This window comes from Heterocephalus glaber, unplaced genomic scaffold (assembly GCF_053883595.1).
Source record: "Heterocephalus glaber isolate CG9 unplaced genomic scaffold, H.glaber_assembly_v1.0 deba00001610, whole genome shotgun sequence".
NCBI classification, from domain to species: domain Eukaryota; kingdom Metazoa; phylum Chordata; class Mammalia; order Rodentia; family Bathyergidae; genus Heterocephalus; species Heterocephalus glaber.
In genome coordinates, this window is record NW_028258381.1 from 37222747 (window position 1) to 37365487 (window position 142741).

Genomic DNA, 142741 nt, shown 5'->3' on the forward strand with positions numbered 1-142741 from the left:
TTGACCTGAGGCAGAAGCTGCAGCTGCACAGAGGTCAGCCCTGGTCTGGCAACTGTAGATCCTTCCTTCCATCCCTTCGAGCTCCAACCTGGTCGATGGGAAGGACTCCAGAGGGGAGCACAGCTGTCCTTTGAGGCCACCTTCCCTACTGCGGGCTCCAGGCTGAGCTCCTGTCCACCTGCCCAGTCTCCCCAAAATGTGTGGCTCCTCTAATATCACTCTTCTCTCCCGCACTCACTTCCAGCTTTATTAACCTACCCTCCACTTAGCTTTACTGTGGCAAAGATGAGTTGTTTACTTCATTATCTGCATCAGAGACCCCTGAAGTTAGGTTTCAGTTTCCTGCCTAGTATATGACGCAGGCCTGAGGAAAAAATACACTGAAAGACAGAACTAGGAGGGGCAGTGAGGTGCCAGGATGACCAATGCCAGTGCAGCTGACAAAGGTGCTGGCCAGTCCAAGGCACTGATTTTTACAGTGAATTTTTTTTTATTCTTTTTTTTTGTATTAAATTCTTTTATTGGTACATTGTAGGTATACAACACAATTACATTTCTCATTGGGAACTGTACCTTTACATAAGGCATCTTGGTTCTTATTTTTTCCCCATTCCTAGCCCTCCCTTCACCCCCTCCACCCTTCCCTATTTACAAAGACTTTATTTCCATTTTTTCCATTTCTCAGCACTTTTCCTTTCCCTTCTTTCCTTTCCCCTGCCCCTCCCACTACCCCTACCCCTTTGGACCTTTTCTTCCTATTTTGCATTATCGATTATTCATTCTAATCATTGGTACATTTTAGGTGTACAATATAATGACATTCATCATTGGAAATTTGCACCTTTACATAGTCTCTCTTGGTTCTTATTTTTCACCCTTGCCCAGCCCTCCGTTCAACCCCTCCAGTCCTCCCTATTTACAAAGATTTTGTTCCTATTTTTCCATTTTCTCATATTAATCCCATTCCCTTCTATCCTTTCCCCTAGCCCTCCCACTTCCTTCCCCTTTGCCCCTTTTCTTCCTATTTCGCATGACCTATTATACATTTAGTCCTTATTTACACTTTCAGTTTCTCACACCAGAGAAACTATTCAGTATTTACACGTGTGTCCTATTTATTTCACTTAAGATATTGCCTCAATGTGCATCCACTTAGCTATAAATGTCTCTAATTTCTCATTTTTTATGGCTGAGTAGTACTCCATTTTATAAAAAAAACCACATTTTCTTTATCCAGTCTCCAGTTGATGGGCATTTGGGCTGTTTCCAAGTTTTAGCTATTACAAACTGTGCTGCTCTGAACATGGGTGCACATATATCACTGTGGTATGATTCTTTTAATTCTCTGGGGAAGATCCCCAGCAGTGGAATAGTGGGGTCAAATGGGACTTCCAGTCCTAGTTCTTTGAGGTATCTCCATACTGATTTCCACAGTGGTTGCACCAGTCTACACTCCCACCAGCAGTGGAGCAGGGTTCCTCTTTCCCCACAGCCCCACCAGCATTTGTTATTGGTTGATTTCATGATAGCAGCCATTCTTTCTAGAGTGAGGTGGAATCTCAGGGTTGTTTTCATTTGCATCTCTCGAATGACCAGTGATGTTGAACATTTTTTCATGTATTTATTTGCTATTTCTACTTCTTTGTCTGAGAAATGTCTGTTCGTTTCAGATGCCCATTTTCGGATTGGGTCTTTAAATTTGGGAGGTCTGATCTTTTTAAGTTCTTTATAGATTTGAGATAGTAGACCTTTGTCTGAGGAAGAGCAGGTGAAGATTTTTTCCCACATTGTGGGTTGTCTCTTCACACTGCTGGTGGTTTCTCTTGCTGTGCAGAAGCCTTTTAATAAGAAGAGATCCCATTTGTTGATTGTTTGTGCTAGTTCACAGGCAACTGAGGTTTTGTTCATAAAATCTTTTCCTACACCAATGTCTTCAAGGGTTCTACCTAACCTCTGTTCCAACTGGTTCAGAGTTTCTATTTTAATATTTAGATCTTTAATCCATTTTGATTTTCATTTAGTGCATGGTGAGAGATACAGGTCTAGTTTTAATCTTTGGCAAGTTGAAACCCAATTTTTCCAGCACCATTTATTAAAGAGGCTATCTTTCCCCCAGTGAGAGTGTTTGGCTCCCTTGTCGAAGATAAGATGGCTGAGTGTGTCTAGAGTTGTTTCTGCATCTTCTAATCTGTTCCACTGGTCCTCAAGTCTGTTTCTTTGCCAGTACCATGCTGTTTTTATCACAGTAGCTTTGTAGTAGAGTTGCAGGTTGGGGATTGTGATAGCCCCTGCCATGTCTCTGTTACCTAGAATTGCTTTTGCTATTCTGGGTCTCTTCTTGTTCCAAATGAATTTTTGGATTGTTTTCTCAAGGTCCATGAAGTATGCTGCTGGGATCTCAATTGGAATTGCATTAAATCTATATAGCAGTTTTGGAAGTATGGCCATTTTCACTACATTAGTCTTTCCTACCCAGGAGCAGGGGATGTCTGTCCATTTTCTGATATCATCTTCAATCTCTCTTTTCAAAGTGCCATAGTTTTCAGAGAAGAGGTCTTTGATTTCTTTCGTTAGGATGATTCCTAGGTATTTCAGGTTTTTGGATGCTATTGTGAAAGGAATTGTTTGCCCTATTTCTCTCTCAGTGAGTCTGTCATTGGTGTAGAGAAAAGCTATTGATTTTTGTGTGTTGACCTTGTAACCAGCTACTTGACTGAATTTGGTTATTAAGTCTAGAAGACTTTTGGTGGAGTTCTTGGGGTCTTCTATATAGAGTATCATGTCATCTGCAAATAATGACAATTTGACTTCTTCATTACCTATCTTTATTCCTTTTATTTCTTTCTCTTGTCTAATTGCCATGGCTAATGTTTCCAGAACTATATTGAACAAGAGTGGTGATAGTGGACATCCTTGTCTTGTTCGTGATTTTAGTGTGAAGGATTTCAGTTTTTGACCATTTAGTATGATATTGGCTGTTGGTTTTTCATAGATGGCTTCTATCAGTTTGAGGTAGAGACCATCTATTCCAATTTTTTGTAGGGTTTTTATCATAAATGCATGTTGGATTTTGTCAAATGCTTTTTCTGCATCTATGGAGATAATCATATGGTTTTTGTCCTTGGCTCTATTGATATAGTGTATTACGTTGATTGATTTTCATATATTGAACCATCCCTGCATCCCTGGGATGAATCCCACTTGATCAGGGTGTATGATCCTCTTCAAGCCACTGATTTTTATTGGCAATCAATTGGGGTAAAAGTGAACCACATGCAAGGGCAGGACTACATGTGGTTTCCATGGAAATTAAGGTAAACAAGGCTAGTAAAGGACAAAACAAAGCATTCTCGAATTAGGAACAGGATAGACAAAACATATAGTTGTAATTAAAACATTGTCCTTCTAGTGAGAAGGTTGTAGCTGTGGGAATGGAATTTGGGTGCGAGTCACTCTGACCTGGACAGATAGGCTTTGGCAAGAATCACTTCTATAAATAAGCCAATTATGGGGTGACTTTTCACAGCCTGGACTGCTTACAGCCTGCTTTGGGCATAATCAATATTGCAGTCTACGGAAATCTGTCTGTCTGGCATCAGAAGTCCTCATTCAAGGACTTTGGGAGTCTCTTCCCTGGTGTCAGAGAGGAATCAGGTTACAAAAAGGGCAGATCTTGGAGTGAGAAAACTTGATAGGATGATGGCCATGTTCTAGGTCAAAGAAAACTCAGTGGAGTATTCAGCCACAAGGAAGGCTAAGGAGTCATTTGTGGGAAAACAGATGTACCTGGAGGTGATAATGTTAAGTGAAACAAACCAGACACAGAGAGTTAAATACCGCATGGCATCTATAATATGAGAACCCCAAAGTATAAATAATTTAAAGAGCAAGATAAGAGTCAGATGATAGGAACAGGAAGGAGTCGGGAAGGACATCTGGGAATGGGGGAGACTGGAGCGAGGGAGGAGAAGGGAGAAGTAAAAGGGTTATGACACGATGTGCACATGTACCAACTCCCTGAGATGAATGTATTCATTACGTATCACAAACATAGGCAAATAAAAAAGAAATAAAATGTGTAATTTAAAATTTCCTAGTGGCAACACTAAAAGAGAAACAGGTGAAATTCATTTTAATAAGTTATTTTATTTAACCCAATTTACCGAAAGTATTACTTCAACATGCAATCAACATAAAAATAACTGATGAGATGCTTACATTCCTTTATACATGTGAACTCTGCAAACTCCCGTGTCTTTCACGCTTACAGCACATCAAGGCAGACATGAAATTTTTCTCAGAAACATTAGCTGTGTTTACATTTCACACAGTGTATAAATTGACAGACATCCTCAAACTGCTTCAGGTAAATTTAAAAGTTTTCTAATAACAGAAATAAGTACAGTGATACCTCAGTGGTTAACAGCTCCACGCTCAAACCTTCCAGTGCTCAAAAGGCAAAGTTTGAAAATAATCTGCTCAGTGTTCGGAACTTTGCTCGATAGCTGAACCAAAAATCTGACTTGAAAAAACCTGTACAGCCGAGAGTGAGTCGCAGACCCTAATGACTCACCATGGACACAAAGGGGCGACGCTTCAGTCTAAGGGTCACTCTCACCAGACAACATATGGTGCTTGTGTTAATGCATTAAAACATTTTGCATGGTGCTTTTGCATGTATGTGTGTGCTTTATTTGTGTAAAATATCTTAATTGTGGCTCCAAAGAAAATTAGTGATGCCAGCAGTGAAACGAAGAGGCAAACTGAGAACCACAACAGAGTGAAAGAAAGAAATCATTGTGAAATTTGTTAAAGTCCCGGAAAAATGAATTTATAAGTATAATTTTGGGGCCTCCGAACAATTATTTGGTTTTCCATTATTTCTTGTTTCTTATGGCAAAATTATGTTCAGTTCTTGAACTTTTCAGTGTTCAAATATGAATTTGGAACGAACTGAGGTCAACACCTGAAGGGTCACTGTATCAGCTTCTTTAGATTTAGATTAAGTAAAATTAAATAGAATTATAAATTCACTTCTATTTGTACCAGCCACCTGTCAAGTGTTCAATCATCAAGTGTGGTTAGTGGCTGTCATATTGTACCGCATAGTTCTGACTTTATGAGGGTTGGGGTGGCATGGCATACACATTTATCAAGACTCATTTCAGGGTGGTGCTCGCTGTGATTCCACCACTCAGGGAGGCTGAGGCGGGGAGATGCCAAGTTCAAGCCCAGCCTGAGCAAGTTAGCAAGACCCTGTCTCAAAATAAAACATTTAAAAAGGCGTGGGGATGCAGCTCAGTACAATCCCCAGTTCCAAGGGTAGGAAAAAATCCCTATGTAAATTTTACCTTTAAAAAATTCTCTAATTAATAATATACATGATAGAGCATTTAGGGCAATAGATACTGATGTCTGCAACTTATTTTAAAATGTGTCAGAAATAAGGATCAAGGGATAGATAGATGGCAAAATGTTAATTGTAGAATCAAATAGTGGGACATACGGATATTCACTATACAATTCTTTTAAATTTTCTAAAAGTTAAAAAGTTTTAATAAGACTTATTGGGGACATAGGGGTAAGGCATGTCTTAAGTGAACTATACCTGCCTGAGATACTGTTGATAAATCTTGAAAATATGACATTGAGTGAAAGAGGACAGACTCCCAAAGGAAGCTATGCATGCCTTGGGGCACGGTGATGAACACCTGTAATGCCAGCACTCTGGGAAGCTGAGGCAGGAGAATTACAAATTCAAACCCAGCCTAGGCAATTTAGCAATTTAGTGAGACCCCGTCTCAAAAATAAATTTTGGAGGTTTTTTTGAGTCAGGGTCTCTCTATGTAGTTCAGGGTGGTCTTGAACTCACAATGTAACCCAGGCTGGCCTTGAACTCCCAGCAATCTGCCTGCCTCAGCCTCATGAGTGCAAGGATTACAGATGTGCACACCATACCTGGCTCAAAATATTTTTAAAAGGGCTGGGGATATAGCTCAGTGCAAAGGTCTTGGGTTTAATCTCTGTAATAAGCAAATCGATCTATGGAGGGCCAGAGTGCTGTCGCCCTGGGAGGGGAGTGACTGGAAGGGGAAACAAGGGGGATTCCTGGGGACACAAGAAGTTTTGTGTTTTGATGGAACATGGTGTGGGTGTGGGTTACATGCTTGTGTTCACTTTTCGAAAATTCATCAAGCTATATGCAGAATTTGAACTCTTGACCATATGCTTGTCTCCAAAAAGCAGTTGTTGCTGTGTTAGGGCCTGCTTCTTTTCAGGTCTGACGAGAGGGAAGCCAGAGCTCTCCTGAGATTTACGGTTTCACCGAAGGCGAAGGCGAGCTACCTGGGGCCCTGCCCCCTGGGGGACAGTGGGGTGTACAGTGGGAGCTGAGGGCTCAGACGCTGTGGCCTGGTATTTATTCCAGGATCTTTCCCTCTCTATGGCTCCTGGCCACCCTTCTGAGCACCTTTCCCAGAAAGCAATCTCACCCCTTCCCCAGCCCACTTGGATCCCAGCAGCCACACCCTCTGCGGTGCCCTGACTTCACTCTCTCCCCTGCCTGGGCAGCAGCCCTGGCTCCATTTCGGATCTTCCTGCACAGCTGTTAGTGAACGCCTTTCCCTTCTCAGAATCAGAAGAGGGAGAGAAGAGAGTGGTAAACTGAGGCAGAAGAGAATGAGAAGTTCTGAGGCTGGGAAGTGGGGGGGGGGGTGAGTAGCAGCCAGAACACTGGAACCAAGACTCTCCCGTGTGCCCCTTTCATGTAGATTTTCTTAACTAATTGATTCATTCATTAATTTAATGGTCCCATGATTGAACCCAGGGCCTTGCTCCTGCCAGGCAAGCACTCGTCACGGAGCTGCACCCCCAGTCGTCAGGCAGAGTGCTGAGCCCACAATTCGGGTAAGTCCTGGGCACATCTCACATACAGCTTGTTGGACAGCAGAGCACTCCGGGGTAAATGATTAAAAGGACAACATCCAGAAATCACCGTTTCTCTGACCAGAGTTGCCCATGAGAACCGAGAGTGCTAGCCAGCAGGGGAGCAGGCCGGCGGAGAGGCAGGCGCAGGGAACTCCGTCACTGCGAAGTGTCCAGGGTGGACCCACGAGGCCCTGGAGGGGAGCTGCCCGCCAGACAAGCCCAGGAAGCTGCGGGAGAGGGGCCGGGGAGGGAGCAGCTGGGCGCCAGGTTCCAGGTGCCTTGCTCCCGCTCCCTGGCGGCCCTAGCCCCCCTCTCTTTGCGATTACACCTTGGGGTTCCTGCAAAAGCAGCCGCCCTGGGGAGCCCAGGAGACTGGTCCACACACACTCCTGTGCCCCGCGGGCTCTCCGACCTGGGATGGGGAGTCCAGCCTCTTCCTCCCCACCTGGGGTCAGGTGGCCTGGGCCCTTGGGTCCTCGGGGTCTGTGGATTTCGCGGTGGCCCCGCCTCGGCACCCTCCGCCGGAGCCTGGGACCGAACCCCGCCCCTCCCCCTCTTCCTTATCTCTTTTTCTAACCTTTTGCATTTTTTTTCGAGCCTCATTTCCTGTCGGGTTTTGCATTTTCCTCCCCCGCCCCTCCCAGCCTGTGACACACTTTCTCTCCTGTTGGCTCCCTGGCCTCCTCTGGCCTCTGGCCTCCGGCCGGCCACGCGCAACGCCCCCCCCTCCCCGCTGCCCCCGCCGCGTCCCCGCAGCCCCCGGGCCGGCGCGCCTGGGCCCGGGCCCCGGAGGAAGCCGGCTGCCCGCGCGGAGGAGGCGGCCGGGAGGAGTTGGAGTGCCCAGGTAGGAGGGGGCTGGAGGGGCCGGGGCGGGGGGGACAGGCAGGGGAGCCGGCGGGGACCGGGGCTCTGCGGGCGGGCGAGGGCACGGGTGGTGCTGGGCCCCGTCCTGACCCCCTTGGCCTCCTCGCCCCTGCCCTTCTCTCTGGCTCGCTCGCTCGCTCGGCACCCCAATCTCTCTGCCGTGACCCGGGAGAGGAGGGGGCTGCGTGGAGGCCCAGGAGGCAGCATCCGGGAGGGGGCCCCTCGGTGCACCTGCCCCCCCCCCCCCGCAGCGAGGCGCTGAATCTTGGCTGTCACCTGATGGGCAGGAAGTTGGCAGACCACATAGCCTGACTCAGGCTCCCCAGAAGGTAGGGCAGCAGCCCCAACTTGGAAGGGGCGACCCTCCAAAGCGGAGTGCAGGGGGGAGGGGCAGCGCGACCCATGGGGGTTTGCGTGGGTGGGGACCTCAAACCTGAAGTCACCTCCAGAACCTCCCCAGGCACGATGGGGCCACCAGGAGCTCGCTGAGCTCAGGGTGCACAGAAAGGCAGGAAGGGAGGCTCTTAGGTCTCTTGGGGCTTCCACACGGTTGTAGGGAGTCTTGGGCACCAGATGAGGCTGCACAAGGACAGTGCCCGGATGGGTGGCTAAGCAGCGGGCTTCCTGTCACCCTCCAGAGTCTCAGCAGAAACGTGTCCCGGACCACACTGACCTCTGTGTGCCCAGCCTGTTCTCAGAGCCTTTGATTTGTAGTTTGAAAAAATTCTCCCTGACATTTATGACTTCTCTTGGAAGTATAAGGTTACCAACCTACCAGAAAGGGAGGGTGCTCCATCACTCAGCATTTATTTAGTGCCTACCTGTGGATAGTGTATGCTGGAAATCCCAGGAACCATTAATTAATGGGAGAACAGGAATTATCTCCAATTCTCCATGGCTGTACTGTGCCTGAAACTCGGCTATCCCCACCCCCAAGGCCTCTGTGAAGGGAACCGAGTTCTGCCAGGCAGCACCATGGTGATACAGGGCTCATCCAATGGTGCGCACCTGTGTAGGCTTTATTAGTGAAGAAATCAAAAGGACTGCCACTCGCCAGCAGCACAGTCTGCACCTGAATGATCTTTGACTTGATTCAAAAGAAAAAAGTTGTGGTGCAGTGCACGTAACACAAAGGTAATCACTTAAGCACATTTGCATGACTATGCAGCCATCACCTCCGTGGTCTCCAGAACTTCCATCTTCCCAAACTGAAACTCTGGCCATACTAAACAACTCCTGTCCCTCTTCCCAGCCCCTGGCACCCAAATTCTGTTTTCTGACTGAATCTAACTGCTCTGGGGACCTTATCCACTTGGAGTCACTCAGTTTTTGACCCTTTGTGTCTGGATTACTTCACTGACCACCATGTCCTCAAGACTCATCCACACTGGAGCTGTGTCAGAACTTGGTTTTTTTAAAGGCTGAGTAGTATTCCACTGTGTCAAGAGACCACAATTTGTTTATCCACTCATCCTCTAGGTGACTTTTAAAAATGACCCCTAGACATAACTCTCCTGAAGGTGACAAGGCTTGTTTGAATCCATCAATGGGCACAACACAGGTGGCTGTGTGCTCAGCACCATGGGTGACACACGGGAGGAATATGAGACACAGGATGCTTGTTCGAAGGAGATCCAGTAGAACAGGAAGCTGGCAGCACAAGAGGCTAGCGGTGGGGATGTGCTCTGTTTCCTCACACTCCCCTTCGGAGACGTTTTCCCCCTGGCACTGGGGGATGTGTGTCAGGTTTGGGAGTGGCAAGGATGGGATGGTGGAGATAAAGAGGCTCTGTGATTGCAGATGTTCCTAATATGTCCCAGGCACCAAAGGGTGGGTCGGGCACCAAAGGTCTGTTGTGATGAGGAGTATCAGGTTCTGGACAGCTGAGCCTCCTCCGAACACTTTCAAACCTGCCTTTGGTTCTCTCTGCTTTGAAGACAGTGCTTCTGGCCATCAGAATGAGGACTTCAGCCTTGTGTGGACCAGAATCACAGATGACAGCCTCACTCGGCATGGTTGGTGTGCTATTGTGTTGCAAACCCCGGGCTGTGAAACGTGTGTTTTTAAAAGTGTGTGTGTGTGTGTGTGTGTGTGTGTGTGTGTGTGTGTGTGTTTCTGTATGTGATCAAGGGAAGGAAGAAGGTAATCAGGACTAGTCTTCCACCTTTCGGGGCTGGGGTCTGTACATCTGTGCTGGAAGGGTGGCCCTGGGTGCCCTTGACATCCCTGAGCCCCCTGAAACCGTCTGTCTAATGGCACTGGAATGTTAACACTGGTTGTTTTCAGTGCTGTCTGTTACACCGGGCATTAATGAGAAAATACAAGGTACAATTGTCCCTCCTTTGCCCTTTTCATTGAGATCTGGACACAGATTGGAGGGCAGGCTTAAGGGGTCCAGACCCAGGGCTGAAGTGCTGGCCTTCCCAGCAGACCATCTGGGGGGCTTCCTTGTTTAGTCTGGCTCACCCCAGTTTCCATGTCTGCAGTTGCAGTCTTACGGGGGGTTTGTGAGGACTGAAGGAAATCACAGAGCAGTGCTCAGCAAATCTACCCTGTAGCAACACTGCTGCGTCTGTGGCTACATTCACTATGCAATCAGTCTAGAAAATATTTGGAGTGACTGAAATCCAGGAACAGAAAGAAAAGAAAAAGGCAACATTCAAGGAAGCCCCATAAAAATGCTTTTCTGCCAAAGAAGAAATACAGTTATGATTATTATTATCATTTTCTGGTACTCATAAAACTCAGAGCCTCATACACAATCGGCAAGCATTCACCACTGAGCTACACACCATCCCTAAAGAAAAACTGCAGCTGGATGTTGTGGCACACACCTATAATCCCAGCACTCAGGAGGCTGAAGCAAGAGGATCATTATAAGTTCAAGGCCAGCCTGTGCTACATAGTGAATACAAGGCCAGCCTAAACTCTATTCAGAAAAAAAAAAAAAATGCAAAGAGCAGATTCCCAGGTGCCAGACTATCTGGGCTGGCCCACACTGGAAGAACACACCTAGCACATGCTACATGCAAAGCACGTGCCCCATGCCTGTCCCCACACTCTCCTGAGGGATCCTGCTCTCTGGGTCAGAGGTTTTAATGGGAAGACTAATTCCAGGAGGGTGACCTTTCAGGTTGTGATTAGCTCAAGAGCTCAGAGATTACAATGGCCACTGTCCCATTTGTGTAATATGTGTCGGTGGCCTGGTGCCAGGGGTCCTAAAGTCCCCCTGGCCCTGCCTTCCTGGCTGTTGTCCTTCCAAGTTCACCTTCCACTCCCCCAAGCACACCCATTCTGGTCCTCATGCCCATTCCCCAGCAGGCGATGCTCCTCATGGATGCACAAGCCAGAGAAAGGTGTGCAAACTCCACCCCCACCCAGAGGCCTCCCGCCCCAAGTGCTTGCTGTGTTTAGCATGCAAGCTTCCCGCCCCCTCTGATTTGGGAATATGCTTCCTTTACTCATAAGTGTGACAGCAGCGGGGTGGAGGACCCCCATGCTCTTCAAAACTCATCCCCCTCAGGTGCCAAAGGTACCCATCTGGACCCCGCCCTGCCCTCACACTGAGAGGTAGGGGCTCACCGCAAAGGCCTATGGGCTCGGAGCTGGACAATGGGCAACCATCCCAACTCTACCACCTACGAGTTGTGTGACTCAGCAAAGCCCTGTGTAAAATGGGTATAAAAATACTGTCCCTAAATGAACATAGACCCAAGTGTTCCCCAGTGGTTTCACAGTGCTCAGCAGGCATCTGTTTTAAATTGGTTTTTTTGGTACTGGGGATCAAAAAGTTGTATTTTTTACTTGTAATTTTACGGGGGGGTAAATGCAAAACAGAATATATATGACCACAAGCTATTTCCCTAATTTATAAAGAGCACTTGTAAATCAGACACCAGAATCAGCAAACATTTTCCTGAAAGGTTCAAATAGTAAATATTTTAGGCCAGGTGGTCTCTGCCAAAGCACCTGGATTCTGTAAGCCACAGATGGCAGGGGTGGTCACATCTGGCCAGAGGCACACAGCAGCACATAGGGTTGATTGGCATTGGAAGTTTACCAGCCCGGAAGTAGAGAATTCAGCCCAGTGCAAGAAAGGCTAAAAGATGCAGACAAACACAATCGGAACAGACCAACAAGCATGAGTCAGTTATAATGAGATTGATGGAATGGAATTCAGCAGAGATGAGCCATTTTTCATCTGCTAGTCTGGCAACACTCAAAAAGTTTGATGATGGTGATATTGGCAAGGGAGAGAGAAGCAGGCATCCTTATACACAACAATCTTTGCCATTTACCAGCTTTGCGTCCATCTGGTAATATCTGCCAGGATTACAAAAGAACAAACGCTCGGGCATGGGAATTCCATGAAATCATCTTAGTAGTGCTTGTGCAGGTGTGCCAAGACCTGTGCATGCAGATGTTTGCACTAGTGCTGTGTGTTACAGGAAAAGGCCTGAAAGGGCAGGGATGCTCTTCTAAAGAAAGGGGCCCCCCACCATGGCCCTGCAGGGGTCGCTGAGGAGCATGAGGGGCGCCCGGGGACTTCAAAGTCTCTGGAAGGAAACACTGGAAGCTGGGAGAGAGGCTATTTATGGTAGGGGCCTCTGCGCAGGGGAACTCAGTGGTCAAAAAGGGAGAATTTTAACAGTTATTTTGTGTCTTTGCCTTTTGTCTGAATTTTTCTTTTTTAACCAAGAGTCCCAGCTCCGTGGGATCCCACACTGCCCATTTGGAATGCAGTTTCCTCCCGTGAGTTCCCTTTCAGCTTCATCCAATCCAAGGATGATGTTAGAGATCACAGGCCTCCAGGCTCCCACTGAAAGGCAAAACTGGTGACCTGCCAATGAAAAATAGGAGTTTTAAATGAAGGTGTAACCCACACAGTACACTTCACGAGTCTAGCACATAGCTTGCTGTATCTTACGTATACCCATGGGCCCATCACCCAGGTCCAGAGGTGAGTCCCTTCTATGCCCCCTGGAGGTCTCTCATGGCCCCTCTCAGTTGCTGGCTCTCCTCTGGCCCAAGGTCTGAACTCTTCTGAGCTATGTCCTTGTGTATAGCCTGTCCTTGCTTGACCTTCATATCAATGGAGACTCTTTGTTTCCAGCTTCCATTTTTTTTTTTTTTCCTTTTTGCAGCACTGGGGAATGAACCTAGGACCTTCAGACTGAGCTACATTGTCAGCCTTTTTAAATTTTGAGACAAGGTTCTCACTGAGTCACTAAGTTGCCCAGGTTGAGTTTGAACTTGTGATCCTCCTGCCTCAGCCTCCCAGAGTGCTGGGATTACAGGTGTGTGCCACCACACCCAATTTCTCCAGCTTCTTTCATTTGGCCACACCATGAAACTCATCCATGCACTAGTTTGGCTGTTGCTATTCAAATTTACCACAGTGTATTTATCCATTCTACTGGTGATAAACATATTTTTATGGTGGAAAATGTGTATTTGGCCTTAGCCAGCTGGTCTTGGTTTTGATGATCCCAATTTTGTTTGCAAGGTCCTCAGCACTAGAGTGAGGAGCCAGCCAGACAACTGACTTCTCTCCGTCATGCCTGAGCCGAGTGTTGGCCTTAGCCATGTTACTGTCACAGAGCTCTCTCCTCTTCCTCCTCCTCCTCTTTTTTCTTGCTCTCTCTCCTCTTCCTGTTCCTCATCTTTTTCATCTTCAATACTGGAGATTGAACTTTGGGTCTTCACACTGAGCTACATCCCCAGCACTTTTTATTTTTTATTTTGAGACAAAGTCTTACTAAATTGCCAAGTTGCCCAACTTGGGTTTAAATTTGCAATCATTCCACCTCAGCCTCCTAGAGAGCTGGGATGACAGGCGTGTGCCATCACACCTGGCCACAGAGCTTTCTCGTGACCTGTTTGATCTGTGAATTGTTGGTCTTGACGTCCACAGTGGACGCTGTGGCTGACTCTATGGTGGAGGAACTCGACAAGGGTGGAGTGGGGGAGCTGTTTCTCCTGGGGACATTCTCCCCAGCGTGGTTGTGTTGCCTCCCACGCTGTATTGTCCTGTGGATCTTTTGTTTGTAACCTTTGGTATCTCACTGCTGTACTTTCTTGGCCCTCCAAGCCTTGGCATTGGCTTTGTTGGCTTTTAGCACCATCTTGGTGAAAGATTTTATTGATAAACGTTTGTGTGATTGTCACTTTGGGACCTTGCAATAAAACTCCTGATAATGAGAAATGGGTTTTCTTAAATTTAAAGTTTGAATTTTTTTATTAATCTGAGGGCAAACAGAGGTCCTGTGCTGGCATTATCTGGGGTTTGGTACATTATTACTGTAGAGAATAACTGTTGGCATGAAAGAAGGCGACATTGTGTTGACCCTGTGCTTCGTTCCCTGCCTCTGGAGAAAATTAGGTGATTCATGAAGTCTTCTAAGAGGAAATTGCCTTTTCAAAAAGGGATCTGAGTATAGTGGGTTTGGGGAAAATGATCAGGTGATTAGTCCTGATACCTCCAAACTGGGTGGCACCCGAATAGTCCCCGACGCTGTGAGAGCGTGTCCCATTTGTGAAGAGTTTCTTCCCACATGATAGGGCCACCCTAGTTTGGGGAGATTTTAGGCTGGTGTTTAAGTAGCCTATAGAGAAAGGGGGGGGGGGTGTATTGTGTTTTGTTTTGTTTTTGTGCTGGCTGTGCTAGGGATGCGGCCCAGGGCCTTGCCCATGCTAGACAAGAGCTCCGCCTGGGAGCCACACCCAGCCCCAGGAAAGGATGGTTTTCTCTGACTGTTGTGGGTGGGGACACTGTGGCCCCAGCAAGAGCAGGAGACTGTGCAGGGAACAGACCAATCTGTGTCCCCTTCATTTGGTATAGAAATTTGATATAATTTTCTGTCCTTCATTTTTAAGTATATTTTTAAAAACCCAACCTTTCAATTCTTGTGGCAGAGTCAGACTAATTTAGCCTTAGAGATCTTTCTCCAAGCCTAGTGTGGTGGTGAGCACCTGTAATCCTTACACAGAGGGAGGTCAAGGCAGGACCACTGTAGGTTTGAGCGCAACGTAGGCATGTCAGTGACTTAGTGAGTCTGTGTCTCACTGTGTGAGTCTCATAGTGAGTCTCTGTCTCCTTATGTTAAAGAAAATAAAAAGGGCTGGGGATTCAGCTTAGTGTTAGAGTGCCCCTGGACTCCATCCCTAGTAGTAAAGAAAGAAAGAAGAAAAAGAAAAGAAAAGAAAAAAGAGAAGAGGCTTTTTCACCCTGAACCCAGGGACCTCAGTCCACTACCAACTCCCACCTGGCACCTCCAGCATCTGGCCCACGCCCTGCCCTACCCATTCCCCAGATGCTCCTCCTTCCTCTTCCCTGCCTCCCTTAGTGCCGGGCACCTCTGTCCAATCTGCCCAGCGAGTTCCGTCTCTGGACCCTTCCCTCCTTCAGCACCCATCCCCTCTCCACAGGGCCGTTCCCAGCAGAGCCCAGGCCTGCTGCCATGTCACTTGTGCTCACAGCAAGGCTGTATTCATCGTGGGCACACCTTCCCCTCCAGCCTTCCCTGCCGGCTTCTGTGTTCCTTCTGTATTAATTTTCCCAGACGATCATTCGGGCTGGAAGTGGGCAGTCAAGGGACCAGCAGGGTCAGCTCCTGCTGAGGCCTCTCCTTACATACCTGCCAGGTGATCAGGGCAGCCCTAACGTCTGTGAGTCTAATTCCCTGGATTTTTGTTTGTTTGGGGTTTTGTTTGGTCTTGCTTTTTGGCAGTGCTGGGATAGAGCCAAGGGCTTTGTGCATGCCGAGCGCATGCTCTACCGCTAAGCCCCAGCCCCAACACTTTCTTCTTTAAGAACACCGGTCAGACTGGGCCATGGCTCACTCAACAGCCTTCTTTTAAAAATCTTTATCTTGTTTTCATGAGTAAATATGCCATCTATTATTTCTGCTTTCCATCATTGCTTGAAATTTCCTTTGTGTTGGTAATACACGGGTGAATTTGTAACACATCCATGTATATTTGAAAAGAATTTATCTTCCCCATTCATTGTATGCAAAGTTGTACAGATCTGTTAAAGCAATCATATCAATTATTTTTAGCCCTCTGTAGCTGTACCCAGTGGTTCCCTTCTTGGAAACTTCCTGAAGTCCCTTACTGTGACGATATCTTTACCAATTTATTTCTATCATTTTTGCTTTTTGTGCTTCAAAGCTATGCTGTGAGGCTTGTGAACATTTATGATATTTGATGGAGTGTAAATATCTTCTTTGTCCTTCTTAATGTTGTCTCCCTTAAATTCTGTTTGCTCAAAAAAAAATCTATTTTCTCATCAAAGGACAGCAGGCCTATTGGATTAGGGCCACACCCCCAAAATCTCATTTTAATTTAATCTTCTCTTTAACTTAGTCCCTCTTTGAAGACCCTGTCTCCAAATAAGAGTCATGTTTCTCCAGACAGAGTCTAGTCAAGTCTGGGGGTTAGGCCTTCAGCATGTGAATTTGGGGGGTGGGATTCGGCCTGTGACGCCCACACAGTGAATCTCTTTGCAAGTGTTGCCTACACTGGTTCCCAATCCCTCTCCTCTCGTTCTATCCTAAAGCCACTATTGTAGGGCTTTTCCCCTAGGACTCAATTTAAACAGCTCTTATCAAGGTGACCTTACCTGATGGCCCATTCTTAATCCTTGTAGGACTCAACTCTCAGCAGCATTTGATAGGATCAACTCTTCTGGAAACACAAGTTCATTTGGTTCCTGACACTCTCTCTCATGGTTTCTCTCCCACCTTACTGACCCCTGCCCTCACAGTGTCTTCTCTGGCCCCTCCGTACACCCTGACATCTAAGGTGGAAGTGGCCCAGGCTGGATCCTCTCCCTGCCTGGTCCCAACCTGCCTCATTGCTTTGAAAGTCATGTATAACCCTAAGTTCATTTCTTCTGCCCAGACTCCCCACTTGAAGCTGACACTTTAATAGCCAACCCTCTCAACATATCTACCTGGACATGGAATGGATCCAAAAGTCAAATTTGTCATTTTGATTCCCTAAACCCTCTCTTCCAGCCTGCCAGTTGCTCAGACTTAGCCTCCATGGAGTTCTTTTTGATTCCTCTCTTAGTAATAGTAATTTTCCCACCTGCTCAGCACTGAAAAACCAATTTGCTCTGGTGAGGTCATGAAGAATGTCATTTTCCCGCCTTGTTAATAATGTGTCTTTTGGTGGGGAAAAAATGCATTATTTTTCTGCTTCTGGGGGTTGAACCCAGGGCCTTTACACTGAGCTACAATCCTGGTCCTTTTCTATTTTTTATTTTGAGACAGGATCTCACTAAGTCATGAAGTTTCCCTGGCTGGGCTTTGTCTGGCAGTTCTCCTGCCTCAGCCCCTCAGAGTGCAGGGATTATAGGTGTGTGCGACCACTCAGTTTACATTCTTTATGTTGTAGATGGATGGTGTCCTATAGAGACCACTGACCCACTAGATAGTCTTGGCCAACTCCCTTCTGGGCTTCTGTGTTCTCATATGTCAAGTGAGAAAATTAGAAGGGTTTGAGATGGTAAATGGATTTCATCTTGATCAACTAATAATGGCTTGCTAAAGCCCTGTGCTGGATCCAGGCTCTGTTGAAGAGTACTGTGATTGATTGCTGATGTCTGCTGTGGGTGTGAAACTGAAAATTGAAGTGTGGCTCCCCCATCAGTCATCCCTGCAAGACAGAGACCCCTCCCGGCTTTAAAAATCCATGATGACCTTGTGACCTTGAGCAAATCACTTTGCTGCCCCAAGATTTTGTTTCTTCATGAACAAGATGGAGATAAATAATCCCTGCCTTCCTGCTGCACAAAATTGCTCTGAGAAGTATATGAGGTAAGTGGGTGAAAAATGGTGCTGGAAATAACAAAACGCTCTCTAAAGGGGAGGTTTTATTTTTATTAATTGACCTCTCTAGTCATGAATTCTGTCATCAGTCGTGGCCTCCTCCAGATCAGCCTTTGCTTTCACCTTGAGTGTCTATCTTTCTTAGGCTCAGCATCTTTAACAGCCTCTGAGCAGGTGCAAGCCAGGAGGTTTTCTTCAGGGTCACCTTGGCATAATGGGGCCCCAGAGGTCCTGATCCCACCCAGTATCCCTGCCACTTAATGTTGCTTCTGTTCCACGGGCAGGGAAAACATCTTCCCAAAATAAATTCTTATCTCCCTTGTCGGTTCTTCCTTATTATTCAAGTCTCTAGAGCTAGATTAATTCTCCAGTTGGGCAGTTAGGAGCAGTGGGTTCCCCGGGTGCTCCCATGTGACACCCTGGTTAATTTCTGCAGTGAGCATGTGCCCTGCAGCTGGTCGGCTTCCCATGCAGATGTTCAGACATCTATTTTTGTTACCTGTTGAAAACATTCCTGTCCCTAAATCTACAAGCCCTCCTCCTATCACCTTCAGTGTTGTTAATGTCTGTGTTTTCTACCAAAATCCTAAACAGGGCTTCCATTTGCAGCCTCCTGTATGGATTAGCTTTTCTCAGAGACCTAGGGGGATCTACCTGTTCTCCTATTATTTGGTTTAAGCAAAGCTTTGGGGCCTTCTTCTTGCCAGTAGTATATTCTGAGTTGGATTCATTGCCCGAACTCTGATTTATTAGCATATGTGTTGTATTGTAATGCATTTCATTTCCTTCTGCATTTTATTTGGGGCTTCATTCTACAGCCTCTGTCATGAGCAATGTTTTCTGCTCTGTGAAATAAGATGTGTTCAAAACTCCTCCTTCTCCCTCTCCATCTCCTCCCCTGTCTCTTCTTCCTTCTCCTCTTGCCCTTCCTTCTTCTTCTTTTTTTTTTTAAATTTCTTTTTTGGTACCCAGGGATCGAACTCTGGTCCTTGCGCTTTCAAGGCAGGAGGCAGAACCACTGAGCTAAATCCCCGGCCTTCCTGCTTCTCTTTCTTTACAGCAGATAAAGGACTCAAGTTTCCTGTAGGACTGGAAACAGTGAATCAGGTTTTAATTTTGTTTTAAACCTGACAATCTCACCCAAGAGTCAAGAGTCTCAGAACAGAGCCCAGTAGTGTCTTGAAGGGGTCGAGTTGCCGCCTCTACCGATTGGGCCGCTCTTGGGAGAGTGATTTGAGAAATGCTGTACCAGAAATATAATCTGACTCAAAATGCTGCCTGGCACTTCCTCCCCTGACTTGCCTGTTCCGTGGGGGCTTCTCCATGACTCAGCACCCTGTGTCCTTCGCAGACAATGGGTTTGATAAGTGTGGGGTCTATTACTCACCAGCCATGGGGCCCTGGACCACTCATTGACCTTCTGCGCCTCCCTTCTTATCCACAAAGCAAGGATAAGACCGGCCCCTTCGCACAGGAAGTTAGATACGATAGCATCTGCCTGTGGGTAGGCACTAGGTGGGGCTGCTCATTAGCACCGTGGTTTAGAGCATGCTCCCAATGGTCTCTTCCAAATCTCAAATTTGGCACAAACCGTCTGCAAAGCTTTTGCTTCTGTTCTTTTGCCAGATCCCCACTGATTACATCCACTACCCACCACTGCAGTCTGAATGTGTCACCCAAAATCACGTGGTGGAAGCTTACTCCCCAGGGCACCAGTGTGGAGAGGTGGGCCCTTTCGGAGGTGGTCTGGTTTCCAGGGCTGTGGATTAAGTTGTTCTCACAGGAGCGGGTTAGGTATCTGGAAGGGTTTTGGCCCCTTCCCTTCTTTCCTGCACATGTCTTTCTCCCCTTTCACTCTGGGATGATGGGACAAGAGGGCACAGCTCCTCGATCTTGGACATCCCAACTTGCAGAATGAAGAGCCAAATAAATTCCTGTCCATTATAAAATACTCATTTTTAGTATTATGTTATAGCAGCACCAAAGGGACTATGACACTGACATATTCATTCATTGAACACTGCACACTCTGCTCAGTGCTAAGGATAGAAAGGTAAAAAGTGGGGTTCGCATCCCCAACACATCTGTCATCTGGTGAAGGGACAGATATGCAGTCAGTTGCAAGATAATGCAGTTGCTCTAAACAATGTATGAAATGAAGATGGACCAAAGGGAGAAGGACAGACAGATCTGCCCAAAGGAGCTGGGAAAGACCTGCAGAGCAGGAAGCTGAACGGAGACTGGAAACGTAAACAGGTTTCTGCCCGGGGAGAGGGAGGGACAGCTGCATGTGCAGAGCTGTGGAGGTTCGGCCCTGGTGTTCGGGACTGCAAAAGGATTGGGGGTGTAGGCAGGGGGCGGGTGCCACCAAGAGCCCTAGTGCTGTGCCAAGGAGAGCAGATGCTGTCCTGGGGGCCAGGGCAAGCCACTAGGGCATCTGAGCAGGGCCTGCAAGCCAGCGGGGACATTCAGGTCACAGAGATCACAGACACCAGTGTGGAGAGCAGGTGGTCCCCTCGAGGCAAGAGATGGGCCCTTATTTAATGGGACCCGGGCCAGGCACCATTTTATTGTCATTATAATAAACTTGGCGTTGGAGTCCAGCATGCATGCTAAGTATGCAGCTCATGGATTGTCACAAAGTGAGCACGGCCTGGTCACCCAGTGACGCAAAGATCGAGAAAAAAATGGAACCAGCTGGTAAAAACTATTGTAATAGAATAATAGCTTCTAGTATAAGACTTTTAGTGTAAGCATGTCCCAACTGTCACCCTCGATGTGCTTACACTAAAATATTATTTGCTTATTCAAACTACAATTTAATTGGGTGTCATATCTTATCTGACCTTAGCTTTATCCATGTTTCGCTTATAGTAGTCAGTCATTTGTTTTTTGTTGCCAATAATAGTCTGTTTTATGAACAGCTTACATTTTGTCAGTACCACTGTTGAGGAATGTTTGAATCAAATCCAATTTTTGGCTACTATGAGTAATGCTGATGAACATTCTTATGCATCTTATTTGGAAATGTGTTTGTCCACCAGAGGTTGATTTGCTGGATCTTAGGACAGGTTTATATTCTGCTTGCTAATGCATAGTGTCAAATAGTTTTCCAAAGACATTGTCCCAGTTGGTGCTTCTGTCAGTAACAAATGAGAGCTCTGTTCACTCTACATTCTGACTCACACGTGGTACTGTCTGTGTCTTTATTGCAGACATTGTGGTGGTGTGTAGTCAAAACTAACAATTTTGTGACTTTAATGTGCATCTCATTTACGACTGATTAAACTGAGTACCTTTTCTGTGTTCACTGGTCATTCTGTATAGGCCCATTTGAGTTTTTATCCATTTTTCTATTGGGCTGTCTTTTTCTTATCGAATTGTTGTAGTTCTTTATATATGATGGATATATATCCTTTGTCACATATATGTATTGCAGGTTATCTTTGGTTTATTATTTTAAGGTAGTCCAATTTGTGCATGTGTGTGTGTGTGTATTTTCTTATAGCTTTCTGTTACTGTGTCCTGCTTAAAACTCAATAGCCTGAAGTGTATGTTTCATCTAAAAACTTTATTGTTCTATCTCCTACATTTATATCTATAATCCATCTAGAATAGATTTTCTTCTTTAAAGTCAACTTTATTGAGGTACAATTTATGTACAATAAAATGTAACCATTGTAAGTAGCCCTTCCAGGGGGCTTTGGTGAATGGATATACCTGTTAACCACAACCTCAATCAAGATATAGAATGTTTCCATCACCCCAAAAAGTTCCCTCATGCCCTGCTGCTACTTAAAATGTGATCCATGAACCAGCAGCTCTGCCCTCAATTGGAGGCTGTCACCGATGCAGACTTGACCTGCTGAGCTAGAATGTACATTTTAGCAAAATTCCCTGTATTCTGTATGCACAGGAAGGATTTCAAAACAATCTGAGTTCCTTTGGAGAAAGGAGACAAGCCAAAAATGCTGTTCATTTTGTTATAAATAGCATAGCCTGAAGCAAGTACAAGGGAAATGATAGATTATTGTGCTGAGGCGGGGGGCAGGGGGGAGAGAAGGATTGGGAAGAGTTTGTGGAGTCATTACAAGAACGCCCTTGGACCCCTCCAACCCAATGCCCATGCGTGAGACTTGTGATTTTGAAGAGCAAGATTTGGGCGGACGGTGGGCTCTGGTCTGGGCTCTGGACCATGACAGAGAAAGCCATCCTGCCGACCACACCCAGAAGAGACCTTCATGTGGGATCTCATCCTTTTTTTTTTAGTTTAATTTTTTTAATCTAAATCTAATTATTTGGTTTTAAAAGTCAAATACAACCATGGGGCTAATAATAAAAGGTAGCAGGCCGCTGCTCCCCACTCCTCATTCTACTCTGCCAGCATCCCCCCACCCCACCCCGCCTTGACTCTCTGGATGGCTCCTGGACCTCACCCCTGCTGCCCCAGACCCCAGCCTCTCCTGACTGATTTTTCAGGGATGGAACTTTCCACTCCTTTGGGACAGGGAAGGCACCTGGGGGCTGCTTTGAGGCCCCCCTGTACGCCCCTCAGCTGGGTCCCCGAGGCCTCTGCAGAACACAGGGACTCCTCTTGCCAACTCTGCTACATCAGGCATGTAGGTCTCATTTGCTCTTAAGTCTGTAGACATTTTTTAATTGTAAATTAAATTTTTAAAAAATATTTAAACATGTACATATGGTATAAAGAATACTAGCAATATGATTTCACATTAAAGTGTATGGAATTCACTTATGTGAATGGTTTGTAAACTTATTTCCAAAGGAAAATGTCTTTGTCCTAGCAACAGCCCCTCTCCACACCAATACCACGTTCTCATATATCAAATTTCTGCATGATTGTGCCTGTAAATCTGAGCTGTTTTATTCCTTTGATCAACTGGGGATTTTCTAAACAACTACCAAGCTATCTCAAATACCAAGCTAGCTTTCCCTCCCCTTGTCTTCTAACTTCTTGGATTTTAACTGAGTTTTATGTGGTTCCATTTAACATTCTTGGTATTATAATTATACTGAAAATTTTTAATGATTACCTAAGTGTGTTTGTTTGATTTGCCTTTCTTTTCTTTTCTTTTTGGTGATACTGGGGATTGAACCCAGGGCCTCTGCACTGAGCTACATCCCAATATGTTTTTTGTTGTTTGTTTTTTTTTTTGGTACTGGGGATCGAATTCTGGTCCTTGCGCTTTTGGGGCAGGTGGTGGAATCACTGAGCTAAATCCCCGACCCCCCAATATCTTTTTTGTAAAAAAACAAAATTTTTTTTGAGGCAGGATCTTACTAAGTAGCTAAGTTGCCCAGGCTGGGCTGGAACTTGTGATCCTACTGCCTCAGCCTCCCAGAGTGCTGGGATTACAGATGTGCACTACTACACACAACTGTTTAGTTTTTTGAGGCAGGGTCTTTCTCTTTTGCCTAGGCTGGCCTTGAACTCCTGGGTTTAAATAATCCTTGCACCTCAGTCTCCCAAGTGGCCCCATTGAACAAAGAAAAAATTCAATTTTAACTAATCTAAGTCCACTTTCAAATACCAGCTATTGTTTCAATGTGGTGAAGGATCTTTGAGCATTTCTGGGGCCTCCCCATACCCCACCCCTACCCTGTGAGGACACTGTCAATCACTTCACTTACGTGCATGCTGTAACTACATGATACAGTTACTATAAAAAACACTGTGGGAAGCTGAGACAGGATAATTGCAAGTTTGAGCCCAGCCCCAGAAATTCAGTAACTTGTTGAGAGGCTGTCTCAAGAAATACTCAGTGCAAAGACCCTGGATTCAATCCCTAGCACCACAGACAACAGAAAACAGTTATCTTTCGGACCAATTAGGAAAACGAAAATTGGAAGGTGTCACTTTATTTTCAGGTAGTCTCTCTCCAAGGTTCTTCCCTTCTCTATGTCATTTTGTTCCTCTCCTAGTGTTTCTTGTGGGGCAATTCTGCTGGCTGTGACTTCTCTCCATTTTTGTGTATCTAAGAAAGTTGCTGTTTCTCCTTTGCTTTGCAGGATGCTTTCACTGAATTCTATTATAAATTGGTGCTTTTTCCCCTTAGTGCCATAGTCTACAGCTCCACTGACAACGAGCCAGCAGGTGGAAGATGGGAGCTTTTCACCCAAGTTCTGCATTGCCAGCGGTCGAGGGCAGACATCTTATATGGGGCTTCTGAGTGCTCTAATTTTAGCCAAAGCCAGGTGGGCACCACAGAGGTCATTAGTTCTAGCAGTAGTCAATTCTCGTGTGTGGTTTTGACATTGTCCACCAGATCAACAGGTGATCCAGGCATTCTTGGTCCCTGTAAACTCCAAAGAAACACTGCTGATTAGGTAGGATAACTGGTGTTGTTCTGTGATGTTTTCCCTTTGCAAGCAAGGCTGGTTTTTTTCTTTTCAGTTAATCATTTGGAGAGTGAGGAGAGGTAGAAATGGTGAAAAGTACACTTGCTAGTGTCAGAAGCAAGTTAACCCACTCATGGCCTTCAGTTCATTTTGGAATGCCCATTATTACTTCAAGCATCCCATAACTGTTTTCTGTTTTTCTTCTCCCTCTGCTCATCCAACTATGCTACGCTTTTAATATTACCTGGTACTTCTTGGATGTGCTGCTTTGGTGTTTTTCCTTTCTTGTTTTCCTCTCGGCATTTCAGGTTGGGAATTCAACTGGCACGCACTGAAGCTCACTCGTTCTTTTCTTAGCCATGCCAGGCTCCTGACAAACTCTCGTGGGGATCTTCCTCAATTCCTCGAGTCTTTTGATTCTTAATGTTCCCGTCTGTCTGCTTACCTTACCCACCTGTTCTTGCATTCTGTGTGCTTTTTCCACTGAAGACCTCAGCATATTAGTCATAATTATTGTAAATTCCCTGTCTGATCATTCTCAGCATCTGTGTCAGATTTGAGTCTGGTTTTGATATTGCTTTGTCTTTCAGATTGTTTCTTCTCGCCTTTTGGCACACCTTGGACTTGTTTGTTGACAGCCACACATGCTGTGTCGGGTAATAGGAGCTGGTCAAAAGAGCCCAGTGGGAGGAATTTACATCAATCTTGCCAGGAGTCAGGCTCCGTGTGATGCGTGCTGAATTTAGAGGTACCCAAAGCTTTGAGTTGCTCGAGTACCCTTGTTTTGATGTCTGTCTGTGTGTGTGTGTGTGTGTGTGTGTGTGGCAGTACTAGGGATTGAAACCCAGGGCCTTTGGACTGACCTATAGCCCCAGACCATTTTTATCTTTTATTTTGAGATAGGATCTCCCTAAGTCACTGGATTGCCCAGGCTAGGTTTAAACTTGTACCCTCCTGCCTCAACCTCCCAGAGTGCTGGAATTACAGGTGTGCACCCCATGACTGGCTATAAGGGATCTTTCTGGGACACTCATAGTGAGATGCTCCAACCTTCCTGGAGAGAAAGTCTGACACAGTGTAGTGTTCCCCCGCCCCCAGACTGTGGCACTAGAGTTTCCTCTCTTGCACTAATCCACACTCAGCCTCCAGCAATGCATCAGTCATCATGTGAGTGTTCCCACCACTCTGTGGCCCTTGGGGTTCCTACTCTGAAGAAGCAGACCTCAGTTGCTGTATCTTTCCGGAAGTCCCTGACCATCACAGTTTCCAAGGTGACCACTTGTCCTGTGACTACTTCTTGGATGGATCTAAGAAAGTTGTTGACCCATGAGTCTGTCCAGTTTTTTTTGTTTTTTCTGTAAGGATGGGAATTATAATTTCCAAGTTGTTTACATGCTGAAGATGAAACAAGAGGATAATACCAAGCTATCTTGTTACTGTTGTGTATCAGTTAGTCTGCTGTGCTGTGTAACAAATACAACATTACAGTCACAGCTGTTTCCATCTTGTTTCTCATTGTAACCTAAGACTTGATGTGGTTGTATCTAGTCAGGACAGAGAGAAAGTGTGCAAAGGTGCGCCTTGGGAAGCTTATTATGGCCCAGGGGTGGAAGCAAAGCACCTCACTGTTGCACACAGGGCCTTGAACTTAGTCATATGGCCACCACTTGAGCACAAAGGAACATAGAATGTATGATCTTGTTGTACCCAAAAGAAGAGAATGGAACCTCTGGAAGCACTAGTAATCTTCATCACTTGGCGTTTTACCTGGGCTCTGAAATGTCTGCTGGGAGGTCCCCTGGGCTTTGTTTCTGTCACATGTGCCTTGACTCCTATTGGTCTTTTGCCTCTCTGTGAATACACTAGATTCAGTTTCTCAAGTTCTATAAGACAATAAAAATAAGTAATAGTAGCAAGAAGAAAAACTGGTGGGATGCTTTGCTTGTTGGAGTTGTACTGAGTATTTGCATCACTTTGGTAAGAACCAGCATCTTCATGACACTGAGTGCTTCCGTCTATGAACTCAGTTGATTTTTCTATTGAGGGCCTTCTTTAATGTCTCTCAATGATGTTTTTTAATCTTCTCAATAGCATCTTGGTTAATTTTTGTTTAATTTCTTTGTAGTGTCTTCTGGTTTTTTATGATTATTATAAAAATATTTTTAAAATTTGCAATCACATGTGTTGCTAGAATAGAGATGAAGTTACCTTTTTTTTTTGGTACCGGGGATCGAACTTGAATCTAAATCCCTGGCAATGATTTTATTTTTAATCTTGGATTCAGTAACTATGACATTTTAAGTGCTAATAATTAATCTAATTTTTTTCTGTGTAGATAATAATATATTCTGTAAAGTATGACAGGGGTTTTTTTTTTGCATTCTTATATCTTTTATTTCTGTTTCCTGTCTTTCTATTCCATGCTGGTTGGCATCTCCAGTTAAGCACTGAGTGGATGTAATAATTGTTCTTGGTGCAGAAGGGAAAGCTTACAGAGTTCACTCTTAACCATTACACTTGCTGGAGGATTGAGGGAAGAGACATCCTTAATTAGATTAAGAAAATCTTCCTTCCTATTTCGAGTTTACCAATGATATCATGAATTCGCATCAGATTTTATCAACAGCTTGTTTTTACAGTTGCTGAAATGCCAAGACACAATGTTTTTCTTTAATCTGTTAATGAATTGAGTTTCATCACAAGACTTTTAAAAAGTTAAACCAATCTTATATTTTTGGGATAAACTCAACTTATGCATGTTTTCATTTATTGTGTGTAATTTTTGGTTTGCTTAAATTGTAGAGGGTTTTTTCACAATTAAGAGTAAAATTGACTTGTAATTTTTCTTTATTATATTGTATTTATCCAACTTCAGCTGTGAAAAACTAGAATTATAAAAATTAGTCCGGGAAGTTTCTTTTTTTTTCCATCCTGCCAAAGAATTTGTGTAAAATTGGAATTATTTGTTCCTTGAACTCTTGGTAGAACTTGAATATAGAAACAGTTGGGCCTAATCCTCTCTTTATAAGAAGATTTTAAATTAAGGATTTACTTTCTTTAATGGTTATAGGGCTATTAATGTTTTCTATTTCTTTTTGAATTGGTTTTAGTAAATTTTATATTTCTAGGAATTTGTTCATCTGATCCAAACTGCCTAAAGTATTGCTCTAAATATGTTCATTCTCTCTCTCTCTCTCTCTCTCTCTCTCTCTCTCTCTCTCGCTCACTCGCTCGCTCGCTCTCTCTCTCTCTCTCCTTCTTGAGAAAAGGTCTCACTGTATAACCCAGGCTGGCCTCAAACCCTCCTGCCTCAGCCTGCTGAGTGCTGGGACTATAGGCATGTACCACCACACCTGGCATTTATTCTAATATTTGTTGTTTATATAATTATGTTTACTTTCTATCAACTTTTAGAAACTCTTTATTATGAAAACTTTAAATTTTATACAAAGATAGAGCAGTGTAGTGATATCACAGGTGGTGTTCTCAATGAAGCCCACTCAGGAAGAGGCAGGTAGGGCTTAGCATGAAGGAAGATTACTAAGGAGCCCCATGGAAGGGAAAGAAAAGAAGCAGGAGTCACCAAAAGAAGACTAAACTGCAGTGCAGACCCATCACCAAGTTGATAAAAACCCAGGGGTCTTTGGAGCTAACGGTTGTCTTGAGTGGGCTGAGACAGCCGTGGCTTTATGCACCACTCAGCCCCTGACCACAGCCTGTGCTGGGAGGTGTGTGATTTGGGGACAGGTGGCTCTTTAATGCCAATCAGAGCTGGAGGCTCTCTGCTGACTGCAGTCCTAGCAGATGAGGCAGCGAGGGCCCTACTGCAGGAGAATCTGGCTGGTGTAAGACAGTGGGAGGGATTCCTGGGCTCTCAGCACCTGCATCAACAGCTGTCAAGACAGGACAAGCCTGTGATCTGCATCCCCATCTCGCTCCCTCCCGTTACTTTGAGGCAGAAACCAGATGCAACTCCCTGTCTTGATGAAAAGGGGTCTTCAGGGCCAGCAGCAGGACCTGTGTCTCCCCTGACTTCTCTTGAGTCCTGCTCTGCTTTTGCTATTGGACTTGAAGAGCACCACTTAGCACCCTCCTCCCTCAGCCAAGAGCTTTATTGACTGTTTCAAAGAGTTTTATCTGGCTTTTTTTTTGTACTGGGGATCGAACTCGGGTCCTTGTGCTTGCGCAGCAGGCGGCGAAACCACTGAGCTAAATCCCTGGCCCTTGGCATTTTTGATGTATGATGATGGAAGTCTTTTTAGAGTGTGTGCTTTCTTAGTCCCATTGTACTGCTATAAGTGAAGACCACAGACTGGGTAGCTTGTAAATGACAGGAATTTATTTCTTGTAGTTCTGGAGGTCAGAAAGTCCGAGATTAGGCTGCCAGCAGATTCAGTGTCTGAGACGGTCTCCTCCTATAAATAGCTATCTTAGCGTTGTATCTTCACATTGTGGGAAGGATGAGGGCTCTCTGGGGTCCCTTTTATAAGGGCACTGATCCCATTTATGAGGGCTCCACCTTCATGACCTAATCACCTCCCAAAGGCCCCGTCTCCTAATACCATCCCATGGAGGTTTCAATATATGAATTTGAGGGACTCGGATTACAGCAGAGGCTTTCCAGAAATGGTGGTCTCTATCTATTTTCCATTGGTACTGAGGATTGAACCCAGCTCACACTAAGCTACACCCCCAGCCCTTTTTTGTGTTTTATTTTATTTTGAGGCAGAGTCTTGCTTAGTTGCTCAGGATGGCTTCAAACTTACCACCCCCTTGCCTCCACCTCCTGGAGTGCTAGGATTCTGGGTGTATGCTACCATATCCAGCTTCATCTCCCACATTTTTATGAACATCTCTTACTTGCTGTCATCTTCTCCATCCTCCTACCCATGTGTATGTGCGTGAACACACATGTTTCCTTGCTTTACTGTTGAATTCCTATAACTTCAGGAGGGCAGGGACAGAAATGTGCATGTATTCAGCTGGAAGCAGTGTTTCTACCAAATACGTATTGACTTCCACGGTCATAGGTCAGGGACTGTCTGTGATTTTTTTCCTCTGTGTTTGTGGACTCTTTTGCTCTTGCACTCCCCACTGTACCCCTCAGACCAGCAGGACAAGTAGCCCTGGGCATGTGGTGGGAGTACTGACTCTGAGGCCCCCTCCAGTCCTGGAACCTCAAAACATGACTACTGTATATTTGAAGATTGGTTCTTAAAAGAGAACTAAGTTACCTAAAGTTACATGGGAGACCCCTAATCCTACCTGACTGTGCATTCATAAGAGGCAGTGGGGACACAGACACACAAAAGGATGACAGTGTGAGGACGGGGTGAAGACGAGGTCCATAAGCCGAGGACCACAGTCTCAGGAGGAGCCAGCCATGCTGTTTTGACTTTGGCCTTCCAGCTTCTGGGCCATGAGGAATAAATGTCTGCTGCGTGGAGCACCAGCCTGCAGTGTCTGCCTGGTGGCCACAGGAGGGGAAGACAGGTCTTACTGACCCTCCCTTCTCTGGTGTGACTCCGCCTCCACATCTATGTGAGTCCACAGAGCGAGAACCCGACCTCCCCCGGTCCCCAGGGCTCTGGTGTGACAGTCAGTATTCCAGCTGCAACTTCGCAGGTTTCTCTGCTCAGAGGAAGTACACTAACGTGCGCTCAGCCCTCGGCTCTGCATAGCAGCCTGGAGGTGCATGGTTGTCCTGCATCTCCACCGCCACTGTCGTCCCTCAGAGCGATGCTCAATTTGTGCCCTCACTGCCACTGTTTTTATCCCCACTATTGTGAGCCCCTCGCTGGGCCCAGTGCTGAGTTAATTTTTTTTTAATTGGCTCTGCCCACCCTGCCCTGGGAGTTTCTGGGAGTTCAATTTAAAGTCAGAGAGAGGAGAGGCCAGAGCCGGCTGATTCCCTGGCTCAATTGTGTGGTACATCTAGTTTGGTCTCTTCCCCATTTAGCACATCTGTTTTCTGATGGTTGGAAGCAGATAGATGACAGATATGGACACCCTGCTTCCTCCTTGGAAGGTCTGGATGAGGGAGAGGCTGCTCCCTCCCACCCTCCCTGTCTTACCTGGTTCCCAGCACACCCTAGGGCAGTGGTGGTAAACCCAAGAGGGCTTTGTATCTTTGAAAGCTCTCACAGCTTGTAGAGGTTTCAGTCCATAGGCAGCTGGCTCCAAGGCAGGGCACCACAGCAGAGGGGCATCACAGGGGAGAGACACTCATGGCACTGAGCTGGAAGGCAGCAAGCAGCAAGCCTCCCCTTCCCTTTTATCCTGTCCAGGCTACAAGCCTTTTGGGTGGTGCCAGCCAGGTTGGGGCTTCCATTTTCTACACCCAGGACTTTGCTAAACTGATTTAGTGGACTAATCCAATACTGCACACTCTTAATCACAGTGTCACACTCTAAATCTAGCCACCCCAAAAAAAGCCCCACCTATGAGCACAGGAGGCTTTGTAGGGCCATTTGGATACAAGCCATAACATCTGCCTTCCTTCCATCTTCCTACATTCTCTCTCCAGCCCCATGAAACCTTTGCTGGCTGCTTTCTCCAGCATAGCTGCCTCTCTCTCTAACTTTCCGTTACACTTTGTGATTAAAAAAGGAATTAGTTACAAACATAAAATGGTGCCACCACAGTGGAGAACAGTTTGGCGCCTACAGAAAAAGTTGATTCAGGGCTATCATGTAAGCCAGCACCTCCAGGCCGAGGTATGCAGCTAAAGGGGGATTGAAAACAGGTGCTCAGCTGCAAGGGATGGCCCATGCCTGTAATCCCAAAGCTTGGGAGGCTGAGGCAGAATGATCTCAAATTTTCAACCAGCTTGGGCAATTTAATGAGACCCTACCTCAAAATAAAAAATTAAAAAGGGCTGGGGATGTAGTTTAATGCAAAGGCCCTGGGTTCAATCCCTAGTATCAGGAAGGAAGGAAGGAAGGAAGGAAGAAAGAAGGGAGAGAGAGGGAGAGAGGGAGGGGAAGAAAGAAAGAAATGAAACCAGGTGTTCAAGTAAATCCCATGTGCTGATGTTCACAGCAGCAGTCTTCAGAATAACCAAAAGGTGTGAACAATCCAAACACACAGCCACAGATGAGTGGGTAACACCCGAGGTAAATCCACACAGTGGGCTGTGGTTCGTCCATAAGCAGGACTAGAGTACTGGTATGTGCTTCCCCGGGTGAGATAGAAGCCAGACATGGAGGCGCACATGCCATCTGATCCCATTTGTATAAAACGTGCAGAATAGGAAAATCCATGAGAGACAACAGGTGAATGGCTGCAGGGGCTGGGAGACTGGGGGTCACAGCTTTGGGGTACGGGATGTCTTTAGGGGTGGTGAGAACGTTCTGGAACTAGATAGAATTGGTGCCTGCATGAGATCATGAATGTGATAAATGCTACTAAGGGTTGCACTTACAGTAGCTGATTTTGTGTGAAGAAATCGTGGGTTTTTGGAGCTAGAAGGGACTTTACCTCAGGCCACCAGGCAGGTGAGGTGAGAATCCTCTGCAGGGTCCCCTACCTGAGCACCTCTGGTCTGTGAGGTACCCCTGGTGTGCGAAGGAGCCTGGGCTGATGAGCTCTGTCCCTGCCTGACAGCCCTGCAGACACCACCCTCTGCCCCTCCCCTTTCCTTCGACAGCCACATTAGCGCTTTTTTATTTTAGCCTTTGCTTTCCCAGCCATGATGTTGGCAGAAGCAGCATAGCTCAGAGGTCAAGTCTTTGAATTTGGGCTCAAATCTGGCCTCCTCCCGAGCTGTACAGGAAACATCTTCCCAACTGTGTGATGAGGGTAACTCGAGGTCCCCCGGCTGCGACCCAGGCACACACAGGTAGTGAGATGGTCCAGAGCATGTGCGGCAGCTGGCGGCCACAAGGTAGGAATCCTTGGGATTTACGATCCTGATTCCTTCCAGCCTCCTGTAGCTTTTCCTATTAGTTGCCAACTTGGCCTTCTCCGTGGATAGTTACCATGACCATATAATTTACTGTCCAAACCAGGACACTTTTTGTTTGAATTAACATCCAGGAAATTGACTCCCTTTGGCATATAGCTCTACGAATTTTAATGCATATGTGGATCCTCTAACCACCACCACCATCTGGATGCACTCCTAGGGCCACTCCTTTACAGTCCACTTACCTCTCCTCCCCACCCTGGCAACTGCTAATGTGTTCCAAAATAACGGTTTTCTCTCTCCAAGAATATCTTGTCAATGAGATCATATAATATGCAGTCTTTTGAGATCGGCTTCATTCATTCAGCATATTACTATTAAGACACATCTACGCAGTTTGTTCCTTTACATTGCCAAGTAATAGTCCATTGTATAGAGGTATTGTGTTTTCTATTCTTCCATTGGTGGACAGATTTGGCCAAGGTATGGGTTCAGCTGTTAAAAAACCTTAGTGCGTAGACTTGTATGTGCACGTAAGTTTACATTTTTCCAGTGTGAATATCCAGGAGTGGAATTGCTTAATTTTATAAGAAACTACCAAACTATTTCCCAGAGTGGTTGTCTACACCTCGTAACATTACCAGCAACATGTGCATCCAGCTGGTTCACACCTTCAGGACCACTGACCACTTGCTATCGTCAGTACTTTAAACCATTTAGCCAAAGCAGTCACTGTGTTGTGGAGTCTCGCAGCTGAGTTAGTTTGCATTTCCCTAATGGCTGGCCAGACCAAATGGTTTCCACGTGCTTATATAGCACCCATATGTCCCTTCTGGTATAAAACTTGCTCAGATCACTTGTCAGTTTTCAGATTGGGCTGTTCATTCTCTTGAGCACTAAGTTTTGAGAGTTCTTTGTATGTTCTGGGCACGAGTCCTTTATCAGATTTGTGATGTGCAAATAGTTCCTCCCAACTGTAACTTGTCCTTTCATCCTTTTAACTGTCTTTCACAGAGCAGAGTTTTTAGGTCTTAGGAAGGCCAGTTTCTCTGGTTTTTGTTTTTTCATAGTCTGTGGTCTTGGTGTCTTATCTAAGAACTTTATTACAAATATTAAAACATACAAATATGTTTTCTTCTAAAAGTTTGATAGTTTTTGTGTTTTATATGTGAGCATATGATCTATTTGGAGTTCATTCCTGGGGTACTGAGACTTGAACCCAGAGTCTTCACACTGAATGACAGGCCCAGCCCTTTTTTATTTTTTATTTTGAGACAGGCTCTCACTAAGTTGCCAAGGCCTCCTGAACTTAAAATCCTCCTCCCTCAGCCTCCCAGAGTGCTAGGTTTTCAAACTTATTTTGACTGTTCTCATTTCTTTGCCTTTCCATATAAATTTGAAAATCAATTTGTCTATATCTCAAAAATAAAATCCTGCAGTGAGTTTCATTGTAATTAAGTTAAATCTATAGATCTGTTTGGCAAGAATTTATTAAGGTCTTCTTTGATTTCCTTCATTGGTGTTTGATAGTTTTCAGTAAACAGATCCTGTGCTTTTGTGAGAGTTTTCAAATTTTTGTGATCATTTTTCAAATGATGTAGACAAAGTTATCAACTTCCTTCTTCCTCATAAGCATAGGGTCAATCCCAGCACGCTTGCTGAGGTCATCTGTGCTGTCACTGGCGTGTGGTACCTTCCAGAGCCCTTCTGGGTCGTGGGTGTGCAGCAAGGGAAATTGGTGATTCCACTTCCTGGTTGCTGTTTTCCTAATTAGCATCACCCGGTATTCACCGCGCTTTCCTGCCCTCACATGCCCCTGGGTTGTCCCATCATAGCATAAGCTCCTCTCATTCCCATGACTGCAGCTGTGCGTGGCCCACAGGAGAGAAGCACTGCATTCCCTGTGAGTGACAGCGCAGGGTACAGCACACAGTGTCCCCTCTGGTGGACATGCAGAAGCCCAGTCCTTTGTTCCTCTTTTCTTGCATGTGCCTCCTGCCTCCTACAGAGGGGTGACTGTTTAGGGATCAGTGTGGAATCACCAGGCATCTTAGTCTGTCTAAAACATCATGAACTCTGAGTCTATGAGCAACAAACAAAAAAGTATTTCTCACAGTTCTGGAGTCCAAGATGCCAGCAGATTCAGGGTCTTGTGAGGGCCCAGTTCATCATAGATGCTGTCGTCTTTCTGGAGTCTCACATGGTGGAAGGGACGAGGGGTCCTCAGAGGGGCTTCTCCTGTAAAGGTACTGAGCCCGCTCTCCTGAGGCCTCCACCGCCATGGCCTAACCCATGGCCTTGGGGTTAGATGCCAGTGTGCATTGGGGTGGGGAGACACAAACGGGCCATAGCATCAGGCGTACAGTATGTGTGAGTGAGGATTGGCCAATTTCCCACAAAAATTGGCTGGGGCAATTTATACTCCCATCAAGCACTGTAAGTATACCTTTTTATCCCCCCAGTACTGGAGATTGAACCCAGGGCTTTGCACTGAGCTACATTCCCCAGCTTTCCCTTTCTCCCCCCACCCCTTTTTGAGACAGAATCTCATTAAGTCACTAAGTTGCCCAGGCAGAGCTTGAACCTGCAATCCTCCTGCCTCAGCCTCCCAGAGTGTGGGAATTACAGGCGTGCACCACCACACGCAGCTCCTTTTATAACATTTTTTATTTTAGCATCTCACTGAGTCACTAAGTTGTGATCCTCCTGTCTCTGCCTCCCAGGGTGGTAGGATTACAAGGCTGAGCCAGTTCATCCAGCTGCAAGTGTGCTCTTTTCCCTGCACCCTTGCATCGTCAAGCTGCAAAATCTTTGCCACTCAAAGGGCCACAGCACACTAATAATAATCACAATTGCTTGTGATTATTGCTCAGGCCCTGGTCCAGGAAACTTCCTTATATTGGTTTGTTGAATCCCACAACACCCTCATGAGCTGGGCTCTTTTATTGTCCCGTTTTACAGCTGCAGAAACTCAAGTGCACAACAGAATCCAGTTGTTCTTCTTGTTCATCTCCTGGGGTACCTGTGAGCCCAATTACCATATGGCATTTAGTGGTCACACAGACTTTCGTGACTTGAGCACCTTGCTCCCCTCTTTCCGTTTTTACCATGTGCCTTGTCATTTTCTTGTGGATGGTCTGCACATTCATCTCCATTTCATACACTGCAGATGCTCCCCTGGACCCTAACTTACATTTTAACTTTGTTGTGTTATTTTTCACCATGCAGGAGTTTTAAATTATGAGGGACTCAGCAGCATCAATCTCTTCTCAATGACATTAGCATATTATGCCTTGTTTACGAAGGCCTTTCCTATCCCAAGGTTATAACATATTTAAATTTTTTGCTTCTAATACTTTGGGGATTTATTATGTAATTTCAAAGCCATTCATCTCTCTGCAAATCATTTTGGCAAAGGGACAGGTAGGGGTGTAATCGTTTCTAACTTTGTGAGCAAATAATCCACTAGTTATTGAATACTTATTTGTTATCACATTGGTTTGAAATGGTCCCCTATCATACACTAAATTTTTACCCATATGTGGGTTGTTTACTAGACTTTGTTCTTTCATCTAATTATCTCTGTCTGTGACCACTGTGGCCTATTGTTTTACAATATGTTTTAATATCTGGAGAGACATAAGGCGACCTGGTATTTTGCCACCTTCCTAAACTTTAGAATAAGTTCTAACATACTATACTCTTGCTACTGTTCATTTGGAAACAATTTTTATGGTTTTTTTCTTTTCGGTACTGTTGATCAAACTCAGGACCTTGTACTTGTGAGGCAGGCATCACTACCACTGAGCCAAATCCCTGGCCCTTGGAAAAAATTTTTAACTTGTGCTTTTAAATTTTCTGCTGTATATATTAAGGGAGATACTTTTTGAATTTTTAAAATTTTTATTAGATTTTTGCCAGCAAAGATACTATGTTATTTCTGCATTTCACTATTGCTTGAAATTTCCTTTCTGGCTAATCCATGATGACATGTTTGTAAAATTTCCACATGTATTAGGAACGAATTTGAATTGCTTCTTTGTTGGCTGCAGAGTTCTGTGGCTATTTTTTTAATTAATTTTATTGGTACATTTAAGATATACAATATAATGACACTTATCATTGGAAATTTGCACCTTTACATAATCTCTCTTGGTTCTTATTTTTTCCCCTTTTCCCTGCCCTCCCTTCAACCCCTCCATCCCTCCCTATTTACAAAGACTTTGCTTCCATTTTTTCATTTTCTCATATTAATTCCATTTCCTTCTTTAATTTCCCCTACCCCTCCCACTTCCCATTCCCCTTTACCTTTTTTCTTCCTATTTCACATTATCTATTATACCTTTTAGTCCTTATTTACACTTTCAATTTCTCACACTAGAGAAACTATTCGATATTTACACATGTGTGTTCTATTTGTTTCACTTAAGAGTATCACCTCAATGTGCATCCATTTAGCTATAAATGTCTCTAATTTCTTATTTTTGATGGCTGAGTAGTACTTCGTTTTATTTTTAAAAACCATATTTTCTTGATCCAGTCTCCAGTTGATGGGCATTTGGGCTGTTTCCAAGTTTTAGCTATTACAAACTATGCTGCTATGAACATGGGTGCACATATATCACTGTGGTATGAGTCTTTTAATTCTTTGGGGAAGATCCCCAGCAGGGGAATAGCTGGGTCAAATGGGACTTCCAGTCCTAGTTCTTTGAGGTATCTCCATACTGATTTCCACAGTGGTTGCACCAGTCTACACTCCCACCAGCAGTGGAGCAGGGTTCCTCTTTCCCCACAGCCCTGCCAGCATTTGTTATTGGTTGATTTCATGATAGCAGCCATTCTTTCTGGGGTGAAGTGGATTCTCAGGGTTGTTTTCATTTGCATCTCTTTAAGGACCAGTGATGTTGAACATTTTTTCATTTGCTATTTCTACTTCTTTGAGAAATGTCTGTTCATTTCAGATGCCCATTTTTGGATTGGGTCTTTAAATTTGGGAGGTCTGATTTGTTTAAGTTCTTTATAGATTCGAGATAGTAGACCTTTGTTTGAGGAAGAGCGGGTGAAAATTTTTTCCCACATTGTGAGTTGTCTCTTCACACTGTTAGTGGTTTCTCCTGCTGTGCAGAAGCTTTTTAATAAGAAGAGATCCCACTTGTTGATGATTTGTGCTAATTCGCGGGCAACTGAGGTTTTGTTCATAAAACCTTTTCCTACACCAATGTCTTCAAGAGTTCTACCTAACCTCTGTTCCAGCCAGTTCAGCATTTCTGTTTTAATGTTTATATCTTTAATCCATTTCGATTTTAGTTTAGTGCATGGTGAGAGATATAGATCTAGTTTTAGTCTTTGGCAAGTTGAAACCCAATTTCTCCAGCACCATTTATTAAAGAGGCTATCATTCCTCCAGTGAGGGTGTTTGGCTCCTTTGTCAAAGATGAGGTGGCTGAGTGTGTCTGCAGTAGTTTCTGCATCTTCTAATCTGTTCCACTGGTCCTCTGGTCCATTTCTTTGCCAGTACCATGCTGTTTTTATCACAGTAGCTTTGTAGTATAGTTTCAAGTTGGGGGTTGTGATACCCCCTGCCATGCCTCTGTTGCCTAGAATTGCTTTTTATTCTAGGTCTCTTCTTTTTCCAAATGAATTTTTGGATTGTTTTCTCAAGGTCCATGAAGTATGTATGCTGCTGGGATCTCAATTGGAATTGCACTGAATCTATACAGCAGTTTTGGAAGTATGGCCATTTTCACTATATTAATCCTTCCTACCCAGTAGCTGGGGGTGTCTGTCCATTTTCTGATATCATCTTCAATCTCTCTTTTCAGAGTGCCATAGTTTTCAGAGAAGAGGTCTTTGATTTCTTTCATTAGGTTGATTCCTAAGTATTTCAGTTTTTTGGATGCTATTGTGAAAGGAATTGTTTGCCCTATTTCTCTCTCAGTCTGTTGTTCATGTAGAGGAAAGCTATTGATTTTTGTGTGTTGACCTTGTATCCAGCTACTTTACTGAATTTGGTTATTAAGTCTAGAAGTGGAGTTGGTGGAGTTCTTGGGGTCTTCTATATAGAGTATCATGTCATCTGCAAATAATGACAATTCAATGTCTTCATATCCTATCTTTATTTCTTTTATTTCTTTCTCTTGTCTAATTGGTGTTGCTAAAGTTTCCAAGACTAAATTGAACAGGAGTGGTGATAGTGGACATCCTTGTCTTGTTCCTGATTTTAGTGTGAAGGATTTCAGTTTTTGATCATTTAGTATGATATTGGCTGTTGGTTTTTCATAGATGGCTTTTATCAAATTGAGGTGGACACCGTCTATTCCAATTTTTTGTAGGGTTTTTATCATAAATGCATGTTGGATTTTGTCAAATGCTTTTTCTGCATCTATGGAGATGATCATATGGTTTTTGTCCTTGGCTCTATTGATATAGTGTATTACATTGATTGATTTGCGTATGTTGAACCATCCCTGCGTCCCTGGGATGAATCCCACTTGGTCAGGGTGTATGATCTTCTTGATGATCTTCTGCATTCTATTTGCAGTATCTTATTGAGGAGTTTTGCATCTATGTTCATTAGTGAGATTAGTTCTCTTTTTCAGTTGGGTCTTTCTCTGCTTTGGGGATCAAGGTGATGCTTGCTTCCAGGAATGAATTTGGGAGTATTGCTTCCCTTTCAAATTCATTGAAGAGTTTAAACAATAGTGGCAGTAGTTCCTCTCTAAATGTCTTGTAGAATTCAGCAGTGAAGCCATCAGGACCCAGGCTTTTCTTACTTGTTAAGTTTTTAATTACGTTTTCAATTTCATTGATTGATGTTGGGTTGTTTAGAATTTTGGGGTCTTCTTTGTTCACCTTTGATAATTCATACATATCTAGAAATCTGTCCATTTCTTCTATGTTTTCCATCTTATTGGCGTATAGGTTCTTGAAGTAGGTATTGATCGTCCTCTGGATTTCTGCTGGGTCCATTGTAATTTCACCCTTTTCATTCCTAATTGCATGGATTTGGGCCTTTTCTTTCCTTTTCCTGGTAAGGTTGGCTGAGGGTTTGTCAATTTTGTTGATTCTTTCGAAGAACCAACTCTTGGCTTTATTGATTTTTTGTATCATTCTCTTAGTCTCCCTTGCATTGATTTCTGCTCTGATCCTTATAATTTCCTCCATTGTATGAGCTTTGGGTTTGTCCTGCTCTTCTTTTTCTAGAACCTTGAGGTTTAGCATCAGGTTGTTTAATTGGGCTTGCTCTGTTTTCCTAATATGAATATTCACTACTATGCATTTCCCTCCTAAGACTGCTTTCATTGTGTCCCATAGATTCCGATATGTTGTATTGTCATTGTGATTTAATTGTAGGACCTGTCTGATTTCTTCTTTAATTTCCTCTGTGATCCATTGGTTATTCAGAAGTGTGTTGTTCAATTTCCATGTGTTTATGAAATTTTTCGAGTTTCTTTTGCTATTGATCTCCAATTTCATCGCACTATGGTCTGATAATATACAGGGGATAACTTCAATTCCTTTGCACTTACTTAAACATGTTCTATGAGTGAGTATGTGGTCTCTTTTGGAGAACGACCCATGTACAGCTGAAAAGAATGTGTATTCTGATTTTGTGAGGTGGAGCATTCTGTAGACATCTGTTAAGTTCATTTGTTCAAGAATTTGATTGAGTTCTAGTATTTTGTTGCTTATTTTTTGTCTAGTTGATCTATTTGTGACAGTCGGGTATTGAAGTCCTCCACAACTATTGTATTAGTGCTTATATAATTTTTCATGTCCGTTAATATTTGTTTTATATAGTTGGGTGCACTAGTGTTTGGTGCATATGTTTATGATTGTCATCTCTTCCTCTTGGGTTGTTCCCTTTACAAGGATGTAGTGTCCTTCTTTGTCTCTCTTAATCAGTGTTGGTTTGAAATCCACTTGATCTGCAAAGAGGATAGCTACTCCTGCTTTTTGGGGGGTTCCAGTTTCATGGAGTATTGTTTTCCACCCTTTAACTTTCAGTCTATGAGTTTCTTTTTGAATTGTGTTTCTTGTATGCAGCATATTGTTGGATCTTGCTTCTTGACCCATTCTGCCAGTCTATTTCTTTTGATTGGTGAATTGAGGTTATTAACATTGATTGTTATAACTGATACATATTGACTTATCATTGTCATGACTTTTTCTTTTTGTTGGATTCTCCCCTTTGCATTTAATTTCTTGTCATGCCTGCTGGATTCATTCTGGTGGGTTACCTGAGGCTCTGATCCTTGTTATCTTTTCCTAGGGTATTGTCTAAAATTTTTTGGAGTGCTGGTTTGGTATTCATGAAGTTCCTAAGGTGCTCTTTGTCATGAAAGTATCCTATTTCTTCATCAATTTTGAAAGATAGCTTTGCAGGGTACATCAGTCTGGGTTGGAAGCTGTTTTCCTCTAGAGCTTGGAGTATGTCACTCCAAGCTCTTCTTTCCTTGGGGGTTTGCATTGTTAAGTCTGGTGTGATTCTGATGGGCTTTCCTTTGTTTGTAATTTGTTTCTTTTCTCTAACTGCTTGTAGAATCTTGTTCTTCTGATGGGTTTCTGGAATCCTAACTATTATATGCCTACATGTAGCTCTTTTTGATCAAGGCTAGTTGGAGTCATACTATATGACCCACTTATCTGTATGTCAACTTCTTTTCCCCTGCTTGGGAAGTTTTCTGCCCTCACTTCTGTGACCAATTTTTTTATGTCATCTACACTCTCTCCTGTTTCTTCATTGACTCCAAACAGTCTTATTCTTCTTTGCATTGTCTAGCAGCTGCTGGGTTGATTTCTCATGGTCCCTTACTATTTTTAAAATTTTTTCTGATTTTGTCCTCGCATTGGCTCATTCTGCTGTGTAGACTTTCAGTGGAGTTTTTAATCTCCTGGAAATCTGTTTGCATCTGTTTTATGGATTCCATTTGTTTCCTATGTTGGGATTCTGTCATGTTCCTCAGCTCCTCTATTTTTTTATCTGTGCCCTCTCTAGATTTATTAATCATGTCTTGCACTATGGGCACAATCTCTGCTGTTATCTGAGAAATTATTTCTGATTTCATTTTTTCCAGATCCCCTTTTGTTGCGAGTTCAGGGAGTCCAGGTGGTTGAGTATCAGAGTGTTCCATCTTGTTTCCCTTTCAGGTTGCTTTAGGTGATCTGGAAGTATGGTGGTGGTTTTTTTGGGGGGGATGGTTTGTTGTTGTTTTTTTGGTACCGGGGATCGAGCTCTGCACCTTGCGCTTGCGAGGCAGGCGGCAGCACCACTGAGCTAAATCCCTGGCCCTGGAAGTCTGGTTTTGAGACTTCTTTACATGTCTTCTCATTTCAACGGGGGTCGGGGGAAGGGATGTGTGCAGCTGGCAACCACACGGCTCACCTCCTCTGAGCTGGGGACAGCTCTGCTCCTTGGCACCTCTGTGGTTTTATTAGAGCAAATATATCAGTTCTCTTTAATCGTCTCCAACTACTTTGTAGTCCTCCTCTCAGTGGCTTCCTGGGGTTGCTCACTGTGACAGTGTCTTCACCAATTTCTTTTTCTATTTCAGTTTTGCTAAAACATAAATGTGATTGAAAGCCATGCTACAAAACCCATGAATATTTGTGGTTCATCTTAACACCATAAAAATCTCCTTTGTCCCTTTTAATGTTGTTTCCCTTAAATTCTATTTTCTCAGCCATCCTATTGGATTCAGACCCCATACTAACAGCCTTGTTTTCAAATGATCGTTTCTTTAATTACCCTGTCTCCAGATATAGTGACACTCCGAGGTCTTGGGAGAACTTTAGCACACAAACTTTGTGGACAAATTTCAGCCCATAATGCAGCTCCACTGGTGTTTACAACCCATAGCTTCCCCTTTGAGTCTCCTCTCCTCTCCTTGCTGGTGGACATCTTTTGGTGAATTTTCACTAAAGGTCCATAGATGGGAAATTTTTGCATCTTAGCTGCTTGAAAAGTATTTCTTTCCTTTTAAAAAAAAAAGTGAGTCAATGTTTAGCTTAATACAGAATTCTAATTTCAAAATTATTTGTCTTTAGATTTTTAAAGACACAGCCCTATTGTCTTCTTGCACTGAGTGTAGCCAGTGGATGGATCTGATTCTATTCTTTGGGGTTAGGTACTGTATATCTGCAAGCTTTGGGGACTTTCCGTGTGAGTTTGGTACCCCAGAACTTCATCACAGTACAAACAGGATGTGTCCTGTTTGTGTGTGATTTTTGCACATTTGTGTGTCTTTTCAAGCACCAAAGTCATATCTTCTTTTTTTTTTTCAGTTCTGGGAATTTTTTCCCCTAGAATCTGAGCCTGCTTTCTTCTCTTGTTTTAATTTTCTCCTTCCAGGTCACCTCTAAGGCAAATTGTTGGCACCTCCAGATCTGATTTCCATTCTCTTCATTCTCCTTCCATTGTGTTCAACTTTGTTCTTCCTCTTTCTTTCTGGATTCTGGGAGAATTCCTGAGCTCAGTCTTCCAGCTGAGTGAGTCAGTCATGAGCTGCATCCGCGCCTCAGATCCCATCCACAGGCTGTTTCTGTTTGTTGGAAAGATGACATCGTACACTGCCATTAGTTGAGCCAATATGTTGCACGCCTCTCTGAGGATGTTAGGCGCACATTCGCTGCTGACTCGATCTGCTGGCTGGGGCACTGTCCTTGGCACAGTTCCCATGAGCCATGGCTGTTGTGTCTCCTGGGATCTGGCTCATCACCCCACAGCCACTCCAGTCTTGGAGGTGACCTTGCCTGCAGCCACTTGGACTTGGGCTTTGTCTGTCAAGTTCACTGCCAGCTGTCCAGAGATTTCTTGTGCCCTTGGGCTGGGAGTGGAAAGAAGGTGAGGAGCGTTTGTTCACTTTATTGTTTAAATACTTGTCTTACATTATCAGCTCACATTGAACATTCAAGTGAATCAAAGCTCACACTATTTTTTCTTCTCTCTTTTTTTCCTTTCTTTCATTTTTAATTTATGTTTTGCACAAGCCTCTGCCATGCCAATTCCCCCGTTCCATCCTTGTACACGTTGGCAAAATCCAGCACTTTGCATTTATTTCTGCTAAATTCCCTCTTGTGGTCTGGGCCCCGTGCTCCTTCCTGTCAAGTCTTTTTGCATATTGATGAATCCATTTATCATATTAACTATCTTCTTTGACTTCATGTGGCCTGCAGATCAGATGACGAGATTCTCCTCTGAGTCTTCACTGACATCCTGACCAAAAGTGTTGAACAAAACAGGGCCCAGAAATGAGTTTTTCAGTCCTAGCTTTTGAGCCCTTCTCCTTGGTTTTAAAATTTGCTAAACAAACATAAGATAGTTCTATTACCAGTACTCCTTGTGCATGGGGCAGGAGGGTTACTAGGGATTGAATCCAGGCCCTTTGCACTGAGCTACATTCCCAGCCCCTTCCACCTTTAAAAAAAATTTTGTTTTTTAAATTTTAAGACCAGGTCACACTGAGTTGCTAAGATACCCAGGCTGGGGCTTGAACTTTTGATCCTCCTGCCTCTGACTCCCAGAGTGCTGGGATTACAGGTGTGTGCCACCACCCCAGTTTACCAAAACACTTTAGGTAACAGTGTTCAACAACCCATGAGTTGCCCTATTGAAAAAGCCAGCCCTTCCATATGCTATGGCCTTATTCTCAAATATCATAGAAAACGGGCTGGAAGCTAAAATCCATTACATATAAAATACACTGCAGATTTCAATCTCTTAGGATGGAAAGGGGAAAAAAAGAAGAATTAAGAGCACCCCACTAACAATTTTTGTATTTATCACATATCCAAGTGGTCGGATTGCAGGTCTATTAGGTGAAATACAACATATAAATAACATTAATTTAACTCATTTCTTTTGAGTTTCTTTCATGTGGCCACCAAAAAATCTTCAGGTCTCCTCTGAGGCCTGCCTGCATGGCTGTCACAATCTGCCTACAGGAGATACTTGTCTGGAAGACCCAACCCCCTCTCTTCCTCTGTACCCTCCCCTGACACTCCCTCATATATCTGCTTGCAGCTGTAGGATCTCTGGACCCTGACACCTCTGGCTCCTTCCCATTATTTGAGCCTTGACTAAGGCTAAGTAGGGCCTCTGACTGCCTCTCCCCAGGACCTCCTCTTCCACGCAGCACCTCGTTGCACTGTTGGCTTCTTTCCTAGCATCAACCCCACTGTGTCAGGTGTTTTACTTGTTGACTCTTCTCCAACTGCTCTTACCAAGTTTGGAGCATTGTTCTAACTTTGTGTTTTCAGTACTGGGATTGAACTCAGAGCCTTCGCATGGAGCTACATCCTGGGCCCTTTATTTATTTATTTATTTATTTTTTGAGACAGGCTCTCTCTAAGTCACTAAGTTGCCCAGGGTAGGCTTGGATTTACAACCCTCCTGCTTCAGCCTCAAACTGGGATTGATCTAAGTTTTTGTAGCCCCACCACATCCTGAAGAGGTGGATATTTCTTCATGTCACAGATGAAAAACTGAGGGATTCCCAGTCCAGAAGTCAGCCTCAGAGCCACTGTTCAGACCCCCAGATAAGCTCCATGAGGGCATGGACCCTGCTTGCCTTGTGTTCCCATTTGGCACCTATTGGTGCCAGCTAAATATTTATGAACATGCGTATGTCCATCAGCTGATGAACAGCTAAACAAAAACACGATATGCCCACCCACAATGTAACATTCAGCCATAAAAAGTGGTGAAGTCTTGATGTATGCTACCATAGGGACTCACTGAAAACTTTGTGATAGATAGAAGAAGCCAGACCCAAACAGCTACATATTGTGTGATTCCACTTCTATCCAGTGTTCAGACAGGGAAATCCATAGAGACGGAAAGTAGATTCATGGTTGCTGGGGCAGCGGAGGGCAAAGGGCAGTGACTAATGATCAGCACAGGACTTTTCTTTGGGTAGCAGCAATGTCCTGGAATTAGATATTGGTGATGGTTGTGCAATCATGTGCATATGCTATAGACCACCAATGTGTACACTTTACAGTGGTTTTTTATAATATGTGCATTATATCTCAATTAAAACAAGCATATAGGGGACGGGGATTTAGCTCAGTGGTGCCACACCTGCCTCACAAGCTCAAGGTCCTGAGTTCAATCACTGGTACTGCAAAAAACAAACAAACAACAAAAAAAAACCCCAAACATATAGACACTATGTTGATTGAATGAAGGACCACAGAGGCATATATGGAACCTAGAGTCAGCCGGTTTCTCAAAGAGCCTTCTATAAATGCCTCAGGCAGAGTGAAGTCACACTGCCCAACTATTCCCTCATCAAAACTTCTCATGCACCTGCAGATATGCCCAGCTCTGAGCTGCAACAGTAGATAAGACTTTTATGGTCTGGATCAAAAATGTTCCCCCAAAGGCTCATGGTTCAGAGGTGGAGCTTTAGGAAGGTGGATGGATCATGGGTCACTGACCTCATCAGCGGGTGAATCTACTGATTCGTTCATACCTGAATGGGATTGGCTGTTAGGAGGCAGGCCCTGATTGGAGGAAGTGGGGCACTAGGAGTGTGACTAGAAAGGTGTGTCCTTAGCCCATCCTCCCTTTTTCTCATCCTCTTGCCCTCTCTGTCCTTCCTGGCTACCATGAGGTGAGCAGCTTCCCTTCACCACACCCTTCTGTCATGATGTTCCTGTCTCAGAGCCTGTGGGCCAAGGACTGAACCCTCCAAAACCATGACCCAAAATAAACCTTTCCTCCTTTAAATTGTGTAGGTCAGGTATTTTATTAATATAAAAGACAGATGGGACCCTGTCTCCTGAGATCCAATGCTTGTCACCCCGGGACACAGCTCCTCCCTTGGATCCCTGAGGCTACCCAAAGAACCTGTGGATCAAGCCAGGAAGCCCATGAACTTGGGTGGAATAAATGACATCTTCTTTTTTTCATTTGCTAAGACTAACTGAAATTTAACATTTCCTTCAATTATGAATGTGGTAACAGACCACAGTGGTGTTAGCAGATACCTCAAAGCATTGTTTATAGATCTCTATTTCAAAGGTAAAGTAGTTATTAGACCCTCAGGCTAGGTATTACTTGAAGCATTAATAAAGAGCCATGCATATTAGAATGCAATTTTTAAATATATGATAATTATATTTCAGGGTAATGGTTTTCTTTTGTAATCCTCTGCATATGATGTTATGCATTAAAAACATTGTTCTGGAAGGGTCCCAGATGATAAATGCATTCAAAAATTGCTGCCTCCTAGGAAGGGCCCTCTTGTATTGGAAGCATCCTGTGAGGAGCAGCCAGGCCCACAAGGCAGGGAGGGGACTGAGAAGTGACTAAGAGAGGTGGCCTCACAGAGGGCGCAGGAGTGATGCTCCCGTTCCTGAGCAGGCAGAGGGCAGAATGGGGACTGCCACAGTCAGTCCTCAGCAGGCCCAGAGGAACATGAGTGGCTGTGTTTCGAATGGGTGAAAATGGGTAGGAAGATGAACTCTTTAGAACCAAAACCATTCTACGGACCAGCTTTGCTTGTGGGATTGGCCCTCTTGGCTTAGAAAACACTCCGCAGAAATTAAAATGGAGAAAGTTCCAAGTAACTTTTCTGAAATACACGGCTGGGAGCTTGCAAGCTAGTCTAACTCCCTGCAGGGGACTTGGGGTGTGGTCAGTGCCGGGAGGTGATTAGAGAAATCCATTTCCGCTGTGGAGACAGGCATGTTAGGGATGGCGTGTTGCCCTCCACTGTGAGTTCTCTGGTTTTATTGGCCTGTGTCACAACCCTGACGTTACTTAAGTGGAGGTTGGTGGTGCTTTTTATTACAGCTTCTCCTTTTTTTCCGTGGCTGCCAATATTTCGTGTCTCAACTCCCCACTCTCTCTCGTCACCCATGAACCATTACTGTCACTGCCCTGGCAGGATGTCCTTGCAGGGGACTCTTAATGGAGCTGTCCCGGTTAAAGAAATTCAATGTGATTGAACGGCAGCGAAGAATCAAAATCCAAATATCTGAAAGGGATGAATAATAACTAGGTATTAGAGCTTATTGGTTATTTATTACTGGCAGAAGGCAGGGAAACATTAGCATGCAAAAAGCTGTAAATTAATTACAGCTGGTAGTAGGAAGCCTGAAAAAGTCACCTCTATCTTTGTTAACTCCACTTTGTTATTCCTGGTGTGTTACTGAGTCCCCACTTTGGTTCTCCTGTGATAGATTTTCATCCCCAGCTGCCTAGCTGCAGGCACAAAATGGTGAGGTTTTAAAAAATGGTTAATCTCACGTTACCTGTTGCTCAGAAGAGGCAGCAGGAGAGGGAGCGTCTATGAAATGGCTTCCACACAAATCCCAGCCACACAGCCACTCAGGTGACCTGGGACAAGTCACCTGACCTGTCCAGATGTTGCATCTCCAATCTGTAAAGTGAAAATGATTCCAGAGCCTTCCCCAGAGAGCTATCGTAAGGACGAAATGAGACTTGGGCTTCATGTATTTAGTCCCATGGGCAGCTGTCTGTGACCCACAAAGGGGCGTCAGTGCTCCAGGATCACATTAACAGTGCAGATTCCCAGTCTCTCTCTGCCTTCCTGTGCGGGACTCTGCATTCCAGAAGACCAGCCCCAGGGAGCAGGGGTCAGAGTCCTACCCTCCCTTTAATAAGCACTGCTATAAAGTGTACTTGTACTTTTGGGGGATTTTGAAGTGAATTGAAGAGAGGGTGTTACGCGTTATGATAAAACCAGGAAAGACCATGTGTGTTGAAGGGATTCATTCCTATGTGAACCGAGATGCGCTCCGAAACCTCTGAATCCTTCTCTTTTCACAAGTGAGGAACTGGAGGCCCAGACAGGGCAGACAGTTGTCCAAGGCACAGCGGTAGAATTATAGTTGTGTCTTGCATAAAAAGTGCCCAACACTTTGTAGCTTCAAACCACCACAGCACTCACTCAGTGTATGGATCTGAGCATGGGCCACGCCTGGTGGGAGAGCTGTCTGTTCCATGTGGCATCAGCAGTGGCTTGGCTGGAGGCTGAGGGACCTCTTCCAAGATGGTACACACATGGGCTGGCAGGTTGCCGCCAGCTGCTGGCTGGCTGCTCAGCCAGGTCTGGGGCTGGGGACCTTGGTTCTTCCCATCTCAGCCTCTCTGGGATGCTGGAGCTTCCTCGCAGCATGACATCTGGGTTGAAGAATGAGCGTCCTGAGAGAAACAGGCCCTGGCCTGACACAAGCACCAAAGTTTTTTCTATAAGTCAAGCATCACAGAGCCAGGCTCAGGGCAAGGGAGGAAGAGTGGCAGACAATGTGAGGGTCTGATCTAAAATCGCCACAGGTAGCCTTGCAGAGAGATTCAGCTAAGATTCTCCAGGACAGGCCCCGCCTGCCATTCCAAGCTTGGCCTTCCCTCTTGATTGTTCCTTGTGGAACAAGGAAATGTTCTGTGCACTCTGCACAGAAATAAAAATAATCCCGTCTTTTTATAGTACAAACTGAGAGCCCAGAGCCAGCCTGTGCTGTTACTAGTGCCCCAGGAGCTCCAGGGTGAGATGTCTCAGCACTGAGAAACTTGGTTTTCAGAGCACATGGGCTGTGACATGACTGCTGTCGCTGCGCGGACCTGAGCACCTCAGGGCTGCTCAGCGTTGGCCCCTCCACCATCCAGGTCCTTGTCCCTCCTCTTCGTGGATGGGCCCTGACCTTCTTCCTCCTGAGAAATGGAACTTGTCTGTCTCCCTGAGCCTCTGGCTTGAGATTGGAGTCAGGCTCCTTTGCTAGTGGGGTGCTCTATCTCCTTCCCCCACATGCACACACGTGCTGGGTCCCTGGTGCACAGAGGTTCTCAGCTGGAAACAGCTCGCTGTGCTCTGCTCAGCCCTACCAGAGCTGGGATTCAAAGTCAGCAACCTGATCCAAACTCCATCTCCATTCCAGGGTGCATCTTAGCTTGGGTTCCCCCCAAAATAGTCCACAAGGCAAGCATTTGAGTACAAGTCATTCATCTGGGAGTGGCTGGGGAAAGAATGTATGGCAGGGGGGTCAGATCAGGGAGGGGATGGCACTGAGCCTATGGCCTGTGGGCAACAGGCACCCCACACCGTGGAGAAGTGGGAAAAACACGTACCCCAGAAATTCTCCACCTAAGATTGAGGGTCTGGGGCTCCTCACCAGCTCCATGCGGTGCTAATGGAGGCCCTGGCACTTCCAGATGTGTGTTCCTGCTGAGTTCTAGAGGAAAGGCTCAGCGCTGGGGAGAGCATTGGCAGCAGGGCTGATGGCTTTAGCCCTGCCACCTTTGCACAGAGCCAGTCTAGAGCAGGTCTCGGTTTGGATGGGATCAGGGTACTAGCTAGAAGCCACTTAGGGAGATTTGACACACATCTGCCAAGCACCTGCAGTGACCTCTGACCCGAATCTCGGTTCTGCTGGTGCCCAGATGAGGCTCCTGCTCTCAAAGGTAAGCTGCTGAGTGAAGACACACGGGCTGTTAGGGTTTATATCCAGATGTCTCCCCAAAGCCTCATGTGCTCATAGGTGGGGCTTTGGGGCCATGACTGGATCATGGGAGCATGATACTCAGGAGCCAGCTGACTGGGGACTCAACCCCCCTACAAACTGAGCCAAAAGAAACCTTTCCTCCTTTAAGCTGTGGGTGTCAAGTATTGTGTTCCAGCAATAAGAAAGCAACTGACACAGGTCAGCCGAGAAGCACCATTCACCATGACAAGAACTTCTCTGAAAGTCAGGGCTTGGGAGACACGGACGAAGGAAACATGGAGCTTCTGGGGCTGTGGGTGGCTGTGGCGTGGCACCCCGGGGATATGTAGGTGACCCCTTTGGGGAAGGGCATGCTGGGCAAGGAACAGCACGGGCAACACAGAGACACGGGAAATGTAAAGTCAGTTCTCGTGGCCACTGTGGGTGGGACCCCTATGACAGTGGACATGCCCCTGCCCCGCCCTGTGCAATTGTCGCTCAAGCTTTGGGACTAGTAGTGCATAGAGGAGACTCCGTAAAACATGGGGCGATCACAGCATTGCTGGGGAGACTGCCCAAGAAGTCCATGTTCTTTAGGTTCTGTCAGGGGCGGTCTACTTTTTAAAGAGCCAGGGTAGATCCCTGCATCCCATCATGGGAAGAGGGTGTAGTATGCTGAATTACTCTTAGGTACTGAATTGTGGCCCCAAGTACCTATGTCAGAGCCCCAACTTCCATTGCAATCATATTCAGAGATAGAGCCTTTAAGCAGGCAATTCAATAAGACCATAAAGGTGGAACCCTAATCCCACAAGACTGGTATTTTTTTTTTTTCAGTACTGGGGATTGAACCCAGGGCCTTTGCACTGAGCTATATCCCCAGCCCATTTTTAATTTTTTTTTTGAATAAGGTCTTGCTGAGTTGCCCAGACTAGGCTCAAACTTGAGACCCCAGAGCCTCGACCTCCCAGAGTGCTGGGATTACAGGCCTGCCCCACAAGGCTCAATGACTTTTGTCTTTATAAGAAGAGAAAGAGACATCAGAGTTCATATACACCGAGAAAGGGTCACTTGAGGACAGACATCTTAGTCACCTCCTTCTAGCTAAAACACAATACCTGACACCCCTAACTTAAAGGAGGAGAGGTTTGGTTTTTGTTTTTGGTACCAGGTATCGAACTCAGGACCTTGTGCTTTCAAGACAGATGATGCCACCACTGAGCTAAATCTCCAGCCCAAGGAGAGGTTTTGTTTGGCTCACGTTGTCAGTCCACGGTTGGCTGGCTCCAAGGCAGAAAATGGCCTGGCAGAAGCACAGTAGAGGAAAAGCTGCTCACTTCATGACAGCCAGGAAGCAGAGAGAGGGGAAGAGCCAGGGAGGGAGATCTACCCTTGCACGTCACGCCCTCAGTGACCCAGCTCCAACCAGGCCCCCCCACCAGCAAATCAGCCCTAGTACCCCTGTGATCCACGCACCTTCCGAAAGCCCCCCTCTGGGTGCATTCAGCTTTGACGGGCCATCCCAAATGCAAAGCACAAATGGGAGGGGCCGTCTGAGGCAGGTGGATGGGTCCCACCAGGAAATGAGCCGTGCGTGGCTCCTTGACCCTGGGCTTCGGTCTCCAACACTGTGAGACCAGGAATTCCTCTTGTCTGAGCCGCCCTCTCTTCGAGATCCATGACAACAGCCAGAGCAGGCTGGTACCGACACCAAAAGATAACTGAGCATCTTTAACAGGGCATCTTAACTGAGCATCGAATCACTTTTGCAGGGCTTGAGCATCGATCTGACAAGATCTGAGATGTAGACACCACCAGGCCAGCTCAGCCCCCCATTCGGACCGTCCCTCATCTGTAAGTAGTGTTGTTTTTCTTCCTGCTTCTCACTGTCATTTTGTTTCTGATTTTCTCTTTTCGTGGTGCTGGAGGTGCAGTGCTAGCCAAGTGCTCTGCCCCTGAGCAGCACCCCAGTCCTGTGGTTCCATTTTTGAGGCCCCCTCTGGTACCTGGCTTTCCTTGTTCTCACTGTTTCAAACAGGTGCTTGGAGGACAAAGAACACATTAAGCATGGCCAGGGGCTGAAAGCTTAGCAAGGAGAATGAGAGGCAGCCAGCCTGCTGGAAGGCAGACATGCTCCCCTGCAGTGATGGGGGGCCTCCGAGCCTCCCTGTGACCCAGAATACCCACACCCCATATGTGGGAATGCTTTGCTGGGATAGGGCAGCTAGCCGCTCTGCATCCGGTTCTGTGTGCCTTTTCTGGAGCATGCCTTAATGGGACAAAACTGAAAAGATGTGAAGGCTCTGAGTATTCGGTGGGGTCAATTGGGGGTGCCTCAAGACAGAAGGGAGCCTGACGTGGTGCGCAGGGGACACATTTACAAAGAGCCAGCTCCTCCTCTGAACCAGCAGGAGGTCTGCAGGCTGGGGATTGATTGTTCTTCTCGCTAAAGGTTAACTCCTCTAGAGAAAGGGAAATGGCCAGATCTCCTTTCTGGAAAAAAGGCAAAGGTAAATTAAAAGCAACTCTGAGCCAGAGCAAGGGTGCGACCTTTTGCTTCTTCCATGGACATGAGATTGTTCCCAGCGTGTGGCCATGCCTGCCTTATGTGATCATAGGCAGGCCCTTTGGAAGAAGTGATCGGATTACAGGGGCTTATAGCTGATTGCTGTTAGGAGCTGGGGCCTGAGTGGAAGAGGCGGGCTGCTGTGGGCGTGACCCAGAAGGTTACATCTCCCTTCCTGGCTCCTCCCTTCACTCTCTGCTTCCTGGCTGCCATGAGGTGAGCAACTTTTCCTCCTCTGTGCCCCTCTGCCATGCCACCCTGCCTTGGAGCCAGTCCACTGCGGACTGAAACCTCTTCAAAGTGTGAGGCAAAATAAACCTTCCTCCCTTAAGCTGTGGGAGTCATGTATTTTGTCCCACAATGAGAGAAGTGACTAAGACAGAACTTGTGCCTTCATGTTGTAGTGATGCCTCTGGGTGATTAGATGCCAATCGGGGATGGCAGCAACCCCAGAACTTCCAGCACCGTCTCCTGTGACTCTGTGTCCCCTGGGGCATAGCCCACAGGTATGACTTTTGCTGTTCAGGATTTTCCTTCACTAGCTCTACTTCCTCTGCCTGGGCCTCTGTGTCCCAAACCCACCCACGGGCTGCTCAGGGTGCCCCTAAGACTCCAGGCTGCTCCGGAAGATGTTCTTCCTGTTTTCATCTCCACTGGAATAGGGGGGGTACGTTAATAGGTTAGATAATGTCACCCAGATTTTGTGTCTACTGGAACCTCGGAGTCTAACCTTATTTGGAAATATGGTCTTTACAGTTGTAATTAGTCAAGTCATACTGGATAAGGGAGGGCCTAATTCCAGTGACTGGTCTCTTTATAAAAGAGAAGGAAGGATGTACAGAGATCATAGGGAAGAAAGCCCCGTAGCAATGTAGGCAAAGGCCAGAGACACATCTATAGGCCCGTGGTTTGGATGCAGTGTGTCCCCCAGGGGTGCACATGTTGGAAGCTCGGTCTCCAGGGTGGTGACATTGGGAGATGGTGTGGAATCTTCAAGAGGAGGAACCTAGCATGTGGACCTTCAGTCATGAGGTTCTTGCCCTCGCAAGGGACTGAGGGACTCTCATGGGTCCCCTGAGCTCTGGAGAGAACGAGCTGAGTTAAGAGCCAGTCTGACCCCTGCATTGCTCCCTGGCACCTGTTTGGATTGTGATCGCAAGCTCTGCATTCGTCTCCACCATGAGGCCCTCACCAGAGTCCAGACCAATGAGGCTACTCAGTCTCAGACTTTTGACTTCCAAAACCTAAAGGAGCTAAAGAAGCCTTTTTCCTTTGTAAGGAAGCCTGCCTCAGGGATTTCATTATAGTAACACAAATGTGACTAATGCTCCAAGGAATGCTGAGGGTTTCCACTAGAAGCTTGATGATACCTTCCCTTTGGCCTTCTGGTCTCCTGAACCATTACCGAATAAATCTCTATTGTTTTAAGCCCCCCCCCCCCGTGCTAAGGTGTTACTGGCAGTTCTAGGAGATGAACACAGATGTCATGTACGTTAGCAGCACTCCGTTTTTTTGGTGGTGGGGGTGGTAGAGATGGTGGATGGGATTCACAGGTGTAAGTAAGGCCAAGAATACAGTGGAGCTGAGTTCATCGCCAGTGCATCAGCTGAAATTCTACCCCCTCCCCAAGCCCACTGAGAAATCATTCTGATTTCAAGTATGTGAGAACAGTGTTATATTAGAGGGATCAACCCAAACCCGTTCTGATGTCTCTTCTAAATTGAGATGTAATTTGCGCATGGTGAAAGGCACAGATCTTCAGTGTACAGCCGACAAACGTAACCCAGAGTCCATCAAGATAGTGAACCTTCTCAGTGCCCTAGGAAGGCCCCTCCTGCCCGTCGCAGTCTGGCCCATCTTTCCCACCCAGGACACCCGTGGACAGCCAGGCCATTCTGACAGGTTCACATACCGGGAGCCGTGCGCTACGGACCCTTTTTGTGTCTAGATTCCTGTGCTCGGCATATTTCTGGGACTCCCCATCCCACTGTATCTATCAGTGGTTCTTTCCTGTGCCTTTCTTTTTATTACTACAATCTGTTTATCGATGCCTCCTACAGGTGGATATTATGAATGAAGTTGTTATAAACATTCCTGCACACATCTCTGCATGGGCATGTTTTCATTTTTCTTGAGTAAATCGGTACGGTTCCAGGTCACAGAACCCTAGGGATTTGCTGAGTCATGGGCACCAGCAGGTTGAATTTGCTGAACCAGTTTGCAGAGCAGTTGTATTGTTTTACACCCTCGCCAGCGAGGTCGGAGAGTTTTGGTTGCTCCATGTCCTCGCCACACTTGGTTTTTAAATTTTAGCCGTTCTGCTGGATGCGAGCTGGTACCTCATTGTGGTTTTAATTTGCTACACCCTGATGACTAATGGTGTTGGGCACTTTTTCATCTACTTATTGCCCATTTATGCTTCTTCCCTTCTGAGATGCCAGTTCAAGTGTTTGCCCACTTTTCACTGATTTATTCATCCTTAAATTTTTTTCTTTTCTTTTTTGGTATGGGGGATCGAACCCAGGGCCTTTGCACTGACCTGCATCCCCATTCCTTTTATTTAATCTTTCAGTTTGAGACAAAGTCTCTCTAAATTGCCCAGGCTGGCTTCACTTGTGATCCTCCTGCCTCAGCCTCCCAGAGGGCTTGGATTATAGGTGTGCACCACCATGCCTGATGTATCGTCATAGTTCCTACTGGAGAACCGTTGTCAGATATATGCCCTCTAAATATTCTCTCCAAGACTGCAGCTTGCCTGTTCATTTTATTATTAGTGTTTTTTAATGTGCAATTTTAAATTTTAATGAAATAGTTTTCCTCTCTTTCAATTTTATGATGCAGTGCTTTTTGGATCTTACCCAGTTAACCTTCACCAACCTCCTGCTTCCACAGATGGGGAGCCTGTGATCTTAAATAACGTGTGTATCCAGCACAGCAATGGACCGGAGGTTCATTTTGTCCTGTGTACCTGTCCAGTTATTCTCATACCAGTCATGGAAAAGGCTTTTCTTCCACTATCCAATTATTTTAGTGCCTTTGTCAAAAGCTGAACCTATAAACATAGGCCTATTTTTTGCTCTCCCTTATCTGTTTCACTGACGTGCTGTTTACCCAAAACCCACACGATCTTGATTGCTATCATTTGCAGTAAACCTCACAGTATATGTCTCTAAATTGTCTTCCTTTTTCTTTTTGCAAAATTGTTCTGACTATTCAGAGGCCTTTGCTTTTCCATATGAGTTTTAGAATTTCTTTGTTAATAGTCCTCCACAAAGCTTGCTGGGATTTGATTGGAATTTATAGAAAATGTAGATCATTTTGAACCTGACAACAATACAGTATGCTGATAGCGAAGAATCTTCCAGCTGTTAAACATAATGCATCTTTCCATTTGACTTAATGGTTCTTTAATTTTTCTTAGCCACTCATTAAAGTGTTGATATTTCACACATCTTTCATTATATTTAAATCCTAACTGTCCTATGGTTCTGAATATTAGATTCTCTTATTTTTATATATTGACCTTCTATCCTGTGACTTTGTATTTAGAAAATAGTTATTCTTAGCCATTATTAATTATTACTTCTAGTAGTTTTTTTATAGATCTTTTGGATTTTCTTTTTAAGGCAATAGTGTATCTGCAGATAACAGCAGCTTTACTTCTTTTCCGGTCTTCATCTTTCTCGTGCCTCTTTTCTTGCCTTATAGGACTGGCTAGAAACCCCAGGATGACATTGGAGAAGAGTTCTTAGTGTAAAAATTCTTGCTTTGTTCCCAGTTTTAGAGGGAAAACATTTGGCCTTTTATTATAAAGTGTGGTGACAGCCGTTACGACTTGAGGACAATCCCTTCTACGCTCATTTGCTCAGAGTTTTTACTGTGAATAAGTGTTGATTTTTCCCAAATGACTTTTCTGCTTCTACTGAAATAACTGATTGAGGGTTTTTTCTGCTGTATTCTCTTAATATGATGTATTATATTGATCATTTTGTTGTTGTTTGGTTATTTATTTGTTTGTTGTACTGGGGATTGAAGTCAGGGCCTTTGCACTGAGCTATATTCCCAGTCCCTTTCATTTTTTATTTTGAGACAGGGTTTTGCTAAGTTGCCCAGGCTGAGCGTGAACTTGTGATCCCTCTAGCAAAGCCTCCCAAAGTGCTGGGATTACAGCTACGCACCACCACACCCAGCCATTGGTTGGTTTTTGAATGTTGAACCAACTTTGCATTCCTGGAAAAAAATCTCACTTGGTCATGATTTATCTGCCTTTCTATATCTTTGCTAAAATTCTATTAAGAGTGTTTACATCTGTGTTCATGAAGGGCAATGGATAGCCTTCTTTTCCTGTAATGTTTCTGTCTCATTCTGGAATCAGAGTAATGTTGGACACATAAACTGGTGGGGGGATTGTTACTTCTCCCTCTGTGTGTCAAGGAGTTGATGTAAAGCTGGTATTATTTCTTCCTTAAATGTTTGGTAGAATTCACCAGTGATGCCACATGAGTACAGTTTCCTTTGTGGAAGTTTTCAACGACTTCAAATTCTTTATTAATATATGGCTAAATCAGATTGTCAGTTTGGTGAGTTTGTCTCTTGAGTAATTTTTCATTTTATCTCCCATGTTGTAGAATTCATGGACATAATTGTTTTCCTGATATTCCCATAATCTAGCCTCAATGCCTGTTGGACTGGTAGTGATATCACCTCTCTCGTCCCCGACACTGGTAATTTTTTTCTGAATCAGTCTAGCGAAAGATTTACCAATCTTATTGATCTTTTCAAAGAACCAGCTCTTATTAGCATCAATTTTTCTGTGCTATTTTCCAATTTTCTTTCACATTGTTTTCACCCTAAATTTATTATCTCCTTTCCTCTCTTACTTCAGTTGTTTTGGCTTCTTCTTGTAGAAAATTAGGCCATTAATTTGAAATCATTCTTCGTTTCCACTATGATCATTTCAAATCATAGATTTCTAGGAAGGCACAGCGGTGCACACCTATAGTCCCAGCTACGTGGGAGGGTGGGAGAAAAGGATCGCTTGAGTCCAGGACTTTGAGACCAGCCTGGGCAACTTAGTAATAACCTGTCTCATAAGTAAGTAAGATAGCCGGGGATTTAACTCAGTGGGTCCGCCGTCTGCCTCGCAAGCACAAGGACCTACGTTCGATCCCCGGTACCAATAAATAAATAAATAAATAAAAAGATGAAAAGATAACATCTTGATGTTTTGGTTTTCTCCCATTAAATTTATAGTATTTTCAATTTTTCTTTTGGTTTCCTCTTTGACCAAAGAGTTATTTAGGAGCATGTCACTTTATTTTGAAATATCTAGGGAATCTCTAGGTATCTTTTTATTATCAAGTTCTCCTTTTGTGTCAGAAAACATATTCTATAAATTTTTTAATCCTCTTAAAGTGATCAAGACACTTTTATGAACACACCTAAGGTCCTGGCGAATGTTGCCTATACATTCGGAGAGAATGTGCATTCTGTAGCTTTTAGCTGTGATGTTTTGTAAATGTCAGTTAGGTCAAGGTGCTGGTGTTCAGATCTTCCTTACCCTTGATGTTTGTCTAACAGTTAGTGAGTGCGGACTGTGGAGATCAATTATAACTGTGGATTTGCCTGACTCTTTCAGTCTGGCCCCCTTTTGCCCTGTGGGTTTTGAGACCTTGCAGTCCGTACACGCGCACTCAGGACTGTTTCGGCCTCTTAGGAATGGACTCTGTTCCCACAGAGTGTCATACTTGTCTCTGGTCTTGGTCCTTTTCCTTACATCTACTCCCCTGACTTTAGTGTAAACTTTTTGCTCTTTGTGGAGACCGGTTCCATCTCTTTACCTTATCTGTGTCTTCATTCTCAAAGTGTGCCTGTTGGAAACAGCACATGGCTGGATCTTTTTTTTTTGGTACCGGGGATCGAACTCGGGTCCTTGCACTTGTGCAGCAGGTGGTGAAACCACTGAGCTAAATCCCCGGCCCCATGCTGGATCATTTTTTTGCCCACTCCGATGGTCTCTGATGTTCATGAAGTATTTAGTCCCTGAACACTTGACGGCTGTTTTCTTCTTGATGCATTGTGGTTGCTATTTCTTCCTTCTTTGGTTAATCAAGGGCTTTTTTGATACTTCATTTTATCTCCTCTGATGACTTGTTAGCCTGCCTCTGTGTTTTGTTTGTGTTTGTGTTCAGTTGCTCTGTGGCTTATGAAACACATCTTTAGTTTACCACAGACTACTTTGTAGGAATGCTATATTTTTTCACATATACCTTAAGGATCTTGCTACTGTATACTTTTATTTAAGCCTCTCTCATTCTTGGTGTTATTGTTGTCATATATTATATTTTACGTATGTGATAAACTGCAAAATAAATTATTGTTTTGTAGGGGAGGGTGTTTTTTAAAAAATGTAGTATATGTTTGTGATGCCTAATAATTACATTCGTCGAGAATGGGTGTGTATTCATATTGCATCTTAACCATTGTTGCTTCTCTTCCTAGCTCTCCCATCTCTCGCACTCCCCCAAACCCTTTCCCATCTCAAAGTCTATCCCTGTTTCCATCATCTGTCTTTTATTTTGTTCTTTAAATCTTTTCTTGTTTGGGTTTCTCATATAAGAAACTATCCAATAGCTAACCTTCTGTGTCTGATTTATTTCACTTGGCGTTATGGTCTCAACGGGCATTCATTTTCCTACAAATGACTCAAGTTTATCCTTCTTTATGGCAGAGTAGTACTCCATTGTGTATAAATACATTTTCTTTTTCTTTTTTTTTTTTTGGTACCAGGGATCGAACTCGGGTCCTTGCACTTGCACAGCAAGTGGTGAAATCACTGAGCTAAATCCTCGGCCCTACATTTTCTTTATCTGCTCATCCATTGATGGGCATATAGGCCACTTTCAAAATTTAGCTATCATGAATTGTGCTGCTCTAAGCATGGGTACACATGTACCACACACATTAGGCAATTATCTTGGAGAGAAATTAAGACTGATAAAGAATCTGTCCTGTTTACTCCCATAATGACCCTGTTGTGCCTCCTCTGTGTACACCTGGCTCCTAGCTGCTCTCATTGTTCTTCACTCTGAAAAATGTCTTTTAACATTCCTTATGTTACAGGCTCCTGGTGATACATTTTTCAGCTTTGGGCTTATCAAAGAAAGGGTCTTTATTTCATCTTACATTTGAAAGATATTTCACTTCAGGAAGAACCCCGAGTTGACCTGTTTGTCTGTTTGTTTCAGCACATGAAAGGCATCCCACTGTCAGCCTGGCGCCCAGCCTTATTAAGAGTGAATGGAGATTCTCAGAGCCATTTCATTGTCTGTAACATTTTTTTTCTTTCATCTGCTTTTAAGATTTTCCTCTTTATATTCGGTTTTCAGCAGCTTGATGAAGATCAGCAATTTGATGAAGGTTGTGTGTTTATTTTGCTTTGGATTCATTGAGTTTCTTGGATCTCTGGGCTAATATTTTTTCATGTGATTTGGAAAACTTTTGGTCCTTTTGAAAATTTGGTCAATTTTTTTTAAGTAATTCCTCTTCCACATTGCCTCTGTATCTTCTCCTGGTAGAACTTTAATTCCTAATATTAGACTACTAGATATTATCCCAGCAATTCACTGGTTCTCTGTTTGTTCTCCCCATCCCCAGATGGGGTCTTGCTAAGTTTCCCAGGCTGGGCTTGAACTTGTGATCCTTCTGCTTCAGCCTCCTGAATAACCGAGATTATAGGCATGTGCCACTGCACCTGGCTTCTGTTCATTCTTTTCAGCCCTTTTCTCTGTATACTTTGGTTATGTAGTTTCTGTTGCTCATATTTTCTTCTGCAATGGCCAAATAGTTAAATTCATTTGTTGAATTTGTAATTAAGATATTCGAATCTTTAGTTTTAGAATTTTCTTTAGGTAGTGTTCATTTCATCCCTATTCCCTTATTATGTTCATGTTTTCATTAAATCTTCCACAGGCTGGGTGTGTTGACTCACAGTATTCTGGAAGATTGAGCCAAGAGGGTCGTAAGTGTAAGCCCAGCCTGGGCTACCTAGTGACTTAGCAAGATCCTGTCTCAAAATAAAAAATAAAATAAAAAGAACTGGGGATGTAGCTCAGTGCAGAGGCCCTGGATTCAATCTCCAATACCATCAAAAAACAAAACAAAACTTTGACCTTTTTATAGTAGCTGTGTCTGCACACGGGGAGGGGTGAGTCAGGGTGTGTACCTGAGTCACCTGAGTCATGCAGAGATGCATGGAAGGTTGCTAGGGAAGGTCCAGGTGTGGCCCAAGGCTGCAGGTCTAGAAAGTCCAGGCGAGGCTGAGATTGCAGCCACAGTGCCAAGGAGTTTGGTGTGTGCTCAGGGACCTGCTCAGACCCCGTGAGAAGAGAGGAGGGGCCTGGTTTACACAAACCCATCTCCCCCACCCACGATGTAGCCAGCTGCACCTGTTGGGGCTGACAGTTCCACCTGTTGGGGCTGCAGCATCCCAGCCTCTCAGTCATGACCTCAGGAGAATCCCCACAGAACCACAGTGGCCAAACCTGAGCCATTCTTTCTTGTTCAGAGCCAAAACCCAAATGCCTGCAGAACTGCAATATATATCCATTTTTTAAAAAGCAAGCAGGAAAAAGTTCCTCTAGTACCTTCTACCATAAGCTTTTCCCTAGAATACAGTGATTTGTCCTTTGACTACAGCCTAAGTCTAAAGCTGCTCGCTCTATCCAGAGTGAACGTGGGTCCCCCACCCCTCTCAGGATTCACATGTGGGAAGGAGTCCTTGCACTTGCTCCTGCATGCAGGGCACATAGGAGGGTGTGCACGAGCGTGACCTCTGTGTGGGTAAAGGCTGTATCCTCATGCCATCTGTGCACACTGGGATTTTAGATGCAGTCACACAGAAGCTCTGAACACACTTCAGTGGTGTTGGCATTGTGCTGGCCAACACTGGCTTTTCCCCAGCAGGTTTGGAAGAGTTACAATCACATTTGAACTTCCATTGCTTGAGTATGCATGGAATGAAAAATCCATTTCCTCTCAATGAACCCTCAGACTTTAGTGAGTTCTGGATTTTGCCTTTAACTAATAAACTCAGACAAGGATGATGAAAATGGGAAATCCCATTTACTGAGCACCTAGTACATTCCAGGTGTGTTCTTTAGAAATGCGTTCAGTCACGACTCAAATCCTGCAAGCTGTGGGCACTGTGATTCCTTACTTTGTAGAGACATGGAGGGCAGACGTTGGAAGAAAAGGTCTTGGGTTCTGTGTGTTTCATATGAAGTGGAAAGGAGGGAAGGTGCAGTCCTTCTGACCTTGGGGTTGCTCATGGAGAGATCTGAAAGTTGCCCACAGGAGGCTAGCACGTGGCCCTCTCTGGCTGCTCTCCATTCTCCTATCCACAGCAAGCCAGAGTGGACCAAGCTGTTTGTTCGCCCACTCACGTCTAACATCACACTGTGTAGCTGAGCTCTTTCTAAGCTCTGCTATTTTTTCCTTAAGCTCTTCTGCAGAGACTCTGCATTGTTCCGGGTCCCTCCCGCCTGCCATGGACAATGCTCCATCAGAGGGGTTTTAGAGGGAGGATGGGAGCTGGGCATGGATCAGTGCAGAGTGTATTAGTCAGAGAAACAGAACCAATAGGATCTATAGAGACCCAGATAAAAGGGGATTTACTGTGGGAATTGCCTCATGTAATTAGGAGGCCAAAGAGTCCCACGAGGAGCTGTCTGCAACTGGAGAGTCAGAAAAGCCACTGGTGTGATGCAGTCCAAGTTCAAAGATCTCAGAGCCAGGGGAGCAGATGGTGTGTAAGAGTCCAGAGGCTGAGGACAAGGAGCTCTGATGTGAAGGGCAGGAGAAGGGAAGAGAGTCATCCTTCCTCCACCTTTCTTTTCTACCCAGCCCTCAACAGATTGGGTGGCACCATCCACACTGGGCAGGGCAGACCTTCTCTACCCAGTCCATTGATTCTGATGCTGCTCTCCGTCAGAAACAGCCTCCCAGACATACCCTGCGATGCTTTACCAGCTCTCTGGGCACCCATTAGCCTGGTCTAGTTAACCCACAAAATCAACCATACAGAACTAGTGGCTACAGACTTCCTGGAGACCTGGGGAGGGGGCACCTGAGCTAGAACCCACACCAGTCCTTGCCTAGACCAACAGCCCCTCCTTATCCTTCCTCTACTGTCCCCAGGCCCCCAAAGCCTGTGGCCATAAGAGGGTCCCAGGGAGGGGAAGGCAGGCAGGGGAAAGGAAGAGTTAAAAGGACAGCAGGTCCTGTTTTATAGGACATTGTGTGTCTCCAGGCCAGCTTCCATGGCGACTTCATTAGCAGCAAACTGCTAATTAAATTTCATATTTATGATCAGAAAATAAAATCATTGGACCTTTTTGAAGTAGGAGTTTATGAGTGTGGGCTCCTGCGGCTGAGTCAGCAGTCGAGGGCGTGCACCGCAGTTTCAAGGCAGACCCAAATAAAACAAGCAGGGCCAGGACGAGGCTGAGTCCTGAGTCTTCAGACAGGCAGGGTCCTGAGCTGTTTGGGGAACGGGATAAGGAAAAGAGCCCCCCCTTTGACCCCTCAGCTCTGGGAGGGCTGGGGTTTGGGGCTTGGACATGGAAGCACCTAGTTCAAGTCCAGGTGTTGATCTCAGGGTCCCCAAGCTTCTGTGGGGCTGCAAGTTGTACAGCCAGCTCGTGTGTGTTTTATTTTATTTTTACTGTAGTAGAGAATTCACTTCTCACCCACACACTCAGATTCACACCCCCTGGGTGTGTGTGCCGGAAGCCCCCAGACACCACTTCCTTCTCCTGTGTGATTCAGTCACTACTGCCTTCAAGAGGCCTCTGAGGTGTCCTTTCCTGTGGCCTCCAGCAACCCTATTCCCCGTGGCTGCTGTGAGAGAGCTTGGCCTCCTGTCCTCTCTCAGAGGTCCCTCAGGTGCTTGTGGGATGAGCACCCCAGGAGTCTCTTCCTCTTCTGGAGAAAAGATGTCAAGACGTCATCCTGCCATTTATGTATCATGGTCTCTGCCATAGGGAGCTGAAGTGGGAAGGGACTCAAGGGTCCGGGCAGCACTGGGACAGGGTTAACATCCCTTCCCCAAAGCCTTCAGCTCCATGGTGAGGCTGCTTCCTCAGCTGTGTGCAGTAGGTGTAAGCTTCCTGATGTCATGGATGCTGTCCTCTTTGGTCTTTGGGTGGTCAGCTCTCCAGGGTAGGAAAAGAAAAGCACAGACGATAGAAAGATCAGCAAGCCAATGACTCCCACTCCTGCTTCTTTCCTAGCTCCCCATGGGGGTCCTGGGCCTGGGTCCCCCCGATCCACACCTTCCTCTGCAACATGAGGACCTGTGATGTATTCCACAAGTAGATGATGGGAGGAGACCTGGATAAAGGACCCGGCTGAACCTGTACGTTGTGGGCACGAAGTTCAGGGTAGTTTTAACTCACTGGACTTTTACCCCTTGTATGTCCATTCCTTCAGGTGTGAAATAGGGTCTGGTAGGTGTGATGGCCTGAGACCCTCCCAGCTCTGAAGTTCATTCTCCTTCGCTCTGACTGTGACCTTTAACTTCTTGCTGTGCTCCCCTCCCCCCATCCTCCTACACCCCCCCGCATCTTCAGCAGACAGCATCCCCACAATGCCACACACACACACAGAGCAGCTCACAAGAGGGTGCCCTGGGGTAGGGGGCCATATAGGTAATCAGGGAAAGCTTCATGGAGGAGGTGGTGGCACTGGTAAGAGAGGTCTGTGTAGCTATGTAGGAGTTTGACTGGCAGAAACAGCTGGAGGAAGGGAAAATGTATGTGTTTCCCAGGGCTGATGTAACAAGTGACCTCAAACCAGGCAGCTCAAAACAACAGAAAGATACTGTCTCAGAGCATGGAAATCAGATGTCCAAAGTCAAGATGTCAGTAGGGCCATGCTTTCTCCGAAGGCCCTGGGAGAGGTCCTTCCTGCCTGTCTCCTCATCCTCCCTGAGTAGACCACAGAAGATGAATCTGATGCTCCACATGGTGACAAGGTTGCCAAGGAAATGGGTCTCTGGTCCAGTGCTGGTAGGAGTGAAATGCTATCATGTGGAGCAGACTTCCACTGTATGAGTCATGTCCTGCTCCAGGGTGTCTTCCCAAAAGAAATGGCAATGTATGTCCCCTTGGAGACTTGTACAGCAATGTCCAATCAAAGAGGAAACAAGGCAAATGTCCATCCAGTAGACAATGAGCAGACTGCAGCACATACGTCAGTGGGATACTGCTCAGTAACAAAAGGAGCAAGCTGCTGACACACACTCCAGCTGATGCTCCTGAAGTGCCAAGCAAGAGTCAGACCCGCAGGAGCACAGAGCACACCGTCCTGTCTTCCTGAAATCCAAGAAGGAGTAAGACTGATCAAGGCCACAGGCTCAGGTGCCTTTGAGGCTGACAGGCAGGATGGAAGGGGCAGGAGGAGCCCTCCAGGGGGTGGCTGCTCTGTGACTCCCCTGGAGTCTCCATGACATGGCATCTTCTCCTCATTACACTTTGAACTTGTGGCTATGCAGTTTACGGATCATGCTGCAGGTTTGGGCAAAATGAAGGAACAGAAAGTGGTAGGCTGGAAACAGAGGGGCACCAGAGTCCCCAGGTAAATGTGACTCTGTCCTGTGGGGACTGGGAGAGTCAGGTGAGAGACTCTCGTGCTTCGGGTAATCGGGAAGGGGGTGGGGGTCAGCGACCGCCTTGAGGGAGGAAAGGGGCTGCTGTCCACCTGCCTGGATGCTGAACAGGTGGTTTCTGCTTCTCCCCGGCCTCTGTCCTCCCCACACCCTTGTAGCTCCCATTCTCTGTGGTGGTCCCAGCCCCCTGCCACTCCCCACTGGCTGCACCACAGCGTCCCCCAGGGAGGGAGGTGGGCAGCCTGCAGCAGGAAGCGCTGCTGGGAGGACGGAGACAAATCCGGGTTGTCAGAGGATTGTGGCCCAAGGGACGCCTGTTGGTGCTGGGATGGGGGAGTCCGGGTGCCTGGGCTCTGCGCCCACTGAGACGTGTGGAAGTAGAGAGAAGAGGATGGGGCAGGGTATGTGCACGCAGAGTCTCGTCGCTGGGGTGGTCCAGGCCCACGCTCCCTCCTCACCAGAGTTCAAAGCCAGAGCGCTCAGGCCCCACTGCTCCTGCACTCCTGCCCCCAGGCAGATCCACTTTGGTTCTCTGTGGCAAACCATGCAGAACATGGCCCCTGTGGTTGCCAGCCTCCTCCTCCATGGGGTTGAAGTCACCCACAGACTCTGCTGGGGGGGGGGAAGGGGAAGTGTGCCGCCCCCCCAGCCCTCCCTCCCTCTGCTAAAAATAGCTGCAGCCTCCAAGTGCAGCGCCCATGTGGGCTTCCGGGGCAGACGGCTACAACCTCAGCACCCTCGGCGTTTTTTGGGGCCTCACAGACCACAAGCAGCAGAGAGGGAATTTGAGAGAACACACGGAGACGGGGCTGGGACGCAGCTGGCTTGAAACCCTGTGAGTACATTTTCCATCCGGTCCCTGCCTGTTCAGAGCTGGTGTAGCTGCGTCCTACATCCTGAGGGCTGCTGTGCCTCCCTCCTCCCACCTGGCCCCTTTGCTCTTGTCTCTACACAGGCCCTCAGTGGCTTCAAACGTGTCCCTTCTCATTCCTTAATTTCCTAAACAAGATGTGGAATCTCAGCAGCTGCTTCACCCCCTAGCTTGGTCTGTGCAGAGCTGGGTCCCAGCTGCAAAGGTTTCTCCTCAGACCCAAGCAACAAGGGTGCCCCTCCTGTCCCAGCGGGCGCCCTTTTTCTCCTTCCTGAGGACAGTGCCAGTGTTGAGGAGGTGCCAGCTCTGGGATGGATCACTTCCCCCAACCCCAGTGCCTTCTACTCAGTCCCTCCGGAGGGTTGCTTGATTTGCATATGAAAAGAAATGAGCCTGTTGCTAAGTGTGGTCCAGCATCACCCCCCCAAAGCCCACCCCTGCCCACAAGCAGAATGGAGTGGGAAATAGTAGGATGCCCAAGCCAGGCATTGTGGGCTGAGCACCTCCCAAGGAGGCAGAAGGTCCAGGAGAGTTTGCTTCCCGATGGAGGTTTCTTGTAGCCTTAGTGGTTTCTTAATTCCTGATGAAGTGCTCCAGGAAGCCCTCGGTTCTGTGACCTAGAGAGACGTTGGCAGTCCCTAGAGATCCTCTGCTCCTGAGAGACTGCACAGCCTTCTTTTATGGCATTAAACTGTCTTCCCTGGTTTGAAAAAGTCATCCATGGGGCCGGGGATTTAGCTCAGTGGTTCCGCCGCCTGCCTTGCAAGCACAAGGTCCTGAGTTCAATCCCCGGTACCAAAAAAGAAAAGAAAAGAAAAAGTCATCCAGGCTTTAGAGGCAGCCCTTAAAATAAGAAAGGAATGATACATCCTCACTATCTTAAAGTCACTCAGGGCAGAGGGTAACAACCTTCAATGCAGGAATTTCAGGTTGATCCCAGCTGTCACCACCTGCCAGCTGGAGCCCCAGCCTGCACTTGCTCATGTAACCTTCAAGCCTGGCTTCCTAAATCGACTCTTCCAGAGCTCCCAGTGCAAGGCAAGAAGGGAGAGATGATGACAGAACAGCAGCTTTGCCACTCCACCACCAAGAAAATGCGGTCCTAACAGCGCTGAGTCTGGTAATGCTGATCGACAGTTTCTGGGTGCAATTTTGACGGGTGCCTCATTTCATTACTGGTGATTGTGTCATTAGCACACCATTAAAAGGCTTCCTGGCTGGCATCTGATTTATCATTGTTCACCTGCATGGCGAGAAGGCAGAGATGGTGTCTGAGTGTAAGGAGTCCTGAATTCTCTTGCTGCTGCATTCGAACCCCTGGTGCTATTATTTCCACCACAGCTGTGGTGTAGGAAGCAGAAACATCAGAAAGACGCGGTCTTGTGTTTGCTGGCTTCGTGTTTTTGTAGAGAAAGTGAAAAGAAACACCCACAAGCAAACCTCCAACCTGACAAATTCCCTTAGAGACATTTTTACACTGTAAATCAGAGAGAGAGAGAGAGAGAGGAAGAAGAGGGGAGGGAAGGAGAGAAGAGAGGAGGAGAGGAGCAAGACTGACCCTCACTCTGGACAACAGCCTGCCTGGGAAAGAGAACGGGTGTATCTGAGATGTTTGGTATCACTCAGCTCCTGGCCCCTCTTACTTGCCCGGATAGGTGGAAAGGGTGAGTCTGAGTATTTTGGAGTTTCAAGATCAACAATGGTTTTAAAACCGATGAACCAGCCTCCGGGAAATTACTCAAGTTCACATATGGGTGACTTGTGGCTCCAGGAGCGCTCAGGAGGAGGGATGCGGCCTGAGGTCTCCGCAGTCCCCCGAGGACCTGCCCTCTTACCCGCTCTCCCACGCCGCCCCAGCTTCCCTCTCTCTGTGTTGCTTTTCATTTCTCTTTCCTTTTCTCAGCTCTGCACCTGTGGTTGCTAAATAAAACCCTGAGTTCTTGTTCCCTTTTCTCCATCACAAGCCCCATGTCCCCATCCTCTCTTCTAAAACCCACCGCCTCCTTTTGCCCCCTGACTCTGGTTCCATCCTCCCGAGATTTTTGTACTGTCCCCTTCTCCAGAGACCTCACCTTTGAAAAGCCACTGGAGTCCTCCAGTGATAAACCATGGGCCACCACCTGGTGTCCAAATCCAGCTTCTCCCCAACTCCTGCGTCCCCTCATATCCCCTCTCTGAGTCCCAACTGTTTTGTGTATTGGCCAGAGATAATAATGCTCCCAGCCAGGCTGTTTGCCGTGGGTTTGCCGCCAGGGCCCAATGCATCTGAACTCAGGAAATTGTATATGGTGTGATCAAAATATATGCTGAATTATTAAACCTTAAAAATGTATTACAGTAAAAGACACATTGTCATTCATGCCCCTTGAAATACTGCCCCTCGCCTTGAACTCAATTACCCATTGTTCTCGATACTTTCTGAAGCAGCTCCCGAAGTCCTCTTCTACGAGTGTCTTTAGTTCCCCTGTCATGGCTGCTTGAATGTCTTGAATCAACTCAAAAAGTTTCCCTTTCACGGTCATTTGAGCTCTGAGGAAGAGCCAGAGGTTGAAGGTGTCAGATCCGGTGAACAAGATGGCTGAGGATGCACTGTCATGTTTTCACGAGCACTGCCGGAGCTGCTTCAGAAAGTGCCAAGAACAATGGGGTAAGAGTGTCAGACATGGAGCTCAGTGGCACCGCTCCTGCCTGGCGAGTGCAAGGTCCTGAGTTTGATCCCTGGCACTAAAAAAAAAGTGTTCAAAATGAGAGGGAGTACTTTGAAGGGGAGAGTCTATATATATATATCTTTTACTGTAATAAGGTTTCATCAGTTTAAACACACCTTCATTTACTGAGTAAAATTCACATAAAATTTACCATTTTAAAGAGAATAAGTGAGTGGCATTTAGTCCAGTCACAGTGCTGAACAACCATCACTTCCGCATAGTTCCAAACATTTTTGTCTCTCCCGTATCCACTAGCAGTCACCCCTGTGGTCCCCTGCCCCTGGGCCCTGGCGACCACATTATCCCCCAGTGTTCTTGGGAGACACTGGTTCCAGAACCCAACCCGTGGATACCAAAACGCATGAATGCTCAAGTCCCTCACATAAAATGCTGTAGTGTTTGCATAGAACCTTCGCATACTCCCTTTAAGTCATCTCTAGATGACTTCTTATAGCTGATCCAACATCAATTCTATGTAAATAGTTTTTACAATCTATTGTTTATGGAATAAAACCAAGAAAAGTCTATATGGATTCAATACAGATATAATTTTTTTCTTTCAAATATTTTTGATCCTCAGATATGGGTTAACCCATGGGTGCAGAGTGCCGACTGTACTCATCTATTTTCTACCTCTATAGATTGGACCATTCTGAACACATTGTATAAATAGTCACACAACATGTGGCCTTTGGTGTCTGGCTTCTTTCACTCAGTGTCATACCTTCAAGGTTCATCCATGTGTCAGACACCATTCGTTTTTATGGCTGAGTAATATTCCATTGTCTGGATAAGATGTTTTTATTTCAAATGTCACCACCCTTCAGGGCTTGGAGTCTCAGGGATTGAGCAGAAGAAGGTGGGGGAAGCTGTGGTTGCCACCAGCCACAAAAGCAGCCTATGTTGACCTCTGCCCACCTCCCCATCACCCCAGGGTGACCCTGACTTGTTTGGGGAGGCTGAGCCAGAGTGAGTCCTTCCCGGAGGCACTTGGGAGAAATGCACTGCTCTGCCAGCCTTCCCAGCTGCCATTTGGCTCTGCTCCTGAGCACATTCTATAAATTAATTACAGCCAACCCTTGATTATCTGAACTAATAGGGGACAGAATAACATGGAGCTAATTGAAGTGCGGCGCCCCATTCCACGAGGGAGCTGTTTATTTTGTGGTTAATTACAAGTAAAGAGACCTCTCTGAGTCACCCTCTTGCTCCATCCCTTTCCCCCTCTCATAGCTTCGTATTTAATTGGCTATAGAAACCTATTTTGCTCCCAACATAGTGGCTGCTCAATTAATGCATTGTAACTAACACACTCCCTCAGCGTCTGCTTGGCATAGTTTCCCAGCCTGGAAACTTGAAGCAGATTGAACATTGCTTCTGTGCCCACCTAATCCCAATGGAAATGTTCACTGTTCAGGTAATAGCAGTAATAAGAGCCCTGGACCTAGGGATCCTGCTCAATTCTTCTAGAAATGCTGCCACCAGACACACCGAAGGCAGGGGGTGACATTGATGGGAACCTCTGAGCCCGGGCCACCAGTCCTAGGGTTGAGAAGTGGTGGTTGTTGCTCTTTTAAATTGTCCAGTTGCTCTTTCCAGAGTAAGCAGGTGTGCTGAACTTTGAAGCACTCATCTTAACCTCCTGTTCGATCAAAAATGAAGCATTGCTATTGCATCCTTCAATCCATGGTCAGTGTCTTGCTTATTCATGCTCCTCCTGGGAAGCCCAGCCTGGTCCTGATTGTCTAGGATCTGGTCACAGGTGACCCAAGCATGAACAGGCAGGACAGAGAGGTCTGGGCTTCCCACAGCCCTGTCTTCTTGGATGCCATGTGCTCCCAACCTCACATCTTTTGTGGATTGGGACAGGACCTGGCTGTCTGGGAATGTCTGTCCCAAAGCTCACCTGCTGCAGATGCTACCAGGACCTTCTTGTTGCATTCCATAGTGAGAGAGTCAAGGCAAGGTCCGTGCAATTCCACAAGTTCAGGCTGATGTCAGATTATCAGCTTTCAAAGAATTAGAATCCCACAAACAGAGCCAAACCTAGAACGACCCCATGGAGAGCCTGAGTGTTTTCCTTGAAGATGTAGAAGGTCCCTCGGCCACAGCAGTGACACAGACATGGTGTCGGAGAACCAGCACCTGGACTGCTGGCCCCATGGGTGCAGGACCCGCTGGCTTGCCTACCTCTCCCCAGTAAAGATGCCTGGTGCCACAGTGACTGTCCCTGTAAGTCAGAAATTGGAAGATGTCTCTCACTATAGCTGTGACTGATTGGGACTGCAGGAAGGATTTGGCACTGAACTCCGAACTGCAGGTGCAGCAGAACCCCTACACGAGTGGAGGGCAAAGGAGCTGCTTGGCAGCTGTAGCCCTCACCACACACAAGGATAGCAAGGTCTCATCAGCCAAAGAGAGGGAACTATGACAAGGAAAAGCAAGCCAGTGCTTACCCATTGGAAATCAATCACTTCATAAATATTAAATACTCATGTCTGTAAAACACTTGCTAAGCCACAGGGTATACAAAGAAGTGAGAGATTTAAAAGATGCTACCTCCACCTGGTAGGGGATCTGCACATCAGAAGCCCAGGCAAAAGGGTCAACATGGTTTAGGGTTTTTCCTGAATTCTACAGGGTGCGGACTGACAGAGCACCTAGGTGGGGACTTCTTGTTTGTGACTCGGGTTTGAAGTGGGCTTGTGAGGGGGAGCTGTCAGTCTTACCTCTTTACTCAAAGATTCTTCAGGTTTGACTTCATTTTTGTTTAGCAATGGTAGAATTTCAGCGACCTTTCCCCCCCACCTCTTTCCTTGTTTGGAGGAACCTGTCACTTTGCACCAATAAGCAATTCCAACTTTAAGCTCTTGAGGGCAAGGGCTGCATCTTCCTTATGTGTGGGGACCCTGCCCATGGAACCCCAACCTCCAGACTCTCTTAGTCAACAGGAGGAACCTCCAGAGACAGCAGCTTATTGGATAAAGTCTCTCCCACGGCAGCCCCTGAAATCCACTTCCTTTCTCTCGTGGGGTCTGGAAATCTGCCCGCCAAAGCCATAGCTGAGAAAGTGCAGCTTTGACCTTGCACCTTGAACAACACAGGGTACAACAAAGACGTCTGGGGCCTGAATACAGCCCAGAACCACTGCCTCTTGCACCTGGTTTCGGCCAGACCTGAAGGCCTTTTAGACAGAAGAGCTGGGAGGCTGTGTGCAGCAGGCTGCGAGGCTCCTTCCTGGCAGTGGCAGGTTCCTGCTGTGGTTGAGGGGCTGTCTCCCGACCTCATGGCTCCATAGATCCGTGGATTATCATGGCGAAGTAGGAAGCCAGAAGTCCAAGCCGTTACCTGCTCCAGGATAAGAAAACCCAAGCCCTGTATTTTTCCAGCTACTGACCCAGTTGATGGAAAAAGTCGGCAGAGTTCTTTTCAAATGCACAGAAATGCGCTTAGAAGTGTTACTGGATTTACCTGCTCCTAGGACTTTTCCCGAAACAGCCCAGGGACGGGAAGTGCATTTTAAATCAATTGCCACATCAAGTCCACGTCTATTTTCGGTGCACCTCGTGAATGCAGAAGATGCCACCGCTTGGTCTGTGTGGTGCCCATAGCCGAGGCCTCAGAGGAAGCCTGTGATGGATAGGATGGCCCCTCACTGGAGAGGCAGCCTCATCTGGGCTGCAGCCGCCGCCCTGAGTCCCGAGGAATCCCATGGTGAGTCATGAGCCACACCTCTGGTTTGCGTTGTCTGAGCAACGCTCATCTTTCATCTAGGGCCGACTGGGAGTTCAGCTGAGTGGTGAGTGCTTGCCTAGCATGCAGGAATGTAAGGCCCCTTGGTTCGGTCTCTAACACTGATAAACGCATGTTCTACGGCCAGGCTGGGCTGCGGTGCCGGCTGTCTCCTCCCTCTCCCTCCTCCCGCCGGCTGCAGGGGCCTCACAGCCTCTCTCCTCCCCCATGAATGCATTTCTCACCGCCAGTGCCTCAGCTCTCAGCTGCTCCTCCCCTCCTTTGCTTGACTCTGGCTATTTCTGTGTTGGGCATTTGTGTCTCATTTTCACTTGTTCTTGTCTTGGTTTTTCCCCCCTGAACCTTATCCTAAAGTTTTTCTTTTCCTTCCTCGTTTCTCTGCCTTCTGCATGTAGTAATACTGAATGAATCAAATGAGTGAGTGAATAAACAGTGGGGCTCGCCCCGCTCCCTGTCCTGGGTCCACCCTGGGATGTCCTCATCACAGACTTGGCAGACACTCCTCGGGTTGACATCCAAAGGCATCCAGGGCCCGCCTGCTCTGCCACTTGAACCTTGCTGCAGGCTCCCTCGGGACTCTGGTGCCAGCCAAGTGGGAAGGGAAGAAGATAAAGGGGAAGATTTAGAATCCTCTTGCTTCTCCTTGTGGCTGCTTTCTGGGTGGGGCTCTTACCTGATGATGCTGGTGACCTTTTCTATGCAACTCGAGGAGGGCCCAACCTTTTCACTGAGAAGGTTCTTGGAGCCTTTGGGCCCAGCCCACACATTCACAGCCGGCCCGAAAGGCTCCCAGGAGCAGGATTATGCTGGTTCACACTCCAGAGTAGGGCAGGGACTTTCCCGTGTCTTGATTCTGCTACTGCCACATCACCTCCCTGACACTCCAGATCAAAAGGCAACTCATCATTTCCTTCCTCCTCATGCACAAAAATATGCTATGTGTCTGGGTTGCTTTTGCATGGAGTCTCCGGGCTGGACTTGGAAGGAAACTTGTGTGTTCTTGGCTCACAATCATCGGTGTGCCAAAGTGTGCTAAAGAGACACACGAGGGCAACACAGGGCCTCCTCCCAAGGCCTCAGAGTGGCAAACGAGGGTAGAAATCCCAAGGAAAGCATTGTCACCCCTCCTGGAGCAGCCAGCAAGACCCTAGGGTGGCCAACCCAGGCCAATCATTTCCTTCTGAGCTAACTAATGCTAAGCACGATTCCACAACAACAGAATGTTTTTATCACCAATCCTCAAATCTCGAGAGCACTCGATTCAGCAGACATTGGTTGAAGAACCACAACACACCAGATACCATGACCCCCTCTCCGTGAGGCCAACTTGAGGGATTCAGGGGTCAGCAGGCTCTGCAGCTGACTTCTGATCCCAACCATAAGACAACAGCCAAGACATCAACATGTATGCCAGGGGAAAAGAGCTCCACCAGGAAAGCAGAGGGTCCGCCTTTGAAAACATGGAGGCATCTTGAATTGAAATCAGCGGGTGGTCTCAGCAGCCACCAGCCTCCAGGGTGAGGGTGATGTGCTGACCAGGCATCAAAGGGAATAGCAGGAGGGACAGTATTTCCTTACTATCAAAGCTGAATCTCACAAGACTCCAAGAAGGTGACCACACTCTGTGATTTGGGTTTGGCAGGGTGGCCCCGCCCCAGCTCAGAGTTGCCTCCAAGCTGTCCATCTGCCGCGTGCATAGCCCTGGAATCCAGACGGGGCAAATGCTTATAAAGAGCCAATGTGCTAAATCGATACGCATTTCAGAACAATTTAAATCTGTCATTCCTAATTGTGCTCTTTTCAAAAGCTTTCCTGCAGTACTGTTAGAAAAATGAGAACTGGGGGGAGCAATATCTTTCAGTAATGCAAGAGGCATGTGTCCTTCCAAAATCAGATGTCTTGGGACGAGAACAAAGCCCTCACAGAAGAAGTCGGGTCACAGCCTGGGTCTCTTGGATCAGTGATCGGCAACATCCTCCCACCCTTACTTCCTGCAAATGCTTCTTTCTGTCCTAAAAGAGACATTTATATCCACAGGAACCACTGCCCCTTTGCTGTGCTTACCTGAGAATAGGTGGTATAGCCCACTAAGAAGCTTTGGTACCTGGGTGACAGTGGAGGCTGCTGGTCCAGTTTCCCGGGGGATCCCTGTGTCCTCTTTGCCTTGCTGGTCCCCCAGTGGCACCTCATTTGTGTCTCCCTCACAGGTAGTGCTTTGTCTGCTGATCACTTGCCCACTCTGGTTTTGTAACTAGATAAAAGGAACAGGAGCAAATATATAAGGCATTTGCTCAGACTTAAGGGCTCAGAAATCTGTGGTTGGAACCAGTATGACTTAGAAGGCATGGGTTTTATATATCACCTGTACCCGTTAGGATTTTTTTTTCACTTGCAAGTAATAGAAACAAAATCAGATTTTATGCATACTAGTGATATTCTTCTTCTCATGGACCAAGAACTCAAAGGCTAGCTTTCCAGGAGTGTCACCCACGACCCAAGATTCTTGTAGCATCCTATTCGATCATCTTTAGAATATGGCCTTGTCTTCATGGCCACAGAGTAGCTGCCCTACTTCCACACTCACCACATTCCAGGTAGGAAGACAAGGAAAAAGAAAAGGTTCTTCTCACCTAATCCCCTGCCCCCGTTAAAGAGGCTTCCTTGATGTCTCACCTAAAAGCTTCACTTAGGCAGAATTGTGTCATTCAGCCACTTATAGCTGCAAGGGAGGCTGGGAATACAGTTTTTAAGATGGGCTCAATTAACGCTACAAAAAATTGGGGATCTGATAATAAGTAAGAGAGAATGGATAGTGGGCTGGCAGCTGGCAGTGTCTGCCCCTCTACTGTAAATTTAAGATGATAATTGCTGCTTTCAAAATATGTACCAGTGAAGCTCTGCTGATTGCTGTACACATCCTAATTGATGGGAAATATTATCCTGTCAACATTTCGGTTGAATGAGCTGAGATAGACAGAGGTTAACAAGTTAACTGGGATGCAAAGGAGAGCCTTGCAGGGTGAAATTTCTAGCTGCTTCTGTAAGTGCCCTTTTTGTAAGCATGAAGGGGAGTTGGAGGGTGGGAGTGGGGTAGAAGGCAGCACTTCAAGGCTGTAAGCTTTTCGGTCCCTTCTCACAGGCAGTAGAGCTTCCTTCTAAACAATCTTCCCTTTTTTATATTGTTTTTTGCCAGATGTCCTTTCAGATAGGTGGAATTTCATTGGAATAATTAAACCCTACATCTCAAGCTGGTCACTCCAATCATCCAGGCAAATCAGTTAGTCAGAGATGCATTTATCTAACTGACCCCTGGCTCTCTTCAGGTTCCAAAGCTTCAGTGCTGGGCTCCTCTTGGAGAGAAAAAAAATGTCTGTCCTCCTTGTCCCCCCAGTGTCTGCCCTCATTTCCAAAGGGCTTGTAGCTTTCTAGATTTGAACCAATAGCAATCTCATTGTTTATTTTATTCAATATTCGATATTTATAATAAATAAATATATAAATTTATGTCAAAGATCTACTAAGAGTAAGGCCCCATGCTAAATTCTACTGGGGAATCAGGATGAGACAGACAGTTGGTTCTCTCAGAGCACTGGTTTCTTCTTCTGTAAAATAAAAAGAGCAGGAATAATTACCTCATAGAGTTGTTGTATGTATTAAATGGGAAAGTTCACATACCATAGATTATCTACATAGAACATTGCGTAGCATATAGCAACTACCATGTACCTTTTCAGAGACAACTACTAGAGGATGTGCTCCAGCAAAATGAGGGATTAAAGTAATAAAGAAGAAAATCTGAAAGTGAGGGAGCAAGGAATGTCATTGATTAGATGAGCGGTTTGCTTAATAAGTGTTAGCTCTTCGATCTCTAGTTCAAGGTCAGATGATGGGACATCTAAAAGGGCTGAGTCGGACTCTTCTCTTCCATCACTGGCTATGAGATCTCACTCTGTTATTCAGCTCTCTGACCCTACTTCTTCATCCATAAAATGGAAATAATTAAACCAACCTAACTTAGTTCCTGTGAAGGACAAGTGAGGTGACATCTAAGAAGTGCTGGGCACGCAGTCAGCACTTTCTGTTTACACAATGGTAAGCCATCTCACAACATTACAAATGATAGAACACAAGGTGTGCAGAAAATGGAGGTGACTATTGATTCTTCATACTTAAATTCACTGCCCATATTTCCAACCATTGGTGTGTATTTAGTTGTTTCTGATGTTTACTTGGATTTTTTGTTTTGTTTTGTTCTGCTAAATTAAAATGAGTCATACAGAGTTAGAAAGTACAATAAGCTTGTAAGGCAATCTCTAACATCATTTCTCTTTCACAATCTCTATAAGGTATTTCAGGGATTTTTGTTTATCAGATACTAGAACTTTTAAATTGACTTCCTTCTCTCCCCCTCCCTTTCTTATCTTCCTTCTCTTTAACTTTTTATTGAACTTTTGGGGAAATTTTTTCAATTTAATCTTCCAGACCTATTGGTTTAAAATTTCTGCTGCCTTGGCTCTTTGTTTATTCTTAAGGAGGATACAAGACACGAGTGTACACTTGGATGTGGATTACACTTGTAACTCCAGCACTCAGGGAGGCTGAGGCAGGAGTATCACAAGTTTGAACCCAAAGCAAGAGACTCAGTGACTTGAGACCCTGTCTCAAAATTTAAAAGAAAAAAACTTTAAAAAGGGACGGGGATGTAGCTCGGTGTGAAGACCCTGGGCTCAATCCCCAGTATTTAAAAAAGAAAAAGAAAAGAAAGAAAGTGCAGGTGCATTCTGCCTATCACATGCCTCCCCGTGGACTAGCTCACATCTGCCATCTTGGAACCTGGTCTTAGTTCTGCCTTACACTTATGTACTGAAGTGATATTACAGGTGGCTTTTATACACACATTTTCTGGTCTTAGCCCTTTGGAAAGTAAGCTTTTTGGTAAACAATTCTAGTGTTTTGTACAATAGCAATTAAGGAGAATCAGAGAACTTTGGATCCAAATCCCACCTTTATGCTGTGACCTTGAACTTCTCCTGGCTTTTATTTTCTTGGCTGTAAGATGGTGATAGTGGCAGTGATACCACCTACCTCAAGGAGTCCTTGAGAGCTTTTAATTGTGCCTAACAATGTGCCTGGCACACAGCAGATTGTACATAAGCATCTATCTACTCAATATTATACCCAAAAGTCAGTATCTCAAGCAGTCAAAAGATTGATTTACCAAAAAAGAACCCTAGAAGTCTTCCCTGGCCTTAGGGCCAAGTTCTTTAATCTTAAATCAAAGTCCTAAAACCAGAATAAAAAAAGTCCAGCCTCACTGTTGGCTGTGCCTCAGTTTCCCCAATCTGTGTTGACATGGCAGGAAGGGAGAATGGCAAAGAGCAATTGTGCAGACCTGTTTTCCCTTTCTTAGAATTAAAACCTTTCTTAAAATTTAAAAATAAATAAGAATCCTCTTCTGGGGGCTGATAAAAGAAATATTCTTTTTTTAATAAATGCAGAAGATTATCAGTTCCCCTGAATTTGCTCGCCAGCCTGTGGGTCTGTGGACCTTCCCTGGGGTGAGAGCTCTCACAACCTCCCCAGCCCTGGCCACAGTCCTAGGCAGCCATGTGCCTCCTGTCCCCACCACAGCACAGGATGCCTGTAAGGAGACCAAGGAGAAAGTGTCCACCAGAGATGCATCCCTGTCCCTCCCCAGCCCCGGGCCTCTGTCAGCTCCCCCACCCGCACGGCACCAGCAGGAACAGCTTCCGTCAGCCCTGGGAGACCTGGTGTCACCTGTGATTAATGCTCAAAGCCAAGACCAGCAAGTTCTTGATTACACAGCAGTGTCCAGAGTCCTTGTCACTGCAGCACAGAGAGGTCTTGAGCAGCTTCCCAAGACCTCTGGGAGTTGGGACAGCTGTCAGGCCAGGTGGAAGACCCCTCCCTCTTCACCTTGTCAGGCTGTGAGGACCCCATCCCTCTCCCTGGCCTCCTTTCCAGGAGAACTGGTCCTGCTCCGAAAAGCTCAGAGGCCCAGCTGGGCCTTGGAGCAGCTGAGTCTGGCATTTGAAATGGCCTTGTCGGCCACCGTGAGCAATTCAACCCTTGAGAAATTAGAGTGTGTGTACCACGGAGGCTTCCTACCCAGGCCCATGGCAAGCTGGAGGCCGGAGATGTGATTCACAGCGAAGCCAGCTCTGCCAGGTCAGAGTACTGCTTGCTGCCTTCAACTTGATGAGTTTGTAGCCACTGAAAGCAGCTCAGCTCTACAGGTGCTGTGGTCAGACCCTGCAGAGAACTTTCGTGGTGGCTGGGAGTCACCCCATGGCAACCCAAGGTCTCTACCCATAGAGGTCTGTGGCCTTCCCAGATGTCCACACCACTGGATGGGGCAGAAGCCCTTCTCCCCTGCCAGGTGTGGTCCACCTGTCACTGTCAGGTGACAGGTCTTTCTTCCATAGCAGAGCACCCACCCTTTGATCTATTACTTTCCCTTTCCCCTCTACCCTGCACCCCTGCTCCAGGTCTGATAGTCTTTCTCTTTTCAGGTCCCAGGCATCCAGGCTGCAGATCCAGTGGGAGACTGGCCAAGGGAGAACAGGAGCCAGCAGGAAGTATATGTATCAGAGCTCAGGGACAGCTCCGCATCTCCTGTTTATTGAGCACCTGCCACATGCCAGGTACTGTACATGTGTCATCTCTTTTACATTGAAAAATGGCAAGTGGGGTTCTCTGAGACTCAGTGTGAAAGTTGAGGAAGGGAGGGGCAGGAAGCAGGCTGTGCTTGGAGCCCTGTTTGGTGAACAGTCAGAGAAAAGCCCAGGGTCACGGTTGCAGTGAGGCCATGGAATAGGTGGATGGTAACTTGAGGCTGAGATCAAGATGTTGGGATTGATAGTAATGGCGAGAGGGGACACATGATAAATGCCTCGAATGAGTGAGGGCAAGAGGGTGCCTGTGGCTGTCATGGACTTTGGGCATGGGAAGGCAGGTCCCCATGACCTGTGCTTCCCAGGAAAGGCAGGCACCAAGGCAGTCCCCGCAGAACCCGGTCCTGGAGCCTAACTTGCTTTGGGGCTGTTTATAGAGGGACCCAAGGACCGGGGACCTGGAAGCCAGACCCCACCCAGGTTGGGTCAGTGCTGCCACACTTTGCAGCTCTGACTGAGGTTAGAGATGGGCCATGAGCCGAGAGGGCCAATGGAATTCACAGCCTCCTCATCTAAGATTGCATTTCTGGGCAAACTGTTTTCAGAGAAACTGCCGGAGCTTGACACAGGCCACTGGTTTGGTGCCTGGTGATGGCACTGAGTCTGGCTGAGTTATAGTGTTTGGAAGAGAAAAACTGCCTGAATGGGGTCCAAAGCATGTTGTTCTATTTTGAGGGCAGCTTCACTACCCACTGTCCATGAGCGTTTCACACGCAGTAAAGATGTATGCACAGCACGCATCCATGTGGCAGAGAACAACAACATGGACACCCTGACCTCAGCTACAGCAGCATCGTGACGTCCCCTGTACCCTCCCAAGGTCACATGTGTGTGGCTGTCCTCCCCAAGGCGAGCTTCCACTCTGATCAGACCAGCCCCTTGCTCCCCAGTGCAGTTTTTCTGAATGCCCTGGACAGCAGAGTTTTGTTGCATGTGACTTTTTGTTTGTTTGGGGTGTTTTATTGTGGTACTGGGGATTGACTTTAGTACCTTGGCGCTGAGATACATCCTCCATCTTTTTCATCTTGAGACAGGGTCTCGCTAAGTCACTAAGTTGCCCAGGCTGGGCTCCAACTTGCCATCCTCCTGCCTCAGCCTCCCAGAGTGCCAGGATTACAGGTGTGCACCACCACACCCAACTTTATTTGATGTGCTTTGAAGCCTGTTTGGACAAGCCTTCAGTGACTGTATTGTGCCTTCAGTGACTTTCTATTTTTCAGCTTCATGCTCCTGAGTCCTATCCGGGCTGCTGCACACAGCTGTGTCTCTTAGTGTTGTCACTGCAGTAGTGGATGCTACCATGGAATGTGTTACCAACCCTGCCGTACATGACAGTGTTTGTGACACCTCTACCCACCCTCCTGACTAGGTCCCCTGATGCACTTGGGTCATTTCTCCAGGGATCACAGTGGGGAGGGAGACCTGGCCATGGTGAACAGGTGTTCAGGCCTACTAGAGACAAAAGCCCCTCTCAGCCACTGGCAAAAGTCTGCAGCTGAACCCTGCTGGGCAGCAGATGCAATATTGTCCTGACTCTTCGTGGCTCCCCATGGGGGCAGCTGGGCCCAGTGTACCACAGCCCCCCCTTGCCCAGCAGACACCTGCTCCAGAAGCCCCCCCTGACCCAAGGCAAGGAGTCCTAGGAGCGTCTTGGTGTGGGAGGTCTAAGTGGGATCCCAGTTCATACTTGCCGTGTGACCTACAGTGAATTGTTAGGCTCTCTGAATCTGGGTTTCCTTGTCTACAAAACAGGGACGATCACGGCACCTCTCTGGGTGGCTGTGGTACAATTTTTATGAAGGGTCAGAGGCAGTGTTGGCACAGGGTGGCACTTCCTGTTCTGCTGGCAATTTCCCTGCCACCCCTTCTGTGGGTCTGGGCTGCCTCTTGCATGTCACATTGCAGCTGTTTGTGTAGATGGCCAACACCTAGCACTGAACCTTGAGCACCTCAAGGTCAGGAACTGTGCAGGAAATGCCTCTGCTACCTCCGTGCCCAGCGTGGTGCTTACCACATGCTCCCATGCTGGCCAGCTTTCCCAGGGACCACTCAGCCCGTGGTGGCCCCATAGCCGTGCTGCACAGAGTGCTCTTGGTATCGTGGCTCCTGCAAGGCTGAAGGTCTGTGGTTGCTTGCTCTGAGGCAGGAAGCCCCTTTCATCTCTGCTTGGGAAAACAGATGTCACCTAGTCATTTCCTTCTTGGCTGATGGTTGCCAGAGTGACGGCTTCACCACCTGGGCTGGGAGAGAGCATTTCTGCAGCACTGAGCACCCCGTACCTATGGTCTCACATGCCATCCACAGCGCCTCATCCATGCAGGACAGGAACCCCTGCTTCCTAGGCTGCTCCTGGTGACCTGCAGGGCATAAGTTCTTAGCACCTCATTCTCAGTTCTCTCCTGTGCTTACAGCACTGAGCAAGCCATATGTGGAGGTGGAGGTGGGGGTGGGGTAGGGGTTACCAGGGATTATACTCAAGGCTTTTGCACGGGGCTACATCCTCCACTCCTTTCTCACGTTTTGAGACAGAGTCTCATTAAGTCACTATGTTGCCCAGCCTTGGCTCCAAACTGTCATGTTTCTGCCTCAGTAACCCAGAATCCTGGGATTACAGGTATGTACTATCACACCCAGCTACCATGTGCTTTTAAAATGCACACTGAGCACCCTGTAGTGCAAAAAGATCAGGAATGTCTACTGCTGAATAATTCAGTTGTTTCCATTTTTTTTCTAAATATTCAGGTGAAAACTGGGGAGAAATTAAATATCCAGCAATGACAGAATGTATAAAATATTGTATATTCTTACAATGGAATAATATACACAATTAAAAAAGAATAAACCAATCAAAAATGAGGAATTATCAAGTTGGACTTTTAAAAACTAGATCACTTGTATACTGTATACAGTAGACACATTCTAGATTAAAAAATGTAAAGAGATTAAAAATAAAAGGACAGAAAGATATATACCATCCTAACAACAACCATAAGGGAACTGGAATGGCTACACCAATAGCAGATAAAATAAACTTTAAAACAAAAATATTGCTAGAAATAGAAAAGAACATTTCATAATAATAACCCACCAGGGAATTTTATGTGCATCTAACAGAGCACCAAATACATGAAGCAAAGGTTAGGGAACTGGAAGGAGAAATATACAATTTAGCAATAATAGTTGGAGACTTTATTGCCCTACTTTCAATAATGGGTAGAACAACTAGATAGAAGATCAAAAAACAGGAGATTTGAACAGCACTGTAAACAAAGTAGTCCTAACAGAAATCTGCGGGACATTCCATCTGATAGCAGTAGAATTACACATATTTTCAACCACAACATAAGACATTTTCCAGAATAAGTTACATTCTAGGCTATAGAACAAACCTCAATAAGTTTGAAAGTATCACAATGACAGAGTTTGTCTTCCAACCATAATGGAATGAAGTTAGAAATCAATAATAGAAGGAAATTTAGGAACTTTACAAATATGGGGGGGAGTTAAATGGCATACTCCTAAGTAACCAATGCGTCAAAGAGAAATTTGTGAAGGAAATTAGAAAATCATATGGGAATTAGAAGTGAGCAAATATGTTTGTGGAGACACAATGTACCAAAACCTTCAGGATGTAACTAAAGCAATATTCCAAGGAAAATTATACCTATAAATGCCTATACTGAAAAGGAAGAAAGCCCTGAAACAAACAACCTCCTACCTTACAAAAGTAGAAAAAGGACTAACTTAAACCCAAAATGAGGAGAAAGAAGAAAACAATAAAGACTAGCAAAGAAATAAATTGATTTGAGAATAGAAAAAGAGTAGAGAAAAATCAATTAAATCAAAAGTTGATTCTCAGCTGGGTATAGTGACACATGCTATAATGCCAGCTGTTTGAGAGCCTGGGCAACTTAGTGCCTTAACAAGACCCTGCCTCAATATAAAAATTAAAGGGACTAGAGGTATAGCTCAGTGTGAAGTCCCTGGATTTAATACCCAACATGAGAAAAAAAATGTTGATTCTTTGAAATATCAACAAAATTGAGAAAACTTTAGCTGGCCTGACTAGAAAAAAAGAAGGAAAATTTAAATTATTGGAAAGAAAAATGAAAGAGGGAACATTATAACTGAACTTTACAGACACAAAAAAGATTAGGAAAGAAACTATGAGCAATTATTGTTGATAAATTAGATGGCTTGGCTGAAGTGGACAAATTCCTAGGATGACACAAACTTCTGAAACTGGCTCAAGAAAAACAGAAAATATGAACTGACCTACAACAAGGAAAGAGATTAAATCCATGAAAATAATAGTGACTCATAAAGTAAATAGTAACTCATAGAAGTCTATACGCCAGTGTCTTTACTTATAAATTCTACTTAACAAGAGAAATTATATTAATTCTTCAAAAACTCTTCCCAAAAGTTGAAGAGAAAAAAACACTTTCCATCTCATGCTATGAGTCAGTGTGACTTGATATCAAAGCCAGAAAATGACATCACAGGAAAAGAAACTAGACTAGTGTCTCTCATGAATATGGATGTAAAAATTCTAAATAATGGGCCGGGGATTTAGCTCAGTGGTTCCACCACCTGCCTCGCAAGTACCAGGTCCCTAGTTTGATCCCTGGGTCCAAAAAAAATTTCTAAATAATACTAATGAACTGAATCCAGCAACACACATAAAGAAGTAAATACCATGACTGAGCTGGATGTGGTGGTGTGTGCTGTGATCCCAGCACTTGGGAGGCTGAGGGGGAGGAGGTTCACAAGCTCAAGGTCTATCTGGGCGACACAGCAAGTCTGACACCAACCTGAGTGAGGGCCTGCCTCAGAAAAGGGAGAGAATAAGAGAGGAGATGAAGAGGGCCGGGGATTTAGCTCAGTGGTTTCGCCGCCTGCTGTGCAAGCGCAAGGGCCCAAGTTCGATCCCCGATACCAAAAAAAAAAAAAGAGAGGAGATGAAGGAGAAGAAAAAGAAGCCACTACCATGAGTAAGTGGGATTTATCCCAGGAATACAAGATTTGCTTTACATCTGAAAGTCCATTCATGCAGTGTACCGTATCAATAGGGTAAAAAACAGAACCACATGATAGCCTCAATAGATTGAGAGAAAGCATTTGACAGAATCAAATCAAGGATCTTTTCATGACAAAAATATTCAATAGCTAGAAATGAAGGGAACTTTCTTAACCTGATAACATGTTTTATCCATTTAAAAGCAAAACAAAACAGCTCATATCATACCTAATGGTGAATGGACTGATACTTCCCCCCTAAGATCAGGAATAAGAGAAGAATGTCTACTCTTTCCACTTCCAAATAACAATGTACTAGAAGTTCTAGCCAGGGGACATAGGTGTGAAGGAGAAATGAAGGGCATCCATATTGGAAAGATAGATTTAAAACTCTATTTACAGGTGACATGATCTTATGTAGAGAAAATCCTCAGGCATCTACTAATAAGTTATTAAAACTAGTAAATGGTTTCAGCAAGGTTTCAGAATTTGTGTATCTATACACCAACAGTGATCACTCCACAAATGAAATTAAGAAAGCAATTCCCATTTACAATGTCATCAAAATAATAAAATACTTGGGAAAAATTTAACAAAAGAAGTGCAAAACCTGCATACTGTGTTAGCTTTCTGTAACTATAATGGAATATCTGACACAAGCTACTTATGAAGTGAAGAGAAGTTTATTGTGGCTCATGATTCTGGAGATTCAAGTTCAATGTTTGGGGTCCTATTGGTTTGGAGTTCTGGTGACAGTGGCACATCACAGTGAAAGTATGTATCAGAGCGAGCAGTTATGGTTTGAGTTAGGGGCAGGGTAACACAATCCTTTTTGATGGCATGCCCCCCAATGATATAAAGACCTTCCATAAGGCCTGACCTCCTAAAGGCCCATAGCACCTCCCAGGAGTGCCACCCTGGGGACAAACGCTTTACACACAAACCTTGTATGTAAATTATATCATACCCTGAGAACTATAAAATATTGCTAAAAGAAATTAAAGATGTAAATAAATGGAAAGATATCCCATGTTCATGGATCAGAACATTTAATGTTGTTAGGGAGTAATATTCCCCAAACTGAGCTACATATTCAGTGGATTCACTGAACTAACACTCCAATGGAATTATAAAAGGGCCCCTACTAGCCAAAATAGACTTGAAAAGAACTAGGTTAGGGGACTTATATTTCCCAATTTCGAAACTCAATAGTGATCAAGACAATGTCGTGCTAGCATAAAGAGAGACATATAAATCAATGGAATAGAATTGAGAGTCCAGGAACAAACCTTTATATTTGTGGTCAGTTGATTTCCAACAAAGGTGCCAGAATCATTCAATGGAGAAAGAGTAGAAGGATTTCTGGGGGAGCAGGGGGAGTTGTTTTGTTTTGTTGACCTATTAGACTGGGACAACCAGGTGTCCACACATAAAACAATGAAGTTGGATCACTACTTCATATAAAACATAAAAATTAACTAAAAATGGATTATAGACATGAATGTAAGAGCTAACATATAAAACTCTAAAAAAAAAATAGGAATAAGTCTTCCTCACTTTGAATTAAACAATTATTTTATGCCTTCCAGAGCACAAGTAAGAAAAGAAAAAACAAATTGAACTACATCAAATTTAAAATTTTTATGCTACATTGCCCTTAAAAAGTAAAAAGACACATGACAGAAAGGGAGAAGATATTCACAAGTTTTGTGTTTTGATAAAGGACTTGCATCCAGAATACATAAAGAACCCCTGCAACCCAATAATAAAAACACAGACAACTCAATTTTAAAATGGGAAAGGATTTCAATAGATATGATGTGTGATCAAAATATACGGTGAATGTTTAAATTTATTTTGGTAAAAGACACATTACCATTAATCCCCCTCAAAATTCTCCCCCTGGCTTCCAACACATTCATCCCATCATTCTTACCATTTTCTGAAGCCATTGTGGAAGTTCTCTTTCCCAAGTGTCTTCACAAGATGTGATCAAAAACACAGTGAATACTGTTGCCAAGTGCCATCCAACAGAAAAGCAGGCTGACAAAAACATGACAGTGTGTCCTCATCCACCTTCTTCACAGGATCTGGCACCAGGCAACATCTGTCTTTTTCCTAAAGTCAAAATGGCCATGAAAGATAAATGTTTTGGATCAATTCAGGACATTGTGGCAGCCACAACAACACAACTAAATACAGTCGCAGAAAAGGACTTCCAGAACCGCTTCAGAAAGTGCCAGGAATGATGGGATACTGTGTTCAAAGGGGGAGGGGAGTATTTTGAGGGGAATTAATGCTGACGTGTCTTTTACTGTAATAAATTTTAAAAATTTAAATCTTCACCATATTTTTTAATGATTCCTTCCTATCTCTGTGCACAAATGTCCAATAAAAAGATGCTCAACATCATTAGTCATTAGGAAAATGTACATCAAAACCACAATGAGATACCACCTCTCTTCCTATAGCATAATGATGATATAAGCAAAGAGGATAACTATTATTAGCAAGACTGGAGAAAATGGAACACTAGCACATTACTAGTGGGACTGTAAAATGGTGCAGCTGCTTTGGAAAACAGTTTGGCAGTTCCTCAAAATGTGAAACATATGGAATTACTGTATGGCTTTGGAATTCCACTCCTATGAATCTCCTCAAGGGAAATAAAAACATAAATCCACATGAGAACTTGTATAGGAAGGTTCATGATAGAATAAAAGTAGAAAAACTCAAATGCCCATCAATGGATGAAGGGATAACAAAATGTGTTCTATTCACACCATGAAAAATCATTTGGCAATTTTTAAATGAAATACTGATACATACTACAGCTTGAAAGCTGAGGGAAAGAAGCCAGTCACAGATACTATAAATATAAGACTTCATAAGAAATATCCAGAAAAGGCAAATCGGTAGAGACAGCAATTGGCTCAGTTGCCTAAGGGCCTGATTTAGGGGGAGAGGCAGAGTGCCCGACGAAGGTGTGAGGTTTCTTTCTGAAAGGACAGGAATGGTTTCAAATTAATTGTGGTGATTGTCGCACAATTCTTTGAATCCTTGAATTGTACTTATTAAAAAGGTGAATTGTATGGCATGTGAATTATATCTCAGTAAAACTTTTTTAAAGGAAAGAGGTACAACATTCTTCAACACAGATATACCTTGAAAATATTATGCTAAAAGAAGCTGGTCACAAAAGAACACGTTTTATGATTCTGTGTATATTAAACATCCAGGGTAGGCAAATCCATAGAGACAGAAAGTAGATTAGTGGTTGAAAATGAAGGCATTGGCAAGGAAATCAGGAGGTTGCTAGTGGTATGAGTTTTGTGGTTTCTTTGCTGTTGTGGTTGTTTTGGTTTTGGTTTGGTTTTATGGGTTTTGGTGGCTTGTTGGATTGTTTGGTTTTTTGTTTGTTTGTTGGCAGTACTCAGTGTTGGACCCAATGCCTCCGCACTGAGCTACATTCCCCAACTCTTTTTTGCGTTTTTGTTTTGAGACAGGTTCTCAGTAACTCACTAAGTTACTCAGGTTGGGCTAAACTTGGGGTCCTCCTGCCTCAGCCTCCCAGAGTGCTGGGATTACAGGCTGCACCACCTCGCCCAGCTGTGAGTTTCTTTTAAGGGGGACACAAATATTCTAAAATATTAGACTGTGGTGGTTATTGCACAGCCTCAGGAGTGTATTTAAAAACACTGAATTGTATACTTTAAATTGGCAGTTGTGTGGTATGTGAATTATATCTCAATAATGCTGTTTTTAAAAAATAAATGAAACAAATCCACCTAGATAAATCTCAAAGAAACACAGAGGGGGGAAAAGCCAAATGAAAAAGGAAACATACAGTAGAATACCATCTATGTGAAGTTTTAAAACAATTTACTGTTGTTTGGGGAAAGATATATTTAGTAAGATAAAACCTTAGGTGGGAAGAGTATACTCCAATGGCCAAGTTTTCCCTCTCTCCGCCAATAAACAACCTTTTAAAATTTGTATGGCCCGTCCTTCCATTGTTCACGATTAGTATATAAGGAAAATACATTTATATTATATTCATTGCCCCTGTCTCAGCTAAAAGGTAAAATGCCAGATGTACTTTTCTCTATCATACTTTTTTAAAAACTTAACACTATATTTGTGAGCTCGCGCTAGAGCAGCTTATGGAGTGTTCTGGGAAGGTGCTGGCACTAACCACGCGAGGTTCTGTCCGAAGGAGGCGGGTCCGAGATGGACGAGTACATGGAGACGCTGAAGGACGAGGAGGACGCCCTGTGGGAGAACGTGGAATGCAATCGGCACATGCTGAGCCGCTACATCAACCCGGCCAAACTCACCCCCTACCTGCGCCAGTGCAAGGTCATTGATGAGCAAGACGAAGATGAAGTGCTTAGCGCCCCCATGCTGCCATCCAAGATCAACCGGGCAGGTAACCTGAAGAGCCCCCTGGGGCACAAGGAGGGCCAACCCTAGCTGTCCCAAATTGGGGTTTCTCTAGGCCAGGGATTTTTCAAACGTGGGTCCACAGACCACCACCTACACTTGTCAGCCCACTAAGATACAGGATTCAAAGCCCATGAACTTAGAGAGGGAGGAAATTACATCTTGATTTTACAAACATAAACTAAACTGTAGCGTTGCCTTCAACTATGAATGGTGGCAGGCAACAAATCCCGGTAGTGATTACTAATCCCTGCAACACTGTCAACAATAAAAACTACATATATTTCTGTATCCCACATTACAGCTTTGCAGGTGTCTTAAAATACCATTTACACTCATCTCTCCCTCAAAATTACAGTAGTTATCAGACCTACCAAGAGATCTTGTTATTCAACGCATTAAAAGTAGCACATTTATTACTGAATCACAGATTTATTTAATATCTGGTAATTGTATTATAATTGGCTTTCTTTGTAACCAGATGTATTTAATCAGTTTTTTTTAAATATTATTTTGAGAAGGGATCCACAGGCTTTTCTGGAGTGCCTGGGAGGCCGTGGAACTCCATAATACTCAGTAAAAGTAATTTGCATATTTGTGAAACTTGTTTCAGTTTGATGTATGTGTGGGTGTGCACATATATATGTTTGTATACTTATCTGTGTATATAGGCACTAGGTCACAGTGTAAAATTTATTTCTTTTTGTGACTGTAGTTTAAAAGGTTTGGAAATCACGGTCCTGCAGTGTGACTGATGATAAGTGGTTCGTATGCTGTAACTTTCTTTTGCATCCGTGGCCAACATCCTTAATTAATCACAGCATGCCTTCCCACTGGGTTTGAATGTAACTTTGGAATCCTTCTAACACAGGGCTCCAAGCAGCTTCCTCAAACACAGGATTGACACAAGATGAAATTTATTTATATCATATCTTCTTGGGGAAAAGATAAAGTCTAAGACCTCAAGGGGGAAAATATCTGAAAAGAATGTTTAAGGAAAGGCCATAAAGTGTAAACAATACATGGAATCAGTAGTGTCTTACCCTGTTTCTATTTCTAGAACAAAATAACTGAGGCAGATTAACCTTATAAAGAAAAGTGGTTCATTTAGCTCGCAGTTAGAGATATTCAAGGGTATGGTACTAGCATCAACTCAGCTCTGATGAGGGCCCTCTTGTTTGTCTCACATCGTGGCAGGAGTGTGTGTGTGTGAGGAAGAGATCACATCTCCAACAGGAAGCCAGAGAGAGATCGGAATCTCACCATCCTTTCCAAGGGCACAACCCCAAATGACCTAAGGATCTCCCACTAAGTCCCATCTCTAAAGGTCCCACTACCCAGTATCTCCACATTGAGGACCAAGCTTCCAACATATGAACTTTTGGGGGACAAATGACATCCAAACCTTCATGAGTAGGATGGAAACTGTAAACAAGTGGGAAGAGTAAAAGTAGGTTAAGATGTTTCCAGGCTGTGGAATAAAAATCCAAAAAACATGGAGCTATGCCTCCTCCCTCTGACTTTTCTTAAAAGCTTCCCACCCAAATATTTGTCCTCTTGCTCTGAATCCCAGGGAGCCATATATTATTTCATATACTTCTAACTTCCTTCAATCCCAGAAGAGCAGGTGCTTGTATGAATAATTTAACCCTGGTCATGGGGAAGCTCTTCGAAATTGCTGGTTCCTTCCCATGCCTGCAATTCTGTTTAATCCTAGTTCTACCAATTGATTATCAAAAGACGAACATTCCCTGAACCCATGCCAAGGGCCTGGTACCTTGGTTACATTATCTGACTCCATGGTCCAACTCAGGAGTGGTAGAACATGGTGAGACTATCTAGCTTCTTTAAGGTTATTGAAGGAGAAAATGCAAGGTAAGACTGAAGGTGGAGATTTGCACCCAATCAGATATATAATTTTCTCCTGAGTGATGTGGTCTTTCCTCTAGGCCGATTATTAGACATTCTACACACCAAAGGGCAAAGAGGCTATGTGGTCTTCTTGGAGAGCCTAGAATTTTACTACCCAGAACTGTATAAACTGGTGACTGGGAAAGAGCCCACCCGGAGATTCTCCACCATTGTGGGTAAGTGGCTTTGCCTTCATCTGGACTGTGGGGGTGGGTGTATGGGCGTAAGAGCTCAGCACAGTGTCGGTGAGTGGCTGAGTGAATGGCCCCTGCCTCACCCTTGAGCCTAACAGGGTGCCCCTCTCCGCAGTGGAGGAGGGCCACGAGGGCCTCACGCACTTCCTGATGAACGAAGTCATCAAGCTGCAGCAGCAGATGAAGGCCAAGGACCTGCAGCGCTGCGAGCTGCTGGCCAAGTCCCGGCAGCTGGAGGATGAGAAAAAGCAGTTGACGCTTACACGGGTGGAGCTGCTGACCTTCCAGGACCGGTACTACAAGATGAAAGACGAGCGGGACAGCTACAATGATGAGCTGGTCAAGGTCAAGGACGACAACTATAACCTGGCCATGCGCTACGCCCAGCTCAGTGAAGAGAAAAACATGGCTGTGATGAGAAGCCGAGACCTCCAACTTGAGGTAGGGGCAATGGAGCTACTCGCCAAGCTGAGGGAGGGACAAGTGAATGTCCCTGGGGCTCAGTACTACCACAGGGGCACATGCCGACCTGCTCATACAGGCAACACCAGAGAGTCCTACCCAGCCAGATGACAGGAGACTGGCGGGAGGGAGATCTAAACCCACTGTGTGCATGAGCAGACTGACTTCGGCGGGTTTAGAGCCTCTGGTTTTGCGCCCTTGATCCTCTCTGCGCTTGCGCACGCATGCGCACAAAGATGCAGTGAACTTACTGGGTCCAGATTACTTCTGCACATGTGCAGACATGCGCACACATCCTGTGCCAGGCATAGTGATGAGAAAGTGGGATACGGAGAGACCCGGTCATGTGGCATGCAGGGAAATTGAGGAAATGGATGTTGCGCCTGTCCTGTGGGAGGTAAATTCCTTAGGGCCATGATGCTGTCCATAAGGTCTGTATCCACAAAGCTCAGCATGGTTCCTGGCACAATGGGGTCGTCGATGCATTTATCAGCCAACAAACCACCAGCCAAGTGATTGACGTGATTAAAGAGTTTACCGCCTAAATGAAGAAAGAGAGGGAATTCGCCACGTTCATTCTTTCCTTGTATTTATTGAATCCCACCATGAACTCGGCTCATTTCCAGGAATAGATTATCGCCAGACCAAGACCCTGTCGTCATGCAGTTCACATTATAATCAGAAAACAAATACATAGATACCTCATAGTTTGAGTGCTACTAAGAGAAGAGGGAGTCAGGATAGAAAATGAAGGATGCCATCTTATAGGGACTCTGACAAGGGAATATGTAAGTAAGGATCTGAAGAGAAGAAGCCAGCCATGCAGTGTAAAGAAAAGCAAATACAAAGGCCTGAAGGGGGTGGGGGTGGGGCGCTGGCTTTTTCTTTCTTTTTTTTTTTTTTTTTCTCTTCCTTTTTTTCTTGAGTAATGGCAGAAAAGCCACTGGAGCTGGAGCCAGATGAACAAATGGTACAAAAGGAGGTGGGAGAGATGGCGGGGGTCCACATCATGAGGGCACGGTAAGAACTTTGGAATTTATTCTAGTTGTGATGGAAGCCACTGAAGGATTGAGAGCTGAGGAGTGACAGCTGATTTATATCTAAGAAGGATCACTCTGGCTCCTGGGTAGAAAATAGACTCTCAGAATATTTATTAAGCACCTGCCATGTGTAAGGCACTGTGCTAAGCACTGTGAGGGACACGGGGATAAATAACCTGAGCTCTGCTTGGGTCACTTACAATTTAGTGAGGCAGACAGATCAGTAAACAATCCACAGAGTGCAGGTGAATTGAGTTAGTGGCATAGCAGACAGTAGAGCATTTCAGCTAAGAGCATGAACTGTAAAGGCCTGTAGGTTTGAGTTCAGATTCTGGCTTCTAGCCTTACCACTTACTTAGCTATTGGCCTCAGGTCTCTTTGCTTGTAAGTGACAATAAGGAAGCTGGCCCTGGATTGCCCTATCCGCCCTTAGGGTTCCCAAGCTTCTGCACCATGAGTCTTTGATAACCTTTGTGGAACTGGGGATATGGACCCAGCCCAGGACTTGGGTTGATCTTCGGAGATCCTAAAGAGGTTTTTGGTTGTTTGTTTGGTTTGGTTTGGTTTTTGTTTTGTTTTGTTTTCAGCATGACTAAAAAGAGAAACTAACCTCTGACAGGGACTTAGAAATTTCTCTCCTGGAACTTTCTCCTGTATTATGTTTCCCTGGAGATGTGTTAATAATGAGAAAGTGTGTGTGGAATTGAAAGGACATCCAGCCAGCTGAGTCTCTGGATTATTTCTCTGCCCCAGGCTACTTTCCCTCTATGTACCTTTTTCTTGAGCCACAGAAGTGCAGTACCAGACCTTTCTTTGTTGAAGCCACTGCCTTCTACCTGCCAGATTTCTCGAGGCTGTTCTCCTCACAATCCTAGACGTGGAAAATTACATCCACTCCTTCAGTGCCTCTATTCTTCCCCACAGCCCTTTAGCACAGTCTTGTTCAGGATGCTTCCTAAGGCCAGTTTGGGGAAGCACACAGGTTTACTCACAAGGGATCAAGATATCTACTGGCCCCAGCTCCTGATGCTAAACTCTTGAGGATGACACTCAGTACATCTCCAGTTATGCCATTTTCAGATGTAGTAGCTGCCTCCTCTAGGAAGCCACCCATCCTGGCATGGAATCTGGACATGTTTTTAGGCCAGAGATCCTGTGAACTTAGAGGTCAGTGGATTTCAAGCTGTTTTGTTTTTTAACAACAGTACCAATTTTCCCAATAGTCTTGTGTAAAGTCCAAGATGACAAAAGATGTACAAGCAGAGCTGCTGGAGAATGAAGTTAGGGTGGCATCCATGTCCTCATTCCCTTCCATAACCCTAGGGCTCTTCAGAGGAATCCCTGGGTTCCAGGGATCCATTTGAAAGGCCACTGAAATAAGTAACACACCTCAGGGAGACACCAGCTTGGGTATATTTTGTCCTGACCTGTAACTTTTTCGGCAACAGTTCCCTGAGAGAATTTTCTAAGAGACACATAGCCACTTAAAAGTAGTGTAAATGAACTAACTGGGAATTGTCCATCAGCAAGGAGATGGTGATGTCTTTTGCTGGAGACAGCTCCCTGTACCCTGGCCTGCTGGCTGTGCTGGAACCCCAGCGAAACCTGGGGAAGCATTGGAAGCATTGCTCTTCCCTGTAGTCCTCACCAGCCGCAGTCTCCCCTTGGCTCCTTTGGGTGTTTCAGATTGATCAACTAAAGCACCGGTTGAATAAGATGGAGGAGGAATGTAAGCTGGAGAGAAATCAGTCTCTGAAGCTGAAGAATGACATCGAGAGTCGGCCCAAGAAGGAGCAGGTCCTGGAACTGGAGCGAGAAAATGAAATGCTGAAGACGAAGATCCAGGAACTGCAGTCCATCATCCAGGTGAGGAGCTGCTGTCTGTCCTGAAGGGGAAGTGGGTTGGACACACCTGGGTGTGGGTCCAGAGTCTCAGCTTGCAGGACCAGGGACAACGAAGGTCATCCCTGGGCACCACACTTTCTTCCTCTGTGAGGTGACCACCCAATCTCTGTCTTAGTCACTTTCTTGTCACTGAGACATAATACCTGACAGCTACAACTTAAAGGAGGAAAGGTTCATTTTGGCTCACAGTTTATAGAGGTTTCAGTCCATAGTTGGCTGGCTCCAAGGCAGAACAGCATAGTGGAAGGGCCTGAGGGGAGGAGACCTGCTCACCTCATGGCAACCAGGAAGCAGAGAGGCAAAGGAGGTGCTGGGAAGGAAGACATAACCTTCTGGGTCATGTCTGCAGTGACCTGCCTCTTCCAACCAGACCCTGCCTCCCACCAGCAAATCGGCTGTAAACGCCCCCACAAGCTAGTCACCTTCCAAAGCTCCCACCTCAGAGCAAATGAGGCTTTGGGGGATGTCTAGATCTGAACCATAACCGCCTCCTTATGAGAAACATGACATCACAGGAGGTCACACTTGCAAAATCGCTTCTTTCATTGACATACTCCATGAAAATCCCCATTCACGCAGAAATCAATTCCCCAGCCCTGAGGATAGAAAAGTACATCTAGGAAGCCTCCTTGCTCTTAAAGATCCCAAGAAACTCAGCTACACGCTAGGGCTCTTTCAAATTTCTCCCTGACTTGCCATCCCAGAATCATGTGTGGATATGGAGGGCCTCAACACTGAGACAGAACATCCTAGAATACACTGCAGGGGAAGGAAAGTAAAAGCATCCCCTGTACTTCTCCAGCATGATCCCCAGGATGGGCTGCCTGGGGCAGGCTCAGTTTCAGAGCAGGGACTGAATCCCAGTTTAATCAGAGCAGATTAGTTGATACTTTGGGGACGGCATCAGGAAAGCAGGGCAGCCCTGCCTTTGTTTCTGCCTCCGAAGGGGTTGGAGGAGCAGCTGGTGCTCCTCTAGGCTCTGAGAAGAGCTGGGGGAGAACAATGGGCTCTGAGTATTCCTGAGCAGAAGTAGGTTTTATGCTTCTTTCCAGGTGATAAACTTCTTAAATGATAAGCTGCTTAAAGACCCCAAGAGATATTTCTTCTTGCCTCTGCTTTCCTGGCACAAAATCTTCTGCTCTCCGAGAGTGTGGCTGGCTCTTTGGTCCCTGCCTTCCCTGTCCACCTTGCTCCCCACTGCCCCAGTCCCAGCACCATCACACCCTCCTCCCTGCCCACCCAGGCCGGCAAGCGCAGCCTGCCAGACTCAGACAAAGCCATCCTGGACATCCTGGAGCATGACCGCAAGGAAGCACTGGAGGACCGGCAGGAGCTGGTCAATAAGATCTACAACCTGCAGGAGGAGGTCCGCCAGGCTGAGGAGCTTCGGGACAAGGTAGGAGCCCTGGGGGTGCTGGGGGCAGCATTGGCCAACCGGTACCCTCAGCCTGTCCGCTCTCCAAGCGGAGTACACTGAGCCCACTGGCCCTTTCCAAGGACTAGCTCTGACCCCTGATATCAATTCCCCATGCTTCCCAGCACCCAGCACCCCATTACCGGTCACACAGTAGGTTCATCCATTCCTGTGAGATTGACTACCTTGTACCAAAGTTCCTTTCTGTCAGTCAGGCAGCTGGCTCTCAGAAGGACAGGCCATGTTCTGACCACACCAGCTCAGGAAGCACAGGCCAGCTCCAGCCCACAGGATGCACCACCAGAAAACAGCTGTTAGCCCTGACCTATAGATTGCTTGATGCACATATTGATTTTCTTTGTCACTCACAGTATCTGGAGGAGAAGGAGGACCTGGAGCTCAAGTGCTCAACCCTGGGGAAGGACTGCGAAATGTACAAGCACCGCATGACCACTGTCATGCTGCAGCTGGAGGAGGTGGAGCGTGAGCGGGACCAGGTATACCTACCTGAGGTGCAGGGACAGGAGGCTGCACCCTGGGGCCTCTGCCCCAGGCCACGGGGCTCCCTCAGCAAGTTTTGACCAGTGTGATGGCACTGACTGCACAGGGTTGCTCAGGAATCCATCTTTCCTAATTCTAGTCCAAAGATGAATCCTATCCTATGCGTCTTTCAGAATCCACAGCCATTTGGGGTTCAGATCCAAGCAGGCTGCTCCGTGAGGCCTCAGTGTCCTCATCTGTAAAGTGGAAATAGCCACAGTTGTACCCCCTCTAGGGGCAGAGTGTAGACTCCAAATGATATGCATGGATGCTCTTCACACAGTGCCAGGCAGGGAACCAAGGCAGGATGCCTAGTCCAGGGATGGCACTAAGGAAGAAGGGAATGGGTGAAACACCCAGAGTCAGGGTCAAGAAGTGAGCAGCAGCCCCACACTGTGGCTGGTACCTGGCTTGGAGTGGATGTGTGTCCCTAGGACCACTTTGGTATCGTCAGGTTGAGGCACCAAAGCGGCCTCTGTTAGACTTGTGTCCCTATAACCAAATACCTAAGAAAGTCAGTGTAGGGGAGGAAAGGCTTGCTTTGGCTCATGGTTTCAGAGGTTTCAGTCCATGGTCTCAGGGCCTCTCCATTGCGTTAGGCCTTTGGCTAAGCAGAAACATCATGGTGGAAGGGCACGTGGCAACTAGGAAGTACAGAGAAAGGGGAAGTGCTAGAGAAGAAGAGGTCAGGTACCAGATGGAGTCCCCAAGACTATGCCTCTGTGATCCACTCTCTTCAGCTAGGCCCCACCTCCTGTTTCCACCACTCCCAATAATGCCATGGAATTATGGTCCTCACGGTGAATTAACCCACTGATGATGTTAGAGCCCTCATGATCCAGTGACTTCCTGAACCCCCATCAGCCGGCAATGAAGCCTTCTACACAGTGAGCCTTTTGGGATTCACACCATATGCCACCCATAACATGCCTTTATCCAACACCCCCATAGGCCTTCCACTCCCGAGACGAAGCTCAGACCCAGTATTCACAGTGCCTGATCGAGAAAGACAAGTACCGGAAGCAGATTCGTGAGCTGGAGGAGAAAAACGATGAGATGAGGATTGAGATGGTGCGGCGGGAGGCCTGCATCGTCAACCTAGAGAGCAAGCTCCGGCGCCTCTCCAAGGACAGCGGGACACTTGACCAGGTGGGCTGCAGCCCGGTGCCCTCCCACCACCAGCCCATGACTGGCCAGGGCCTCTACCTCCTGTGCAGGTATTCTTCGCACATTGGGGCTGGAAGTATCTTTCCTTCCTGTGCTCAGAATCATCCATGTCCTCTGACTCCATGTCTCTATAGTGCTGAGTAGAAGCCACTCGTCTTGGAGTTAAAAGGTGCAGGTACAATTCTGGGTTGGGTACATCCTAGCTGGGGACCAAGTGACCTCCCCATCAGGACCTTTGACCCCTCCCAGTTGACCACAGCTGGCCATTGGCCCTTCCTCAGGCCGCCTGCCAATGAGCACGGTCATCAGGTTTAAGATACCAGTAGGTTAAGGTTGCTGGTGCCCATGAGTGACACTCCTAAGGGACAGTATGAGTTGCAGAGTGCCTTTGCCTATGACCCCAGGCACCCAGAAATGAATGAATTTTGCCCTTGATCCAGATGACATCATGATCACTGTCCTCGGAGATCTCCAGGGTACCCTCCTGGCTGGGACTGTGCTGGCACCATTTAACCCACAGAACAATCCTGCAGGGAAACTGTGCTTTCCGTTCTCATTTACAAAGGAGGAACTCCGACCCAGGCAGCTGAGTGGCTGAGCCCTGGGGAGTCTGATCAGAGCCACCCACCCCCCTCAGAGACTGCAGAGTCCTACAGAGAAGGCAAATACAGGAACATGGCTTTTCAACACAGTACTGTCAACTCCAAATTCAAGGAGTGCCAGGGCCCAGGGAGGCCTGTACTCCCTGGAGGCCTGTGGCCCCTACCCAGTATGCTCCTGCTCCGACTTCACCTGGCCAGATCTGCTCAGCTGGTCTTGCTGAAGTGTCGCCAGGTGACAGTCACTCAGCCCCACAGTAGAAACCACAGTCACTGTGACATGCTCTCACCCTCTCCTTCAAGTGATTAGCACAGTTTATGATTACATGGACGCTCCCTACAGGTCCTCCTGTTCCCAACGCCCGGCCCAGTGCCAGGCATAGGGGACATGCCTGTGAGTATCTGCTGAATATACGCATGCAGCCAAAGGCACCTGATTGGGTGAAGAAAGGTGGGACCAGCACCCCAGTTCCTGAGGAGCATGAGCAGAGGCCCCAAAGGAAGGCAGGCGCGCAGCTCTGCTGACTGGGGACAGCAGAGTGGGAGGAGGGAGCAGGAACGGTGCACCAAGTGTGTTGAGTGTCTTTGCAGCTCTTCTGGCACCTTTGAGGGATTTAGTGTAGAGAAGTACAGGAGAGCACTTCGGAGGGCACGCCAAGGTTGCGTAGTGCCCTGTGACTCAGCCTCTTATTTTGTATACAGTGACTATTAACAATATGAACTTAGGATTAAATGAGGTAATGGCTAGAAAACACTCAGGATATACCAAGCACTGTTTTTTATTATTGTAGTGCGTTTTTTCCAGCATCAGGTATTGAACCCTGGAACTTCACTCTGAGCTATATCCCCGCCCTTTTTTATTTCATATTTGAGACATGGCAGAGTTGCCACGTGGCTTGAGCTGGGCTCAGACTTGTGATCCTCAGCCTCCCAGAGGTGCTGAGGTTATAGTTGTGCACCACCACACCCAGCTTCCACAATATTTTCTATACTTGTTGCTCAGATAGGGATGGACATTGGGACCTTAGTCAAGGCATGCAAGTGAAATGGCTCAAGATGGCCTGGGGCAGCTGCTTTGCTACTACATAGGAAGGCAAGGGCAGGGCCCAGACCCTGGTAGGAGAGAGGTAGGGACAGGAAGGTGAGGGAAGGAGAGATCACTGAGCTAGAGTGGTAGGCCCTGGCATCTAAAGAAAGGAAGGAAGACAAGTGTCAAGCTCAGGTGCCTGAGGGAATGATGTGCCATCAGCCAGCTGTCCAGTTGACTGTCGGCTGCTCACTCTTGTCTCCAGCACTGGTGTCTCTCTGTCCCCAGAGTCTTCCCCGGAACCTGCCAGCCACCATCATCCCACAGAGCTTTGGGGATGCCAGCCCCAGGACCAATGGTCAGGAAGCTGATGACTCATCCACCTCTGAGGAGTCACCAGAAGACAGCAAGTACTTTCCACCCTACCACCCACCTCGGCGCAGGATGAACCTGAAGGGCATCCAGGTGTGGGCTCAGGGCACGATGGCAGGGCCTCCCTGGCAGCCTTGAGGGTGGGAGACCCCCTAGACCATGCACAGTGCTGCCCAGGTCTGAGACACCTAGATGTGACTTGACTTGTTTTAGCCTGAGAAACAGAAACCATGCCAACTTGTGGTTTGAACCTGTTTTCTGTTCTTAGTGATTCCCTTTCTCCTAAAAGTATAATGGAAAATTTTAAAAGAGAACCCAGGCGTGAGAGCACACACCTATAATCCCAGTGCTTTGGGAGGTTGAGGCAGGAGGATCACAACTGCTAGTTTGAAAGTCCAACTGGCACAACTTAGCAAGACCCTGTCTCCAAACAAACAGACAAAAAGGTCTGGGGAGTAGCTCAGTGTGAAGCCCACACCAGTACAAAGCGAGGGGTGGAATGAGCATTATTCCCAAATTCATTTGCTTATTCCCCAAATAAGTTTAGAGTGCTTGTCACGCGCCAGGCCCCATTTGGAAGCTGCTGTCACAGCAGTGATCCTGTCCTCTCGCTCAGCGTCCAGTGTAGTCCATGTAGCACATGGCTAACCCTCAATGAGTGATGAATGAGTGGAGGGAAGAATGGAATAAATAAATGAATGAATAAATTAACGAACGGGACAGTTCTTCAGGCCTGATTCTCTGCCTCTCCCACCCTGGGGCCTCACAGGGCTCGGTACACCAGGGGCCCAGGATGGCGACGCTCCTCTCCGGAAGTCTCCTGTGTCTTGCAGCAGTGTGGCTCAGTCCCATTCCCCAGTGCCCCTGCCCATCTGTGATCTGGGTGGCTGAGTCTCCCTGGAAGGGAGGTTGCCTTACCAGCAGCTCCCCAAGCTAGGTCCAGGAAGACCTCACACCCAGTCCCACCCTCAGAAAAGCCTCCAGCATACGACCCGGGTGGCCCGAGGACATAAAGCAGAATAGTCTCACCCTGCTGTGCTTGGTTTCTCTTAGCTCCGGTGACATGTGTCTGGGCCTTGTTTGATTTGTGTCCTCTGTCCTGTTTTTCCTCCTCTCTCTCTTTCAGCTGCAGAGAGCCAAATCCCCCATCAGCCTCAAGCGAGCATCTGATTTTCAAGGTCAGCAAGATGCACGGATCCCTCTCGTCCATCCTCATCTGTCACTGCCTTTCTCGGCCCATCTCTTCCTCCCAATGCAGCCATCAGCCCAGTGGGGCATCCGGGCTTGGCCTGGGGGGCTCGGGGGGCAGGGGGTCCATCAGGCACCAGTGATCATTGTCATCCAATGGGCCCTAATCTCCGAGGCGCCCCTCTTCGGTCCCTCTCTTTCCACCAAGCCTGCTCCTGGCCCAAGAGCCGAGGTCTGTGCCATCATCCCTGGTGTCTGAGGCTGCTGCTCCATCCACAACCCCAGTTCTCCATGACACACTTCCTCAGAATTCTCCTTTGTCCTTACCGCAAGTCAGAGTGATGCTCAGCCACGGGGGATTTGCAAAGGGAATCGAGCTCCTACTGCCTAGGTGCTACAAGGTTCTAGAAGATGTCCCTGAGCCACAGTGAGGAGGGAACAGTATCAGGGCCACCTGCAGGAGGGGCAGAGAAGGGCTGGGACAGTTAAACTGGCCTGGAAGGGGAGAGTAGGCATCAGTAGAGAGTCCTGGGGAGGACCCCTGATGTACCCGAAGCTTGGGGTTTGGAAAGCTGACCTGCCATCCCAAAGCACAGAGCTCTGGGACTGAAGCCTGGTAAGGCCTTCAGGTGGCTTTGGGTATAAAGAGAGTGAGGAGTCCAGACCTGGGCTTTAGGCAGATCTCCCTGGGCCTGGAGGGTGAAAAGCAGAGCTGTCAGACAAGGCCTGGGACCGGGCACACAGCCTGGGCAGTGCCTGGTAGAGCACAGGGTTGGTGGACATGGAAGGAGGCTTTGCTCAGGAGGTGACAGATTGGCCCCCCTCTGCTGGACTTCATGCTCCACGTGGGCATCATTCTGCCAAAAGTGCCAACCAGGGACCCTGCATGGGGACCACTGAAAAAATTCTCAGAGATAAGTGATAAACAGCCTTAACTGGGGCTGTTCTGGGCCCAGCCCTGGCTGGGGCAGGGATATGTCATAGAATAAGCCCAGTTCCCCCTCGCAGCCACAGCAGGCAGGGAGATAACCAGAGATGCTTGAGGGGTCTCTTCCTCCTCAGACACCAGTGCAGGCCAGGCCGCCCCCAAGAGGAAGGGGCCTTGTTGCCACCTGTGTCAGCAGGAGGCTTGGGGCGCTGACCAGTGACTCTGATTTTCATTTTCCTCCCTTTTCTCTCCTCCCTTGTTTCCGCGTCCAACCCTCCCTGCTCCTTCCCCTTTCCCTGCCCCCATGGGGACAGTCAAGGGCTTCGGAGACGACACCACAGATGCCAGCCCCAGCTCTGCCCGCTCTTTGCCCATCACCAGCTCCTTCTCCAAGATGGTAAGCTGCAGGCTCTGTGCTGCCTGCTCCCCCATGCCAGCCGAGCCTGGGCCCCAGCCGTGACCTCCAGGCCTGGCCACCTCCCTCCCCTCAACAAGCCCAAGCCCACAAGCTAGGCCCCCCTCCCTCTACACCCCGGGCCTTCCTGGTGTTTGTTTAAAGATATCTCAGAGGCCTCACGATGTATTTACACCTTCTTGCCAACTCCTTTCCCAATTTAACACTTGGTGGGAGGAGGAGATGGGCCTCAGAGGGCCTGTAGCGAATTGCACAGGCAGCCCAGAATTCTGCCACAACTTCTCAGCCTGGGCAGCTCCAATAGCCAGGGAGAGTCGTGGGCTGGGCAGGGGGCTACCAACAGCTGCAGGTGCCGTGGCAGCAGAGCCAAGGCTCATGCCCCTCCGCTGACCCAGTGCCCCCCAGTCCTCGGCTCCAGCCACCTGGGCAGACCCAGGCAACATCCAAGCCCCAAACCTGGTGTCACCACCCCCAGCAACCCCAGCCGGGCAGTGGAAAGTACAGGTTTAGAAATTCTAACCCCAGGGAAGCTCCAGGAAGCATGTCAGCTCAGCGTCCCCAGTCAGGCCCTGGGGGAGGCAGAGGTTCTATAATGACCAAGTCCTGTCAGTGACAGTTCTGGGGACCGAACTCCAAGGTGCTGCAGGCCTGGCTCCCCAGGTCACCCTCCTCCAGCAGCCACCCACCCCATACGTCATCGCTTCCAGAGCAGGCACAGCAGGAACACAGGGCCCAGCCAGTGCAGGTCACTAGCCACCCCCATGTCCTCCCCGTGAGCAGATAGGGGAGCAGATGTGCTCCATGCTCAGTGGTTGCCCCAGGCAGAGCGCAAGCCTCCTCTGAAGGTCGCCGCTGCCTAGGACTGGCTTGCAGTGCCCACGATGGCTGCGTTGTGGGCAGGAATGAATCCGAGTTAAATTTAGTTCCACATCTCTAATATTTATGCCCTCGGAGCCTTAGTGCGTACATGCCCGGGCCCTGAATCGCGTCCATGTGTGCCTGTGTGCAGCAGCCCCACCGGAGCCGGAGCAGCATCATGTCAATCACTGCCGAGCCCCCGGGCAACGACTCCATCGTCAGGCGCTGCAAAGAAGACGCGCCACCCCGCAGGTGAACAGCCACCCACCCGCCCATCCTGCCTCCCGCCCAGCACACTCACAGCCCAGCCGCCCTTGTGGCGACCCTGAAGGCGGGGGAGGCACAGGGACCCATTGTGCAGATGAGGCAGCCGAGGATCAGAGCAGGCGAGCAGCTTTTTCCGGGTCATCCACCAGCTATCAAGTGTCCCTTGGCCCTGTGCTGCCCAGAAGTCCATTCTTGGGTCCTGTGGCACCAGAGCTTGGCTTTTTCTACCAGAACCAGAGACCCACAGATGCCCCCACCCTCCTTGCCCCTTAAAACCATCCGCTCGGCAGGGCTGCATCTAGCAATGGTCCATCCAGTCAGGCTGCTGTTTTCCAAGTCAGACAGTGGTGATGGTTTCCGGAAGGGCCAAGAGCGAGGGCTAGTGGAGGGACTGGGTTCGTGGCCTTGTCCTGGAGATCCCATCGAGCCACCCCACAGTTTTCCAGGGCCCACCCCACTCCAGCCGGCATGGGGAGGTGTGGTAGATTCTCGAAGACCTTGAGGTCTATTCGAGAGCCTCCTATGGGCAGTGGGAGGTCACTCCCTCCTGCTCCCTTAGGCTCATCTGAGCACAAATGGGGATCCAGAACTCGGGGAAACAAGGAGCACCTAGGGTCTCTCCTCACCTGCTGGACTACGAGCCTGGGCGGGCCACCCCTCACCCCCTCACGCCCACTGCTGGTCCTGCCTCCTCCTCCTGTGCCTGCCTGTCCCTCAACACCCACTCTGCCCCACATTGCTGCTCCAGACCAAGGCTTCTTGGAAAGCTGGAACATTCCAGAAGCTTCCCGCCCCTTCCCCCTGCACACACACACTCACAAGTGCCCTCTCCTGGCTTGTGTCCTGCAGTGCAGTTGAAGAAGACAATGACAGCTGCGGGTTCGACGCCTTAGAGCTGGACGGTAGGTTCCTTTGGATCTGAGAGGGGTGACAGGTGCCTTGGTGACAGCACGGCCACTGAGGAAACAGCATGCACGTGCGTGGTGGGCCCATGGGGCAGGTGCGGGGTACATTCCAGGCAGGGCTGGAGTGCAAGGTCACGTGAGTCCCCCAGGTCCCCGAGGCCTGTGCGGCTGCTGAGCAAGACCAGAAGAGGATCTGAGCTTTAAAAGGAGCAGTTCTCGTGCATTGGAGCCCAGCACTTCCAGGCACTAAGCCTGCACGCGTGGCCCAGTGTCATCCGATCTCCACGGCTGCTTCCAGCAGTGCTGCTGACTCTCTGGACATGGAGAAATGGGGTCTCAGAGGCCAGAAAGCGCAGCTAGAGAGGGCGGCTGGATGCAGAAGCTCCCGTAAGCAGGGAGCACGTCGAGCTGCCAGCCTGCCTGAGACGAGTAGGGAACACGGGGTCAGAGCCGAGGCGGCAGCAGGCCTCAGTGTGTCCCATCCCTTGGAATTGGAGAGGGAGGAGCAGACACCGGGGACCCAGGCTGTGGGACAGTGCCGCAGTGACCCCGTGGCAGCACTGGCACTGGGGAGATACTGGGGATGGCGATATTCCCTTGGCACCAGGTGGGCCACCCCAAAGCCAGAGCAAGGACCCGTGTTCTCCAGGCCTGAGGGTGCATGTGTAGCCCTGGCCACCCTCCCCTCCCAGCCAGGAAGTCTGCTTCAGCACAGCACACCTCACAGGCCCCTGCTGGGTACCTGGGACACAGACTTCCATCCCCGATTTCTTGCCTGCATGAACACTGTGGTGTCACAGCTGGGAACCCGTGGGGCGGCTGGATGCAGATTCCCAAACCTGGGGAGCATCTGGATGAACCTGAAGGACAAGGGCAACAGGGAACATCGAGATGGCTCTGCCCCTTGGGAGGGTGGCAGCATCCCCAGACCCCTGCAGCTGGCAGCATTAAGCCTGGCTCAGAGCCCTGGGGTGCACCCTGCCAGCCTCTCTATTTTGGACCTCTGCCCCACCCTGCCCCTCACCCTCCGGGCTGCCAGCAGATCAGAGGAAAGATTAGTGGTCCTCCTTAATTGGGGACCATCAGAAGCTATCAAGTGTTAAAGAGAGGTTAGCACCTAATCGAGGCTGCGTAATGAGAAGAATTGAAAGAGTTTTGGTAAGGGGAAACTGGGCAGAGGATCCTGGGCAGCCATCCAAAGTATTCTGCAGTGTCGGGAAAAATTCCCTTTCCAGAGAGCCTTTGTTATCAGGCCTGGGCAGGATTCAGACATCCCTCCACAGATGGCCAACGCTGTGTGGAGGGGATGTCTTCCCTCTCTATGTCTGGTGAGGAGGGACAGGAATGCCAGGCCCATGGTCTCTGCAGCAGTGGGTGGTTGTGAGGCCTTCAGGGGGTCCCAGAATGAAAACCAAGGGTCCTAGTTCAAAGGCAGAGCTAGCAACTGCTAATGGGAGCTCCCTGGGCAAAACCAAGAGGGTATTCTTAAAACCCAGAATCTGTCCATGGTCTTAATCAGAGAGGACTCCTGCAGGGAGGTGGATGTTCTTATTGGTGGGGTGCAGGGGCTCCACCAGCTGCCCCTGGCACTATGGGGGCGCAGCCCTGTGGGGCTCAAAGCCACCCCCAGTGCCTGGCCCTCCTGCCCTTGGGCATTCCCAGCCATCCTTGCAAGGGTATCCCAGGCAGCCCTCGGTGCCCCTGGCCTCTCCAGGTCCTGATGGGCCCCGCTCCTCTGCAGATGACAGTCACGACCGCTACTCCTTCGGCCCTCCCTCCATCCACTCCTCCTCCTCCTCCCACCAGTCAGAGAGCCTGGACGCCTACGACCTGGAGCAGGTCAACCTCATGTTCCGGAAGTTCTCTCTGGAAAGGTACAGGAGGTTCAGCCTGTCACCTCCTTGCTCCCCCACAGAGAGGGACCTCTGTATCACCCCATTCCCCAGAGTCCTGGAATCCTAGAGTCCCCCTTGCTGCCATCAGACCCTCTGATTGTCCTGGGGAAGAAACCGAGGTTGCAGAGGCAGGGCTTGCCCAGGGCCACCAGTGTGGCAGAGCCCAAGAAGCAAGACTCCTGCCAGATAGGCCCAGTGGGCAGTGGTTGCACAGCATCCCGGGTGTAGCAAGGATGGGATGGAGCAGTGGCCAGCTCAGGTGCTGGTGGCATCTTCTGTGGCTACTGTGGGCTGTGAGAGCAGCTCAGCTCCAGGTCTATTTACTGCAGCATGGGGGTGGCTGTCCCCCGATGTGCTCAGTCAAGGGGCTGAGACAGTGACTCACTTGGAGCCAGGAGGCCCCAGTGTCTGGGGAATTTGGGCAGCTGTGTCACTGCAGCCCCTCCCAGCTCTGCAGTGTGTCCAGGCATTCTAACCCTAACCCCTCTGCTGCCTGACCACCACTTTGTTTCCCATCTAGGCCCTTCCGGCCCTCGGTCACCTCTGTGGGGCAGGTGCGGGGTCCGGGGCCATCAGTGCAGCACGCAACAGTCAACGGTGATGGCCTGTTCACTCAGCTCACTCTGCTGGGGGGCAACGCACGAGGAAGCTTCGTCCACGTGGTCAAGCAGGGCTCGCTGGCCGAGAAGGCAGGACTCCGTGAGGGCCACCAGCTGCTGCTGGTGAGGGCTGGGTGCCTGGGTGCCATGTGCTCTGTGTGCCCTGCTGGTGGAGGGGACCCTGGGCCTCGAACTACACCAGGAGGAGGGATTGGAGGGAGGGTGGCCAGGCATCAGTACCTCCAGGCCCTTCTCTCCCCTTCAGTGGGGGAAAGGGTGCTCCTGTTTCTGGGGTGGAGCAGCTGGGCCAATGGTGAGAACCCACGCAGGTCTTTTGCTGTCCAGCTGGAAGGCTGCATCAGAGGGGAGAGGCAGAGTGTCCCCTTGGACACGTGCACGAAGGAAGAGGCCCGCTGGACCATCCAGAGGTGCAGTGGCCCTGTCACCTTGCACTACAAGGCTAACCACGAAGGTGAGCCTGGGAGGACCACTTCACACTGGGGATGGCCTGCACCTGGGCAGGGACCTCACCACCCAGCACCCACACCTCCTATTCTGTTCAGCAGAGAACTAGCTGTCCCCGCACCATCAGGGGACCCAAGGGAGCAGGTCTAGGGGAGCAGGCAGGTGACCAGGAGCAGCTGGTCTGTCTCAACCTGGCCATGTCCACACCCAGCTGTCCAGGATGCCTCAGGATGCTCACCAGGCACAGCCCAGCCCACCTTTCTCCCTGCTGGGGTGAAGTGAGCATCCTCTTGGGCTTCCTGGCCTTTTGCAGGCAGCAGCTGGGCCTCAGCCTCCCTTCTCGTCAGGCCCTGGAAGGTTTTAGCCTTGGCTCCTCTTGCCCTGCCACAACTCCCACCCCGTGCACACGGAGCTTTGTTTCCATTTCCCGAAGTCTGAGTCCTCATTCTCACCTCTGCTTTTTCCTGCATGATTATTTCTGCAGCTGGGTCTTATTTTTAACCTCGGGACTCATGAATGTTTCAGCAGAACATAAATAGCTTCTCCAGCGGCTCACACCGTTCCCAGCAGTGCCCTGCAGTGAGGCTGACAGTGGTGCCTTCCCCAAACACGGGCAGGTCGGCCCTACACGTAGGACAGGTGCCCCCACTCCTACAGCCTGGCGTGTTAGGCCCACACAAAACTCTGGGTGGGGTCCTGACCGCTGGCCAGCAGGGCCACAGAAGCAGTGTGACGAGCGACCCCAGAAGTGGGCAGCAGCGAGCCCTGCGGTCCGGACTTCTGGGGCAAGTTAACTTGTCCAGGGTGCAGGGAGCTCAGGGAGCACGTGGCTTGGGTCTGGCAATAGGGCACAGCCAGGCTGCCACAGAAGGACCCATGGGGAAGCCTGTTTCCCCACACAGCCCCAAGGAACACTGACTCAGTGGTGGAAATGTCCCTGCACATTTCTGTGTTGTGCACATTTGAGGAGCTACTTGGGGCTGAGCAGAACTGCTTTAGCTTCTGCTGTCATATGCAGCCCTCTGCATGTGGGGCTGATTTAGGGACTTATGTCATGAGCATTCACTCAGAACTTGCTGTATTTATTATAGTCATAGTCCGGGCCTTCCTTCCTTCCAATGTATTTGCCAAAATCTACTCAAAAGGAAAGTGACATTTAAGTAAGGTTAAAACCACACGTTAGATCTTACTAATTTAGAAAGCCATTTGGCAGTATATACCGAATCTAAATGTATAGATAATCCAAACCCATGACCTGGTAATTCTACTTCTGTGTATGTATCCAAGAGAAATGCATATGTGTGTATGTCTGCCAGAAGTAATGTAGAAGAAAAACTCAGCAGAGTTATTCAGAATAGCCCCAAACTTCCCCCAAAGTCCAAGTATGTACACAAGAGAATGGATACCTGCACACAAGTGGAGTGCTATGCAGCAATGAAAAGGACCACAGTACTGCTACGTGGCAGCCTTTTAAATGTATCTCACAGGGGTAACGTGGAATAGTAGCCACCAGAAGGGAGAGAGCCTGTACTGTTTGGCTCCATGTCTGTGCAGTGAGCTGCAGCTTAGCTTGGGGAATAGTGGTCAGGATGAAAGTCACCCCTGGGAAGTGTTGACAGAGCAGGTTCTGGGAGGAGACTACCCACACACATGCATTTGAGAAAATTTAAGAATTTATGCAGTTTACTGTTATATAAGTTATGTGTTGATGGAAAAACGGAGAATGAAAAGCAAATGTGTGTCCCCATGGTGAGGAAGGTATGGCAGTTGCGGCAGAAATGCTCATGCAGGTGATCATTGCAACTTGACACATTCAGCTCTGAGCTTCCTGGCAGCAGAGACAAAAAGGGAAACCCATGAATGACATCATCAGGCAGGAATGCCTGCCCCAACCCCCGGCTTTGTGGGGAATGGACCAAGAAGGCCCCTCAGCTAAGGTTGGTGTCCCATCAACATGCCCTGTTCGGACTGTTGCCTGCCCAGGGTACCAGAAGCTGCTCAGGGACATGGCAGAGGGCCTGATCACATCGGGAGACTCCTTCTACATCCGCCTGAATCTGAACATCTCCAGCCAGCTGGATGCCTGCTCCATGTCCCTGAAGTGTGACGACATTGTGCACGTCCGTGACACCATGTACCAGGACAGGCACGAGTGGCTGTGTGCAAGGGTCGACCCCTTCACGGACCATGACCTGGACATGGGCACTATACCCAGCTACAGCCGGTGAGGCCAGGGCCTGGCGGGGCACCATGGAGTCAGGGGCTGGTGGTGCTATGAGCACACACCTCTGCCTCCTGGGCCATGAAGTCCCAGTTCCTCCTTTTTCAGGAAACCTTCCTGCCTCCCAGGATGGAAAGCATCTCTAAGACCTTAGCTGTGCTTCCGAATGGTGATAGCCCCAAGGCCAGCCCTGAGAATCTGGCCAGATTCCAGCATAGGAGCCCCAACTGGGGACAGGAGCCCTTTGCCCTGACCCCATCCTGAGCCAGGGCCCCCCAGAGGCAAAAGCCCATGCTGTCCCAGTTCCTCAGGCTGAGCGCTCCCTGGCTGTAGCTCTGTCCCAGCCTGGATGCCTCCCTCTTGCTCCCCAGGGCCCAGCAGCTGCTGCTGGTCAAGCTGCAGCGCCTGATGCACCGGGGTAACCGGGAGGAGGCAGACACGGTGCACCACACCCTGCGGGGGCTCCGGGTGAGTCTGCAACACCACAGGGAAAGCCACCTCTGGAGCATGGCTCCTGGCTGCCCCCACTCCTGCTGGAACAGGTTGCCCAGCACTCAGCAGAGGGAACCTGGGGGTGTCCTCTGCTTCTCTAGCAGCATTCTTGTGCCCATGGATCCAGCCGGGCCCCAGCTGGGCCCCACTGCTCCTGACCTACTGATAAACTCATTCCAGAACACCCTGCAGCCTGAAGAGCCGCTTTCAACAAGCGACCCCCGGGTCAGCCCACGCCTCTCCAGAGCAAGTTTCCTCTTCGGCCAGCTCCTCCAGGTAAGAAAAGGCTGCGCCAAAATAGCAGTGCTCTCTGTGCACAGCCCACTCGCAGCTCTCTTGTGCCTCCTGTCTCTTCATCCCGTTTCCCAGTGTCAGCTCAAGAAATGGTCTGTGCTCCTATTGGAAGCAAACGACACTTTCAGAAAAGATTTGAGAAAACATATGTCCAAAAGGAGCTCAGACAACTTGGTTGTGAAAATATTAACAGAAAAATCCGAAATGGCATGTCAGGAAGAGAAAACAAACATTCCAAATATCTAGGCCAGGTTAGTTCCTCAGATAGAGCTTTATCTCAGTATCCTGGCAGCCAGGGAGAAAAGGGAAACCAAACAGGTTCTTAAATCTTCATCTGTCTATGGAAACATTTTAGCTCTTCGGGACCAGAAAAAGATTTTTCCCTTGTACTTAACCTTAAAAAAAAACCTTTTTGGCTGGGAATTTAGCTCAGTGGTTTCACCACCTGCTGTGCAAGCTCAAGAACCCGAGTTCGATCCCCGGTACGAAAAAAACAAAAACCTTTTTGCTTGGATTTATATAAGCAACATTAACTAGCATATCATGTGATATCTTCAGAAGTTACTTCATATAAAAGAAGCATCTGTGGTTACACCACCTGCCTTGCTAGCTCAAGGACCCAAGTTCAATCCCCGGTACCAAAAAGAAAAAAAAAAAAATTAGAGGCCGAGGATTTAGCTCAGTGGTTCCACCACCTGTCCAGCAAGTGCAAGGACAAGAGTTCGATCCCCAGTACCAAAAAAAAAAAAAGAAGAAGAAGCATCCTTATATGACAGAGGACAAGCACAGGGGGTGATGGGAAAACAGAGCCCATGAGCATGTTCCTAAGTGGGTGCTGCGCCAAGCAGACCCCAGTGGAGAGATTGTGGAACTCCGAGGCTTCAGCTTGATGCTGGGGCAGAGGTGATCAGAAAGGGTTAGCAGTGTGACCCCAGGACCCGGGTGGACGCAGGCAGGTGGGCTGGAGCCTGGCAAGGTCAGAGGTCTTCTGAGAGGCAGCCGTCTAAGGTGGCACACCGTTGTGCGCACAGGTCACACAGGAGCTGAAGCCTTGAGGGCCTTGTCCTAAGGCACACAGCCAGCCCCCAGAATCTGCCTCCCTGTGGCTGGGAGGGCAAAGCAGGAAGCTGGGTCTGTGCCCCTCACCAGGCCTTCACAGGCTGCAGGAGGCAGCAGTGTTCCCCGGATGAGTGGAGGGTGGAGGAGCATGGTGCTGGGGAGACAGCTCCCCACAGGCCCAGTGCGGGGGGCCCAGCCACAGTGTCTCACCAGCGGGAGTGAGTCAGTGCAGTCGCCACCGAGCTCACCCAGAGGCCCAAGGGAAGGTGGGTGGGTGACACAGGGAGCTGGGTGAGGGACAGTGGTCTCTCTCCATCTGCTCACTACTGATGGCCACTGTCCAGGAGCTGAAGGACTCCAGCCACCTCTGAGTGTCACTGGGGGTTGAACCCAGGGCCTCTGCACTGGACTACATCCCTAACCCTTTATTTTTAATTTTGAGACAAGGTCTTGCTAAGTCACTAAATTGTCCAGGCTAACCTCAAACTTGTGATCCTCCTGCTTCAGCCTCCCAGAGTGCTGGCCTAACAGACCTGTGCCACCACACTCTGGTGTCCCCTGTTCATACAGGGAGGGGACTGCCCCAGCCCCAGGGCGGAGGTGGGATCGGAACAAGGTCCAAGTTTGTCCAACTGAAGCAGCTCCATGTGGCCGGAAGCGAGAGCAGGGAGAGCAGCCTCCCACCCACTGTGCCTTCTGTCCTCACAGTTCGTCAGCAGGTCGGAGAACAAGTACAAGCGCATGAACAGCAGCGAGCGGGTCCGAGTCATCTCTGGGAGCCCTCTGGGCAGCCTGGCCCGTGCCTCTCTGGATGCCACCAGGCTCTCGGCCGAGAAGCAGGAAGGTGTGTGGTGACCCCTCACCCCACTTAGAGGCGCGTCCATCCCCACAGGCGTGAAGTCTGCCGCTTGGTGACCGACATGAGTCGCAGTCACCTGGAGTCCAGATGCCCCGTTACTCAGAGCTGCCCTCTGAGCAGTGTTTATGTATTGGTCTTTCTCCCCACGAGCACCTTTTGCCACTTCTCCTTCGGGTGAGCCCAGCTGCTGACAAGCTAGCCCTGCCTGCCCTCTCAGCCAAGCCCACTCAAGGGCAAGGAGACCAAAGCCCCACCACTGGTTGTGAGCACCAGGCCAGGGGGCAAAAAAGGGACAGGCTGCTGACCTCTGGCCAGTGACCCTGGGGCTGCCAGCTGGCTTTAACAGATCCCGCCTGGGGGCTCCTCCGTGCTCTGCCCAGGCGAGCCACAGAGGCCTGGAAAAGGCGGAGCCAAGGCCATGTGCTCACCCTGCCACAAGCCCAGAAGCTTCCCAAAGCCCTGAGAGCCACCAGGCTTTCCCAGGCGGCCCTGCTGTCCTGCCACCTGATCATCTCACGCTGTACTTTGCTCTCCTGTGGTCACCTTCCCTCTGCCTGGACCACCCTGCCCTGGCAACCTCTCCTTCAGAGACTCACCAGGGCTAATTTATGTCCTCCACCCCCTGTGTGCCTCCCACACAGGCAGACAGGACCCCCAGAATATCCCTGGGTGCTAGGGACAGAACCTCAGGCTCCCAGGCCTGCAGTGGCCTCCAAGAGCCTGCCCTGAGGCTGGCCATGCGGTCTCAGGTCTCAGGTCTGTCATCCCAGCACTCTGAGGGGCTGAAGCAGGAGGATCGCACGGCCAAGCCCAACTTGGACAACTCAGACCCTGTCTCATGTAGCACAGCCTGAAGGCCCCGGGTTCACCCCTCAGTACCAAAAGAAAAAGAGCAGCCCTGAGGGCATCCGGGGTCCAGGGGCCCAGGCCTGACCGCAGCTCCCTTTCGCCCAGAGCTGGACCCTGAGAGTGAGCTCAGCAGGAACCTCAGCCTGACCCCCTACAGCCTGGTGCGTGCCTTCCACTGCGAGCGCCGCCGGCCGGTGCTCTTCACACCCACTGTGCTGACCAAGACGCTGGTGCAGAAGCTGCTGAACTCGGGTGGCGCCATGGAGCTCACACTCTGCAAGTCAGGTGACCACAGGCTGCGCAGGGCAGGTGGGGGAGCCGTCCACAGTGCGACTTCTCCCACCTTGCCCGTCGATCCTCTCCCCTTGCTCCCGCCAGAGCGCACACAGAGGGAGTCTTCCCTCTGTCCCCACACTGTCCCCCGTGCATGTGCAGCGGCCCAGGGAGCAGGGAACCCCCTTCTGACATGGTGGGTGACAGGGCAGAGGTGTCCAGGAGCTCAGTCCCCTGCAGGTGCAGTGTGCGCAGCCAGCCTGCCCGTCACTCTGAGCCTCTGTGTCCCTGGCATGCCAAGGGTGGTGACACCCACTGCCAGCACTGTGCTCCCATCCCGGCTGCCATCAGAGTCCCCACCTGTATTTAAATGTACAAGTGGAAGCAGGCATGGTGGCCCATGCCTGTAATCCCTGCACTCCAGGAACTGAGGCACAGGGATCGAAAGTTCAAGCCCAGCCTGGGCAATTTAGTAGCTTAGCAAGACCCTGTCTCGAAATAAAAAATAAGCCGGGTATGGGAGTGCATGCCTGTAATTCCAGCACTCAGGTGGCTGAGGCAGGATGATTGCCATGAGTTCAAGGCCAGCCTGAACTACATAGTGAGATCCTGACTCAAAAAAAACCTAGTTTATTAATTTTTAAAGGGCCAGGGATGTAGCTCAATGTGAAAGCCTTGGGTTCAAGTCCCAGTAGCACAAAAAGTAAATAAATAAAATTTTTTAAAGCACCAATGTCCAGGCCCACCTGGGACCAATTAAACATTACATGTCCAAGATCTTTTTAAATCATAGGAAATGGATATAGCACAGACTCTACTGTCCTGACTACATCTAAGTGGACCACTGTCAGCTAGACTGAAATGCCACACCCTAAATGATCACCACTCCAGCCCAGAGAACCTCCCTCCACCTGTGTCCACACTTGGGCATACTGCACCCTCCTCCGCTGAGGCCCAGAGAGGGTGAAACAGGATGCTCAGGGTCACCCAGCAAGGGAGCAAGGCCTCTAGTGGGCACCTCCTCCTCCAGGGAGCCCGCCTGCACCCTCTGCCCCCCACACAGTAGCCACCACTGCACTCACTAAACTGTTGCCTCGTTGTCTGTGACCCACATTTTTCTCCCTAGCTACATCATTGCTTCTTTGAATAGATGAGCTGTGCTTTTATCGTATTTTTATTCCTAATACCTGACCTTTAGCAGTGTTGGGTGGGAAGGTGAGTGGGTGAGTGGGTGGATGGTGGATGGATGAATGATGGATAGGGGGATGGACGAAAAGTGGGTAGGTGAGTGGGTGGACAGATGCACGGATGGAGAGAGTAGATGGATAGATGGTGGGCGGATGGATGGATGGATGGATGGACGGATGCACAGATGCACGGATGGAGAGAGTAGATGGATAGATGGTGGGCGGATGGATGGATGGATGGATGGACGGATGCACAGATGCACGGATGGAGAGAGTAGATGGATAGATGGTGGGCGGATGGATGGATGGATGGATGGACAGATGCACAGATGCACGGATGGAGAGAGTAGATGGATAGATGGTGGGCAGATGGATGGATGGATGGATGGACGGATGCACAGATGCACGGATGGAGAGAGTAGATGGATAGATGGTGGGCGGATGGATGGATGGATGGATGGACGGATGCACAGATGCACGGATGGAGAGAGTAGATGGATAGATGGTGGGCAGATGGATGGATGGATGGATGGACGGATGCACAGATGCACGGATGGAGAGAGTAGATGGATAGATGGTGGGCGGATGGATGGATGGATGGATGGACGGATGCACAGATGCATGGATGCGTGAGCAGATGATGGGTGAATGGATCAATGGCTGAGCTTCGTTGTGGTTGGCAGCTAGTGAAGAGTGTGCCCTGTAGTGCCTGAACTACTACTGTGTTGACCCTACTGAGCCTCCAGACCCTGAACACTGCCTAAACACCTCTCTGGTCTGCCACAGGGAACGTGAACTGTGACCTTGGCCTTGCCCTGAAGGAGCTCTGCAGTCTAGTGGAAGGGATGAGATACAGCTAACTGTGACTGGACCAGACATCCAGTCTGTGGCACCAGGAGGGGGGCAGGCAGGGCCTGGAGGGGACCACCCCCCAGACCACCCGTGCCACCCTCGAGACTGGCTTCTCTCTACAGATACTGTCACAAGAGAAGAGTTCCTCAAAAAGCAGAAGACAGAGACCATCATCTACTCCCGAGAGAAGAACCCCAACACTTTTGAGTGCATTGTTCCTGCCAACATCGAAGCTGTGGCAGCCAAGGTGAGGGGCTAGGCAGGCCTGCGACACGGCCGGCGACCCACCCAAGACCCCTGGGCTGGGGGAAGGCAGATAAAGAGGTGCTCCCAGCTCCCCTTGGCGAGGCTTCCGCCACCCCTGCCTCTATCACCTCCTTCACCCCGGTCCTCAGGACTTGTATCTCGGAGCTGCCTTCTGTTGGTGGTGGTGCCCTGGTGCTGGGTGCTGGATCTCCTGTTCAGGGGCGTGTATGTGTCTGGTTGTGACAGAAAGAGCAGGCGAGTCAGGGTGAGAGGTGGGCTGGTGTCCACCCCAGGATGGGAAAAAGAGCACAGGGGTGGCTGGTGGCTGAGCAGAGGAGAGCCCGGGAGCCATTCAGAGCCCCCAGTGTGACGCGCGCACGTCTTCCTCCTCGACCAAAAGCTCTCAGTCTGCAGCCGTGGAGGGCCGGACAACACCCTGAGGCAACAGAGGCCCGGGGGCAGGTGCCCCGCTGGGCCCCCCACTTCCCATCCAGCTGCAGTGGCCTCACCCTGCCCCTCAGTGACACGGACTCTGACACGGAGTAGGGCAGAGGCCCAGCTGCCCACAGGCCTGGAGCAGTCGGCTGACTTTTTCTTTCTGTCCGGGCCAGAGCGCTCTAAGAAATTCTGACAGCCCAGTGGAGAGAAAATGAGCGGGAGGGCTGGAGCTGAGTTGGCTTCAGCAGGAGAGCCAAGGGGTCGGTGCCGCTCAAGTCAGGCCAGTGAGGGGCAGCGAGTAGAAGGCGCCCAGGGCCCTCCCGCCATCCAGCTGTTCCAGTGTGCCCAGGGGAGTCACAGAGCTGCACACTGGGACACGCTCCATGCTCAGGATGCGAGTGTGGTCAAGATGCCAAGTCTGGTGTTTCTGCCTCTTTTTTTTTTTTCAGTACTGGGCATCAAACCAAGGGTCTTCACACTGAAGACCCTGCATCCCACCGCACTTTCTGTTGTTGTTGAATTTTAAGAGAAGATCCCGCTAAGGCACCCGGGCTGGGACTGAGCGTGTGATCCTCCCGCCTCAGCCTCCCAGGGTGCTGGGATGACAGGCGAGCACCACCACGCCCGCCTTGCTTTCTTTAAAGTGATGCCTTCTGTGGGTTGTCCTTCCTCAGAAATGAGGAGCTCATGGTTGAGACCCCTGAAGGGCCTCCCAGGACCTCCAAGCTGCCGCCTCACCCTGGCAGTGTTCTCAGCACTCTCGCCTGGCCCCAGAGTGCCCTCGAGGCCGGCAGGTAGGCAGGCGTCCCTGGCATCAGTCCCTCCCCAGCCCAGCCTCGGTGCAGCTGTGTGCTGCAGGCCATGGGAAGCGTCGGGTGTGCAGGCCCTGGTCCTGTACTGGTCAGGCGGGGGCCCGTGGGGCTCTTGTCTCTGGAGCCTGTCCTTGCCTACAGGCTGGGCGCAGCTCCCGCACAGACGGGGAGGCCGGGCGGGGGACACTGCTGACCTCTCTGTCGCACACCCCTCAGAACAAGCACTGCCTGCTGGAGGCCGGGATGGGCTGTGTGCGCGACCTGATCAAGTGCGGGATCTACCCCATCGTGCTCTTCGTGCGCGTGTGTGAGAAGAACATCAAGCGCTTCAGGTGGGAACGGGGCCCGGCCTCCTCCAGCCCAAGCCCAAGCCCAGGCCTGCCAACCCCACTCGTCCCTCAGGTGTCCTCACCAGGAGGGGACCCCGGTCTCGGGCAGATGAGCCCTGGTGCTGACGTGGCTCCCGCGTGAGGGACACATCGCATGGGCCCAGGTGCCAGAAGGGCCTGAGGCGAGGGCGGGAGGATGAGCTGAGCAGACCCTTCCTTCCCTCGGGTGAAAGCAGCCCCAAGGAGGCCAGGGTCTGGCAGTGGTGAAAGGAGGCAGGAGCAGCCCACTGCTCCTCCCTGGGGAGGGCACACCTGGCAGGGACAAGGACAAATTCTGGCTCTGGGCCCCATCCACGGTTGAGCCATAGGCGTTGATACATGGTCAGCTGTGGGGCTGGGCATAGGGGTGGCACAGAGGCTCTGGGCCTGAGCCCCAGGGACAGACGGGCCCTTGACCATCATCACGGTGGGTCCCCCCTCCCTGTGCAGTGCAGAGTAAGTGGCATTACCCACTGCGCACACGGGGCGCTGGGACTCCAAGGTCAGGGCTGCTTTCTCCTGGACAACGCCTGTGCAGCCCCTGGTAGTGCCAGGCACTGGGGAATCCATCAGTGAGCACAGGTGACGAGACTCCCCATAAGTGCCGGCAAGGACCCCTCGAACTGCGGGTAGAACACAAAATGGTGTGAAATGGTGCACAGCCAGCCTAGTACACACCTGTAACCCCACCTCTCGGGAGGCTGAGGCTGGAGGATATCAAGTTGAAGCCCAGCCCGGGCAAATTAGCAGATTAGTAAGACCCCGTCTCAAAATAAAAAATAAAGAAGGGCTGGGGATGTAGCTCAGTGCACAGGCTCTGGGTTCAAGTGTCAGTATTGTCCCTACAAAGGCACAGTGTTCAGGGTTTTAGGAGGCAGTGGGACCAGGGGAGACAGAGCCAGCAGCACACGGTAGCACTCAGTGAGGTGCCTGGTGGCCCAGGAAAGACTCTGCACCACAGTGGCCAGGAGCGGGACCACTTCCCAAGGCTCTTCCGGGTGGGCACAACATCTGCAATCTTGGGGCTGCTTCTGTCCCCCACCGTGGGGTCCAGCCCCGGTGCCTGCCCACAGCCGCGTGTGTTGCTGCCAGGAAGCTGCTGCCTCGGCCCGAGACAGAGGAGGAGTTCCTGCGTGCCTGCCGCCTGCGGGAGAAGGAGCTGGAGGCACTGCCCTGCCTGTACTCCACAGTGGAGGCCGAGGCCTGGAGCAGTGTCGAGGAGCTGCTGCGTGTCCTCAAAGACAGGATCTGCGAGGAGCAGCGCAAGACCATCTGGGTGGACGAGGACCAGCTGTGAGCCCCGGGGCCTAGCAGTGAGCAAAGAGCCACGCGGCAGGGCTCTGCGCCGCCGTGAGAGAGCCCCCTCCGGGAAGCCAGGTGGATGCACAAGGGCCCCGACTCCGGGCAGGAGCAGGGCTAGTGGCTGCCCGGCCAGTGCGCAGAGATGGCGAGCAGAGGCCATGGAGCCCGAGCCCCACGGCCGGCTGGCTCCTCACAGTCCAAGCAGCAGCTGAATGTAACATGTGGGATGCCTGTGCCACCAGCGTGGCAGGGCCCTGGGGACCCACAGTGAGGCACCCTGGACAGGACAGGCCTGTGGGAAGGGGACAGGCGCTGTGCTGGTTCCCTCACATCACATGTCTCCACGTCTCTAATCTCCATTTCATCATTTGCACTTCCACCGTTTGCAGAGGTTTAGCTCTCACCGGCTTCCTAAGCTGTCCACCGCTGAGCTGAGGCTCGGAAGCGGCACGAGGCAAGGACAGGGCAATGCCTGGGTCTGCACCCTCTGACCTGGTGCATCCTGACCTGAAAAGAAGTGTAGTCACCTGGGGCAGGCTGTCCCTGCACTGTGTGAGACCCTGCACCCCAGCTGCGGCCCCAGCCCTGAGGCCAGATGCCCTCAGCACTCCCTACATGGTATTGTTTATTTTCAGTACTGGGAATCAAACCCAGGGCCTTTGCACTGAGCTGTATTCCCAACCCTTTTTATTTTTTATTTTGAGACAGGGTCTTGCTAAGTCACTAAGTTCCCCAGGCTAGGCTTGAACTTGCAGTCCTCCTGCCTCAGCCTCCCTGAGTGCTGGGATCACAGGCCTATGGCACCATGCCCAGCTCCCCACATGGTGTTGTCTCTGTCCTCTGCCTTCATTGTCCCTACCACACAGTCCTCTAGCACGCTTATTTCCCTTGCCTGGGACCAGGGCAGGTAGCAAAGACCTGCTGTTCTTCTCCTAGCCAGCTTGAGGCAAACTTGCCAACTATGACCAGATTGGGCCCAGCCAAATCAGGCCAGGCCCACCCCAGCAGAGCACCACCCCATGTGTTCAGGAAGGTGGTAGAACTGTGGGAGCAGCTGTGAGCTGACACTGCCTTCCTTTCCACAGAAACCTGATTTTACCCTGAACATCCATGTATACAGCTAAATGACCATATGTCCCAGACTCCCTTGCAGCTAGAGCTAGTTAAGGAAAGGAAAGCCTTCAAAGAAAAAAAACAGACAGGGCTTCCCTTCCTTTTTCGGCCTGGGGTGCAGCATGATGGCTGGAGCTGTAACAGTCAAATAGGAGTCGGAATTTTGAGGTGACTGTGCAGATGGAAATCCCTGAGCAGAAGATGATGGGAGTGGAAAGAGCCAGAGTCACTGCTGACGTTTGGGAGCTGGGACTGCTGCTTGGTTTCTTTTACATGAGGCAGAAATAAATATTTATCTTGTGTTAAGTGTCTAGTTCAGCTCTCTAAAACTTGTAGCCTAGAAGAATTCCTAACAGAAGCAGGAAAACCCTTTTCTTTCTAGTTTCAAATACCAAGGCTTGGTCCTCCACTAGGTTTTTGCCACATTATCAAGGTGTGAATTGTTACACATTTTTTTGTTTTGTTTTGGTTTTGGTTTTGGTACCAGGGCTTGAACTCGGGATCTTGTGCTTGCGAGGCCAGCACCGGAACCACTGAGCTAAATCCCCAGCCCAAGGTATGAATTGTTAACAGAAGAACTGTATTAATAAATGTCTCATCCTCAAAAAAAATCAAAACACTGCACAGCCTGTAGCATTTTCCAACAGCCTGACTCTCAGAAGACAAACTGCAGTAGCACTGCAGATCCGGGAAGGTGGGAGTAGATGGTCTCCCCTCCCTCCCCGGATGACCCCTCTCTTCCCCCCTGGCTCTGTGCCTTCCAGGAAGGGTGACACCTGAAAAGCAGAGGCCGGAGAATCACTCGTCTGAGCCCAGCCCGGGCAACCTAGCAACTTAGCAAGATCCGGCCTCAAAATAAAAATCTTTAACAAGGGCTGGAGAACTAGCTCCGTGCAGAGGCCCAGGGTTCAACATCCAATTCAGAATGAATACATACATACGTGAAAGTAAGAAAAGAAAGCAGCCAGGAACTTGGGGCGGGGCTCGAGAGGCCGTGATTGGAGAAGTCCAGCTGCAGCTATTTAAGGCGAGATAAAGCACCACCAAGGAGACGCTGGGGCTGGAGGCCTCTGCAGGCGCCTAGTTAAAGCCTGGAGTTTAGCAGTCAATTTTCCCCCAAGTCCAGGCTCTCAAAGCCCCATTTAAGAGCTGCGCAAGCGCACAGACGTGCCTGGAAGAGTCCCTAACGGAAGGTCTGCTGATTGACTTCTCTTAACACCAGAATCCCGGGGCTCACTGTGCAGAATAAGCAACTTTCGCTCACCTGGGGTTGGGGAATCGGGTGCAGGCGGCAGTGCTGGGGAGAGATTGGAGGGAACTAGGGCTGGTTTGGCCCTTCCCCTCCCGAAGCTGGCCATACTGCTGCCAGGAGGTGGAGGTGGCAGGGCCCTGCTGTGGAGCGGGAGGTGGAAGACTGGGTGAGGAAGGGAGGTGCCCTGCTGAATGTCCCTCTGGATGAAAGGAGTGGCCCCCAGGGTCTCAGGAGGACTCCAGGGAGACCCAGCACTGTCTCCAGGGCTTGGGCTCTGGCTCCTGTGTGTGGAGGAGCCGCCTGGGGCTGTGTGAGGGTCTGCAGCTGGCTCCTCATGGACACCAGACACACAGGAGAGACAAACCTTGGAAATCACCCTAGACACTTGTTAGAATTTTGAGACAGGGTCTCGCTCAGTTCCTCAGACTGAGCTCAAGCTTGTGATCCTCCTGTCTCAGCCCCCAGAGTACTCAGATTACTGGCCTACACCTCCACACCTGGCTCAGGGGAGAAATTCCAGGCTTTCTCAGATTCCCAAAGGTTTCCTGTAATCCCACAAAGCTTAAGAACCATTGCTCTTGGGTTTGGCAAATGCTACCCCCTATTCTGTTTTTTTTTTTTTTTTTGGTACTGGGGATCGAACTCGGGTCCTTGCGCTTGTGCAGCAGGCAGCGAAACCACTGAGCTAAATCCCCAGCCCCCTATTCTTTTTGTTTGTTTGTTTTTTGAGCTCCCACCCTGTACAAAGTTGAAAATGTTATGTTAGCTACTCATCTCCAACCCTCTCTATTTTATACAGGATAACACTGAGGCTCAGAGAGCTTCAGTGACTTGGCCAGGGTCACACAGCTAATAAGCTAGCACTGCAGACAGGTCTGGTGGTTTGGCCCACTGCAGGCTGTTGGTGGATCTTCCGACTCACGTGCCCTGTGAGGCTCTGGTGCCTCAGACTGCAGCTCCCCTCTGCTTTTCTAGGGACCAGGGACGTGCTTGGGGCTAGGGCAGCAGGACAGTGGGATGTAGGGGTTGTGACCTCATGGGCAAGGCTGCAGCTCATGCCCAACAGGACCACCCCAGCTGATCTAGGTGTCCTCCTAACTGGCCATAGTTCTGGGGAGCACTGGCTTGCTAGTCTGGTCCCTAAGGGGTTGCTTTGGGGAGTGAGAAGGCAGGAGGGGACATCACCCACAGTGTCGTGGGGCCCCAATCAGGGTGGCCTCAAGCCTGCCCTTGTTGGCTTCTGTGGTCTTTACAGGTGATGCAAATCAAGCCCCAAAGAAAAGGGGCTACATGCGGGGCATCCCCCTGTGAAGACCACAGTATGCATGGTCTTGGAGACACTGAGGACCCCCAAGGCCCAGGTTAGCTCTGTCCTGGGAATCACCTGCTCCTCTCAGGGCTCACAGAGCTCACCCTCCTCTCCTAGCTCCAAGAAAGGTTTTGTGGGCTTGTGGTGGGCCAGAGGCTGCAGATCAGTGCTCCCTGCAGAGAGGGTGTCTGCTTCTCCCCTCCCTGAGTTGGGGCTGGCCTGGGGCTACTTGGACCCCAAAGGAGAGGCCATGGCCTGCTGAAAGTGACTGCAACTTCGCCTTGGTCACTCAGAGTCCTGAGCTGCCTGTTAAGAACCAGGAGCCCTCTGGAAGGCTGAGGCAGGAAGATTGCAAGTTTGAGCTCAGCCTAAGGTACTTAGTGAATTAGCAAGATCTGTCTCAAAATCAAAAAATAAAAAAGGGCTGGGGATCTAGCTCAGTGAAAAGGCCCAGGATCAAACCCTGTACTAGGAAAAAAAGTCAGATCATACCACTGTGGTGTCAACAATAAGGCACTGTGTTTAGGATCGTGGTTACACATCCAGAGCAAGAATGTAGTGAGCAAAGCCCCCACCTCCAGGTCAGCTAAGTGTCGGCTCTCATCCTGGGCAGGCCCCATGTTCACTGTGTGACCCAGGTAGGTACCCCAGCCTCTCTGGGCCAAGCTGCCACACCCCAGCAATAGAGGAAATTGCCTCGGGAGGGGCAGCACCTGGCTGGGGGCACCGGCGGAACCCAAGAGTCTCTGGGTCTGGCTCTGTCTGCAGTGTCACACTGACCGTGGTGAGCGGGGACAGCTCATCTCTGCTTGCAAGGGCTTCTGTGGTCGGGAGAGGGAGGGAGGGTCCCGAGGCTCCTGGCCCTCAGCATTTCCTCCCGTGGAAAGCCGGGATGTCTGCTCTCTGGGCCTCTGTCCTGGTTTGCTCCTCCAGCTCCAGGCAACTGAGGTGTCCCAGGAGGCCTTGGGGGCATGGGGACAGCAGGAAGGCCAGGCTCTGCCCACAGGAGCCCCCCGAGTGGCAGCTCAGTGCTCCCAGAAACCATCCCGAGAAGCACCTGGGAGCCTGTCCCCAGGTGCCAGCAGACCGCCCGCAGGGTCACCCGACAGCCCAGGTCCTGAGAGAGGGAAATCAAGTCCCCCCGGGGGAGACCCGGAGATGCTGCAGCCTCAGTGTCCTTGGCCAGGACAGAGCCCCGGAGCGCCCTCCATGGACCTCATCCCGCCCGCAGCAGTGCCCGAGGCAGAGGCTCACGGACTGCCAGCGACCTGCAGTCTGGGACCCAGGCAGGAGGGGCTCAGGGTAGGGGACAGGGACGTGGGTGCTAGGAGTAGCTCCCCTGTGTACCTCGGCAGCCGAACCGTGCGGGAAGGTGGCCGTGACTCTGCCATGCTGTCCCTGACATGCTGTTCCCATTAGCCACATGTGGCTACTTAAATCTAAATCGACTAAAATCGAGCAAAGTTGAAAATCCAGTTCCTCTGTCACCGCTCACATCTCAGAGTCCAGTCAGTCCTGAGCCCGTGGCTGCCTCAGTGGGCAGAGCTGTCTCCATCAAGGCCCGAGCCCAACCGTCGCCAGTTCCTGCTGAGTGCCCCGCACAGGGCTGGGTCCTCTCAGGGTGCTGACCGTGCTGGGGTGGGCCACTTGCATTGCCACTGGACTTGCCCCTGGGCCCACAAGAAGGTAAGTGAGTGAAGAGAGCCAGGGTAATGTGATAGGGATGAACAGAGACCCTGGCAAACTGGTGAGCACGTAATCCACCTAAAAGGGCATTTAGCTGGCTTTCAGCTCCAAGCTTGGGGTCCTGTAGAACCAAGCTATTCTTACCAGAGCAGATTGTTCACAAGAACTGTTGATATTTCTATGTCAAGCTAGTTCCCTTGTCATTACAAGGTGGCTGCCACAGATCCAGCCATCAGGTCCTCTCCGTGCTTGTTCCCCAAGCAGGGAGGGAGGAAAAGGGGAAAATAGGCTGGATTCAAACTTGTGATCCTTCTCTCTCAGGCTCCCCCTAAATGCTGGGATTATAGACATGTGCCTCCACCCCCTGTCTCTGGGAACAATACAGCCCTCCTAGGGCTTCCCACCAGGTTTGTAGCAGGCTCCATTCTGAGGGTGTAGGTCGAGGTCAGATGAAGCTTTGGAAAAGAGCCCCTGGGTGTCAAAGGTGGGCTGGAGGAGGAGGAGGAAGCACCCCTAAGCTGGGGGCATGGATACCCAAACCAGTCCTCCCACCACCCACTCCTCCACACTGACCCCAGCACCCTCGTCCTGCCTTGCTCATGTGCCAAAAGAGCGCTGAGTCACTGGGCCCTGGGCTCCAGCAGCAAGGCTGCTACCACCCTGGCCCCACAGGCAGGAAGCTGGCTCTCCATATGGTCAATGTTCAGGGACAGGAGCTCCAGCCCCCGTGTCTGGCCCTACAGTCTACTATCCTCTGCACACAGGAGCCTGGCTCACTCTCTGCTGCAGGCTTCCGTTCCGGTGGGCTGACTGGGGAGGGGTCTCACAGGGGACCCTTTCTTCCTCACCGGAAAGTGGTAGGAGGCTGTAAGGTGAAGGGCCCCTGTATATTTGTCAGAGGGGAAGGGGAGAGAGAGAGCCACGTGGAGAGAACTTCACTCCTGAGAATAAGGATGGCAGTCACTGATCCACATCCCCAGCCTGAGGTCCAGCACCGGTGGACCCTGGGCATCTTGGTGATGAGACAGCGGAGCCCCAGCTGTGAGCGGTAAGAGGTTCTGGGTGTCGGGGCCTGGGAGATGCTCGTGCTGTGGGACGGAGGGGATCCCAGGGTGAGAATGGGGACATCTGAGCTCCAAGACCAATTTCAGTGCCCCTGGGGCTCTCTTCCCTCCGTGAGGACAACGCGCCACTCAGGAACTGTGAGTTCATGCAGGTGACGCCCAAATTGGCCTCTCCCGCCTTCACCTGGCCACTGCCAGAGCCTCTTGCGTGGATTCCCCCAAACTGCATGTCCAGAAGTGAAGAGACGCTGTACCCTGAAGTCTAGTTCTTGTCCCCCACATACGTGACATCATCACGCCACTGGTCACCCAGCCAGAAGCCTGCAGCCTTTAATGCCCACTCCCACTGGTGTCCAACCAGTCAGCATCGGGGCAAACACACTTTTGAGCCATGAGCCCTTTGAACATCTGGGAGCCCAGGGACCCCTTCTCAAAACAACATCCTTTTTATTTTCCAGTCCTGGCAATTGAACCCAGTGTTTCCCACATGTAGGCAAGCACTCTACCACTAAGCTACATCCCCACCTCTTTTTTTTCATTTTGAGTTAGGGTCTCACTAAGTTGTTCAGCCTGTCCTCAAATTTGGAATCATCCTGCCTCAGCCTCCGAAGTAGCTGGGATTCCCAGTGTATACCACTGCACCTGGCCCTCAAAACAACACTTTTAAATGGATAAAATAAAACAGGTGGGATTGGAAAGGAAATCAACTTTGTTGAAAATAGTTATCAAAATATTTAAGAGAAAATCTGTAATCTGATAATTTAAGGGCTTTTTTGTGACTGCATTGAATAATAAGCTTTGATAATGATCTCAGCCATGGGCCAGCAGCTGTCACTACTCCAAAGTCACTGGTACCTTGAGTCACCTGTGACAGCTGCAGAGAGTGTTAGGTTCCCAGGCTTTCTGAAGGCGAACAGGTCCCGGTGCCTCCTGGTGCCTGGGCTTCCTGCCTCTGTCCGTGATGAAAGGAAATGGTGACTAGCAGTTAGGGGAAATTAAGAGGCCAGTTTTTCCACTCAAACTTCGCAGGCCCCATGAATTCTCTCTATGCAAGATTTAGGTTAAGAGCCCCTGATGGGGAAATCTTCCTAGAGCACAAATTGGAAGTCACTTCCGGCCTGAGATTTCCCTACAGGAAGCGCTAGAATTCACAAAAGCCACTCACCTGCTGCACGGCCCAGAGCCTCCCACCACAGCCCGCTTTGGTCCCCTCCAGCCAGAGTTCCCGAACTCTCCGGGTGGGTGGGAGGCCTCCTTTCCCTCCCAGCTAGCCCCTGTCAGCCTGCACACTCCTTTGCTTCGTGCTTTCCTGGCTCATTGCCTCTCATCCCGCAGCAGACTGAACTATGCCCCCCAAAGATACACTGAGTCCTGGCCCCAGCACCTGCACCATGACCTTGCTTGGGAAGAGAGTCTGAGAGGTGCACTTAGCTAAGACCCTGGCCGAAAGGGGCCCCAACCCAATGCTGTCTGCGTAAGAGAAGGGGAGGAGGCTGGATCCAGAGCACCGAAGGGGCCAGGTGAGGAGGCAGGGATTGGGGTGATGTGGCCACAAACCGAAGGACCCTGGGAGCTGGCAGAGGCAGGAAGGGCCCTAAATGGCCCTGCCCACACCTCAACCCCAGGCCCTGGCCTCCAGAACTGAGAGAAGTTTGCCTTGTTTTTAAGCCACCCAGCTTTGGGTGATTTGTTGCAGCACCTGCAGGAAACTCATACGCACTCAAAGTGGCACTCAACCCCAGAGCAGGGACGCTGACCTCTTAGCCCCTGGTGTGCATGTGCCTGGCTCCCAGTAAGTGCTCAGTAACTGTTTGTTAAAAGAATGAATACCTTCTCAAGTAGGAAAGCCTCTGTCCAGCCTCAGTTATGTTTGAGTTGCTGGGACAAAATACTCAACACCACAACTTAAAGGGAGAGAGTTTTATTTTGGCTCACAGTTTGTAGAGGTTTCCATCCATGATCCACTGGCTCCAAGGCAGGGTGACATGGTAGATGGCATGGCAGGCAGGAAGCAGCGCAACTGCCTTCTTTCTCCTTTTTATTCCTTCCAGGCTGCAAGCCTGGTGGTTGGTGCCACCCATATCTAGGTAGGGTCTTCCTTCTTCATTAATCCATCACCTACACCCAGAACTATGCTAAACTCATCAGTGGACTGATCCAGTGTCCAACACCCATGCTCCAGACACTCCCCAAAAATGGAGAAACATCTAGGTCAAGCTGTAATGCCTGGGGTGAAGCCCGTGAAGAACCAGGCTGTATTTATCGCTGCTGCCTTTGATCATATCACCCTTCTGTTGGATCAGTGAGCACCAGATTCTCACAGGGGCAGAGCCCTACGGTGAACTGCACAAACAAGGAATCTAGGTTGTGTGCTCCTCATGAGACCCTAATGCCTGAGAATCTAAGGTGATTCTAGAGTCAGGGAGCAGCCGCAAATACAGATCAACACTAGCAGGTTTGACTGCGCAGAGATGGTGATAAATCAGCTGCTTGCAGACTCATATCAAAGATTAATCAGTGAGTGGCAAGTAACAATTAAGCTGTGCCTGATCTAGTTGCAGGACAGCAAGCTCAGGGTTACCACAGAGTTGTGTGATTATTTCATTTCCTGTTACAATGTAACAATCATAGAAATAAAGTGCACAGTAAATATATATGCTTGAGTCACCCCAAACTACCAGGCACCCTGGTCTGTGGAAAGATTGTCTTCCACGAAACTTGCCCCTGGTGCCAAAAAGACTGGGGGACCACTGCTGTGGGATCTCACTGCTAACTGCCACCTGCGGCTCCATCCACCTTGCTCAGCCGTCCCCACTCCAATGAGAGCACCGCTCCACTCTTCCCCCTCTTCCCCCAATCCCAGCAGAGCCTGGAACATATAAGAGCTGGGGGAGGAAGGCTGCAGACAAGCCAGGGAGCCCAGCTCTGCCTCCACCATTCAGGGCCGAGCACTGAGGCGTGGTGTTGGTGCCACCCACACCCAGGGTGGGTCTTCCAGCGGAAAACCAGGTCCCATCACGGGCACACTCTGGACTCTGGTGTTGGTGAGCACTGAGGGTGCCAGGGCGCAGGCCCTCTGGCTATCAGACTCGAGACCCTGACGTGGGACATGGCTGGGGACAAGCTACCCAGGCACCATACGCAGCCAGGAATGCAGAACCGCAACAAAACTGCAGTTTGCAGGCCTGGCCCTGAACTCACCTCCCATAGAGCCCATCCTTCCTGTCCTTGTAAGCCCCTGGGCTTGAAGTCCACTGCACAGGTACATCTGTCACAGTTTGCCCTAGATGAGGGCGAGGCCTATCCTGGCTCTCTAGGAGCAATGACAGATGACAGACGCAGGGCGGGTCCCCTAGCTGCAGCTGCCTCTCCTGGGCTAGGCAGGAGACCCAGCCAGAAGGGATGGGTTCCTGGGCCAGCACAAGGGAGTAGACTGTCTGCACATGGACATCTACAGGACCAAGTGCCTCCTATACTTCCGGTCGTGGTAAAGGAGCAGATGACCCTCAGAAATGTGACCTTTTTTGTGGTACTGGGGATCAAACCGATCCTCAGCTCTTTAGTTTTTTATTTTGAGACAGGGTCTTTCTAAGTTGCTCTGGTTGGCCTTGAACTTGGGATCCCCTGCCTCAGCTTCTCACAGTGCTGGGATTATAGGCGTACGCCACCACGCCTACCTGGAAACGTGGTTTCTTAAATTTGCCCTTGACCATCAATACCACAGCTGCTCTTGGGGTGCAGAGAGAAGTTAGAAGGGGTGTTGGGAGGAGTTGTGCTTGATGCCCACAGAGGTACGTGTGACAGGAAGAGACCACGTGCGGGCATATCATTCTGGGAGAGAAAGGGTTGAGGAATTACTGTTAATCTGGCATGGTTCCGCTCATACTTCATTATTATTGTTATCAGCCTCCAGGATTTACGGCTGCAGTCATCTTGAGTTACCATCAACTGCTATATTTTTTGAGAGATTTCTTTTGCTTTCCCTTTTGCTGTGTGTGTGTGTGTGTGTGCGCGCGTGCGTGTGTGTGTGTGTGTGTGTGTGTACATCCGGTTGGGGAAGTGAATTTGCTGAGCAGGCTTGCAGTGCCCTCTAGTGGCAGGAGGGGTTTCACTGTGCTCCATGTGCATGAGCATGTGTTTCTAGACACAAATGTATGCATTTGGCTGTGTGCGCACTCACATCCGCTCACGTTGCAATGCGGAGTGTCCAGTCCACAGGGAGCACACGGGGGTGCTGGGCTCTCTGAAGCCCCACATGCATGGTGGCAGGCCCCACCCCAACTTTTCTCCAGTGGCCTCACCCCCATCTGGGGCCTGTGATGGCCAGGTGTCCCCCGGGGTGTCTTGCTCCTCCTGTCCCCCAAGCAGGTAGCAGAAACTCAATAAACCCAGCCTCCGGAACCCTCTGCCTCAGGCCCACTGCCCCTCCTGCAGCTGCCTGGAGAGATGGGGTTGATGATGCTCCCCAGCCCCAAATTCTGCACTCCTGAGGGATATAAATTGCCCAGCATGAAGTGGTTCCCTGCCCGCCAGAGATGTGGCCCTAGCCCTGGTCACTGTTCAGGCCAGTGCGGTGCACCAGCTCGCTGATTCTCTTTCTCAAGACACCAGAGCCCTGGGGCAAGCTCTTCCTGGCTTCCTCTCTCCCTACGTGGCCTGGGACACCCAGACACTGAAAGTCTCTGCAGTAAATTCTAGCATCCTGGTCTCTGGCCCAAAGCAGCCTGCAGGGAGGGGAAATTATTTCCAGGGTCCCTTGTGTTTGCCGAATGCCCCACAAGAGGGACTTTGGAGAGATTCCCAGTATGAGCCTCCCTCTGCCACCCTCTTTTCTGTGCACTTGAGTGCCTGGCTCTGCCCCCTGAGTCCCCAGATTGCCAGCCGTAAAGTGAGCGCAGTTCTGTGAGTACCGTGTAAATCACTTGCAGTTATGCACGTACACAATAAGCGTATATATTCCTGAGATGAAAAATGCAGAGTTGATTGAGAATGTGACTCTGTATCAAGAGGGAAGGAGGGAAAAGGACTGGGTGGGGCCATGGGGCATGGGGCTTTAATAACACACAGCCCATTCCTCCCAAACTCCAAAGAAAACGCCCACACAGGAATATCCCAATTCAACTGCTTATTTTATTTTGTTTGTTTTTTTGAGACAGAGTCTCACTATGTAGTTTAGACTGGCCTTGAACTCACTATGCAGCCCAGGCTGGCCATAAACTCCAAGCAATCTTCCTGCCTCTGCCTCCTGAGTTGGGATTACAGGTGTGCACCACCCTGCCCAGCTCCTCTCTGGCTTTCTATGCCTCTGAGTTATTTCATAAGGAGATTGCAAAGCGTAAAGGGGATGCAGGGGGAGGGACATCTGGTTTCAGCCAGGGCTCGTCTCATCTGTCCCTGCCACTGCTGCACGACAGCCCTCCTCATGACTCCCTGACCACTTCTGACCCATGCCCATCAAAATTCACCCATTCTATGTTCCTTCCCAAAACGGAGCCACTTAATCCTCCTGAGAGATCTGCTCTCACTGCGAATCCCTTGCCAGAACTGTGGCAGGCTGGGGCACAGCAGCTTTGTGGGGAGTACACAAACTCCTTAAGATAATAATGTATGGAAGAATACATGCGATAGATATGAAGAGTATATATCCACACGTGGAATATAGGAGTCTACAATGTATGGGAAACCTTGACCTTTGTATTTTCTTTCGTTGGTGAGCAATGTCAGTTCCCCATAAGTCACGGCAATAGTTTCCTTTATAGTCAGTTTGCCTATATTGAAAAAGAGTGATTTGACTTAAAAATAAGGGTGAGGGCCGGGGATTTAGCTCAGTGGTTTCGCCACCTGCTGCGCAAGCTCAAGGACCTGAGTTCGATCCCCGGTACAAAAAAAATAATAAGGGTGGCACTGGGGACGCACACGGGTAGCTGAGCAAGGCTGAGTCCAGAGCCCACTTGGAGGCCACGCCCCCAGGCACTGGCTGCGCTACCCAAAGGAAGGCGCATATTTTTGTACACACAAAGTGGCCACCTGCTCACCAGGAGCTGTGAAGGAGGAGCTAGAAGTCTGGCAACTGGGATGGCCAGACACCCAACCTCCTTCCTGTCTGACGACCCCGGAGCCGCCCACATCTCTCCTATCCCCTGCATCCTTAGGGACCACCGATTGGACCACATCACACCCCCTCCATGCCTCGAGGCTGGTCTGAACTCCCATTCATTTGCTGTGTGACCTCAGGTGAGCACTTGTCCCTTTCTGAGCCTCAGTTTCTCCACCTGCCTATCAGAGGTGGGAGATAAAGGTTTCTGGTGGTTTCTAAAGGTGCCTCCAGCCCACAGTCTGGAAGTCTGTGCTCCAGCATCTCTCCGGTGAGCGAACCCTGCGTCTAAGCCAATGCCGACAGATCCGCCGGGGGCTGATGCATTTACCCCCAGCTCTCTCCTAGCAGGCAGTGCAGCACTCAAGCCCACAGGAGGGACTGGCAGTAGGACTGGCCCTGAAGGCTCATGGATGACTCTGTAGGTGCCATGGGGGGCAGGGCACAGGTGAGAAGGGGTCCCCAGGCTCCCAGCCATTCCTGCTTCGCTAATAGGGGCCTGAGGCCTGAAGCGGAGGCCACTGGTCCTGGACTCACTGGCAGGCTCCTGGCAGGGTCCTGATGAACATCCAGTGGCCTGCTGGGGCTACCACACGGAGAGGGACCGAGGACAAGCCCCAGGTGTGGCTCCCAGCCTCCGAGCAGGGCAGGGGAAGGCTGAAACCCCTCTTTGTCCTTCCTGTTCCCTCCTTTCACCCTCAGGGAAGCCCCTGGTCCTTCCAGCCCTGCCCCTGCAGGTGTGACCCTCCACCCAGGATCCCTTACTCCCAGGATGCCCACAGGTCTTGGCCCTCTCCTTGCTGGGCCCTAAGGAGACCATTGCTCCCCCCTGGCCACAGGGGTGGGTCCTGGTGGCACCTGCCTCCCACCATGGTGAATTCCAAGCAGGGCAAGGGAAGTGTGAGGGACTGTAGCTCCTCAGTTCGCCTCCCCCAGGCCAGGGCTCAGAATCTCTCTCTCTCTCTCTCTCTCTCTCTCTCTCTCTCTCTCTCTCTCTCTCTCTCTCTCTCTCTCTCTCCCTCTTTCTCTCTCCCTCTCTCTCTCTCATCATCTCCAACCTGCCAAAGGGGAAACTAAGTCTTGGGTCAGGAAATGTGCAGCCTATTTGGATCCAGGCCTCTTGGGCCCTGGGAGGCTGGCCCTGTATGGCCACCCAGAGGTCAGCTAGTGGGCAGGGATCAGGGAACACACAGATGCCCACAGGAAGCAGTGCCCAGTGCTCAGTAAGCCTTTGAAAAGGCCCTGGCGCTGTGGCTGTGAGCGGCAGGAGTTTCAGTGTGTCATCCTTTCCCTCCTCCACCAGCATCTCCTCCTACACTGGGCAGAGCTTCCAGTACCCTCCAAAGAGAAAGCATGGGAGCCCCCTTTGCTGAGCCTGTAGAGGTTTTCCCCTGAGCAAAGGAGGTGACCCCATGGTGGATGCACCTTGCCCAGAGCCTGCATCTGGCAAGACCTGGAAACTCTGTGGTGCAGCCGCTTCCCTGATGCCCATCACTGCCTCTTGTAGGGTCGGCTGCAGGTCCCCCTCGCAGAAGGAGCCCCTGTGCTGGGGCTGAGCCCACCTTGGCCAGGCACGCCCTGGCCCACCATGGGCTGGGATGTAAATTAAAATTCAATTTCATTAGAGGCAGTGAGCAATCAATCCCCAGCTCAGCTAACAATGCTGGGCAGGGGACCTCCACCACCGCCTCCCCTGGCTGTAATTCACTCGGCCTCCCCCGCTCTTGTTCACAAACTGCTAGAGCTGCACTTTCCGTCCAAATTTATGGTGCTGGCAGCGTCTGGGGCCTGAGTTACAGCTGCAGGTTTGATCAGGGACTGCATTATTCTGCATCTAATCCTCACTTCTTGACAGCCAGGGAAGGGCCTGTTGTTTTCCCAAGCTGGGCATTGTCCTCCATCTGGGTGGCCTCTGGTGGAGACCAGGGGCCCTGGGCTGGACACAGACCCCTAAACCACCCACACCCAGGCAGGACACCTGAGACAGAGAGCTTGGCCACCAGCCTGATGCTGTCACATTGAATCCTGTAAAGCAAGAAGCACATCACAGAGCTCCAAGCAGGCACAGAGAGGCCATCGGAAGGCACAGCCGGCAGACTCCAAGTCTCTGCCTGGCAGAAGTGCTCCCCTGGGTACACCCACTATGCCCATGGTGCCCACTGCAGCACTGCCAGCAACGGCCTGGAATCAGAGAGAAAGGACCAACAGCTATCAGCAGCCCACAGAGCAAATGGATACAGGAACCTGTGAACTTCCGACTTAGGGACAAGAGCGGTGCTATGTGTCCTGCTGTACACAGCCAAGGGAAACAGGGTCACGTGGAAGAAGCAAAGTGCAAGCCAGCAAGCATGACACGTGTGTGATACTCATGTGCATGAATGCAAGGTCTGCGTGTGCACAGGGAGGCTGGTTATGTAGAGTCTGTACTGTTATCTCTGGGAACCAGAGTTTTTCAGAGCCCATGTTTCCCCTGCAGTGCATCTGTCTGCATCTAGATGTGTCACAAGAAGGACATCAAGGACATCAAGAAGGAGGGCTCCACCCCTTTCCTCCACTCCAAGTCGCAAACTTATCTAACCTGTCTGGGACCCTGAGCTCCTCTCTGGGACTGGGCAACCAGCCTGGGCTCCCTGACCTCTGACCTCCTTGGCCTGCCCTGGGGAAGCTGCAGAGCAGCCAGAGAGGAGACTGCCCAGAGCCAAAGCAAAAGGAAGGAGAAAAGAGGGGCCTTGTGGGAGAAGCTGGGTCCTGTCCGAAGCCAGAGCCAGGCAGCATCCCCCAGCCTCTGGCAGAGGCGCTGTGGCCTCAGCTGAAGGAGCTGGGCCTACATCTGGCATTGCAGCCACCAGGAAGTGGGGCCAGGTATTTCTGTGCGTGCACACAGGAATCTCCAGGATGGAGCGAGGGACCTGCCCCTCAGGGAAGCAAGGCTCTCCCTCCCCACTCAGCATGTCTCTCCTTCAGGAACCAGTATTTATTAAAGCCTCTGTTGTATCCCTATGGGCTACAAGCAATTCTCAGGCATGCTCTCCGCCTTCCGTGGAGGGACAGGCTCCAAAGGGAAGCACTGCACACGGCAGGTGCTGAGGAGCAAGGCCAGCATGCCATCCCCATGTCTCCTCATCGCTTCCACCCCCAGCCCAGACAGCAGTCCGCCCTGCCCCCGGCTCAGTACCAGTCTCGTCCTGTTTAGTTCAGGATCCCCAGGCTGCCCTTCTTGTAGCACAGCCCAGGGTCTTCCTATTGCAAATGTGGCCTGGTCACTCTCAGTATTTACCCACTGGGGCTCCCTGCCGCCCTCAGGACAGAGCCTGAGCTCCATGTCCAGTGTCCGCTGTCCCGTGCAGGCTGTTCCCTGCATCCTGTGCACCCCTCCATATATGTATACCACACAGGCACGAAGTTACAAATGAGCACATGTGTGTGCATCCCCGTGCACATACGCAAACACACTCATGTCACTTGTGTTACACAAGCTCACGGTGCACACACACTTCAGCCATGTGCTTTGCTGTGCCCTTCCTGCCTTTGCCCAGGCTCCAGTCCTGTCACAAACTGGCATTCTCTGAGAGGAGACATCAGCCACCCAAGGACAGCCAGCTGAGGGCTTGAGGGGCCCACATCCAGCTGTGTGTGACCAAGCCACAGCACTTCGTCATCCTAAGGCCCTGAGCTGTGCGTGCTTTCATCCTGTCACTGCTGCAGCCCAGCCTCCTGCTCCCGCCTTCTGCCTGGGGTAGATCCCTACAGCGACCACATAACCACTCTCCTGCCCTGCCACGCAGTGAGGCTGGACGGCTCCTCTCGCGCCCACAGCCTGGCTTCCTCCACGCACGGCACATGGCAGCATGGCTGCTTGGTCACCTCTGTGTCCCCCTCCCCAGACAGCACTAAGCCAAACTCCAGGACAGGCAGGGGCTTGGCAGAGAAGAGGGGTCAGTGCATGATTGTTGAATGAATGTGTAATTGGGAGCTGGAAATAGAGATGGACTTGGGGGACAGCCAAGCCCCTGACTGGGGTGAGGAGAGCGCTCCAGGCAGGGACAGTGAACACTGTCACAGCGCAGGGAGGGCCCGAGGGGCTAAGACAGTTAGCACAGAGGTGAGCCTGGAAGGTCGGGGACTGCTGAGCACTCACGGGACATGACCCGCAGTCCCTGCCCTACACCCCAGCGGCCCTGGAGACTTGCTTCTCACCTGAAATATCAGGACCGACTAGACACGCTGGCCGGGCACCCACAAGACCTAGCTCAGCTTCATGGCACAGCCGTCCGGCATCACCCTCGCTGACTTGGATCCTGCCACCTGCAAGGGGATGCCCTTCCTGGCCTTGTGAGGTGTACAGAGAGGGACTGTGGGGTGGACTCTCCTCCCCTGCTTGCTCGCCCAGCCTCTTTGTGAGTGGAAATGTACTTCTCCCTTTCCTCATTAACTCCTGCCACCAGGCTTACAACAAAGGCTGATTTATTTCTGCCTCTCTGCATTGGGCCACGGGCTATTTAATCTTGGCCACGCAGACTCCACCGCACCATCTCAATCAAATGCAGATCCCTCATCCTGCGAGCACCCTGCCAGCGCCCTTCCATCTTCCTGGTATCCACGGCTCTGCACTGTAAATCACACTGCCTCTCTTTTACAATAACGCCCTCTGCCCTTTGGCCACACCTGTCACTCGGCTTGGGACTCCACAGAGTCGTTGTCGGCTGCTCACTTTTGTGGGCAGACCTGGCCCCGGTGCAGCTGGAATGTGGGCCCCAGTGTGCACCCGCCTGGCCCCATGTGGTGGGCACTCTTGGTGCTCTGCCCGTGCCCCCTCAGCCAAGCCCCAAGGTCACTTGGCAGCAGTCCCCACATGCGGTAACTGAGGGGTCCTTAGACAGAGAGCGTGCTCAGCCCTTGGCAGGCCAGAGTGCCATGGGGGAGCAGAAGTGGTCCAGGAAACTGACAATGGGGGAAGGGGGCCCATTAGGAGGTAATGAACCTCTGACAGATGGGCCCAAGTGGAGGGCAGTTACATCACTGGGGATGTGTCCTTGTAAGGGACAATGGCACCCCATCCCCCCCCCTATTTTTTTTTCAAATGTATACTTTAATAAGTATGAAGTATGTAAACAATTAGCTAAGCTTGTGGAGAAGCTGACCGAGATACATAAATTAGAAGATACAAGTATCCATCTAAATTTTCTGTTTCTTTTTTTCTTTTTGCAGAAGATTTATTAAGGTTGTTTAATATACAACTTTTCATATGTCATTTTGGAAGTCCTTTATTGTAAAGGTAATTCCCTTTGTCTGATGACAAACAGCAGCCACAATCATTATTCTGACCTCCACTTTGGATAAACTCCATTTCCTCTTGATGGGCAGCAAGATGGCGTCTGCTAGCAGGGTCGTCCAGGTAGTCAAGCCACATACACCATTAATAAGGTTCCCTGACAGAAGAGACAATCCTAAACCCAGCGTATCAGAAGCTTTGAGATCAGCAGGGATCCCATCTTACTCTTCTGTAATTTCACAGTATTCTAAGGGAAGTAAATCACCGGAGTTGCTGATGCATCCAGGTCCACCAGACACTGCAGAAATACTAAAAATGCTACCTCAGAAGTACAGAAGGAAACTCTCCATCTCTTTTTCATCCTGGCCACCATGAGGTGAGCGGGTCCCACTGCCATGTGCTCCCACCATGACGTACTATGCTGCCACAGGTCTATAGCAGTAGGGCCAAGTAACCATGGACTGGCCTCCAAAACCGTAAGTCAAATCTTTCCTCCTTGTAAGTTGATTATCTCAGGTGTTCTATCACAGTGATGGAAAGCTAACACAAATTTTAAAAGAAAAGTGTGATCTGTAACATTCACCAATTTCTCTGATGTAAATATTCCCACCATAGCTCCTTTCAACTAGCAATGAAACAACACTGAAGAAATCCCCACATTGAGTGCTCGTCATCTGGTCCAAGCCAGCCCCAGGGAACCACTGGATGGGAGGGAGGGAACAATGGCCCCAGCTCCTCGCCCCTCCGGGGACAATTGCCACCAGGACTGAGTCCCAACTGCCCAAAGCTATAACCCCTCTGTTATGGGTTGCACTGTGTCCCCCAAAAAAGATATGTTCAAGTCCTACCCACCCCGAATACCTGTGATTGTGGCCTTATTTGGAAAATGGATTTTTGCACGTGGAATGGAGAAGAGAAAGCCCTAATCCCACAATGGTGTCCTTTTAAGAAGGGGGAGACTTGGACAGAGACACAGAGGCAGGAAAAGACCATGAGGACAGAGACACTTCCTCAAAGGGAGGAAGCCATGTGACAACACAGCCCAAGGCTGGAGAGGCTCGTGTGCCAGCCCAGAACACCACGGGGAGCTGCAGGAGGCCAGGAAGGTCCTGCCTTGGAACCTTCAAAGGGGAGCCCGTGGCACCTTCATTGCAGAGCCCTGGCCTCCAGAACTGAGGAAACAGTTTCCTTATTTTAAATTGGCCAGTTTGTGGTACTTTGCTACCGCAGCAAAAAGTTTTACAGAAACTAAAGCCTCTGTCACCTTATCACCATCCACCCTTTATTTATCAGTATTGCACCTTTCCTTATCAATACCCCTTTGCCTAGTAATATCATAGGCTTCACTTATCAATAGCCCATCCTTTAGGAAACAGTATTTCTTGCATTCTGTTGACTAGTCTGGGTCCCCTTGGGGGGCCCCAAGCTGCAGGTGGGGTACAGGCCCCAGGGGGCACCTTCTTCTCATGCTGAGAAAGAGGCAGGGAGAGGGCAAGAGAGCCACCAAGTGCACAGTCCCTGGCCACAGCAGGCCTCGTGTGCAGGTCTAAGTTAAGCGTAGGGAAGGGCATTGCTGTAAACATTAATCTCATCCACACAACCCCAGGATACATGCAGGAATCTGGTGTTTCTCTGCCACTCAAAGTATAAATTCCTTACTGAATTTGTGACAGTGGAGACCAGGCCTGATGGCTTTGCAGCAAGAAGGCCCTGCCACGTCTCTCGTGAGCGAGTCCCTCCTACCTCTTGCAATCCCAGGGCAGGTCATCCCTGGTCAGTCACTCCCAGCTGCATTTTCGCCAGCATCTTTCCATTCCATCCATGACACTCTAGGGAACCCACTCTACCTGACCTCACGTTGGCAGCGAATAACCAGCCTGATGAATACCTTGATGGCCACAGCCCAGTGAGGGAGACACGTGCCTGCTCTATGTGCAGGGACAAAATCAGTTCCAGGACAAATAAGTCACGTGTCCTGGATGCTTGAGGATGGGGTGAGGAAATTGATGGGCATTCGTGGGAAGGAACGGACATTTGGGCTGGGTATTAAAGGTTGATAGGACCCTGACAGGAAGATTGAGGGAACAGAGGGGCCCATTCTGGGAGAGCAGGAATAAGTTCAGAGCACGGATAACATAGTGAGTTTGTCGTCTGTCTCAGAGAGTGTGTGCAGGGGAGGATGGTGTTAACTGAGACGTGCTGTTTCCATGGCATCCAGCACCCCATCTGTGTGGCCTGAACAACTCCTCTGTCTGCAGACAAGTGGGTGGATTTATTTTCCAGAAGAATGAGCTTGTGAGCCCTATTTCATGACACCAGTCGTGCAGGTGTTGACATAACACAAATTGGGCCTTCAGATGCATTTTTTTATGGAAGGCTTTGGCCACACGCTTCACAGCTCACAGGCATGATAAGCTGCCTGTCCCCATTCAGCCACTCTCTGCTGTGGCACCAGAGAAAGCTTCAGCATGAGTCCTGCACGTGTGGAATGAAGCGATGGCACAAGGCTGGTGGCATTTTCCAGACTTAAGGACCTTGGGGAAGCTCATAAGGTACAGGTTCTCAACTCCACCTACAGACATGCTGATTTTGTGGGGCCTAGCAGGCCTGAGAACCCACATTTGTAATAAGCCCTCAGATGCTGCTACTGCTGCTGCTGCTGCTGCTGATGATGATGATGATGATGATGATGATGATGATGATGATGATGATCCACAGATCACATTCTGAGCCGCTCTGGGCTGAAACCCTGCCCTACAGAAAAGGGTCACCAACCTAGCCCTGGGGTACCATGCCAGCTGTGCTGGGCAGAATTTCCAAGGCTGCAGGGGGTCTTGGCCAGAACCTGCCTAAGCCAGGTGACAGGCTTAGACACTAGAAGTGCAGTCAAGGTGCCACAGAGACCCCCAAATCAGCCTGGACACAACAATGGGGTGCAGTAGGGAGATCTGTCCTCCAGCTCCCAGCTTCAGTCCCTCACCAGCAGTGAGAGGCTGGCTGAGCTGTGGTCAGCCTTGCATACTGTCACAGAGTTCACACGGTGCCCCATTCCTGGCCCTCCCTAGTTTCAAATCCCAGGCTCCAGAGGGCTCACCTGTGTTCTCACAGCAACCCTAAAGATAAAGACCACCACCATCCCTGTCTCGCAGATGAGCAATCTGAAGTAGAGAGAGGCAAAGTGACTAGCAAACCCTAGGTCACAGCTAGTAAGTGGCAGAGCAGGCATTTGAGTCCAGCTGTCTACCTGCCAGCAATGCTGTGCACAGCCAGACCTGGCCGTGGGGCCCTGCCAGGGCAGGGAGGGGCTGGCCATGGGGTCAGAATGCCTCCCAATAGGTGCTGCCTTCATAGAGTCAAAATGGGGGTCCTTGAGAGATTCCCCTCCTTTGCATGTGGGAAAGGGAGGCCCAGAGAGGACCGTAGATCGCAATAGTACAACAGTATCAGAACTGACAATGTGCTCCTGAACCACAGAGGTGAGCAAAGAGGAAAATCTGTTCGGACAAGTATCTCAAAGCCACTCAGGTGCTCCCAGCACCCGATAGGGCCCAGGCCAGATGTTCAGCTCTGTGTGGGTGACCCCTGCCCCCTGCAGGTAGGTCCTCTCCACAGGGACTCACAGGGCTATCAGTGTCTTCCCCCTAGGAGAAACAACCAGGGGACCCCCCCATATATGCCTCCCCTTGGGCCCATCACTGCTGCCAGAGGAGGGAGGAGGTCCAGGTTATGTGACCATGCCTCTGAGAGAGTGCGTGACCACATGCGCGAGTGTATGGTGTGTGTGTGTGTGTCCATGTGGGCTGCATATACATGCTCATGACTCCAGGTGGGGTATATGTGTAGATGGAAAGATCCTCTCAAAACTGGAATGGGGAATGAAGAATCCTCCAAAGAAAGCTGGGAGCCGCTACTGGAACAGGAAACAAAAGACACTGGGTAGATAAAAGCAGAGCTGGCCACTGCATATTGCCATTTCTTTTTCTTGTGTCTTAGTCTTCTCAGCTACAACGAGGCTATAGTAGCTCCCCTTACCTATGTGAGGTTCCAGCTACCCACAGTCAACCTTGGTCTAAAAACATCACATGGAACATTTCAGAATAATTCTTAAGCTGTAAATTGTGTGACATTCTGAGTAGCATGGTGATATCTGGAGCCACCTTGCTTCATCTCTCCCAGAAATGACTCATCCCCTAGCCAATGTGTCCACGCAGTATACGCTACCCACTCAGTAGCCACTTGGAGCTGCTTGGGTTATCAGAGTGATTGTTGTGGAATCACAGTGGTTGTGTCCAAGTCACCCTTATTTTATTTAGTAATGGCTTCATGCATAAGTGTGGTGATGCTGGCAAGCTGGGGGCACTAGAAAGAAGCTCTAAAGTGTTCCTTTTAGACAGAAAAGTTGGAAGTTCTTGACTCAATAAGGAAAGAAAACCATCATAAGTTGAATTTGCTGAGATCTATGGTAAGAACAAGTCTTCCATCCATAAAATTGTGAAGACGGAAGAAGAGACGCTGCTGGTGTTGTTGTCACACCTCAAATCACAAAGGCTGTGGCTACAGCCCATGATGAGCTGAGTGAGGGAGAAGGCTGCACAATTTGGGGGTCAGTGCTCTCTGAGTTTCAGGCATCCACAGAATCTTAGAAGGCATCCTGCAGATGAGGGGGGCTGCTGGACTCACACCTGCCAGGCCATCTCAGTGGAGCTGTCTCAGGGATCCAGGGTCATGACGTGCTTCGAGGTTTAGAGAGCCCTGTGGAGACCACACTGTCCTCTACCGAGTTCCAACCATGGCTCTGCCCACTGATGCTCAAGATGACATCGTGGCTGTGGAATGTCCAGAGAAGCACACGGGCCACCAGGGCCTCGGGGCTGGCCACACACCTCCTCATTAGGAGCCTCTGTCTGGAAGAGAAGTCAGGAGGCATCTCTAGGGATGTGAGTCAGGTCACTGTCATCTGTAGGTCCAAGGACCCTAGCAGTAATCATTCAGTGGACAGACAGGGAAACAGAGGCACAGAAATGGCAGAAGCTGCCTCAGGGCACACAGAAAGTCAGTGGCACAGTGAGCCCAGGAGTCTGATGAGGCCTCCTCGTGTACAGACCTTAGGAAAGAGGCCACAGGTGGGTATCGTGGAGCAGGAGCACTTCAGAAAGAGGACAGCGTGACAGACAATGTGGACCTGTGTCACACAAACATATCCACATGTACGCATGCCCCCTCTTCCTTTCAATCCCATGACGCCGCCCCCGTCGGGCGGTCAGCTGTCCCCATGGGGTAGAGAACGTAGGGTGTATAATCTTCACCCACCATAGGCAAAACCAAAACAAAAAGATAGGCTGAGGTGATGCATGTTTACTAATTTAATTTAATCTGTGTAAGATTTATACGTAGATCAAAGCACCACATTCTAGCCCATAAATATACACAATTATTGTCAAATAGAGAAGAGAGAGAAAGAAAGAAAAGAGCAGAGGGGGAGGGGAAAGGAGGAGGAAGGCTTGAAATTAATGGATGCAGCATTTCCTAGCTGTTTGATATCTTGTAACTATGGAATAATGTGAGGCAAACAAAACTTAGCCCTCGTTTAAATGTACTTTGCAAAAAATAAAAAATAAAACAATAAATGTACTTTGCAAATTGCCGAGAGATTTAAGTCTTCTTGCCACAAAAAATAACATGTAAGATAATGCATAGATTAGTTCAAATGAGCCATTTCACAATGGACACATATTCCAAAACAGCATGTTGTAAATGATAAGTATATATAATGGTTATTTATCAATTACAAATCAAAATTTTAAATAACAAATAGAGACACTTCACTGGTAAAGGAAAGAATGTGGAACCTTGACCGTTATGTGCAAGCCATGTTGCCCCAGAAAGGAGAGAAAAAAGCAAGATGGAGAGCCAGCTCTCTCTCCCACTGGAGAGGCAGGAGTGAGGCCAGGGACAGCCAGGGTGGGCAGTGCTGACAGGCTCTGAGAGGATCCCCGGCCTGCTGGCACCTGGGGACGGGGGGACCCAGGGAGACAGTAAAGTCCGGGCCCGCGACGCTAGCAGGAATCCAGCAGACACTGGGGCAGGAATACCAGTCCCCCTGTCTCCCATGGCCCCAGGGGACACAGGAGGAAGGGCAGGGAGATCAGGAGAGGATAGCTAGCAGGCTGACACAGAAGGAACTCCCCCCAGAGCACTGGCCCCCCGAGATGAGGACACAGGAGGAGGGGACCTGAGAGTGTCCCCTCGGGTTGCCAGCACCAGTGGGTGACCCATGTCTCCCCAAGGCCGCTAAATCTGTATGAAAAGCCCAGCGTGACAGCACGCACTTATAATCCCAGCAGTCAGGAGGCAGAGGCAGGAGGATCTCCAGTTTGTGGTCAGCTTTAGGCTACACAGCAAGTTCAAGGTCAGCCTGGACAGCATAGTGAGGCCCTGTCTCAAAACAAAATAACCGCAAAATCTGTATGCCCCCACCCCGTGGAGATAAAACTACCTCTCCAGACCGAAAGAAGGACACTGGAATTGTCTGAGTATAAGAGACCAAATTTATATGCAACCAGCCAGGGTGACTTTTTCCACTATCAGAACAGGCAATCCAAATGGCCATTAGATCGACTTCTAGAAAAACACAATCCTGGTTCCACACCACCAGGTACAGAGTGAGAAAGGCCACCCACGGGCCCAGTGACCCGACTGCATCCTCCCATGGCACCCAGGAAGAAAGCCCGGAACCTGCTTGTGGAGGCTCAAGACAGGATTGGCCAACCCAGCCTTGGGGAGCAACTGAGGGGACCCCTGGGGCTTGAAGCATGCCCCCCCAGCTAGGACCCCCGCAGAGGGATCCAGGGTCCCAGCTGCTGACATTGGGGAGCGGCCATGCCAAGCCAGCCTTTCCCGGGAGACCGGGCCCAAGCTGCTGCGCAGGAAGACTGGACAGTGGCAGGGCTCGTGACTGGATGGAGGTGACAGTCCCAGGCCTCGTTTCCAGCGTCTGCCTACCCAACACTCTTCTGCGTTCCCACCAGGGAGGAATCCAGGTGCAAATGAGGACAGATGGCCGCCTGGAGAACACATCTGAGGCTCATACACGAGATGTCCCCGCTCCCTCCACCCAGTGCTGCATGGCCCATCTGTGGGTTTCCCTGTGTGGCATGAGCGGCCTCTGGTGGTCACATGTGGAATTTCAAGTTTTGTTAACTAAGATGCCGGAACATCCCATCCCAAGGGCAGAAGCAACCGCATGCACCAAGATGGGAGCTCAGCACGCACCTGAGGACCTGGAACAGGGAGAGAGATACAGGGAGGACTCCCAGGCAGAAGGTGTTGCATTCATTCATTCCCCCTGAGCATTTATTATCTACTGCGTGCCAAGCATTAGGACTAGAAAGCTGAACAAAATAAAGCCAAGCGTGGTGACCCATGACTCTAATTCCAGGACTCTAGGAGGCTGAGGCAAGAGGATTACAAGTTCAAAACATCTGG

At 48.9% G+C, this 142741-nt stretch overlaps 1 protein-coding gene and 1 pseudogene across 9 annotated transcripts; both read left to right on the plus strand.

Annotated features, from left to right (window-relative positions):
* The first annotated feature begins 7032 nt into the window (after positions 1 to 7032).
* Card11 (caspase recruitment domain family member 11) lies at positions 7033 to 118881 on the plus strand. 9 transcript variants are annotated; one of them, XM_021254690.2, is made up of 28 exons: positions 7694 to 7771; positions 51114 to 51195; positions 65249 to 65409; positions 66469 to 66565; positions 78440 to 78571; positions 87837 to 88049; positions 90013 to 90150; positions 90284 to 90609; positions 93357 to 93536; positions 94819 to 94971; positions 95361 to 95486; positions 96481 to 96678; positions 98611 to 98787; positions 99821 to 99872; positions 101125 to 101207; positions 102235 to 102335; positions 103200 to 103252; positions 104997 to 105129; positions 105671 to 105872; positions 106095 to 106221; positions 108198 to 108438; positions 108807 to 108903; positions 109108 to 109203; positions 110989 to 111124; positions 112094 to 112273; positions 114423 to 114547; positions 116013 to 116128; positions 117261 to 118881. In XM_021254690.2, the coding sequence occupies exons 5-28, from the start codon at positions 78565 to 78567 to the stop codon at positions 117676 to 117678; spliced, it is 3678 nt and encodes a 1225-aa protein (XP_021110349.1). In that variant the 5' UTR covers positions 7694 to 7771; positions 51114 to 51195; positions 65249 to 65409; positions 66469 to 66565; positions 78440 to 78564; the 3' UTR covers positions 117679 to 118881. The 9 variants fall into 9 exon arrangements, with proteins under 9 accessions (XP_012926065.1, XP_087052619.1, XP_087052620.1 ...); XM_021254688.2 differs by lacking the exon at positions 66469 to 66565; XM_087196492.1 differs by lacking the exons at positions 7694 to 7771; positions 66469 to 66565 and adding an exon at positions 17341 to 17615.
* Positions 118882 to 135340: 16459 nt separating this feature from the next.
* LOC147822700 (alpha-ketoglutarate dehydrogenase component 4 pseudogene) lies at positions 135341 to 135631 on the plus strand (annotated as a pseudogene).
* Positions 135632 to 142741: the final 7110 nt, after the last annotated feature.

Excerpts from the sequence above, each read along its gene's own strand:
- Card11 (XM_013070611.3), top strand. Across the intron at positions 98,788-99,820 it reads TGAACCTGAAGGGCATCCAG|CTGCAGAGAGCCAAATCCCC; the intron begins GTGTGGGCTCAG and ends TCTCTCTTTCAG. Across the intron at positions 108,904-109,107 it reads ACACCCTGCGGGGGCTCCGG|AACACCCTGCAGCCTGAAGA; the intron begins GTGAGTCTGCAA and ends AACTCATTCCAG.